At 55.4% G+C, this 121,226-nt stretch overlaps 7 protein-coding genes across 15 annotated transcripts; 3 read left to right on the plus strand and 4 right to left on the minus strand.

The window, feature by feature from the left end:
* The first annotated feature begins 2,377 nt into the window (after nt 1-2,377).
* Nucleotides 2,378-8,253, plus strand: FAM219B (family with sequence similarity 219 member B). 4 transcript variants are annotated; one of them, XM_045795184.2, is made up of 5 exons: nt 2,378-2,681; nt 2,891-2,978; nt 3,677-3,754; nt 4,166-4,324; nt 5,708-5,832. In XM_045795184.2, the coding sequence occupies exons 1-5, from the start codon at nt 2,468-2,470 to the stop codon at nt 5,709-5,711; spliced, it is 543 nt and encodes a 180-aa protein (XP_045651140.1). In that variant the 5' UTR covers nt 2,378-2,467; the 3' UTR covers nt 5,712-5,832. The 4 variants fall into 4 exon arrangements, with proteins under 4 accessions (XP_045651140.1, XP_045651139.1, XP_045651138.1 ...); XM_045795183.2 differs by having other exon boundaries at nt 2,379-2,681; nt 5,705-5,840; XM_045795182.2 differs by having other exon boundaries at nt 2,397-2,681; nt 4,166-4,214; nt 5,708-8,253.
* A 1,064-nt stretch (nt 8,254-9,317) lies between these two features.
* Nucleotides 9,318-16,416, minus strand: MPI (mannose phosphate isomerase). Of its 3 annotated transcripts, none has more exons than XM_045795179.2 (8): nt 16,328-16,416; nt 15,712-15,839; nt 14,613-14,829; nt 13,775-13,916; nt 13,249-13,431; nt 11,317-11,490; nt 10,328-10,530; nt 9,318-9,989 (listed from the first exon to the last, which is right to left on the minus strand). In XM_045795179.2, exons 2-8 carry the CDS (start codon nt 15,807-15,809, stop codon nt 9,771-9,773), a joined length of 1,236 nt encoding a protein of 411 aa, XP_045651135.1. In that variant the 5' UTR covers nt 15,810-15,839; nt 16,328-16,416; the 3' UTR covers nt 9,318-9,770. The 3 variants fall into 3 exon arrangements, with proteins under 3 accessions (XP_045651135.1, XP_087712910.1, XP_045651134.1); XM_087856784.1 differs by having other exon boundaries at nt 15,712-15,947; nt 16,328-16,406; XM_045795178.2 differs by having other exon boundaries at nt 14,613-14,813; nt 16,328-16,392.
* Nucleotides 16,417-19,274: 2,858 nt separating this feature from the next.
* SCAMP2 (secretory carrier membrane protein 2) lies at nt 19,275-43,044 on the plus strand. Of its 2 annotated transcripts, XM_045795186.2 has the most exons (10): nt 19,275-19,456; nt 33,270-33,338; nt 33,783-33,881; nt 34,423-34,551; nt 35,635-35,752; nt 36,309-36,437; nt 36,726-36,885; nt 37,936-38,037; nt 41,157-41,277; nt 41,472-43,044. In XM_045795186.2, the coding sequence occupies exons 1-10, from the start codon at nt 19,400-19,402 to the stop codon at nt 41,604-41,606; spliced, it is 1,119 nt and encodes a 372-aa protein (XP_045651142.1). In that variant the 5' UTR covers nt 19,275-19,399; the 3' UTR covers nt 41,607-43,044. The 2 variants fall into 2 exon arrangements, with proteins under 2 accessions (XP_045651142.1, XP_045651141.1); XM_045795185.2 differs by lacking the exon at nt 34,423-34,551 and having other exon boundaries at nt 19,277-19,456.
* Nucleotides 43,045-43,577: 533 nt separating this feature from the next.
* On the plus strand, nt 43,578-50,497 carry ULK3 (unc-51 like kinase 3). 2 transcript variants are annotated; one of them, XM_045795187.2, is made up of 16 exons: nt 43,578-43,748; nt 44,398-44,538; nt 44,627-44,747; nt 45,285-45,389; nt 46,125-46,268; nt 46,484-46,566; nt 47,049-47,204; nt 47,347-47,452; nt 47,653-47,693; nt 47,930-48,032; nt 48,161-48,225; nt 48,311-48,389; nt 48,465-48,505; nt 48,899-48,946; nt 49,136-49,202; nt 49,327-50,497. In XM_045795187.2, the coding sequence occupies exons 1-16, from the start codon at nt 43,647-43,649 to the stop codon at nt 49,341-49,343; spliced, it is 1,419 nt and encodes a 472-aa protein (XP_045651143.1). In that variant the 5' UTR covers nt 43,578-43,646; the 3' UTR covers nt 49,344-50,497. The 2 variants fall into 2 exon arrangements, with proteins under 2 accessions (XP_045651143.1, XP_045651144.1); XM_045795188.2 differs by lacking the exons at nt 48,899-48,946; nt 49,327-50,497 and having other exon boundaries at nt 49,029-49,157.
* A 4,313-nt stretch (nt 50,498-54,810) lies between these two features.
* Nucleotides 54,811-59,262, minus strand: CPLX3 (complexin 3). Its single transcript, XM_045795303.2, has 3 exons — nt 59,029-59,262; nt 57,783-57,870; nt 54,811-55,938 (listed from the first exon to the last, which is right to left on the minus strand). The coding sequence occupies exons 1-3, from the start codon at nt 59,190-59,192 to the stop codon at nt 55,714-55,716; spliced, it is 477 nt and encodes a 158-aa protein (XP_045651259.1). The 5' UTR covers nt 59,193-59,262; the 3' UTR covers nt 54,811-55,713.
* Nucleotides 59,263-59,350: 88 nt separating this feature from the next.
* Nucleotides 59,351-73,198, minus strand: LMAN1L (lectin, mannose binding 1 like). Its single transcript, XM_087856785.1, has 13 exons — nt 71,752-73,198; nt 68,638-68,792; nt 68,418-68,525; nt 68,270-68,328; nt 66,782-66,881; nt 66,290-66,410; nt 65,433-65,488; nt 64,706-64,838; nt 64,245-64,396; nt 63,116-63,183; nt 62,183-62,306; nt 61,425-61,552; nt 59,351-60,371 (listed from the first exon to the last, which is right to left on the minus strand). The coding sequence occupies exons 1-13, from the start codon at nt 72,158-72,160 to the stop codon at nt 60,242-60,244; spliced, it is 1,743 nt and encodes a 580-aa protein (XP_087712911.1). The 5' UTR covers nt 72,161-73,198; the 3' UTR covers nt 59,351-60,241.
* Nucleotides 73,199-77,377: 4,179 nt separating this feature from the next.
* Nucleotides 77,378-96,349, minus strand: CSK (C-terminal Src kinase). 2 transcript variants are annotated; one of them, XM_045795192.2, is made up of 13 exons: nt 95,716-96,349; nt 82,365-82,444; nt 81,900-82,013; nt 81,665-81,777; nt 81,092-81,311; nt 80,180-80,273; nt 79,927-79,992; nt 79,745-79,844; nt 79,559-79,649; nt 79,010-79,083; nt 78,730-78,925; nt 78,519-78,605; nt 77,378-78,262 (listed from the first exon to the last, which is right to left on the minus strand). In XM_045795192.2, exons 2-13 carry the CDS (start codon nt 82,377-82,379, stop codon nt 78,080-78,082), a joined length of 1,353 nt encoding a protein of 450 aa, XP_045651148.1. In that variant the 5' UTR covers nt 82,380-82,444; nt 95,716-96,349; the 3' UTR covers nt 77,378-78,079. The 2 variants fall into 2 exon arrangements, with proteins under 2 accessions (XP_045651148.1, XP_087712912.1); XM_087856786.1 differs by lacking the exons at nt 82,365-82,444; nt 95,716-96,349 and adding an exon at nt 82,189-82,209.
* Between the last annotated feature and the right edge of the window lie 24,877 nt (nt 96,350-121,226).

Genomic DNA, 121,226 nt, shown 5'->3' on the forward strand with positions numbered 1-121,226 from the left:
AAAAAACAAACAGGGGCACCTGGATGGCTTAGCCCATAGAGCATGTGACTCTTGATCTCGGGGTTCTAAGTTTGAGCCCCACACTGGGTGCAGAGATTACTTAAAAAAAATTGGGGTGCCCGGGTGGCTCAGTTGGTTAAGGGTCTGCCTTTGGCCCAGGTCATGATCTTGAGGTCCGGGGATGGAGCCCTGCATCAGGCTCCCTGCTCAGTGGGGAGTGGGCTTCGCCCTCTGCCCCTCCTCCAGCTCATGCTCTCCCGCTCTCTCTCTCTCTCAAATAAGAACAACAAACAAACAAAAACACCAAGCTCATAGATACAGACAACAGATTGGTTGTTGCCAGGGTGTGGCAAATAGGTGAAAGGGATCAAAACAAGAGTTAAAAAATAAACAAGGCAGTCTGCCCTTGGGGAGTGTAAAGCCCAGTGAGAATAAACACTAAGTTCCTAGAACACTGTTAAGTTTTTTAAGGTTACTTTTTCTTTTTTAAGATTTTATTTTTAAGTAATCTCTGCACCCACTCAGGGGTTTGAATTTACAACCCTGAGATCAAGAGTTGCGTGTTCCCCCATAAGGTTACATATCTTGAGCTCTTATATGCGAGGTGCCATTCCGCGCACTTTAAAATTTAACCTCACAGTTCTGTTCGATAGATACTATTATTATCCCCATTTCTCTGCTAAAGAAATGGAGATATAAAGAGGTTAAATACCTGCCCAGTAAGTGGCAGAACATGTTCAATCAGATAGCAATGAACTGAGCATTAATGATGGGAGATCTAGGAGGGGCATGAATGAGAGCTACAAGTTACCGGAGATTTTGTGACATCACGCGGGTTCTGGTCCCGTTTTCTTTGGCCCTTGGTGAAGTCCCCATCAGTTTAATAGGCAGCATAGCCATGAGAAAAACATGTCTTTGGTGTCCACAGGGACCTGAGTTCAAATCCCAGGTTTCCCACTTAACTGGTGAATTTGACCAAGTCTAAGCCTCATTTGCATGATAGGAATAACTGGCTATGGCGGGAAGTCATGAGAATTTAATATAAAGTTGAGCCATATGGGGGCACCTGGGTGGCTCAGTCCATTAAGAGGTGGATTTCAGTTCAGGTCTTTATCTCAGCTCCCGTCTTGATCTCAGGGTCTTGAGTTCAAACACCTAGATGCGCTCCACACTAGGAATGGAGCCTATTTAAAAAAAAAAAAAAAAAAAAAAAAAGGTTGAGCTATATGAAATTGCTGTTTCTGGAAGTCTAAAACAGGGGTCTGGGCGCCTTGCGCCACAGTCCGTTAAGCGAAGGACTCTTGGTTTCCATTCAGTCAAGATCTCAGGGTTGTGGGACCCAGCCCCGCTTCTCACTCTGCACTCATCAGGGAGTCTGCCTGGGGTTCGCTCTCCCTCTCCCTCTGTCGCTGCTCGTGCTCTCTCTTTATATAAAATATTTTTTTTTAAAAAGTGTGGAATCTACCAAAATAGTTAACATTCTTGTGTGATTTTTCAAAAACTCCAGTCCTAAATTCTTTTTTCCTATCCTGCCTAAGGCATAGTCCTGCTCAACTGTTTGGGTGGCCCTGGGGACTCAAGACTGCATATTGTTATCTACCCGGTGGAGGCCAATCAATTAGCCTGTGGCGGCCTCATGAGATTTGGCAATTCCTACAAGGATCTGGAACTTCTCTTCAGTCAGCCACAAGCACATCCCTTGGGGTCCAGAGAAGTCAAGAGCCATGACAGTTCCGTGCCCCGCCACACACAGACTCAGTGCACTTTCACCCTTCTTTCCACAGCCTATTTTGCACTTATTTTTCGCTGTACGACGGGTAGTGATGTTGGCTCCATTTTAAAATGCGTAAACTGAGGCCTAGAGAGGGTCGGGCACCAAGTAGTATTGGAAATAACGTGGGTTTGACGTTAGATGGATCAGCCCAGGCAATGCCTCTAGTGTCCGACCGCCTCAAAGGCCTTGAACCTCTCTCTCCCACCTGTTTCCTTTTCTGGAGAAGGGAACTTAATATCTCCTTTCCTCACACAGCTCTTTTCGGCTCAACCCAGGTTCTCCAGGCTCGCCTTTGGGAGCTCGGGATGTAGCGAGGACCCACGGGGAAACACTGCGAAGAGCGCGTGCGCGCCAGGGGGTAAAGCGCTCCGCCCAGCGCGCGCACAGCCGTGGCCTTCCGTAAATATCGATATTTTCTTTTCCACTGGGGCCAGAATTGGCCTCGACGTGCCCAGGTTCCGGCCGACTACTAGTAGCGCAGTGTGTCTCAAAAGCCGGAACTGAAAGCACCCAGACCCCGGGAGTGCGGAACAATTGTGCCATCCCCACAGCCGGCGGGGCCGGAAAGCTTGGGCGGATACGGCCCGCGCCTGCGCGCCGCCATCTTTCTCGGAAGAGACCGCCTCCCTCCCTGCCCACGACTTGTAAAGCCAGGAGGCGGGGCTCTGCGTCGCGGCGGGCCGTGGCCAGGGCATGGCGACCGCGGATCCCAGCGGGCCCGGGGTACGGACGTCTACCCCGGGACCCCGCCCCGGCGGGACCCCGGACTGCGCAGCGGGAACTAAGGGGTTGCCCTTCGGGAGAAGCGGCAGTGGAGTCCCCCGATTGGGGGAGCGGCCCCCGGCGGTTGTGGAGAAGAGGGGGCCGTACATGGTGACGCGCGCGCCTTCCATTCAGGCCAAGCTGCGTGAGTGCGGCCCGATGGGGGGTGTCTCTGCCTGGGCGGGCTACCTGGTCCCCCGGGCGGGCTCCGGAGCCCTGCTGGGGCGACCCCGGTGGGGCAGCTCTAGCCCGCTCCCGTCCCCGAAAATCTGTTCGGAGAGAGCGGGTTCCTGGCGTTTGGGAGACACGGCGGAGTAGGGAAGACCCCGCTGACCCGGGCCCTTTGACTTCCAGAGAAGCACCGGGACCTGGCCAAGGCTGTTCTGCGGAGAAAAGGCATGCTGGGGGCCGCGCCGAACCGCCCCGACTCTTCAGCGAAAAGGTCTCAGCAGGCGCCACCTCCTCAGTGCAAGCAATTTCCAGAAAAGGCCTTGGTCCTCAGGCTGGGAGGCAGAGTTCTCACGTTTTAAGACCGAGCTAGAGATTCACCTGACGCTAACTCGTCTTTTTCACTGTTTTAAAGTGGGAAGAGGAATGACTTTTTTTTCCCTTTAAGGATGTAGTGATGTCTAGGAAAGGGCTTTGGCATAACAGTTTGGTCAGTGCATAGGATCATTTACTGTCTGAGTGTCCAACTAGGGAGCAGCACAGTGGCTGGGTTCCCTAGGAGTGAGGATAGGCAGCAGTGTGGGAACAGCCAGTGCTGAATTTCTTTTTCAACAGAATGGTAAACTGAGGGCTGGATAGAACCTTATCCAGCGCCTTTTATACATAAGAGTTCAAACTCAAGAGAGGTGAAGAAGAGATTTCCCCCAGGGCTGGCAGTTTTTCTGTTCTCTGGTTGAAGTAAAGGTGAAGTGGTGGAGCTTTCCCGGTTCTCAAAAGAGTAGGTGTGCTTTTCCTCAGGAGCAGTAGGGGGAGTGGTGTGGGGAAGTGCGTGTATTCCCAGTGGCTGTAGCCAGTTACCGCCGTGTGACGGAAGGCAAGACGGGAGTACTACAGTCAGTTCTTTTTCCACTCTGGCTTTCCCTGTGAAATGTTGCTTCATCTATGCTTGGTCTCTTCCCCATCTCCCCTCAGGTCAGTGAAGTTTAACAAGGGCTATACTGCCCTTAGTCAGAGTCCAGATGAAAACCTGGTGTCCCTCGACTCTGACAGGTGAGTGCTCTCCTTGAAAATACCCCCTGGGGAGTGACTTGGGCAAAACTGCAGATCTCTTCCAAAACCCTTCATGCATGTTCCAGAGTTGTCGTCTTCGGGGCATTACCCCTTCCCAGGATAGCTTGGTTAGAGGACTCGGTGACCATGCTGCTCTTCGATTTGGAGCACTGGCCTTGTGTGGGGGAATCATCCTCCCCTGTTACATCTTCGCTGTTGGTGAGAGTGACCCCATCCCTGCTAGAGCCAATGTGAAGAGCCAGTGGTACTCGTGGCAGATTCTGGGCTTGAGTTTTGTGATGGTCTTTGTTTCACAAGTCCTCCAGACCCCCTTGCATGCTCTCCACCTTGCCATTTGCAGCTGGGCTCCACAGGCATCCCGCTGAACTGACCATTTTCCTCTTCTCCTAGTGATGGGGAGCTGGAATCCAGATACTCCTCCGGGTATTCCTCTGCAGAGGCAAGTCCAGAGCGCCTTTCTGCACGGGGCCAGGCTGCAGGCAGCGTCACCGCCACTGCCAAATGCTTTTCTTGTGCCTGCTGTATGCACGGCACTGTGCCAGACTTCCGGTCTGTTCTCCAATCTTCTATTCTGCCCTACTCCCCCAGCAGAAGTATAGGTGTCTGAGGAAAGCTGTTGAAAATCCAAGAGACCATAGACCCTTAGGGCTGAAAGGACCTCACAAGTCTTCTAGCCCAGGTGACCACTTAGAAAAGGAATCCTCTTGAAAAATCCCACCTAAGTGTTTCCCAGCCTCTACTTGCTTGAATGCTGCTTGTAACTGGGTACTCACTCCCTCCAAGAAGCCTTGCTGTCTGCCCTCCCTCCAACACACACACACACACTCACACACTCACATTCCTTCTTTAGGTAGCTCTTAGAGAAGTCTCCTTATTAATTTGAAATGTCTCCTGCAGGATAGACTCAGTGGTCCTAGGCCTGCCCTCCAGTGTCACCCAGTATTCTAGTGTCCCTTCCTTTGATTGCCTTTTATCCGAGATCAGCATTCCTGTCCCTCCCCTGGCCATTCTCCACCAGGCTTGCTTGCTTCCAGGCCAAACAACTTGTGTTCCTTCAGTTGTTCCATCAGTGGGACTCAGACTGAGATGCCAGTGAGCTGGCCTTTTGGACACATTTCCAGAGTGATGGTCCTAGACAAGACACAGGGATGGACAGTTCTGGCATGTGCAGCTTACTTCCTTAGATAGAGGCAGAGTGCTGGAGACATGACTATATGCCACTGTTATTTTTTCCTTGTTCTGGAAACCCTTGGCCACCCCCCGAGTTTCTGCCAAAGAGAATAGAAGCAGTTTGTAAATTTTATCCTCCTTGAATATCTAGGTGCCTAAGATTGTTAAAACTAAGAAAAGAAAAATTAGCCAAGAGCCAGAGAAAGTCCTGCACTGTTCCCAACCTCCTGTTCCTTCTGCTCAGCAGAACTGGTAAAGCGAGGCTGACAGGTTCCACTTTGCAGGGAACAGGCTTTGCTGGTGAGGCTGACGTGTTCACCAGCAGTGCAGACAGAGCTGCTCCCCACCCTGTTCCTACCTAGCTCAGCTCGTCTTCTGCCCCATTGTTCTGGTATCATTGTCCCATATTCTTCAACTGCCTTCACAGGGACCAGTTGTTCCAGAACGGTCGGGCCATTGACTTTCAAAAGTAATCAATCTGGAATCTGATATTTACATCAGATGCCTTAGGATTCTTTAGTGAGAACAGCTTCCCGGGAGTTAGTGACACTGCAGCCTGGACAGTACTGGCTCAGGTTGCTGGGGGCCCCTCACTGCTGGGTGGGCCTACTTCCTCATGTAGTCCAGTGATGCATGGAGTTGGCCTGAGGGTGGACTGTGGACAGGAAGCCCCGGTAAGGGAATGTAGGTCTGCCTTTTGGGCAGTAGTTATTTCTGCTTTGCCACCTGGCTTAGAGTTCTCTCCTCTTCTGCTCTTAGCAGGTGAACCAGGATGTGAGCCGGCAGCTGCTCCAGGATGGGTATCACCTGGATGAGATTCCAGATGATGAGGACTTGGACCTCATTCCTCCCAAGCCTATGGCCTCTTCAACGTGCTCCTGCTGCTGGTGCTGTCTTGGGGACTCTTCCTCCTGTACCCTCCAGTAGACATAACCCCCTAAGATGGGCCCTGCTCACCATACCTGCAGAGCCGTGTTGGCCCTTCTTAGGTCACAGAGTGCAGTTTGGGCTGCGGTCAGCCCCAGAATCACTGGAGGCACTGACCCTCTGGGAAGGTCAATGACCTGCAGTTACGCCTTACCTGGTGCTTCTCAGGCCAGAGGCCCCCATCTGGGCCATAGGGTGATAGGTGGAATTCTGCGGTTTTCCTCTGCTATTAGAGCAGAGTTTGGAAAAACCACTTTAGTACGGGCAGGAACAGAGGGATTCTGATTCTTGTGGTGACAAAGTTGGCTAAGGATATCTTTCAGATATCTTGACTGGTATTTGTCTTGCTCGGTGGAGAGACAGCGAGCTTTTGTGCCCAGGCTGTGCTGGATGGTGTTGTATGGAAGCAGAAAATAGCACTTTATGGCTTGCAGCTGGGAGTCTCTGAAAAATAGCTGAACTATTTGGGAACCAGTTTAAGAAATTCCATAATGCTCCATCTTCCTGGCTCCACGATGGGACCCTCAGGAAAGCATAAAGCAAGGCCCTTTGGCCCTCTTCCCCTTGCACCTGTTTGGCTCTGGCAGGGAGTACAGCCCGCTGCTTGATGGCACAGCAGGATCAAGTCTTCCAGAATCCCTGGACTCAGAGCATCCCCAGCTGGGTCAGCTCATCCCTAGTTAGAGAAAAATTGCTCCACTATGTACATATTTATTTATTTGTCCTTCCTTGGTTACCATTCTTTGCCTTGGTCTTGGCTAGTTCAACACCCAGTCTTTTGAGTGTAAAGGTTGGGTGAAGGGCCTGGAGCCCAGAAGCCTGCAGGTTTGGGTTACCAGCAGAGGGAGCTGCAGGGAGCGGTCAGGTGCCTTCCTATTTAGCTTTTGAAACTTGAGAAGAGCAATGGGTGAGAAGTGTACGGGTGCAGCTGTGTGGGCTTTGACGTGGACAGAGGCTCACAGGATGGGCAGGGACGCGTGCCAGCTCCCAAGGCTCTTGCCTGAGGAGATAATCGGCCATTGCGGAGGGCTTCCCTTCACTCCAGCATGGGTCTCCCCGCAGATACTGAGGATTGGGCTTTACAGTAAACTTCTGGGGCAACCCAGCCTCAGCCCTCAGTGTGAGCACAGCTGAGACAGACATAATCTCCCCAGTGACCACGCCCCCACCCCAGATGGTATCTCTTGCTCTACCAGTCCTCTCTAGAATTGTGTTCAGTGGTTCCTTTTTTTTTTTTTTGACCACCTAGAGCCGTGGTGAGGACTGAAGGAGAGTGGACATGGTTCCCAGCCTAAGGCTCATGGTAGTCAGGATTGGGGTGTGGGTCCCACATGGGAAGTGTCTAGTCTGGTGATTTATTTGATGTCCTGTGGCCCCTAGAGGAATGAGGGATGGCACAGACTCTTGTTCTACCGCATGAGGTGATTGGAAGGCTGAGGAGGTCAGTTAGAAAGACCTTGCCAGATGACTAGGGTGGTCTGTCAGTGCTTGATTGGCCTCTATCTTGGTGCTTCTGTAGAAGCATAGAAAGTCAAGAAGAATATATGGCATCCAGGGAGCCGTGGTTAACATTTTATGATCTGGCAGCATCACAGCAGGAGGGAGTTGGGACGGAGGCTGTAGGCACCTCAGGTTGGGGTCTGGGAACCGGGGACGCAGGCGGGTTCGGGATGGGTCTCTGCAGTGCCACACAGGTGCCTCACATGCCAAGCACCTGCAGGTGTTTGAAGACGGGGGAGCATCTTCATCCCAGAGCCCTCGCCCACCCACCGAGACTGTTTCAGGCCTTCCTGGCTTCCACAGAGGTGCCGAAGTGCACATGCAGAGAGGGCACAGATGCAAGGCCGTGTCAAGAGACAGCAGTGGTAGCTGGAAGCCCAGTGTGGGGCCACATTTGTGTGGGGGAATTGGTTAGGACAGAATAGCCTGAGCATTTAGCAGCAGCTGTGGGTGAAGGTGGCAGCAGGACCCCAAGACCAAGGCCCTCTAGGTGGTTGTTACTGTAAACATGTATTTGCCTGCATCTGTTCCTGGAGAGGATGTTCCAGAACTGGTTGACTCCATGTGGAAGGCATTACCTTTGTGGGGAAAGCTATAGGAACAGGCCAGCTAGGCAGGTTAGAAATGATCTGTTGTTTGGGGCCAGAGGTCCCAGGCTAAATGTCACCCGTAAAGGCACCAAGGTGCCTAGAGCCAAACTGCCTTAATTCAGAGTCTAGGTATTCTGCAGGTGACAGTGTCCTGGGGAGAGGGGAGTGTATTCGCAGTTAACCTCACACGGGAGTAAGTGTATGGTGTTTACAGAGTACTCTACAGAACTCTTGGCTTAGGCTTCCACAGCCCTGGAAGTTTCTAAGAATAAATACAATCATGCTAGTTAAGCTGTCTCTGTTGCAATAGGATTTTAACAAGCCCTAGACCGCAGCCCTCTGAATTCTGAAATGAAGAGCCTAACAGCCCCAGCTGTGGCCAGTCCTCCTAGGACCTCCCTCTCCCTGCTATTCCCAGCGGGCATCATCTTCGGGCTGCGTCACTGGAGCGAGCAGGCCTTTGCACAGCACTTCTCCTCAGACGGCCTACCTTCTGGCAGACCTTTTCTTTTGCCAGGTCATCTTTCGTTTTAGCTGAAGAAAATGTGGAGGCCAAAAACCTCCAGAACAGATTGGCCAGAATTTTTTTGAAGTGGTTTCCTAGATTTCCCTTGTGCAGGCGGTCTAGTATGGGCAGCAGCCCAGAAAGACCCTTTTGTGCCAGTCTAAACCCTTACTCCACAGGAAGGAGTGAACGGCCTGGGGCTCCGCTTAGTCTGGGGTGACGGGATCTCAGACAGCGATACCACCTCCTGCAGAGGTGTCCCACCTGTGGAGGGTAGGCACAGGAGAGTAGATGTCCTCCATACTTTCTGCCAGTTAGAGAAAGCTAGGTTTCTCTTCACAACACGAATTGGATCGTCCTGTCCCCGAATCCCTGTATGTACGACTGAACGTATTCTAAGAAATGGCTGACAGACTTTCTCTGTGAAGGGCCGGTCAACACTTTGGGGTATGCGGGCCATGCAGTCTGTGCATCTATTCCATTTTGCCGCTGTAGCCTGAAAGCAGCTAGACGGATTGTAAATGATGGGTGTGGCCAGATCCAGCCTGCTGGCCTTTGAGTGCTGAGCCCTGCCCTGAGGCCAACTGAAAACATTCAGGAATCCTGCACCGACTACCTATCTGAGATTCTCCTTCCCCATCTGCAGGATCTGAGGTTGGCCTGCAAGCTCCGCGTCTAAAGCTGAAGCTGGCTGCCCCACCCACACATTCCTGTAAGAAGGCTCCATACATACCCACCTCGGGGAGCTGCTGGAAGCAGGCAGTAAAGCAAACACTGGACATCCGGGAAGGGCTCGATGAGCCCACTTCAAGGACTGGAACGCGGAAGGCTGACTGCTCTACCTCACAGCCTCAACACAAGTGATCTTTAATTGCTTTGACAGAGCCAGAGGGTGACAATGAGTAATACTAGTCCACAGGCCTACTCTCCCCGCCTTTGCAGCTGAGGAAATGGGCAGTCCCAAGGCCAGAACCCTGTTCTTAGAAATTAATTACCTCCCCTCTTGCTGGGAGTGATGCTGAGCTAATCATAGATTTTTACCAGCCTGCCTAATGCTATTGGCTGGAACAGAGCCTGGCTCAAGTATAGTGAGAATACGAGAGGAGTATCAGGTCTTAGTCCTCACCACGGTCCTCTCCCAGGAGAAAGACGGTTTGTCTGAGGCTTGCTCCGGAGTCACTACCTTCAAGCTCACTACTCTTCCCCCGCTCATCCAGAGCAGGGATGGGGCTGGAGCTGGGCCTGAAGAGGCTGGCCAGGATTTAGGGTGACTGTCAGAGAAGAGCCAGGAAGGCTGTGGCGTCTACAGCAGGCAGCAGGCACGGAACATCAGTAGGTCTTCGGGCACGGTGAGCTTCAGTGAGACACTCTCATTGGCCCCAATGAAAAGCACCCCACCACGCTGCAGGGGGATTGGCGTCTGGGCTGTAGGACTGCTGGCTGTCACTCTCCCCTGGACCACCAGTAGGATGCTGGCAGAGTCCACGGCCAAGACCTTGTATTCAGTGATGGAGCCAGGGACCTGGGCAGAAAGACAACAGGGTGATGCAGCTCGCTTTCTGTGCCTGTCAGCTCATGGGGGTGGGGGGGTAACCTCGGGCAGCGAGAGGGAGAGCTCGGCCACCTTCTCCCCCACTGCTCAGGCTCTTGTCAGCATGGAGGCCCATGTCTGGTCCCTGGTACAAAGGAATGGGTAGGCCCTGTGGCTGTGTCGTGTGTGCGCCCCCACCCTCCACTGCCACCTCCAAGCGCGCTTAAAAGAAAGGGAACGCAGCTCCAGGTATACTCCAAGTGGTCCTTGCCGGGCTTTTTCATGCCATACAAAAGACACCCACCATAGCCCCCCCTGCTCCCACTCACCTCCATCTTCATGACCGTGAAGTCTGGCACAGGGGGGTCATAGACAGAGAGGTAGGGGTCTTCCTGACTCCGTGTTGGAAGAAAGAGCCTGTCCTTGCTGGGAATATAGCTGAGCATTTCACACAGGGTTGGCACATCGATGAACTTGGGTGTCAGGCCAGCTCGAACGGTGTTGTCTGAACACGCCATGCACTCCACACAGTCTGGGGACAGACAGTTGTCATGTGCTAACCTGATGAAGGATGTCTTGGAGTTTGGCTCACCAGGGCCGGGCCTCCTAACCTGAGGGCCATGAACCCCCTGCAGAGTTAGGCAAAAATGTGTGAAACGCATAATCCAGGAGAATGGGCTAAGGTATCAGATACCAAAAACAGGTGGTAGGTCACCCATTATTGTCAGGGGGCATCATGTTATCCCCTGGGGAAGCCCCAACCCTCCCCAGACTCTATTCTACCACAGAATCCTGTCCATGAGTGGATAAATGGCCAACAGTCAAAATGTGACCCCTTTCTGGGGCAATGTATTTTCTCACAAAAATTTCTGGATAGACAGGACAGACATGCAAAGGTGGTGTGATGCAGGGGAGAGAAGAAAGGTCTTGAGCCAATGTTGCCTGGGTTTAGATTGTTCCCATGCATGCAGACAGGGTAGCATGAGAGTATCCTGACCTCACATGGTCCGTGTGAAGATTCAAGCAGTGTCCAGCACTAAGCTGGCATTCTTCATCCCTACTGACCACTACCCAGCCCACCCCAGGAACCCTGGGAGGTCAGAGCTGGACGGGACCTTTGACCTTCGCCTCCCCCTTTTATCTAGATGAGGAAGCAAGGCTTGGTAATGGGGCTTGCTGCTAAAATGTGGCTCACCTTGGGTCACCTGGCTGCCTCCGACAGTGGAGCATGCGACTCTTGTTGATCTTGAGGTTGTGAGTTCAAGCCCCACATTGGGTACAAAGATTATTTAAAAATAAAATCTTAAATGTGGCTCACCTCCTTTCAGGTAGGCATGGGGCACATTAGCCTCCAGAAACATGGCCTCTCCCGGCTTTAGGGTAAGCAGGTTCAGGAAGTAGATGGCAAAGCATCCAATATCCCCTGGATACTGCTGGTGCAGCTGTAGTAAGAGCTCCCCACAGATGTCTTCCATGTTGTTTCCAGCAGCAGCTGAGGGTCACAGAGCACCCCAAGGCCACTTAGGAACACTCAGAAGTCTTCACAGCCCACCTTGGCCAGCAAGTCCTGGGGAAGGCCCTGCCTACAGGAATCCAGAAACGGGTGGGTGTGTTCTCCTAGCCACATCCACACCCTTTGGGGGCCAGCCTTCCTTGATCTTCCAGCCCATACAGACACCATTGTCCCCACTCCGTCTATATGCCCAGCATTCCAGCCACTGAAAGGGCTGAAGTTTGGGGCCAGGTAATCTCTGTCGTGGGGGCTGTCCTGTGCATCGTAGGATGGCTAACAGCATCTTTGACCTTTACCCACAAGACAGCACCCCCATCCCATGTTTTGAAACAAAAAATGTCTCTGACAACTGCCAGTGTCCCCTGGTTGAGAACCACTGCTGTAGAGCTCCATCTATTTAGGGGATAACCCAAGAGTTCCATATGGGGTGACCAACTGTCCCAGACAGCCCAGGCCCTTCTCTTTTTTAGCCCTGAAAGTACTGTGTCTCAGAAAACCACAAAGTTCCAGGCAAACTGAGATGGTTGGTCACCCCAGAGAGCAAGAGGCAGGATATGCCCAGGACCAAAAATGTGTCCTCAGCCTGGGCTAGAGTACTGGCGGAAGGCTTTGGAAATGGGGGGGGGGGTGAGCTGAAATTTGAGTGTGCAGAGAAGGGGGGAGGACATGAGTGAGTGAAAGCGGAATGTGTCCGTGCCAAAGTGAAGAAACCAGCTGGTCTGGATTGGAGGGTGGTTCTGAGTCTTCACACAAAGATGTGAATATCCACTCGGTCCTAAGCACTGGGAGCACACAAAGTTCGAAGAGACAGGTCCCTGGCCCGGAGAAAACCCCGGTTTTCACAAGTTTGCATGTGCTGATATAGACTCGCAGGTGCGAAAGCTTCTACCTCACATAGGAACGGGGTTCTGGGAGCTCCTGGCAAGAGTAATCTGTTCTGTTGAGAGTGAAGGCCCAAAGGGGAGGCATGGGAGCAGAGACAACACCAAAAACTAAACAAAACAAAACAACCCCAAAGAAAACAAAGGATATGCTTGGATAAAATAGTTCTCTGTGGCTCAGCGGTAACAGGGGAAATGTGTAGAGAACCAGAAGAGCTCCGGGGTCTCCTAGAGAAGGAGCTGGGGCCTCACCACGTGCGCCACATAAGCTCATAGCTGGAGTCCATTCTGCCTTGTTTTACACTACTTGTACCGCCTTCCCAACCCAGAAGCCACAACCACACCCATCACAGTCATTTCCTGAACTCTCCTTAGTTAGCACAAGGTTGGGCACACAGCAGGTATTTAAGGAAATGCATACATATTAAAAAAAAAAAAAAAGGAAAGATCTAGTGATTGAAAGTTCTGGGCTTCAGGCCTTTCGAGAGAAGGAGATGAGGATCCCCTTGTCCCTTTCCTGCTCTCTAGCCCCAAAGTATAAACCCATCCATGGCGAGCAACTGTAGGGCCGGGGAAGTCTCAGAAAGCCTAGGTGGAGGACCTCCTAATAGCTGTCCAGGCCCATCTGTCTCCAGACCCCCAGAGAAAGAGCCAGTTAGGAAGCAGCACTCTACCTAGGGCCCTGCTCCACAAAGACGGGAAGAAATGCTCAGTTGCTAATAGACCATCTCGGTCATCTCAGGCCCATTTTGGTGTTCCACTTGAGCCAAAGGGTTGAGAACCCTGGCCCCATGGACTAGTGTCTGTGCTGGGGTAAGGCAGGACGGGGCACTGCCCCCAGGCCCACAGCACCCACCTTGCTGGGAGATCCGCTTCACCAGCAGGCTGAGCTGCTCCACCACCACGTTCTTCTCACTCTTCATCAGGTGGGAGAAACAGCTCTGCAGCGCAGAGGCCGCCGCCTGGGAGTCGCTGCTCGTGCTTCCCTTCAGCTGTGCTGTTGCGTTATCCCCAATGAGAAACCGGAGCTCAGGCACCTCTGCGGGAAGGCCGGGCCGGGGCGCGTGTCAGGAAGAGCAAGATGGAACCTGAACAAGTGGGAAGTCGGAGGAGGCCTGCCCATACCATCCCTAACCAAGGAGCCAGGCAATGCTAAGCAAACTCTGAGGTAAAAACCGACCACTTGCCACCAGCCTCAGCAGCCACACCTGATCCTGGACTCACAGGCCCGCCCCAGTGGCTTCAAGAACTCATCAGCCAACCAGCCCCTCAGTTCCTGTGACACTGAGCCTCCATTCTCTGCCACTGTTCCAGCTCTGCCTGGGGCTGCCCATGCATTGTAGGCCCAATATGCATGTTCTCAGCATTCGGCCCACCCTTACTTGTCAGAAACGTCACAATTTCCTCAACGGGCCGGAAACCACATAAACCCTGGAAGGAGGTGAGGGCAATGGCCATCTCTGGCTTATGGTTGGCATCAGGGTAGTGCTGCGGAGCCTGGAGGTGCAGTTTCTCTGCCAGCTCCTGTGGGACGGCCAGGGGAAGAGGGGGGATGGTCAAGGTGCCGCCATCACCTAGCAGGACACCAGTCCCACCCAGCCCTTGCTCTCTACCCTCCCCCGTCACCAGACAGCAGTGGCTTCATACTTTTGGCAATGGGCCCAGTCAGGGCATAATGCAGAAACTCAGGGTTCAGCCAACCCAGGGCAGGAACACGGGCCAAATCTGGGGGAGACTTTAAGAGGCCTGGACTGGGAATCAGGAAGCCCAGGCACCAAGCCAGGCTCGGACATGAATAAGCTGTGTGACTTTGGCTACATCCCTGTCTTCTCTGGGTCTTACTCTCCCTGTAGAAACGAGAAGTTTGGACAGACAAATGCCTAGGAGCTGAGGCAACAGCTAACAGCTCTCCCCCCAGAGAGCCAGGGTGGAAAACAGCAGATATGAGTAGTCCTCGCTGGATGAGGGGAACCCAAGAAAGAGCATGGAGAAGCTCCTTTGGCACGGGTTGGCCAGCTGTCCGCTGAGACTTAGCTGCCAGCATGTGTCACCAGCGTCTAGCCTTCCAGAGCTAAATTAGGAGTCATCAGGCCTGGATTTAGCTTTGGGCTGGAGGGCGGTGTGGGTGGGGTAAAAAAAAAACAGCAGTAAAAGTAGAGGGAGGGCCTTGACATGAGTTCTTTTGTACCTTGACCTCTGCACCCCACTCTGATCCTGTACCTTGTTAGGGTGTGCCTGGATGGATAGGGCCGTTTCAACTGAGAGCACTTTGAAGAGGAATGGCAGCTTGCCATTAAAGGTGTCCTTGACCTTTGAGCCCAAGCAGTCCTGGTTCTCAGAGATCCACTGGCCTAGGGTCTTCTGTGAGATGCGATTGTCCAGGATCTTGGCATCTCCCCGGGGGTGGGACCCCATCCACAACTGGAGAAACAGGAAACTTGGGAGGGAAAGAGGAAGAACCTGGCACCACCAACCTGAATCCTGAGATGGGCCTCGCAGGCCTGGGTATAAATGCTCATGCCATCACAGACATACAGGAAGGCAGCAGACCCCTGAACACCAGTAGTCCGGAGACCCAGTTCAGGCTCTGCCTCCAACCAGCTGTGGAGGCCTGGACTAGTTATTTCTGGTCCCTCGGTCCTCGATTTTCTCATCTGTCCAATGAGAATGACACCTGCACTGTCGAGATCACTAAAAAGCTCTCTCAAATGCCTCTGAGAAGGGTTAACATTCACTTAGTCCAATCTCAGAAGTAGGCCTTGCTATGCTTTGGCTTTATCTCACCTAAATGGGCAGGAAAAACACATATATTAGGCTATTAAAATGTAAAAGCTAGTCAAAGTAAAAGTTTTAATTGTCAAAGAGGGTTGAATTAAAATTCAGTAAGTGCTGAGAGTTCTTGGGGGGAAAGACAGTACCGAAAATCCCAGCCTCTTATGACAAAACCTCTCTTCTTTCGGTGCTACCATTTGGATTCATCACCTGCTGGAATCTGAAGAGCCAAGAGGACCTCCTCCCTCTTTGCTGCCTCCCTCTCCCAGCTGATCCACACGACCTACCCCAGGCCCTCTGAGTGGAGGAATCCCTTAGTTCATCTGCTGTTAAAGTGAAATACAGGGGCAGCTGGGTGGCTCAGCCGGTTGAGCCTCTGTCTTCCCCTGGGATGGAGCCCCATATTGGGCTCCCTACTCAGTGGGGAGTCTGCTTCTTTCCCTCTGCCTCTCCTCCCAACCTGTGCTCTCTCTTGCTCTGCACTCTCATTTTAAATAAGTAAAATCTTTAGAAAGATATATAAAGTGAAATACAACCCGGGTCTCACCTCTGCATATGGCTTGTCCTCTGAGATCCGGGCCTGTGGGTCACTGCTGGCCAGCAGCCGAGCCACTTCACTGTTGGAACCCATCTTCCCCCAGGCATAGTGCTGCACCGCACAGGAAAGTGGGAATACTGGGGGCAGGGGGGCAGGGGGACAGAGACAGTGGGTCAGCTTCCACTCCACTCCTGAGGCCTGACCCTACGGTCCTGAGAAAACTAGTCACGAGCTGAGGGTTCTGTCTGGGGGACAAAGTCAAATAGGGGGTCTGTAGGACCCTTCTCCGCAGGCCTCGATGTTCCCATCTGTCAAGTGGGCAGTAAGGCTTCTCCGCAGACGTGAGGTAGGTAGTTGCGTGGACGGACGGGGAGGGAGCGGGAGTAACCTATTACGCGACACCCCGTCTCGAAGTGACCCATACGCGGCTCGTCCCCTCAAGACCCTCCTGCGAGGGCTGAAATAACGGCTCAATCCCTATCGCAGGTGCCCCTTCCTCTGTCCAGAGCCCACCCGTCTTTCCGCGGAGTCGCAAGCCTGGGTCCCACCTGGCATATCAGGTCGGGAAGGGTCCCCGCGACGCGACCCACCCCCACGTTCCTCTGCACCCCAGCCGACAGCCCACCTTGCTGAACCGCCATCCTCGCGGTACCGGACCAGGCTTCTGGCACGTATGCCCTTCCCGGCAGAACTCGCGGTCCCTCTGCTCCCAGAGCTTCATGGGAAATGTAGTTCCTCGAGGGCCTCCTTGGAGGCCCGTGCTCCTTGTGCGGATTCTGAACGCCTCTCCCACCCTCCAGCCGTCACCAGGAGCCTCCAGCAGCCCAGAGACTTCCCGCCCGCAATCCTGGGTCTCAGTATTCATTCGTTCGTTCCTTCATTGGACACAGATTTACTGAGCACTGGCAAAATGCCACGGGCTGGCCATACAAATGAGAACAAGATAAAGATCCCTTTGCCTTTATAGGGCTTACATTCTGGTGAAGGAAAGATGGGCAAATAAGGATAATAAGTAAATCATATAGTATGTTGAAAGATAAGTACCACAAAAAGTAAGGGGAGGGAGTGGGAGGCAGTTTGCAGAATTTTAAATTTTAGCAGTTGCAGAATTTTAAATTTAAAGGTAAGCCTTATTGAGGAGGGGAGGCTTGAGCACAGACTTGGAGGTGAGGAGGAATGTTCTGGCAGAAGAAATAGCTTGAGCAAAGACTCTACGGCGGGAACATGGGAACGTGGGAACGTGCGGGTCATATTCTGGAGTAAATAGGCGAGAGGCCAATGTGGCTGGAGCAGAGTGAGCATGTGTGTGGGGGCAGGGTACACTTGAGGTCATCAGAGAGGAAAGGGGTGGGCAGAACTTTGCGGGCCATTGCGAGAACTTCAGCTTTTACTGAGTAGCTCAGTCAGTAGCAAAGAATTGCTGCGATCTAAGTAGGGACTCACTGATGCTTGATGATGACAAATGTCACATGCAAGGCCCTTAACCACCTCAGCTTCAGTTTCTTCCTCTATAAAATGGAGATAACAATGTTAGCCTGACAGGTGTGTGGGAGAGTGAGATGGGATGGCGTGAGGTGCAGGAAAGCAGTCAGTGCTCGGTGCTCCTCTGATCCTCCCTGCCCGAAGTACTGCAGACGCAAAACCCCAGTCGCTCCTCCAGGCTGAGCTGCTCACATGTCACACACACAGACGTCAGGGAGAATCACCTGGAACTGTGCATGCTGAAGGCTGGGCCTTGTTTGTGGGGTAATCTTGCTAAATCCTCCAGAAATAGGCCCTGACATCCGGACCTCAGTCAGCAACCCAGGAGGAGGGCAGGAAGCTGAGGCACCTGGAATTAGGGGCTACAGTCCTGACTCTGCTTCCCTCCCCCCTTTCCCAATTCCCACAGTCTCTACCTCACATGCCCAGGGGAAATAAGGGGTGCTGTTTGCTCTGTAATGGTCTGCCCGGCTGTGGACATCCACCTCCCCTGGGGTCCCCCGGCTCAGATAAATCAGCCTGCACTTCAAAGGAAGCTTCACCATACACTAACGAAAAATAAAATGGAAAATACAAGAATCCTACAAACAGCACATCTCACAAAGCTCCTACCTTTGAATACCTCTCCTTTTCCTCATCCCCACTCCCCCAGCCATATGAAACTTCTGGGAGAAGTTGGAATTTAGAAAGGAAAGAGGAAGGTAAGAAAAGTGGATGAGGTAAACAATAAATATTTACTTATTGTCCATCATGTGCTTGGTACTATGTTAGTGCCAGAAATACAACAGTGAGCAAAACAGACCCTACTCCTGCCCTTGTAGAGCTTACAGCCTAGTGAGAGAGACAGACATAAACAAATAACCATCAATACAAGTGTATACTTACAATCTGCAATAACTATTATGAAGCAAAACTATAAGGTAACATAAGCATTCGTTGTGGTAGGAGGTGATCTAACCTATAGAGTGGAAAGGCCACTCCTGATGATGGAGCATCTGTGCTTGGATAAAAGGATAAGTAGGGGTTAACTGGGGTTGATGAGGGCATGCGCTAAAAGCATACCAGGAAGAGGAAGAGGGAACTTCATGGGCAAAGGTTCCCAGGCAGGAGGGAACAAGGGAAGTTTGAGGAACTGAAAAGCCACTAGGAGGGCTGGATAGGTTGGGCAGATCCTACAGGACCTAGCGGCCATACAAGAATTCGGGTCTTTATGGAAAATAATCGGAAGACTTTAAGCAGTAAGGTTTAAAATAATATAATAATATTATTTTGTAATTGTATTTTAAATAAACAATATTGTTACAATAATATTTTATAGTATTTTGTCCCCTTTAAAGCGATCTTTGGTTACAACATAAATAACAATGGACCAATTACTAGCCCTGTAGCAGAGCAGGGTAAAGAATGACAGTGGCTGGATTCGGTGGCAGCAGAAATGACCAGCAGAAAGATATGAAGGAGCAGCCATCAACCCCATTGTTGAAGTCTCTTATTCACTTAACAAATGCTTGATGTCCAGATTCAAATCCCAGCTCAGGCCCTAAACCTGTCCTGGGCTCACGGATCCTCATCACTAAAACGGTAAAACTTGACAGCAGGGGGCAAGACCTAAAAGAATCAGGGCTCGTGAGCACGTGTGTGGGACAGCTGCACCGTCGGTTCTTCCGATAAGAACCCCTCTGCTCGGCTCTCCCACAGAACCCTCGCCTGGCTCAGCGAGGTCCTCTCGGGTCAGGAACTCCGTTTCCCACTCCCGCCGAAATAGGCTCAGACTCCAGTCTCCTGCCTGGACCAGTGCTACTTCCCAAACTTGCCCTCCAGGGAAATGAAGGGGTTAATTTTCCAACTCCACTTAGCTGAGTTTACTTGGGAATTTTCCAACACAGAGTTAGAAGCTATCAGACCGAGAGGCTGCTGGGAACTTCTCCGCCTCCGGCTCCCTTGTGCCTGGGTGCCGCCCCTAAGCCCGAAGCGCAAATATAGGAAAGGAGCCGGTGGAAGCGGAATGCCCACCGGCCGCTCAGTAGTGGGCTGGGCAGGAGGGCGGGGCGGGCCTCTGTGACGTCAGGACCACGCCCCCTGGGAAGGCGCTGCGCCTGCGCCAGAACGGCTGCCTCGCTCCCGGAAGTGGAGGGTCTGCGCGGAGAGCGCCGCTGGGTCTGGGTGCCCGGAGGCAGAAGCGCTGGCGGAGCTCGCTCGTCAGCCTCCGACCGCCATGTCGTCCTTCGACACCAACCCCTTCGCAGACCCAGTGGACGTAAACCCCTTCCAGGTAGAGCCCCCAACTCAGTTCTCTCTAGTGCCAAAGGCCGCGGCTCGGGCGTCTTTCGCTGGAGCCGGGAGACGTGGCGTAGGAGAGACGGGCTGTTTGCCCAATGGGAGAATGGGCTCTGGGGGCTGGCCTATCGTAGTGTCTGGGGGGGCGGGACTAGCAGCAGGTGGAACTGCGGAGGGGGCGGGGCGCTGTAGCTTCGGGAGAGGTGGTGGGACCCCCTAGCTCGGGGAGAGGTGGTGGGACCCTTTAGCTCTCCGGATGTCGCCCCTCTGGCTGGACCCTGCTAAGGAAGGGGACTGAAGCAGACGCGGTCAGGGAGACCCACCCCAGCGTCGAGGAGAGAAGCGACTTCAACTGAGGGGGAAGTGTGGCTACCCCATCCCGCAGTCTTGGGGAGACCCCTGCCTTGAGTGACATTAGGAAAGAGGGTGACAACAAAATGAAGAGGTGGAAGCTTCTGGTGGGAAGGAGATCCCAAGTTCAGCTCTCCCCCGACCCCCCGAACAGCCAAACTAGCCTACAAGGTATAGGAGGCCCACTGAGATTTGCTAGATTTGCTAAGGAAGATTGGGAGAGGGTGGGGAGGTAGCCAACGCACGCTGAAATACGGACTTGATAAGAATTCCACACCTTGGCCACGGGTCTAGTTTGGACTGGGATTTTAGCTAGATAGGAGGGAGAGCCCAGGTTAGGGAGGGAGAAGTGAGGGGGCTCTGAGGGTCTTGAAGCACAAGAACTGTGGTCTGATGGACCTGTGTGTGTTGTTAGGGTAGTAGAGATGTGTTGACCTTTGAGCTGGCCTGATCTTTTGAGCAAAGGATAGCGGAAGAAGTCTTCCTACTTAAAGCCGAAACCTTTCTGCTTTTGAGCTGAGGGTACAGGGATATTCTTTTAACACAGCGAAGTGCTGGGGTTTCTGTTAGCTCCGCATCTCCTGTGTCTCGTTTCATGTCTGCTCAAAACCAGTTCTAGGGAAGCTTGATTGTGCTGACTGGTGATTTATGAGCCCCGAGGTTTCTGCTCTGTCAGGATGTCACCAGGCACATTAACTCATCTGCTTGTATTTTATTCTGGCCATTGGCAGCTGCAAAGTTTCCTGCAGGTGTGGGGGAAGTACTTAGAGGGGTCCTTCCTGCAGCTCACAGCATGAGTTTTCTCACCTTGAATTCCTTCAAGGGTCAGAGCAAAGACAAAGGAGACTAGCAGGGAATAATTGTATACTGTCAGAGTGAACATTTTATGCCTCTTTCTTGGTCTCAAGGTACTTAGTCAAAGGGAGCCCTCAGGGCAAATTTTAGTAGTTTGGTCTTTGTAACATCCTGAACATTCCTCTTGCAGCTTAATGCTTCTTGATGGAACCTTGTCTCTTATGTAATGCAGTCATCTCAATTGAGTAAGAAAAAAACATTTGCATTTTTTTTTCTGCCGGTGTCATCTGGTAAGAGTTTGGTTTAATTCCAAAACTGCTTTATAACACTGGACTTTGAGTTTTAGTAAGGATCTAGTAGTCTCTTGGAATGCCTTCTGTGTAATGATTTGCTTTTTTTTTTTTTTCCTGTCAGAATCAGAAATAAAATGTCTGCTGCTATCTGAGAGGCAGTCAGCTGTCCAAAGATGCAAAGAACTTGTCCCCAGCGCTAGCAGTGGGCAAGATAATTGGCCTGAATGCTGCCCTGTATTAATAGCAGCTTGAAAGTCTTAGGCTGAAACCGCATCTTCAGCCCCAGGAATGATTGTGCAAACTGTGGTAGAAGTAACTTCTGCATTCAAGTGAGACAGTCTGTCCATCAGGCAGCCCCAGGATATGACAGGACAGGAAGCAGCTGTGGCCCTGTAAAGAGCAACATCTGGTGGGGAATCCTGTGTGGGAAGACGAAAGCTGGCTGGCTGTGGCTCCGCTCCTCCTTATGCTGGCCTGGGTTTTTCCTCTTGGCACACAGTCCCGTGGGGAGAAGGAGCTTTGGACGTGAGGCCCTCAAGCTCTCCTGGAGAGCTGCCCTCCCTGTCCTTGTGATGGAAGTGTTTGCTTCCCTGACTGCCAGGGCTGGGTCATTGGGAGGGTGCAGCCCTGGGGTGACTGGGTGTGAGCCCAGCTTCATTTACCCAGGGTGTTAGCACAGAGCTCAGGAGAGAGCAAGGGGAGAGGCAGTAGGCTCAGAAACTGTCACACCTAACCAGCTTTCAGAGCAGAGTCATGTTTTCCGTCAGTCCGTGGTAGGTCATGAAAGTATACTCAGTGTTCAGAGTCCATGGAGGCCTATTAGATCCAGGGGGCATCCTCCGAAATCTATTGTAAACCCTCAGTCCCGAGAGGAGGAAACCAGGAACCCAGTAAGGACGGGACGTGCCAGAGTCACCAGCTAATTCGCAGCAGGAAGGAGCCCACATCTGGGGCTTTTGAAGTTCACATATTGGTCTTAAACTGCGCTGGGGTTTTTTAGGCCAGCTAAGGAAAGAATGTATCTTCGTCATCACTGCCCCTGTTCTTGGAATGAGAGTACTGGTAGGGGTGATTAGTACTAGCTAAGTGAGTTTTAGTTAGTACTCACTAATTAGTGTTAGCTATGCAAGTTTTTCCCCAGTGTGTGGGGCTGGAATAATACAGATTATATTGAGCTTTTTTTTTTTTTTTTAAAGATTTTATTTATTTATTCGACAGAGATAGAGACAGCCAGCGAGAGAGGGAACACAAGCAGGGGGAGTGGGAGAGGAAGAAGCAGGCTCATAGCGGAGGAGCCTGATGTGGGGCTCGATCCCACAATGCCGGGATCACGCCCTGAGCCAAAGGCAGACGCTTAACCGCTGTGCCACCCAGGCGCCCCTATATTGAGCTTTTTAAGACACATCTGCTGTGCTTTTTAGCCGCATATGTTCTGAGTAATACCAGTGCTAGAAGGTGCTTAAGGTTATGTAGTCATATAAGTTTGGGAGTCACTCTGAATTCCATTTTTCTTGCAGATTGACAAGGCTTGTTAGTTTGTGAAAGGCTCTGAGCAGTCCTGCAGTAAAGACATGTGCTCAACTTTGTCTGACCCGGCACTTCTCAGACTTATCCAACCATGGAATCCTTTTTCTGCCAGCTCTTGTAATAGGCCGTGCAACTTCCGGTGTGCCTTTAAATTGACTTCTTTCCCCGTGTTTTTTTATCCACTTCCTGCTCCCCGCCTCCATCTTCCCCCCTGCACAGTGGGCATGGGCTTTTATGACCTCTTCTTTGCCTAGAGTTATGATTGGGATTCTTAGGAAACTTCCTGCCTTGTAAGAGCGGAGAGCACACAGTTGTCACAAGAGCGCAGCAGAAGTTTTACCAAACTTCCAGGAGGAAGCAGGAAACTGCAAGCCAAGGATTACCGATTTCACAACCTCCCCTGGCACTCCCTCATCCCTCTGTTAATTATGGTGCATCTGCTCTGCAATCTCTGGGTATGCGGGTCCTGCTTTGGACTGATCCCAGCGTGGCTGCTCCCAAGAGCGTCTCAGGAAGGCTTGTCGGGGTGTTGAAGAGGGAGAGGGCTGCAGGTGGGCATTGGCACGCCTGTTGAAGGTTCCAGCAGTCCGCCAACAAGCAGGTCACCCAGGCCAGCGCCAGGGCTGCTTTCCTACTGGGCATCTCTGCCATGTTGCCCCAGGCAGACGGCATCGATCTCAGGAGGGGGAGTGAAGTAGCTGGTGGTGCTTGAACAGAGAAAACCTTTCAGCGTCCTGAGTTGCCAGATCACACAATATCACTTTCACACGTTGCCTCCTCGCAATTAAAAGATAATCTCAGTGGTGTGGCTGCTTCCCAAGGATTTAAAACGTTTCTCTCCCGTGGGAGGAGAAAGTGGTGGCAGAAACGTGATTTGGGTGTGAACAAAACTCCCTGCACAGACAGCGAGGCTTTGCCACTTCCCGGAGAGGATGGGCTCCAGCTGACTGTAACTTCGGGAATTCTTAAAACCACCAGATGGACCTGTTAGAACTTTCTTGTGCAATAGGAGCATTGTCTCAAGAAAGTTGAAAATGGTAAAGTTCAGACAGTGGGAGTCCAGACAGCTGGCAGACTGGGGTGGAGGGGAGTCCTCTCCCTGCCTCTGGCTGGCACCCGGAGCCAGGCTGGGTGCTAGAAAGCACCTGGCTGGAGACACTGCTGAACTTGAATCCTACACTTCGGTTTTCTTTGCAGCTGCTTGGAGTAGGATAATTCTGTGTTCAGAGCGGTGGTAATATTTAACCAGGACCAACAAGGGGTACTTGCCGCTCTTTCAGAGAAGAGTGCTGTGCACATTAGCAAGGTGTGACCTGTCCGGCAGCGCCCCGCTGAGATGCCGACACCTGTATGGGCAGCACTGAGCTGCTGCTGCTCCAAGGGCCTGTGCCGGAGGTGCAGGTAAATGAGCCCGTGGCCTGCCAGAACTTCTGACCTGGCAGGAGAGCCAAGAAATGCTAGCTGCGCACGATAACACTGTAGGTATGAGGACGGTAGTCAAAACTTGCCAGAAGGAGCTGTGAGGGATCTGAGGAGGAAGGGCAGAGTCCTGTGGTAGACAGGCTTAGGCCGAGAGCAGAGAGCCTGGCAGATGGGGAGAGAGGGTATTTCCTACTTCTGGTGACGGAGCACCAAGAACCAAAAGTCGCTTCTGCCTGCTGTTGCCCTGCAGCCCCAGGCACTTCTTCCCCCTGAGAGCCTGCCGCCTCTCCCACTGTGGGCCTGGGGCATGCCTGCTGCTTGGGGCACACTCGCTAGCTTGGCCAGTCCCTCTGGTGGTTCTCTCTGCCCTGGCCTCTTTAACGCTGGGACTGTCACCACCTTCTGCCTGTTTTCAGGCTGTGAAACCTGGAGTTCTGTCCTTGACTTTGTTCTCACCGTTTACCTCTCTAAGTTCTTCCGTTTACACTGTAGCCAGCACGTGGGGTGCAGGAGCACCTGGCTCCGGGGACCCAAACAGGCCACTTGCCACTAACAAAATCCAGAGGCGGAGAGATGAGTGGTGGTGAAACAAGAGAGGACTTAATCGCAGGGAGCCCGACACCAGGAAGACAGCGGGAAGACAGCGGGCTAGCATCCCAAAGAGGGTCGCCCAAGTGCGGGACAAGGCTTTCAGGTTTACGTCGGGAAAGTGTGGGGCAAAGGTTGGGTCTGTGCAGGTCTGCAGTGAACGTTAAATCGCTCATTGTCTTCAAGGCAATCACAGGTGGAGTCTTGCTGGCTCAGGACAGTCCTTGTTGCTTGAGGGGGTAGTTTCGGTTCCCATCAGAGGACGCTTGGCCCTCAGGGTCTTCAGCCTGCGCCCAGGGACCAGCTGGAAAGAAGAACACAGCTAGAATGCTTGAGGTCAGAACAGGGGCCGCGAAGTCCTCTTTCACTGTGGCTCAGAGTAGCACCCACATCCCCGCGGTCGCAGATCTGGAGCTCTGGGGGCACCTGGCTCGCTCAGTTGGTAGAGTGTGTGACTCTTGATTTTAGGGTTGTGAGTTCAAGCCCCACGTTGGGTGTGGAGCCTACTTAAAAAAAAAAACCCAAAAAACAGACAAAGACCTAGACTTCTAGCCCTTACCTTCTCCTGAGCTTCAAACCAGTAGTCTCATGTTTCACCTGGACGTTGCCAACCTTTTCAAGCAGACCTAGTCCGTAGCTGTCTCCAGACCAACTCGGGATCTTCTCCGGGCCTCTCCTGCTCCCACACAGCCACTCCTGAAAAACCTGTTCCTCTTCCCCCGTGATCACTGATCTTGCTCAGCAGTGGCTCTGTTCACCAGTCACCCAAGCTAGCCACCCAGTCCCTCAACTTCCCTTCCTCCTTTCTTGCCCAGAGAGTGGCCGAGCCTGTGGCATCTCCCTGAGCAGGGCGTCTGTGGTCTGTCCCCTCTTCTCTGCTCCCAGCTGTCATGCCTTGGTCCTGTCACCCCTGTGGACTGCGGTCCTGTCTAGGCCTTGCTCGCTGCTCACTGCACTCTCTGCACTGCGGCAGACGCCAGTCTCCAGTTGCCCTGCTCTGCCCACGGGTGGGGTCCAAACTCCTGCAGCCTGCCCGGACCCCTGCTTCAGGCTGGTTCCTTGGCACTCCTGGCTCCTCTGTCTATACTGTTCACTCCACAGCCCCTGGAAACTTCTCCGGTGTAGAGGCTGCTTTTATTTTTTATTTATTTTTATTTTTATTTATTTTTATTTTTTAAAGATTATTTTAGAGCGGGGGTAGGGGGAGAGGGAGTGGGAGAATCTCAGACAGATCCCCCACTGAGCACAGAGCCCAACCCTGGTCTTGATCTCACCACCCTGAGCCAAAGCCAAGAGTCAGACCCTTAACTGAGCTACTCAGGTGCCCCTAGAAGCTGCTTTTAAGCGACGGGTTTGAGCACTGGAAACCTGAGTCAGGTAGAAGGGCCCACAGTGGCCCCCTAGCTGAATGCAAACAGGCTTATTAAGTGACCCACCTCAGAAGGTCCATAAGCCCCTGCTGACCAGTGGGCTCCTTACAACTGGGCACAGGTGCCAAAAAGGGAAAATGCCATACGTTCCCATACCTCCTCACTTCTCCCTTAACTATAGCCCCCCGCCCCCCGCCCCTGCTTCATGGCAGACCGTCTCTCCTTTGCTGTCCTGCCCACTGCTCCCTTGCAGGGTTTTCAGTCAATTTCCGTGTCCTTGGTCCTGCCTTGGGTGAATCCTGGCGGCCACCTGATTGGGCGGTCCCACATCCTTTCGAGCTGCTGTGCCTTTGCTAACACTGCTCTTGCCGCCCTCCTTCGTGCTTGCTAAACGTCTGTCATCGCTCAAGATCCGACTTGGGTGCCGCCTGAGTAAAGCCTTCCCTGACTTCCGGCCGCTTAGTCCCTCCCTCCTCCATGAAGCAGGTGCGTCGCCCTCTTCAGTGCACATCTTGCCGCACCTCCGCCCTCCTGCTTGTTCTCTTCGCAAGCGCAGGAACCAAGGCCTTTTTTCGGTGTCTGAGCCCTGTGCATGGTGTGGGACGGTTTGTGTAAGGAGGAAACAAAGGTGGAAGGGGTGGCAGGTGGCTCAGTTTGACCACGGACCAACCGCTGCCCGGGGTGCAGGTGCCAAGGCCTGGAGGCCTCAGGTGCCCGGCGGGGTGGTTCAGCCTCACTTTTCTGGGCTGCTCTGTACATCACTGCCGTGGCAGGGAGAGAGGCCCCGCGTGCACCTTGCTCATTTGGTGGGTCCTCAGGCTCTTTTAAAAAAGGCGTGGGCGCATGTGCTTTTTTAAGGTAAAAATAACATAATCACATGGAAAATTTGGAAGACAAAATAGATCGTTTAGATTTCTTGCCTTTTTTTTTTTTTTTTTTTAAAGATTTTATTTATTTATTCGACAGAGATAGAGACAGCCAGCGAGAGAGGGAACACAAGCAGGGGGAGTGGGAGAGGAAGAAGCAGGCTCATAGCAGAAGAGCCTGATGTGGGGCTCGATCCCGGGTCGCTGGGATCACGCCCTGAGCTAAAGGCAGACGCTTAACCGCTGTGCCACCCAGGCGCCCCAGATTTCTTGCCTTTTGCAACCATTGTTCTTTTGATGTGTTTTCCTGCCAGTCTCTTTTCATATGAGTGCTTTTGACAGAATTGTTACTTGGGGTTCATATAACAAAGCCTTTTCTGTGTTGCTGCCCTGTGTTCATAGTTGTGATTTTTCATGGCTGTGCAGACCATTGAGGGGATGTGTACCAAAGCATTCTTATGCTCACTGTCATTGGATGTTTAAGTCGTTCCCCGATTTTTGTTTAAAGATTTTATTTATTTTTAAGAGAAAGAGAATGAGAGTGAGTGGGGGAAGAGGCAGAGGGAAGGGGAGAGAAAGAATCTCAAGCAGACTCCCTGCTGAGTGCGGAGCCGGGCTCAGGGCTCCGTCGGAATCCAGCCCCAAGATCATGACCTGAGCAGAAACTGAAGTCAAATGCTCAACTGACTGAGCCACCCAGGCGCCCGTGTATTTTTTCTCCTATTGTAAATATTGGTGCAATAAATATCTTTGCAGCTACAGATCTTTACACATTTTTATCGTATTTCCTCAGGATGGAGTCTCAGGTAGGACAGTACCGAGGTTAACTGTGGCTCTTTTCACTTGGGACCCAGCCAGCCGGGCTGGGGATGATTGCCCTTTTTTGTCCCATGACGCACAGCCTTGTCTCCAAAGTAAATAGGACTTCACAGAGGTTCCAAAGTATTGGTAACACTGCCTCCCAGAGAGAATGGCCGAGTGTTTTCTGTTGTTGTTCATGAGGTATTTATTTAATGTGTTTATTTGGAACCTGAAATCCCACATGGGGAGCGTGGGTGGAGTGTGGGATGGAAAAGCAAGGAAAAGTCACAGCTCAAGCACGGCCGGGACCTGTGACATGGAAAGTGACTGCCAAACCGGAAACAAGCGTGTTTTTCCCGGGCCCTTCCCTGCGGAGCTCCAGCCTGCCTGCCTGCCTCTTTTCCCTCTCTCGCTGCCGCTACACGAAGGGTTCCCCTTCCCCAGCGGTGGTGGGCCCCTCCTCTCCGCTGTCTCCCCCCCCCCTTCCCTTGCTCACTCTGCCCTGGGCTCCTGTGCTGCACACACAAGTCTCTGCTAGAATCCTCGATCCTTGGCTCCAGGAGGGCAAGAGTTGCACCCTCTTCGTCGTGGTGTGGCCCTCACACCGTGACTCTTCCCTGAATGAAAAGAACTGAGTGCAGGCGTGTTTTCTTTGTTACAAATTCAGCGAAGGGCATTAGCCAGTCTGAGTCCTTTGTGTACCAAGGGGTTTTAGGTTACCTCTCTATAGGTGAAACTTAGTTCTTGCCATCCCTTGAAATAGCTACTTGACCCGCTTACGAGTCCGCTGATGTTTGGCGAGTGGGAAAGGAGGTCGCTGCTGTGACTTATTTGTGGTTCGGGCTAGAAGCTGAGGGTCTTCATTCAGACCGGTCGGTGTGGTCCTTACTGCAAAACTCTGCGTGTCTCCTACCATGGGGGTTCGCCAAGGACTTCCTGAAGTCCAGGAATAAAGAACTGAAGAGAAACAGTTGTCCTGCTCACTCATGTGCCCTGTCGGTGTTCCTCAGGAGTGGGGTGCCTTCATTCAGCCGCACATGGAGCACCTTCCGTTTGTCGACCGCACCAGGCTTTGGGGCTACGCTGCTGAGCAGGCCTTCCCCTCTCAGGCTTAGCGGCGTGTCCCTGGAGATAGACAAATTCAGGATCCGGCTCAGCCACTACCCCTGAGATCTTGGACAGACTACTTCCCCTTTCTGATTTGGGGCTTTCTCCAGCTACAGGGTGGTCATGGCGTTGACATGGGGGGCGGGGAGTTGTAGCTTTTCTCAGCCAGGGCTCCTCAGCTGAGCCACAGCACAGAAGCTGGCTGAAGTGACGGTTCTCTCCATTCTCAGGGATGGTTTAGAACCAGGACTGTTGTAGGTGCCCGGGAGAGAAGTCAGGTCGTTGAAGACAGGGGATGCCTTAGGGCGTTGGGCCAGAATTCTTTCGAAGAGCCAGGTTGAGGAAGGCTGGTAGAACCTTTATTTCTGACGGCTTGACACAGTGGCCAGTTTTGGGGTGACTAGAACTTCACCATAGCGTCATTGTGTAAGCCTGGCACATAGTAGACACTGTCAGTGTTAGCTCCCTTCCTCTCCCGCCAGGCCTGAGCTTCTCATCTTTCAGAAAGAGCCCAGGTCTCCCAGAGTGTTCCAGGCCCCTCTTCTGAGGCCCTGGGGCTGCTGCAGTGATGCAGGCGCCCCCCCCCCCAGCTTTTGGGCGGTGCCTCCCAGAGAAAGTGGAGGAGGGCACAGGGCGTGGGCTCTCAAACATCCCATGTGCTTCTCCGCGTCGGGCCTTCGGCAAGCACTAGCAGCCAGAAGTGTGAACTAGTCACGGCAGCATCTGGCTGCAGAGGTCACAGGCTGTTGGGGAGACAGTGTTTGTGGTGAGACTGCTGAGGGGGCCAGGACCAAGTGTTGAAGATTTTAGTGAAAAGGAGGAGAGATCACTCTAGGCCAAGGAGTCAGCTCACCCACCCCTGGAATCCTCTTGGGCTTTGCCTTCTGGTCAAGGAAGTGACCTCTCTTCATGGTCTGAAGGTTGCCTATTAAAATGTGTGCACCTCAGGCAGACATGTGGGCCAGCACCCGAAACTGCTACCAGAGCCACCCCTCTGTCCTCCGTCCCGTGACACAGACTCAGGTAACCAGTTCCTTGGATGGTGGATCTGATTTCAGTGACTTCAGCTCACCCAGTCTGCTGTGGCTTGGTGTTTTGTGGAGCCAGAAAGGGGAACAGAGCCTGAGCTCCAAATCTTTCTTGTAGGAAGCCAGCCCAGTGATTCTGGGAGAAATCTGCTAGGCATTCAGCCAACGAATAACCTCAAGGCCAGTTCCTCCAGCTCAGGTGGCCTTCTGAACTTCACCTGTCACTTTGTCCAAGTTGCGGGGGCCACCAGGCAGGGACATAGCCATGTGACCTCCTTGCAGAAGAAATTGGGTGGGGGTGCAGAGATGAGGTATGTCCAGAGAGAAGAAGTCAGTTGGAGCTGTGTGCCCAGCTCTGGGCTAGACCCTGGGGCCAGCCAGCCATCCAGTCTCATCGGTCCGGAACCGGAAGCCCAGGTGGGAAGACAAGAATTGGTATTGTGAAAAACATCAGAGAGAACAGTCACCGCTGTCCCCTGGTTCTGTGAACGTACAGAATAGGGAGCCAACCATTTTGAGACCTAAGACAAGTACAGCACCGTGGTGAGGGTGTTTCCACATCTGAGATGTGAGGGGATTGCCCTCTGAGGGTGTGTCTAATGTGAATATTGAGTTTGAGAATCCGTCCAGTGGAGGTGAAGCTGGGCCAGCAGGACGGGAGCATGTGGACCGTTGTGAGGGACTGGGGAGGGGGGGGGGTTGTTGGGAGGGTTAGGGGGCCAGGGGAGGCCTTGTAACCGGGGCCTTGGCAGAGTGCAGCAGCCTCGTGTCCATCCTTCACAGCTGTTTCTCGCAGAGCCCAGGCCTCGCTGTCGAGCTGGACCTGAGCCCCGTACCTATTATGTACAGGGAAGGGGAGGGGAAAGGGGTGATAGAGTGCGGGGAGGGGGCAGGATGAGGCTGCTGGCCACTGGCCCCAGGCCAGCAGGGAGGCTGCTGGGATGCAGGAGATTACAGGGAGTGCTGTGCGGGCCCTAGGCCAGAGGGCTGGCCTTGGCAGAGGTCAGATGGGGAAGGGAAGACTCAGGAAGGAAAACTCAGGAAAAAACTGTGGTCTGAGGACATTTTTGCATTTTTTGAAAAGAATCCAGGAAAAAAAACCCCAAAAACATTCTCCTGGCTTTTCGTCTGAGCCCTTCATGCCTCTGTTCCTAGCAAGTGCGCCTGGCTTAATAAAACCAGCACTGGCGGCCAGCAGCGTGTTTTTGTTCCAGAACCTGACACTGTCCTTTAAAAAAGAAGAGGAATAAGTGCTTTCTGTAAAATAATAAATGCAACAGTACAGAAAGGTTATGAAGTAAAAAATACGTTTCTCCCCCTGCCCCCCCCCCAGTCCCTAGACGTAAATACTGTGAACTGTTTTGAATCTGGAAAAGGGCACTGACAAGGACATGGGTGGTATCTATTCCAAGGTACCAGAGTGGGAAGCTTGCTCTGGGTCTCTTCCGGGAAGTCATCGGGGCTGAACTCCTCCTTTTCCAGAAAGGGAGAAGAGACCACAGCTCTGGTGTGGCAGGGGCTGGGCACAGGAGCCTTCCTGAGAGGCTTTTCAGGGCACCAGGAAGGGCCTTATCTGTCTCCCTTCAGCCAGGTATCCCCGGGGGTGCCCGCTGGCCCTAGGAGGGGCCAAGAGTTGGTGATGTCGTTTCTATACACGAACAGTGATACTGAAGAAAGAGAAATTAGGGAACCGATTCCATTTACAATAGCACCAAAAACCGTAAGATATCTTGGAATAAACTTAATCAGAGAGGTAAAGGATCTATATTCTAGAAACTACAGAACACTGATGAAAGACATTGAAGAGGACACAAAAAGGTGGAAAAACATTCCATGCTCATGGATCGGAAGAATAAACATAGTTAATGTTTGTTAATTAGTAATTATTTATTAATTACTAATGACCAATTATTAATTATTATTAATTATTATCAATGCCATCCTGATCAAAATACCAATGACATTTTTCAAAGTGCTAGAACAAACAATCCTAAAATCTGTGTGGAACCAGAAAAGACCCCGAATCGTCAAGGAAATGTTGAAAAAGAAAAGCAAAGCTGGGGGCATCACATTGCCTGATTTCAAGCTATACTACAAAGCTGTGATCACCAAGACAGCATGGTCGTGGTACAAAAACAGACACATAGACCAATGGAACAGAATACAGACTCCAGAATGGACCCTCGACTCTATGGTCAACTAATCTTTGACAAAGCAGGAAAAAAACATCCAGTGGAAAAAAGACAGTCTCTTCCATAAATGGTGCTGGGAAAATTGGACAGCTGTATACAGAAGAATGAAACGACCACTCTCTCACACCATACACAAAGATAAACTCCAAATGGATGAAAGACCTCGATGTGAGACGAATCCATCAAAATCATAGAGAAGAACATAGGCTGTAACCTCTTCGACATTGGCCACAGCAAGTTCTTTCATGACATGTCTCCAAAGGCAAGGGAAACAAAAGAAAAAATGAACTTTTGGGATTTCGTCAAGATACAAAGCTTCTGCCCAGCAAAGGAAACAGTCAACAAAACAAAGAGGCAGCCCATGGAATGGGAGAAGATATTTGCAAATGACACTACAGATAAAAGGCTGGTATCCAAGATCTATAAAGAACTTCTCAAACTCAATACCCAAGAAACAAATAATCAAAAAAATGGGCAGAAGATACGAACAGACACTTTTCCGATACAGACATACAAATGACTAACAGACACATGAAAAAATGTTCAACATCATTAGCCATCAGGGAAATTCAAATCAAAACCACACTGAGATACCACCTTACGCCAGTTAGAATGGCAAAAACGGACAAGGCAGGAAACAACAAATGTTGGAGAGGATGTGGAGATAGGGGAACCCTCTTACATTGTTGGTGAGAATGCAAGTTGGTACAGCCACTTTGGAAAACAGTATGGAGGTCCCTCAAAAAGTTAAAAATAGAGCTACCCTGTGACCCAGCAATTGCACTACTGGGTATTTACCACAAAGATACAGACGTAGTGAAGAGAAGGGCCATGTGCACCCCAATGTTCATAACAGCATTGTCCACAATGGCCATACTGTGGAAGGAGCCGAGATGCCCTTCATCAGATGGTTGGATTAAGAAGACGTGGTCCATATATACAATGGAATATTACTCAGCCATCAGAAAGAATGATTACCCAACATTTGCATCAACATGGACGGGACTGGAGGAGATAATGCTAAGCGAAATAAGTCAAGCAGAGAAAGACAGTTATCATATGGTTTCACTCATTTGTGGAACATAAGGAATAGCAGGGAGATCGTTAGGAGAAGGAAGGGAAGAATGAAGGGGGGTGTTAAACAGAAGGGGAATGAACCATGAGAAACTATGGACTCTGGGAAACAAACTGAGGGCTTCAGAGGGGAGGGGGGTGGGGGACTGGGATAGGCTGGTGATGGGTATTAAGGAGGGCACACATTGCATGGTGCACTGCGTGTTATACGCAAATAATGAATCATGGAACACTGCATCAAAAACTAAGGATGTACTGTATGGTGACTAACATATCATAAAAAAAAAAAAGAGCGAGAGAGATGGCGATGTCCCTCCCCTTCGTCAAGGTTCTCTCTTCTTCCCAGGGCGTCTCATGGCTGTTTTTGTTTGTTTTTGTTTTTTTCCCTTTGCAGGATCCCTCTGTGACCCAGCTGACCAATGCTCCACAAGGTGGCCTGGCTGAATTCAACCCCTTCTCAGAGGTTGGTGAGCATGCCCTCTTTCTGGGTCCCTGGGTCCTCTGGCTGGTGCTAGGTTTCTGGGGCAAGGAGCCTTGGCAGAGGCAGAGGCAACTCTGAGAAGCTTCAGCCCTCAAAGGAACAGTCCTAACATGAGCTTGGGGTGGGGGAAGGGTGAAGAAGTCCCCAGTTCTCCCCTCCGGATCTGTGATCTGGGCCCCTCCCTGAAGAGAGTAGGACCGTGCTGGGGAGCTGTGACTCCAGCAGAGCCAGGGGTGCTGGGTGAAGCATCACATTGCCCAGCGCCTGAGGCTTGATGGCCAGGAAGCCACAGAGGTAGGCCCAGGCCTGCCCCAGAGGGAATGTCCCTCACAGGCAGGGGCATGCCACTTACCCTGCTGTGGGTTTGTCCCTGTGTGGCTGACCGGTGGAGCCACTCACCTGCCTCCTTTGGTGTGTTCCACACAGACAAATGCAGCGACAACAGTTCCTGTCACACAGCTCCCTGGGCCCTCGCAGCCAGCGGTTCTCCAGCCCTCGGTGGAACCAACCCAGCCAACCCCCCAGGTACTGTTGACCAAGATCCCTTCAGCCTGTCCTTTCCAGCAAGGGAAGCACCCAGACCAGTACCTGAGCCCTGAGATTGGGGGAGGGGGTAGACAGAGGGCCTTCATTCTTGGCTCCCTTTCAAGGGCCCTCTTGATAATCTCTTTGGAGCTGGTCACTTCCACATGGAGGGTCTGCTCAGCCAGCCTAGATCCTCACCCCCAGCCCACTACTACCACCGAAAATAAGCTCTGCTTACCAGACAGGAGTCCTTGGTGTGTTCGGTGAGAGCATTTGCCCCTCTCGTGCCATTCCAGATCCTTGTGGACCCTTTGGTTTGTCCTCTCTTACTTGAGGCCCAGAATCTCTCTCTCTCTCATTTTTCTTTTTTTACCTCTTTTATTCCTGCCTTCCTTCTTATTTTCTTTGTCCCTTCACCAAATACTGTAAATCTTGTCTGCCTCGTGCCTGATCCCCTACTCCATCCCCTCACCGCCCTGCCGCGCGCTCCCCGCCGCCCCGCGCTGGTGAGCGTGACCCACAGTGGAGTCGTATGTTGCAGCTCCTGCTTAGACAGGCCAGCAAGTTCCTGCCTACCAGATTCCTGGCAGTGAGCGAGCTCTCAGAGAGGCAGATGCTACTAGGAGGAGATAGTATTCTCAGAGACAGCTACATGCGAAGGCTTCCGAAGGTAGGCAAAGTGTAGATGAGCGGGAGTGAGGGCAAGGCCCGAGCTGGGCTTTGGACTCTTGTGGGCCCCAAGCTGCTCCCACTGTCTGACCGGACTTGGGAGGGAGGGCTAAGACCCTCACCATGGTCCAGCGTGGTCAATTCTGGTCCTGCTTTTGCCCCCAGGGCGTGAAGTTTACCTCCCGAAGGCAGCCTTAGCTCTTCGAAAACTCTCTTTGGAGAGAGGGAGAGAGTGAGCGTGTGTATGCGTACACACGCATGCACACGTACGTATGTACACATACTCCCGGTTTGTCATCCTGCAAGGTGACTGGTTTGATAGCCATTCCCTAAGGACTGTAGATTTCAGGAGGAGCTGGGCACTAGTGGCTCCCGGCAGGAGCGGGTCCCGGGGCCCTGGGCTGGAATGCCTCACGTAGAGCTCCCTAGATGCCTCCCTTGGAGGCCTTGCTCTGCCTGGACAGGGGATAAAGCTTGGACTCGGCATGCACAGCTGGGCAGAGCAGGGCCAAGCCTAGGGGGCTGGCCTGGGATGTAGCTGGTCACAGTTCAGGTGACGTCAGGGGTTGCACCTGGGGGTGGGGTGGGGTGGTGCTGAGATCCCTGAGGCCCTAGGTGCACCTTGGTCTGCCCTCGTGTGCCTCCCCGCACTCACTGCTAGCAGGCCTGCACTGTGTCCCCTTCACACGCACACCCTCCAGGCTCTTCAAGTGAGGTGTGGCTCTCCGGGTTTCTGGTTAAGGTTAGTCTCTCGTGAGGCCATTTTCCCTTTGCTGTTGCCCCAAAGGTCACTGTAATTGAGCTTTGCCTGGATTCCAGAATGGGGGATAGTTCTCTCATCTCAAGCTCAGGGAGGAAGGGGAGACAAGAGCCCTGCTTAAGGCTGGTTAACACCTAAGAGGACAGAGGTGTCACAGGAGACAGGTCGCCTTGGCGTCTCTGTGGTGGTCTCTGGTACCCAAGACACTGTGGGGCTGGGATTGGCTCTCCCTGCATGGGGCAAGGCCCTTCTGGTTTCCTACTCAGGCTGACGCTGTCCCTCCTTCTCCCATGTCCGGCTGCCCCCACCCTCTGTGCCCCCCAGGCCGTGGCCTCCGCAGCACAGGCGAGCCTGCTTCGGCAGCAGGAAGAGCTGGACAGGAAAGCAGCCGAGCTAGAGCGCAAGGAGCGGGAGCTGCAGAACACAGTGGCCAACTTACACGGTAGGGGAGGCGACTGGTCTCTGGGCCAGCGTGCCTGGCGCAGGAGCCTCCGCTGAGCCTGCTTGGTCCGGGGCGGCTCCGCAGCTCTGTTGGGCTCTAGAACATCTCAGCGGCGCCGCTGCCAGCGCCAGGAAGAGCAGTGAGGTGGAGGCCGGGAGACCCGCAGGGTGGTCCTCGCGGCTGTAGATTGTTTCCACGCTCCTTCCTGCTCTGAAAGTTCTTGTTAGAGTAAGGGGCGCTGGTCCTGCGTGCGATTCCCCCTAACCTTCATGATGATAACCCCTTGTGCTTACGGGCTGGTTGTTCGTAAAAATCATCACTTAGGCCATTTTGCTCTGTTTCCCAGTGCATTTGGGATGCATTATCCTGGTGTGGGCTTGTGGGTATTCATGCCCCATCCCACTCTGCCCATCCCACTGCCTACCCATAGCAGCCCTGACCCCCACTTGCCGGCCCCCTTCTGGGAGCCCTGGTTTGGCTCGTAAACTGCTGGGGTGTGCACCCCACCATGCTGCTGCAGAGGCCAAGCCTGACCTCATTGCCTCTTTGTACACAGTGAGAGAGAACAACTGGCCGCCCTTGCCCTTCTGGTGCCCTGTCAAGCCCTGCTTCTATCAGGACTTCTCGGTGGAGATCCCTGCCGACTACCAGCGGATATGCAAGATGCTGTACTATCTCTGGATGTGTGAGTCCTGGCCCCGCCCTCGGAGCTCCGGGGGGGAAATGCGGTGCACTCCAGAGCCCTGTCTGCTCCAGCTGCTCCTCCCCGCAGACTCCAGCCTTCCTCAGTGCTGGGCCGGGGGGGTTGGGGGACCTTCTGCCCGCACGATTGGCTCTTCATGATCTGTGGTGTTTCTGCCGCTGCCCTCGCTGTATGGACCTCATGTCCTCTCCAGGGGGTGGTTTGCCAGGCCTGGGAGCCCTTCCATCCCCTTGGCACCAGCCCATCTCTCTCTCTCCTCACCCTCCCCAGTGCATTCGGTGACTCTGTTTCTGAACCTGCTTGCCTGCCTGGCGTGGTTCTTAGTCGACAGCTCCAAGGGAGTGGACTTCGGCCTTTCGATCCTGTGGTTTATCATCTTCACCCCCTGTGCCTTCCTTTGCTGGTACCGACCCATCTATAAGGCTTTCAGGTGAGTGCGGCTGGGGCAAGGGGGTAGAGTATGGCTGGCATCCCAGGTAGCAGGCCAAGGGCCTTATGCCCAGGGACCCCATCCCAGCCTCAGAGCAGAGTAGGATGGTGGGGTGATCCACTTTCCCATTCCTACCCACAGTTGGAGCAGACGGGGGTCAGGAGCCATTTTCCTGCGATGTTGTGCCCGGGGTCTGCTCTGGGCACTGTCCTTGGACTAGGCATGGGAGACCTAGAGAAGGGTCCGTGCGCTCCCACCTGCTGCCATGCTGTCTGATGCGTTAGGATTTCCGTCACTGGGAAGAGGGCGGGGCTTCTTCAGCTCCCTTCTGAGGCTTTAGGGAGTCCCCTTTGATAAGCTCTCCATGGCTTATCGCTCCAAGCTTGTTTACGCCTCTCCCCTGCCTCCCCAGGAACTCTCTTGAGCCTGCTGAGTGCAGACCGGTTGACCTAGAATAGGCAGTGTGGACATGAGCGGCTCCACCTCACAGACCCTCAGGGCTTGTGGCATGGCGCCTCCGAGTTGCTGCTTTCAAGCCTGGGAACCTAGCAGGCCGCAGGGAGAGAGGGGCAGTAGGGGCCAAACCCTCCCATGCACTCCTCAGGCAGTACGCCAGCCTTCGAGGACATGGAGATGGAGGTTTGGTCTAGAGTTCTGTTCTCCCCAAATACCTTTTCTTCCACCCAGGCCAACAGTCTTATTATTAGATATTTATACCTTTGGCCTAGATTTCCTTGTCTCTTAAGAAGTGCAGATACGTACCCCAGGAAATGGACCGTTAGGCTCTTTATGTCGTCCTCTGGGGAGCAACTTTATTAGCTCTTTGAGTAGAGTGGCAAGCACTGACCCCTTAAACTGGAGGGCAACGAGTGGCAAACCCTTTTTGATTATGGTTGTGGATGTATGTGTCCTCTGGACAGTGTGGCTGCTCCCCTGGAGCTGTCTGCACTCCCATCCTGCCTCGGGGCTCCTAATGCCATGCCAAGCGAGGAATACTGAGCAGCGAACCCCCAGCCCGCTTGTGACGTGCATTTCCCCCTCTCTCCGCAGGTCCGACAACTCTTTCAGCTTCTTCGTGTTCTTCTTCCTGTTTTTTTGTCAAATAGGGGTCTATATCATCCAGTTGGTTGGCATCCCTGGCCTGGGGGACAGGTGAGACCTGGGGCAGCATGCGGGGCTGATGCTTGGGAGGCGGCCTGGCCTCTCTCGCCCTGTCTCCCCGCTCCCAGAGAGCCCTCCCAGAGGACCCAGGGGCTGGTGGCATCCTCATGCCCCTCCAGTTCTTCACTGGTCGCCACTCGCTGCCTCGCCTGTTCACCACTTTCTGGGGTGTTGTGGGTGGACCTGCCCTGAACCCTTAGGCGACCAGGGCTACGTCCTGTGGAGGATTGCGTCCTCTTTCTTTGCTTCTGCCGTGCCCTCCAAGAGGCTGGTGCTACTTCTACAGGCCCCAGGCGAGCCCTCGGGTTTGGGCACTTGCGGACAGAGGCCCTGGCCTTTTGTGGACTCTGTGCTGTGACTTTGTCCAGAGGCCATGTAATGTCAGGAGCTGGAGCCCTAGCCTCTCCTGGATTGGCTCCTTGCTTTGAGCGTAGAGCTGGCTTGAGTTTCCTGGGTGCCAGAGCCCTCAGCTCAAAATTAGCCTCAAAAAGAAAAGCTGCTGGCTGATGTTTTCCTTTCTGCCCCAGTGCACAGGGAACATTATAGAAAGGTCAGGCTGCCACTTGGCTGAGAGCCTGAGCCTGGAAGGGCTGTGCTACTTTGGTCCCTTCCCTCCAGTGGAGCTGGCAAATGCAGGGCGGAGGGAGGGGGCTGACTCATCTTGCGCTCCGAGCGTGCCCACTGCCCTCCCGCCACCCCTCATCCATCTCGCTCTGCTGTTTCTGGGATGGCCCCTTTCTCTTTGAAAGTGTCATCACTCACTACCCTCAGTGGCATCCTGGAAGACAGGCTATGGCATAAGGCCTCTTTGCTCCCCAGCTCGGGAGTCAGAAGGCTTGAGTTCTGGTCCAGGCCCCCCCCCCCTGCCCTGCCCCCTGCCCTCCCCCCTCCCCCCTCCCCCCTCACAAGCTCAGCAGCCTCCAGCTTCCCAGCGCCTCCCCACCTCACCTCCCAACCCTCACGGCTGGGTGGATAGAATCCCCCCTTTCTTGTTATCAAGTATAAAATACACAGAACATAAAATTTATTTTATTGACGACTTAAACCATCTTAAAGTAAGAAATTCAGTGGCGTTAAGTAGATCCATAGTGTTATGCAGCCCTGTCCATTGTCTAGTTCTAGGCCATCTGTGTCACCCTGAGAGGAGACTCTCTACTCATTAGCAGGCATCCTGCTCCCTCCTTCCCGGAGCCCCTGGCAGCCATGAAGCTGCCTGTGCGCGTGCACGCACGTGCGCGCTCTCTCTCTCTCTCTCTCTCTCGATCTGCCTACTCCAGACATTTAAGTGGAACCATACAGCATGTGGTTTTTTGCGCTGGCCTCACTCAGCATGATTGTTTTAAGGCTCATGCTGTACACGGATGTGTACATCCTTTTTATGGAGCGCTCGTCCATCCGCTTGTCTGCTCATCAGTGGACAGACCCTGGGGTGGTTTCCTCCTTTTTGCTGTTGTGAACAGTGCTGCCATGAACATTTCTGTACAAGTCTTCGAATACCTGGTTTTGTTGTTTCGGTTATGTATCTGGAGTGAAATTGCTGGGTCACGTGGTCAGTCTGTGGAGGAGTGGCCAACAGTTTCCTGCAGTGGCCGCACCATTTCCTTTGGCAGTGTACAAGGGTTCTTGTTTTTCCACAGCCTCACCAATGCTTGTTTTGTCTTATTTTGTTTTGTTCCCAACTTAGAGGTATATCATCTCACTGTGGTGGTCTTTTAAGTCGGCTCCATACCCAGCGTGGAGCCCAACATGGGGCCCGAACCCATGACCCCGAGACCAAGACCTGAGCTGAGATCAAGAGTTGGGTGCTTCACTGACTGAGCCACCCGGGCGCCCCTCTCGCTGTGGTTTTGATTGGCATTTTCTGAATAACTAGTGGTGTTAGCACTATGTGCTATCTCTTACGTGCTTTTTGGCCATTTGTGTATCTTGGTTGAAGAAATGTCTGTTCAGGTCTTTCTCTAGTAATTGGGTTGCCTTTTTGTTGTCGAGTTCTTAATGTATTCTGGATACTAATTTATCAGATTAACACATTTCCCCCTTATGTGTATTATTTTTTCATTCTTGTATTAGTGTCCTTTGATGCACAAAAGTTTTTAATTTTGATGAAGTCCAGTTTTTTTCTTTTGTTGCTTATGTTTTCAGTGTCATATCTAAAACCAGCGCCCAACCCAAAGCCATGGAGAGTAAACTGTTTTCTTCTAGGTATTTTAGTTTTAGCTCATACTAGGTCTCTGATCCATCTTGAGTTCCATTTCCGTGCGTGGTTGAAGTCCGGGTCCAGCTTCATTGTTTTGCATGTGGCTGCCCAGCACCGTTTGTTGGACAGACTGGGGTCTTGGCACCCTTGTCCAAAATCAGTTGATGATCCATGTATCGGTCTGTTTCTGGACTCAGTTCTTTTCCATTGATCTGTATGTCCTTTTCTTTTCTTTTCTTTTCTTTTTTTAAAGATTTTATTTGACAGAGAGAGACAGCCAGCGAGAGAGGGAACACAGGCAGGGGGAGTAGGAGAGGAAGAAGCAGGCTCCCAGCGGAGGAGCCTGATGTGGGGCTCGATCCCAGAACGCCGGGATCACGTCCTGAGCCAAAGGCAGACGCTTAACAACTGCGCCACCCAGGCGCCCCGATCTGTATGTCCTTGTGCCAGTACTGCACTGTTTTGAGAACTGTGGCTTTGTAGTGAGTTTTTAAATCAGGAGATGTGGGCATATCCCCGTTATAGATAAGAACCACTGGGGCTCAGGAAGGTCACCTTCCTACCGACTGGAGGCAGAGGGGCTGCCCTGGGTCCCAGCAGGAGGAGCTGAGGTGATAGGCTGAATGCAGTGGGTTGGCCAGTGGTCCTCTTTCCCAGAGGGTGGGCTTTGGGAGTGAGCAGCTAGGCTTTCCACGTCCCCTAGAGCGGCTTGGACGACTCCTGTCCGAGGGCAGTGTGGGGCCTGTCAGCCTCACAGAGGCCGGGCCTCCGGCCCACGGCTTCGTGCTGTAGGGAGCTGCTTGGGTGGTGGCTGGTCAGCCTACAGCAGCCACTTAGGGAGGAGACCCTCACGGGCACCTCTGGGGCCCACTCTCACTGTGTCCCCTCTGGCTTCCTCCTCCCCCCTTTGCAGTGGTTGGATTGCAGCCCTGTCTACGCTGAAGCAAGACCACTTGCCTGTGTCGATCATCATGATGGTGGTGGCTGGCTTCTTCACCCTGTGCGCCGTGCTCTCGCTCTTCCTTCTGAAGCGGGTGAGTGGTGGCCGCTGGGCCAACCGCAGCCTGAGCAAGCAGGCGCCTCTTCCCTGCCTTCGCCTTGGGGCTGCCCATCACTGGAGACAGTTGGGCCCCCCAGGTCGCAGAGGTCCAGTGACTGTCCCCAGGGTTCGGGTGGGAGGTCAGGCGGGCCCCCAGGGTGCACTTCTCAGCCCAGCCTCTTTCCGCAGGTGCACTCCCTGTACCGCCGGACGGGGGCCAGCTTCCAGCAGGCCCAGGAGGAGTTTTCCCAGGGGATCTTCAGCAACAGGACCTTCCGCAGCGCCGCCTCCTCTGCCGCCCGAGGAGCCTTCCAGGGGAACTAGTCCTCCTGCCTCTCCTTCCTCTGCCCCAGCCTTTTCTCTCGCCTGCCTTCTGGCTGCACTTGCCGTGGTGCCTTAAACAGTGGTCATGCCCAGCACAGACCTGGGGAGGGTCTTGCACGGTCCTTCCTCCCTCCCTCCTTCCTTAGCCGCCTGCTCTCCATTCTGCCCGAGGGGAGGGGAGGGAGGGACAGGGACCTTTTTTTTTTTTTTTTTTTTAACACAAGAGAAAAAAGAAAAAAGCTGTCTTTCCTTCTCTGGTGGTGCTTCGGTAGGTTCGAAGCAGTGGGACTGTAGTTCACTTCCCCCTACACACGTACGTACACACGTGTGCGTCGCATACATGCACACACTTGGGATCACCAGCTGACCTGGGCCCACACCAGCTGGAGTTTTATTTCTGCCAGGATCCTGGGATTCCACTCCTCCCCCAGCAGGCCTGGCCTGAATCTGGCTCCACAGACCCAGCCTGTGGCTTCCACAGTCCTGCCTTTCCTTCCTGCCCAGGCTGGGGTAGTCTCCCAAGGGCTCCCCTTTAGATGAGCTGCAGTCCACGTGGATGGAAAGCTCTGTTCCCCAGATCACTCTGAGGTGGTCTCTGGGCTTCCAGAGCCTCTGGCATGGTCGCTCCCAGGCTCTTCCCTGCCTTAATGTTTCTCACAGATTTATAGCCCTTTAATGCCCCCTGCACTTTCCTGGTGTGGGGGTACTTGTGCCCTTTGGGCCGTCTCTGAGCCCTCTCCCCTCTCTAGACCTAATGAATGTGCAGGAGGGTTGTCTGGGATTTGGGGAGGAGGAAGGGATGGAGGACACTGACCCCAAGTAGTCCTGCCCAGCCTTTGACAGTTGTCTAGGAGGGTGGAGTCTGACTGTCCTGGTGTGGTTTGGCCCTGTTTCAATTTCCTCTCCTCCTGAAGGACAGCGGCCCTTTGCCGTGGCCTCAGATTCTACCCCACTCTGCCTTCTCCGTTCAGCAGTATCTCATGTGTATGACTCTTGGGGGCGGGGGGACAAGAATCAGTCCAGAACTGCGTCCCTCATGCAGGACTGATGAGCCACTTTTCTGAGGGCTCCCCCATCCCCTCAGTAAAACCTAGGTCACCTGTCACTGGTCCTGGGGATTCGTCAAGTGTGTCCGTGTGATGGGCACCTGGGAATCAACAGATAAAACCTGCACCCTGTCCTCTAAAGGCTGTACACAGGGTGGGTGTGTGGACTGAGGGGACTTCTCAAAAAGCTGACCAACTGCCTGCCTCTGGGGCCTGGGGCCCACCCCAGGACAGCGTGCAGACCGGCAGCCCACTCAGCCCCAGGGCCACTGAATGATCATGGCAGTAACCAAGGTTTTGTAAACTTTCTGGTATTTTTTTCTTCATGTACAAATGTATATGTTATGTCTCAATTTTTGTGCTTTAAATAAAAACAAGACATTTTCAGACAACCCTAGTCCTAATGTCTGGTGGCCTTGGGAGGGTGGGAGTGGCCCACAGAGCCTGCACTGAGCTCGAGGCTCCAGTGGCCAGATTCTGCATCTGGCCGCCCTGCTCTGGCTGGTGTGGGAGGGGCCGAGCCCCTTCCTGAGACTATTTGGCCAAAAGCACCTTCTTGTCTCAGTATCTCTACTTTATAGAGCGGCTGGTTCTGAGCGGGCGGGGCACGCCGGGGAGCTTCTTTAACTCTTACCTGCCACGTGGCACACCGGCTCAGCCCGGGTCCTCATCTCTTGTCCTTCACGTTAGCCGTAAAGCCCGGATGGGATTTCCCCCCCGCCACCCTCGGCGACCTCGTCTGCCGCGGGGTCCGCTGTGCTCCCACCACGTGATCTCCCGTGAGCAGGCGCCCGGGAGCAGCATCTGGAGCACCTGGGGGAGGCTGGGCCGTGGGGGCGGGGTGGGATGGCGGCCCGCCCACCGCGCTGCAATCCCGGCGGGCGGCGCTGGGGGCAGCGTGGAGTCCGCCCCGCGGCGGCGCGCCCTGACCGCTGGGCTGCGCGCCGGAACGCGACTCCGGGAAGCAGGAAGCGGCGGGCGCGGGGCGGCCGGGATGGCGGGGCCCGGCTGGGGCCCCCCGCGGCTGGACGGCTTCATCCTCACGGAGCGCCTGGGCAGCGGCACGTACGCCACGGTGTACAAGGCTTATGCCAAGGTGGGTGCGGGGCGGGGCGCCCCCGGGGACCCCGGCGCCGGGCAGGGACGGGGCTGGGGAACCAATGAGGACCCGGCCCCTGTGCCCGCCAGACCCCGAGCGAGCCCGGGTGGGCGTCCAGCGAGAGAGAGGCGAGACGCGGCGTGCGAGCAGTGAGGGGCCCGCGGCCGGCCGCCCTTCGGCGTAGGAGCCGGGAGCTGACTGCCACCCTTAGGTCTTAAAAACAAACGCACGCCCACACAGCCCTGTTTTGTCTGGAGAGGCAGATGGAGGCCTCGGTGGAGCGCGGTGTCACTGGCTGTGGGATAGGCGCAGAACGGGGAGGATCCTTGATGGGCTGGGAGGAGTCTGGGACAGGGTTCTGGAAGGCTGGACCCGGTTAGGAATCGGCGTGCGGCGCTCTAGAACCCCGAATGACATGCCTTAGTGGGGGCACTCGAGAACACAATGAAATAGATTACGGAGGAGAACACCAGACTGGGTGGGGAGGCGGGGATTCCAGAACACCGGTGCCTCCCTGGCCTGAGAAGGGGAAGCTGGGAAGCCTGCAGGCTGGTGTGAGTGGGGAGGCCCAGTGATGGGGGAAGAGGGGCCAGGCATGGGCTCTGGCCCCCTCAAGGCAGAACGCTCAAATCTCCTGTCCCCATAGAAGGACACTCGTGAGGTGGTAGCCATAAAGTGCGTGGCCAAGAAGAGTCTGAACAAGGCATCTGTGGAGAACCTCCTGACAGAGATTGAGATCCTCAAGGGCATTCGACACCCCCACATTGTACAGCTGAAAGACTTCCAGGTGCGGGCCTGGGGTGGGGGGCCACCTCCAAAGGGAGCTGGAGAAGGGACATTCTCTTCAAGCTGCCTGTCTGCCTCTGTAACCACAGTGGGACAGCGACAACATCTACCTCATCATGGAGTTCTGCGCAGGGGGTGACCTGTCTCGCTTCATCCATACCCGCAGGATTCTGCCTGAGAGGGTGGCCCGTGTCTTCATGCAGCAGTTGGGTAAAAGCCTCTGACCCTCGCCTGACACCCCTTCCGGTGATCTCTGCCCCCCTCGACCCCCCACCCCAGGCTTAGAGCCTTTCTTAGCAGTTGTCTCTGTCTCAGTTTGGATTGTTAGGGCCCCATCTTTCCCATGTGCCTATCCCTGGCTTAAGGATGCCGTGACAGACAGAGAGGAGCCCCCATTTGTGGGGAGTCCAGGTTTCCACATGGAACATAATATAAGGAACTTCTAGAATGTTCCAGGGCCCAGGGGTAGGATTTTGCCAAGGAAAAGAACAAGACCCTAAGGGCTGGGGGGCTGGGGAGGCTTCTAGGAGGGGGAGGGGACTTGTGAAACGGTCCAAGGGGTTAGGGGGCAAATTCTTAGAAGTGGCAGGAACCTGATATTTAAGTATTAAAACATTCGGTAGAGCAGCCAGCGCAGAAGTCAGGCTGGGCAGGCTTGAAGGGGCAGATGGAAGGCTGGGGGAGGTGAGAGGCCGGTGAGGGATGGGCTCCTCTGACCTGTTTCTCCACATGGGTCTTATTCCCCAGCTAGTGCTCTGCAGTTTCTGCATGAACGGAATATCTCTCACCTGGATCTGAAGCCACAGAACATTCTGCTGAGCTCCTTGGAGAAGCCCCACCTTAAACTGGCAGGTGTGAGTCTGGACCAGCAGGGATGAGGTTTGGAGGGTGGGCGTGCAGAGGCCTCCTGCTGCCCAGCTCGCTCAGCAGCCCTGGTTCTCATGGCACCCTCTGTTGAGTCATCAAACAGTGACGGGCTGGCAGGTGCAGGGACGGGCCCTACCACCAAAGGCAGAACATTTCTCGGCCTCCCCACCCTCAATTCCAGCAGTGGACTGGATGGGGTCAGGGCTCAGTCTAGGGTCAGGGTCAGGACCCCATGTGTGACGATGGGAAGGGCTCAGTGTGTGAGCAGGGTTGGGAATTGGTCCGTCCCCAGGACTGGGGCTCAACCTGTGACTCCGTCTGTGGCAGTGTTGGAGGGTGGGAGGTGGGGAGGAGGTGGCTGTGGCCAAGAATGGTCTTGAGGCCGGGAGGCCAGAAAGCAAGGTAAAACCTCGGCTTCTAACCGCTGGTGGGCCCTTATCCTCATAGCTGGTGCAATCAGGGTGGGCTTCCTGGAAAGAGATGCCTGAGGGGGCTGTGCAGGGTGCGTGGGATTTATTCTGGCTCCCAGAGGAAGATGTAGGAGGGTGTTATAGGCTAATTTGGAGAGAAAGAGTGTGAGCAGAGGCTGCAGAGTAGGATTGATCCTGATGAGCCTGGTGGGTGGGGACGAGCCCTGCACTGGAGTACAGGGTGAAGCTTTAGAGGGCAGGAGCCACAGCAGCTGAATCGGGGCCCTGCTGCCTGGCCTCTTGCCCGCAGACTTCGGCTTCGCACAGCACATGTCTCCCTGGGACGAGAAGCATGTGCTCCGTGGCTCCCCACTCTACATGGCCCCCGAGATGGTGTGTCAGCGGCAGTATGACGCTCGTGTGGACCTCTGGTCCGTAGGGGTCATTCTGTACGGTGAGAGCTCTGTCCCTGGCCCCAACCCCGGAACCTCTACTGTGTGTCCTCAGGCAAGGCCTTTCTGGGCCACTCCTGAAGAGTTCTAACGAATGTGATTCTGTGGGCCCTGGGGACCCTGCCCTGAGGGGTGTCCCCCTGCCGACCCCAAGGAGTGGGCCAGGCCGGGCTTGACCCTATCCCCTCCCAGCCTGCCCTCTGCCTCCCTTCCACAGAAGCCCTCTTCGGGCAGCCCCCCTTTGCCTCCAGGTCGTTCACGGAGCTGGAAGAGAAGATCCGGAGCAACCGGGTTATTGAGGTGGGTCTTGAAGGGTCCCGGCAACCTGTTGGAAGAGGGGTCAGGGCCCTGAGTTCAGAGCCTTCTCTGCCACCCGCACAGCCCGGGCTATGGCTCCAGGCCAGCTCTGTGGTGCTGGGCATGCTCTAGAGGGCAGGGTGAGGTGCTAGGGTTCCGGGAACCCGGATCAGCTCGCTCACGGCAGGGAGCAAAGGGCCTGCCCCAGCAGTTGTGTGCGGGCCCCCTGTGGGAGCAAAGCAAGCAGGCCAGGCCCAGCCTTCCCAGGAGTGATCCCGAGAGGGGAGAAGCCACCCCAGCAAGGCTTCCGGTGAGGGCGTGGCCCTGCACTGGCTCCAGCGCCTCGGCCCGTCGCTGCTCTTCCCGGGCCTCCGATTCTCCACCTGCACACCCGTATCTCTGGGCCGTCCCCGCACCAGGTGGTCCCAACCGGCCCCTGGGCGGGGGGCTGAGGTGCTGGGCCCTGTGTGATCTGTCTCCCGCAGCTCCCCTTGCGGCCCCCACTCTCCCGAGACTGCCGGGACCTGCTGCAGCGGCTCCTAGAGCGGGACCCCAACCGTCGCATCTCCTTCCAGGACTTCTTCGCCCACCCCTGGGTGGACCTAGAGCACATGCCCAGTGGGGAGAGCCTGGCCCGAGCAGTAAGTGGGCCAGCGGGAGGGCGTGGGAGGAGGGCAGGTTGGGGGCTCATCGACCCCATTCGGTGGTGCACCGGGTACCTGCTTGTCTCTGTTCGTGGTGAGCATGGGGGGTGGGCCTGACCCCCGACCGCCTGTCCCCCAGACCGCCCTGGTGGTGCAGGCCGTGAAGAAGGACCAGGACGGGGACGCCGCGGCTGCTTTATCTCTGTACTGCCAGGCGCTGGACTTCTTCGTGCCCGCCCTGCACTGTGAGTGCCCAGAGCCCCTGGGTGCAGCAGGGGTGGGGCAGCCACGGCTGCAGTGGGTGGATTCCAGAAGCAGCTCCCCGCCCAGAATTTTGTGGGAGACAAAGCAGAGGGTAAATCTGGCGCTTGGTCCTTTTGAGGATTCCAGAGGATTTGGTGTGGGGGCAGGGCAGACGCCTCATGTAAACCCCCGCTTTCTACAGATGAGATGGATGCCCAGCGGAAGGAGGCAATTAAAGCAAAGGTGGGTGAGGGAGTCTCCTGAAGGAAAGGGGTGAGCGATCCTGGGGTCTCTGCAGACCGGCTTTCTTAGACCTGAGAACCAGAACGTCTCTCCCGGGGAGGGTCAGGCCCGCCTCAGTTGCTCCCTGCCATTACAGCGTGGGGTAGTCGCTGAGGAACCAGAGGAGAACTTGGAGGTGGGTGCTGGTGAGGGCGGTGGGGTGGGACAGCCCCTTCTCAGCCCCTCACCTCCTGCAGGTGGGGCAGTACGTGTCCCGGGCTGAGGAGCTCAAAGCCATCGTCTCCTCCTCCAATCGGGCCCTGCTGAGGCAGGGGACCTCTGCCCGAGATCTGCTCAGAGGTAGGCCTGGTTCCTGGCCTCAGCTCCCAGCAGCTTCCCTCCAGCCTGAGGGGCGGCAGCCTGGGGGAGGTTCCCTGAGATGAAAAACAGGCTGCTCCCCTCATCCTGAGCCTTTGCCCTCATCCCAGAGATGGCCCGGGACAAACCTCGCCTCCTTGCTGCCCTGGAAGTGGCTTCGGCCGCCACAGCCAAGGTTTGTACCCAGCACGAGGGGCCTGTGCGGGGCAGAAAGAGTGCAGAGCGTGACCCTAAGTGACCCAGTGTGCCTGTGGCCGTAGGAGGAGGAAGCCGGCGGGGAGCAGGCTGCCCTGGACCTGTACCAGCACGGCCTGGGGGAGTTGCTGGTGCTACTGGCAGGTGAGGCTCCCCATCCCCACACTCCCCCAAGCCTCGGGCTGCCCAGCCCTCACCGCACCCTCTCTTTCTTTGTAGCGGAGCCCCCAGGCCGGAGGCGGGAGTTGCTTCACACCGAGGTGCCCGCTGCGGTTGGGAGGGTTGGGAGGCTTCCTCTTCCCCTCCTCCCCCTGCTCCCATGTTGGGGGACCTCCTCAGCTTCCCTCAGGGTGTTCCAGGTCCGGGAGTCAGACCTCACAGACTGGGGAAGTCAGGGGCCCTGTGCGCTCCATCAGGGGCGTGGGTGCCGGGGGTCAGGGCGTGGGGACAGACAGGGTCTGGGGACCCAGCAGCGGAAAGTGGGCTGTGCTGCTTCGGTTGGAAAGGCCTCTTGGAGAAGCGAGCAGATGATGAGCTCAGAGGGGCCGTTGTTTGGGTGGGTAGAGGGTTCTGGAGAGCATCAGGAGTGAGAAGGAAAGCAATTTGAAGGCCCCTCCGGCCTACACCCCCATGGGCATGTCTTCCCTCGGTAGGTTCAGAACCTCATGGCTCGAGCTGAGTACCTGAAGGAGCAGGTCAAGGTGGGCACGTGGGCTGGGTGTGTTCTGCCCCTCTCTGCCCTGCGCCCCCTTGCATGTCTCCCCCTTCCGTCTTCCTCTAAAGGTCTCCCCATCGCTGTCTCTGTCCTTGGCATTCGTGCTCAGTCGCTCAGCGGCCCCGTGCCCGCCTCCGGCTGTCTCTCACCCCTGCACTGCCTTTACGCTCCACAGATGAGGGAGTCTCGCTGGGCCGCTGAGACCCTGGACAAAGAGGGACTATCAGAGTCTGTTCGTAGCTGTGAGTCCTGCCCTGGGGTCGGACCCGGACCCTCTACCAAGGAGGGGGAAGGGCTGGGGGCAACCCTGGATTCCGCCTCCATGCCAGAGACTTAAGACGGACTTTCCCCCCTGCCTCTCCACAGCATGCACCCTGCAGTGACCCTGGAAGGATGACTGGACAGACGCACAGCCACCCCTAAGTGGGGACACACTCCCCTAGACCGACGCCCGAGTCCTATGGCCTCTGCAACACTACAGAGCAGGCTTCCTGGATGAGCCACTGAGACCCCCCACGTCCCAGGATCCCCAGCCCCCTGCAGGATCCTCTGCACTTCTCAGACGGTACAATGGGCCTTGTCCGTGTTGGGAGCACCAGCCTTGGCCCCTGGGAGAAGGGGAGCAGGACTCTGGGAGAAGAGTTTCATTCGTGTGACTTCGGTTATGTGGTGGTAGCTTGATTCTGAGCCTGTCAATTTCGGGGGCATGAGGCCTCTGGTTTTGCTCTGAGAACAGGGCAGGGGGCCCCCTGCAGGGCACTTCTGCTCTTGCCCCTTGCCCTGTCAGTAGGCAGCTGTGCCCTGTGCACCCCCGCCCCCCTGGTCCTTCCTGGGAACCCTTATTGCGACTCGCCTCCCTCCTTGCACTGGAGCGGGGCAGTCCAAGACCCCTCAGGGACCACCCACCGCACGGTGTGCACTCAGCCTCACAGAGCTCCCCAGTTTTCCTGGAGCTGGCCCTCGCCCACCCTCTCAAAATTCTAAGATAATCCTTCAGACATGAAAATCATGTACTCTTCAGGGGTGGGGCAAATTTGAGAAAGCCATGCCTTGTTCCTGCTCTGGCCCAGGGGGCACAAGGGGAGTGGTCTTCAGCTTTCGTCTATCGCCCCCACTGGCCCCGGAGCTGGTCCTGGCCTGGAGGGGGGAGGTTGGGGCTGCCTGACCCAGCAGGCTGCAGAGGAGCCGGCAATCAGGAAACCGGGCTCTGGGTCTGGTGTTGCTGCCACCCCAGTGTGCGACCCTGGGCAAGTCCCTTCCCCTTTCTGGGCCTGATCTCCCCAGCTCTCCATGGGGCTGCTAATACCTCCTCAGCTCCCCACATGGGTTTTTAAGAGGACAAAGTGACTTTAATCTGGAGAAGAATGTACACACAGTGGATTTATTTGGGGGCTCTTTTTAAAAAGTCCACAAGGGTGCTGGTGATCTCTGACCTTTGTGCCCTTTAGTGCCTCCTTGGGACAAGAGGTGTGTTCCTTGCAGGAGGCTAGGTGTAAAGAATGTAATTCATTGTTTCTCTATTAAATTATTTTCTGAACTTGTGCTTCTCTTCTTGCCCTGGGAAAAATAGGGTATCCCCTGTTCACAGGCTGGGGCTGGAGGGGCCCCAGGAAAAGCTGGGAAGCCTGAGAGAGTGGGGAAGGCCCCACACAGGATCCCCTGGCCTTCCCATAGCCTCTTCCCCTGGACTGGTGAGCAAGCAGTGAGCTGGACCCCGGGGAAGGGCATCCTCTTGGGTGTCTAGTGCTCAAACCCAGCTCCCCAGGGCCCCAAGCTGAAACAGTTTCCAGCAGACTGCTTTCCCCTTACCAGGTCTTGGTCTGAACGGCATACAGGAGCATCTTTGGAGACTTAAGGGAGGGGGAACGCGTCTGCTGGGGGGCTTCTGGTGCAGCCAGTAAAGGGCTTCCATACTGGGAGGGACCTAATCCCCCCCCAGCCCTTGTTGGGGCCATTGGGGGCACTGTCGAGCAGTGGTCCAGGGGCCAGAAGGCATGGCCAAGATGTTGGTTCTGCTCTTTGGCGCTGAAGCTTAGGACCCATTGATTAGCCGGTTCCTTGGTAAAATGAGGATGAAGATAAGCGCCCGGTGGTGGTTTGTAAGGACTAAAGGAGTTACTGTATGGGAGCGTGACACCGTACACGCTGAACACAATGTTTTCAGATTTAGGGAAAGGAATGTACTTCATATTATCTCTGGGAGTGGGCTGCCCAAGAAAGCCTCAGTGAGAAAAATGAGGGAAAGGAAGGAGAGTGACTCCACCCTGTGGGTGGGTGGATGGAGAAGACCGGTTGGGAGGGAGAATAAATGAGGAAGGACGGGGTTGAAAGACCAATTGAACAAAAGGATGACGGGCTAGAGGGTTGGCCCGTGGACCCCACTGTGTGTATGTGATCTCTGCATTGGCTGTGCCCAAGCATGAGCCTGAAACTTCTACAGATGGGTGTGGGGAGAAGGGCCCCACTTCAGGGACAGGAAACGCCTGGGAGGCTGAGGCCAGTGGAGGAGGCCCCAGGGAAGGGCCTTCCCCGGGGCTCCCAGCTGGTCCTGTCTCTAAGCCACCTGCCAAGGAAGGAGGCAGCCCAGCCAGAGGAGGTGGGGCTCACTCTCTAGGGTTCTCTTCGAATGGCAGAGACCTATGGGAAATGTGCTAATCTACTTTAAAAATATATATTTTCCCCCCTAGGAGTGAGTTTCCATGTCTCACCTTTAACACTTTGAGTATGCCAAGTGGGCAGACACGCCACAGCATCTGCGTGCCTCACTCTGCCCTGTCCTCCCACTTGCACTCAGTCCCCCAAGCCCAGAGCCAGCACTAGGCCAAGCTGGGGGAGCACCTGAGCCTGGGTCCCTCTGTCTGCCAAGGGGCCAGCAGATGGGCCGCTGGAGCAGACTGAGATGTCCCTGTGCCCTGCCTGCCCTTTCTTTTGCTAAGTAGGAAGAAGTGGAAGGACAGAGAACCTTGGTTCCTGCAGGAGGCCATCTAGAAGAGCACTTGTCCCCAGAGGCCAGCTGCCATCCCAGCCCCTACATGGGAGATGGCCCAACCTGGGGCTGGGACATCAGGGAAGGGACACATCACTGTCTCTAGAGTAATTCATACCCACACTTGAAATCCCACAGGCACACAAACACACAGACACTAACAGGCCACAGGCCGCAGACATACAAAAACACCGAAGCCACGTTCAGGTTCGCAGACGCATGCAGACCCCACATGGGCTTACACTTGTGATCACACACAGAGGCATGGTTCCTGCTGAATAAGGCCGAGGCAGCCTCAAGGCCACTGCTCCCCCAGATCAGCCCCCCTGGCTCCCCTGCTCTCCCTGAGCCTTGCCCCGCAGGATTCTGGGAACAGTTATGCCCGGCAGGCACAGGGTTAGAGGCAGGGCAGCTGGCTCTGTCGCTCCCTCCCACGCCCCTCGCACAGCTCCCCACCCCCAACCCAGCCTCAGGCATCAGCTGGGTCAACAGGCACTGCCAGCATCTCAGGCTCAGCAAGCGAACATTCCCCCAGGTGTCCCCAGCGCCTGCGGGGGCGGGGGGGGGGGGAGGGCTCCATGTCTGAGGAGGTACCATCTGGCCAATGGGGGGACCAAGGGGGGAAGGGGAGTTCCTCTGAACTCCAAACACCATCACCCTCCCAACTCCTCCCTGGGGACCAGGTGGCCTCTGGAAAGTCACTGCTTCCCTCTGTTCCCCTCTCCCTCTGAGAACCAGGCCTGAGCTGTCTGTGTGGACAGAAGAAGGGACTGGAGTAGGGCAGGGGTCACCAATCTTCCTGAAACCGCCCATATTACGGGGCCAGAGAATGGGGGTGGGGTGAGGGGAGGAGGCCGGCCATCTTTGCCATCCCTCTCTTCCTGGAAGCGTGGACCAGGTCGGGTCACAGGGGCTGTCTCATCCCCTTTCAACATCTGAATCCTCACACTGCCTGCAAGCATGAGAAAGAGGAAAGGAGGAGGAAAGGAAAACAAGAGAAAGAAAAAGGCCCAGAGGGGTAAATGGCTTACTCTAAACTATGCTGCTCTAATGGCAGGGTTTTAATTGCTGTGGAAAGGGAAGTTTGGAGGCAAGTGGCTTTTTTTGTGGTCCTCACATCACACCAGGTGGGTGGACCAGTCACGGACCAAGTGACTGTGACTAGGCGGAAGCAGACACCGCCGGGAAGAGAGTAGTGGGCCAGTAGTCCCGTAGACAGGCCCTGAGGGCTTGGGAGTGGGGGCAGGTACAGCGAGGGGCCCCCCACAGGAGCGTATGAGTCCAGGACAGGTAGGAGCCAGGACCGGGGCGGAAGGGGGGGGCACAAATGAGAAGGACATGGACTGACAGGGAAGCCCTGAGAGCAGGGGAAGGAAGAGCGGAGGCAGGGAGAGGCCAGCAGAGCCTGGAGACCCCTCAACCTGTCCTCCTCGCCCATCTCTGCCTGGGCGCCAGAGCTGGCTCCTTTTGCCCCAGAACCTCCCCCCCCCCCCAATTCCAGGGCCACACAGACAGGCCTGGGCTTCCTGGGGTTCCCAGGAGTGAGGAGGAAACGAGTGTGGGGGCTCAGCCCCCTCAACTCCCTGACCCCAGGCCCCAACCAGCCTATTTTGTGAGGGTTCAGTGAGCGCTAACCCCCAGCCTCCCCCGTGGTCTCCCTCTCTGCCTCTTTCACTCTGGGTCCTGCAAACCACTGAGGGAAAAGGGGTCTGTCCAATCCCATTAGGCAGAAGGCCCCTGGAGGGTGGAGTGCTGACGTGCGCCTTGCTGCTGCTGACGTGGCCGAGGAGGCCCACGCAGCTCCCTCCCCACCCCACACCCAGCCTGGGGCTCCAGCTTGGGTCTCCTCCAGCTCTAGGAAGGTCAGGAGGGGGTTTTGTCCAGAGACTGACCAGGGGGCATCCTAGGAGCAGCTCAGAGGCCCAGGCCCCTTCCCGGGAGATGCTTGGGTGTGACATCCCGAGCCACCCTGTCCTGGGCCTGTGTCCCTCCCTGCCCTGACCCTCCTAATTCCTCATCCTCTCTTTCTCCTCTCTCTTCCACCTGTTTCTCCCCATATTACCTACTGAGCAGGTTTTATGTTTCTTGTTCTTAGTTTACAAGGCAGGCCTAATGGAAACTTTGCCCTTGAAACCAAACCCTCATAGGGCCGTGCTGCCTATAAATCTTGGCTGGCTTCCCAAGACGGGTGCCAAGCAGGGACACGGGGTTAGCCCATAGCACCTCGTTGCTGCTCAAGGCCCTGGGGTGGCCTGCTTAGGCTTGGTTTCCTGTACCCCCCACAGGGAAGTAGGATGAGATTTGGGCTCTTCATTGTTTTTTTGTTTTTAAAGAATCAGTTGTCATTTATTGATGGTCTCCATGTGCCAAAGATTTCACAGGCAGTCATCCTTTGAAACATTATTATTTAGGAAGGGGGTAGTTCTTCATTTCACAGCAGGGAAAATAGGCTCCGAGGAGGGAAAGGGACCTGCTCAAAGTCACACAGCTGTGCCAGGACTGGAAGGTGGTTGCCCTGCCTTCTCTGTTAGACCTTCCATCCCCAAGGTGAGAAGGGGGGATAGGCTTAGGTGCCAGAGACAGCTGTGATTGAGCCACACCCCTCCTGGGGTCCCAGGTGCAGCCCCATCCAGCTGGCTGCCACACCCCCCTCAAAGCCCAGTCCTGTTTCATCCAGCCCCAGCTGGACTGGTGCCCTCTGTCCAGTGCAGGGACCCCACCCTTGCCCAGGGCCCCCAAGAGGGTAAAACTTGAACATCTTACAGAGCCTGGCATTGCTATGAAGCTATGAGTGAGGAGGGTTGTGGGGCTGTGAAGCCCAAGATTCCTGGAGGTCTATTTAAGAAGGGGGAGGAAATTTTTATTTTTGATATATTTCAAATTTTTATTTTTCACAGAGCTGACAGAGGAGATCCAGCTATGGAATCCGGAGAGAGTTCTACGGGAACAGAACAGAAATTGCCTGGGCCTGGGTCCAGAGAAGGCCTAGAGCCGCCTGGGCTACCGTTCAGTGCCAGCTTCATCCTTGGCACTCGGCCCCTCACACAGCATCGCTCAGCTCCCGAGAACCAGAGCCCACAGTACAATGGCAGCCACTCGAGGCGACGGCTGCAGCTGCTGTCCTGCCCAAGGAAGAGTGTGGGGTTGGCTCCGAGGGCCAGGGAGGCCACGCCAGAAAGAGTCTTAGAAATTACCCAGTCCATCCCCATTTTAGAGACGATGCAGTAAGGCCCAGAAAGAGCAGTGGCTTTCAAGGAGAATGAACGTGGAGGCTCAAATTCGGGCTTCTTGGCTACTGAGGGAGTCTGCCCAAAGACCCCTCTAAGCATGTCTGAGTGTTGGTGTCTAGAGGGGCTGGCCTGTGTGTGTGTGTTTGCCAGGATGTGTCTGTGGCGCATGCTTCTGCACGTGCCATGGTTTCCATGTCTCTCTGTGTGTCTCTCTACAGGTGCTCCTGTGTGCAGGAACTTGGGGCTGCAGCCCGAGAGGGATGGGCCTATTCCTATAATCTTAGGAGGCCTCTCCAGGCGGAGTAGAGAGGGTGGGTCCTGAGGGAAAGGGTGAGGAATGGGGACTTTGGTCCCAGTGGAGAGGGAGATACCAAAAGGCAGACTTGGGCCATGGATGAGAAGGGTCCTGAGCTAACACGGGACAGGGGGAAACAAAACTAAGATGGGGTATGGGTCCCTGGACATTGAGACACACTCTTAGCCCTCATGTGGGCCCAGCCCTCTGGTCACTGCAGTGGGCAACCCCAGGGGAAGGAGTCACATGATGTGGCACTTCTCAGCTGATTGCTTGAGGTCCCCCAATGTGGCCTGGGCCTTGTCCTTGAGTGAGCCGAGGTCCAAGCCAGGAAGACTGGCCAACTGCCCAAGGACGGAGGCCCTCTCCTCCTCCTCCTCTGTGTCCTCCTCAATCATCTTGGCCAGCTCCCGGGGCAGCTCCACGTCTCCACCTGCCATCTGAATCTGGCTCTCATCTGTCTCGTTCTGAAGGGAAGAGGGGAGGAGGTGGAGTGGGGCTGGAGGCCCAGGAAGACCCAGAGTTGAAGGGACAGGGAGGAAGCCTGGCCTGGGCTCCCAGCCCCCAGATTCTGGAGCCATATGTTCCAGTGAGTTCAGCCCCCACCCCCACATCCCAGACTCAAGCTTTTGTCACTTGGACATGTAGACCTTGCACTTTTACACCACCTAACTTCACTCTGAGATACTGAAGACACTAGCAAGTGAGTAGAGCAAAATGAAAATGTTTAGGAGTCAAACTGTTCCAGTCAGCGACGTCATAGGCTGGCTGTCGTTACCCACACCCGAGGACGGACTGATCACAGTGATGGGTACCACTTATCAAGTGCCTACTGTATGGCTGACGTTCAAAATACCCCTGTGAGGTCAGTATTCTTATTTCTATTTTACAAATAAGGAAATTGAGGCTCAGTTTAAGTAAGTAAATTACTCAATTTAAGTAACTTGGGCAAGTCACAAAACTAGGAAGCAGGGGCACTTGTTTTAAACCTATGTCATGGGGGCGCCCGGCTGGCTCAGTCAGTTAAGCGGCTGCCTTCGGCTCACGTCATGATCCCAGGCTCCTGGGATGGAGTCCTGCGTCAGGCTCCCTGCTCAGTGGGGAGTCTGCTTCTCTCTCTCCCTCTGCTCCTCCCTCTGTTCCTCCCCCTGCTTGTGCTCTCTCTCTCTCTCTGTCTCAAATAAATAAAATCTTAAAAAAAATAAACGTACATCATGGATTCCAACATCTGTGCTCTCTTTGCACAATACCTACTGGTTGCCTTTGCACTTCTCTATCCCTTTGGGGACCCTGGCACTTTCACTTTATGTCCTACTCAGTTACAGCCAAGGCTTCCCTCTTTTATTAAACTCAGAGTTCCCTGATGGCAGGGGTTGTGTCTTTCAATGTGCTTAGTGCAAGCATTTGAGCAATGACTCCATTCCTAGCTGGGTTTAACTCAGTAGCTTTTCCGGCTTTCTGGACTGGTTTTCCCTCTGAGAGACTGGTGCACTGTGGAGAGTCGGAGGCAGCCAAAGGATCAGTAAACATTTGTTGAATGAGTGAATGTGATGTTTGCATGTCGGATCTTCCAATTCAAATGGAAGATTCTGGGCACTGGGAGTACCTTGTGCCTCACTTCCCTCCTTAGGCTACACTTACATGCCCACCCAGTGCTGCAGTGCCTATGGGAGACTTCCTCCTAGCTGTTTGGCCAACCAACAGGCATTTTGCTCTCTGCAGACAGACTCCATACCCTGGAAGGCAGCCAGGGGTCCTACAGCAAGCTGAGGTTCCGCATTCACAGGCTCTGACCCTGCTCCAGCACAAGCTGGCTGTGTGGCCTCGTCAAGTTCCTTACTCTTTCCGAGTCTCAGTTTCCTTATTTGTAGAGTGGGTGATAGCTACGCGGAAGCGATACTGAGGGGCTACATGAGGGAATGAAGGCCAAGTGCCTGGCACACAGAGGGTCTGCTTCTCTCCTCCACCCCGCCCTCCCTGGGTGTGCAGGCGCTCCGCCTGTACTCGAACTTGTGAAATCTACTGCCTTCCACTTCTTCGTCTGCCTCGGCCTGATTGCGGTTTGGAGGAGGGGGCCGTGAGGGAGAGAAGGGGCCTGAACTGGCTCCAGAAACACAAATCTATCAGTCTTGGGAAGGCTGGGCTTCCCTTCAGCACCAAGCCCTGGCCTCTGAGTAAGAGAACGAAGGATCCAACCAAGAACTCCGTGAGTTTTAGGAGCTGAGAGTTGCGGAGCCGAGCCCGGACAAAGAGAGGGGAGCTCCAAGTTCAGGGTCCTGATGTGCCTACCAGTCCAGGCTCCTAAGCTTACCTTGGGCAGCCGATATTTATCTCGGAAGTGGCTCCTCAGCGTGGCCCGCTCCGCCTTCCTCTGCGTGAACTGCGCGTCCCGCTCCATCCTGAGGGGCACGGGGGCGGAGTCATCTCAAGGGCTGAGAGAATGGGCGGGGTCTGCGAGGGACTGGCGGGAGGGGTCTCCGCGTACCCGGGCGAGAACAGCTTCGCTCCGGCTGGACTCGCCTATGTGTTGGGAGGGTGCTCCTACCTGGCGGGCCTCGGTTAGTCTTTGCTGCCTCTCCCCCCATCATCGCGGCCCTTTGTTGTCTCTGCACCTGACACTGGACTATCGGGGCGGGAGCGTCAGCCTGTCTGGCTCGCTCTGCAGACCCTAATATGTGTCCCTCTAGGCCTCCAACTCCGTCTGTCTTTTCCCTTCCTGACAGACTGTGTCGTATGTGGGAAACTATTTGGGACAGACTTGGGTTTGCATCCTGGCTGCACTGCACTTTTGGTATGTCACTTATTTCCCTCTTTTGCAACTCACAAAACTATTATCAGGATTAAGCAAAATAATTGCTAATATTTAATGATATACCATGTGCCAGGCACTGTGCTATGTAGTTTACATGCGTTAAATAATTTAATCCTTATAAATATATAAGGCATGTTTTATGGTTACCATCCCCATTTTACAGAAGAGGAAACTGAGGCACAGAAAGGTTTAAGTAACCAGTCTAAAGTCACCCAACTAAAAAGAAGAAAAACCTGGATCTGCATCTAAGCAACCTAGCTCTGGAGTCCAGCCCCAGCTGCCTCTCTGTCCCAGCGCTGCCTGCACACAAGTAGACACTGAGGCTCAATATCTATGAGTGCCCCATCTCAAGATCTGTCTCCGTGACTCTGAGCTGCCTCAGCTGCCTCGCTTTTCTCAGAACCTCAGGCTCAGAGGAGCTCCAGTTGGAAGATGCGGACGGCTAGGACCAGATCGGATTAAGGGATTACTTGTTTCATCAGAAATGCACGTGCCGCCACCCCATCCCAGGTCCTTACTACCCCTGCCCCCACTCCTTCCGGGCCCAGAGTGCGAAGCTGGAACGGGGTCCTGGGTTTGAGATGGGGTGGCTCTGGGGACAGCCTAGAAAGCACATCCCAGTCTCTTATCCGCATCTAGGAAAATAAGGTAAGGGGACTCGGGGTCTGAAACCGCCTTAGAGGTGAGCCAGGTGGTTAGAGGGGGTGGGGGAAGGTCGTTGGAACCAGGAAAGGATCCCACTCACTTCTCTTCCACCAGTTGCTTCTGATACTCCTCATACTCTTCTCGGCTCATGCCTTGCGCTTCGGCCGCAGATTTGTCCCCGTCCCCCTTGTCCTCGCCGCCCCCGAGGCTCCCGGTGAGGTTCTTCAGCTGGCCGCCCACCATAGTCTTCACCATGAACGCCATGGTCTTCTCTGGCCCTGGCACCGGGCGCCGGGAGCCAGGCACGTCCGCACCTACTTCAGCACTAGGTCTCGCGGACAGCTCCTGCCGCGGGCCGGCGCCCCACGCTCTGAGCCTCCCGCCTCCCGCCCCCGCCCAGGCCCGCCCCCACCTCCCCAAACCCCTCCTTAAGGGGGGCGGGGGGCATGCACGGGGCTGTGGAGGCTGGACCACGTGCCCGCTCTGCACTCCCGCCTCCCCCACGTGCCTCCTTCCACGCCAAGCTCCGCCTGGGCATTGCTGACAACGGATTAGGGCCTGCGGGGGTGGGGTCGCTCCCCAGGGAAAGGGGCTGCATTGATGCTCCTGGAATTCTGCTCCCTACTCTCCAGTACTCCCTCTTCTCCCAGGTCGCTGATAGCCAGGATTTCGGCTGGCGGTTTCAAGGGGCAAAGATCCAGCCCTGGGCCCTACCCCATCCTCCCCAACCACTGCCCCAGCAGCTGCTCACAGAGCTGGAAGCTGGGAAAGGGAAGAAGACCAGAAAACAGGAATCCCATTATATCTCCATGGGTTGTCTCAGAGTTCTCTGTCACATGCCAGCCCCTCTGACCCCTAGAGCCGCAAGAAGTGGGGAGGGAGAGGGTTGTTCATGGTGATGCTGGCTGGGCTGAGCCAGGAAGGACACCTGGAGATATTACTCATTGTTCTGGGTGAATTTGGGGATAGAATTATACATGGTTGTGACTTCCTCTCCCTCCATCCTCTAGGGCTCAAGGCTTGTGGGGTATCTGGTCTTTTGGCAATCAAGCCAGTCCTTGACCTCCTTGCCTGCTTGGAGCTCACTGTCAGCTACCTGACCAGAGAAGGTGGAAGACTTCAGAAAGATTACGGAGAAGTCAGAAGGTAAATGAGCATATCGAAGCATGGGGAGATGTAAATCAGCTTTAATAAGATCGGAGCTCCCCAAAAGCTAAGGTGTGGGCAGGAGCTGGGCACCCAGAAGGAGAGGGTACTGGCCAAGCTCTGTACCCTCTAGACACCATCCATCTCCTTCAGGGCTTGCAGGTGAGTCATGCATGCATGCTGGGGGAGAAAGGCTGCCTCCTCAGAACCCCCAGGGCCTCAGAGATGCTTGGTGCAGGACACAGAGGGCTGCCTGGGGACAAACAGTCCCAAAGGCTCTTGTCCAGCTCCTGCCTACTGCCAGGGAAAGGAGAAGAAGGTTACTTGGATTTCTGCCTTTCGGGCTCTTGAGACGAGGCTCCCACACTCACCTCTCTAGCATCTCTCCACTACAGCCTCCCCTGTTCTAGGACCTCTTATGGCTCCCTTGGCCTGCCCCATCAGGACCACATTCTTCCCCTGGGATTCAAGGTTTGTCCAGGTGGCTCCAGGCTTATGGCCGCCATTGCAAGCCTACATAATGCATAAGCTTATGATCATTTCCACTTTGTACCTTTGCTGTTCTCACCTGGAGGCTGTCCTCTCTTCTACTCTACTTTTAAAGCTCAGCACACTTTACTTCTCCCCTGGGACCACCCCAGACCACACTGATCCTTCTTGTCTTAAAATTCCACCAGTAAGGACTGTCAGGCCCATTTCTGAGCACCTTGGCACACTCTCCATCTCTAAATGCTTCATTCATTCAACAAACACACACCAAACAGAATTAGTGACCTCCCGCTACCCTGTAAATTCTCTTTGCCCAGTTTCACAAACTGATCCCACACTTTGCTTTGACAATACTGAACTTGCCACTTTTTCTCCAGAATACTGTATTTTTTTCATGCTTCTGTGCCTTTTCTTATGCTGTTCCTCTGCATTGATGCCTTTACTTATCTTGACAGTCTGGAAAACTTCTAGTTACCTTGATGACCCATATCCAATGTCCCTTCCAGGTCAATGCCCTGATCGTCTCAAGCTGGGTCAAGTGCTTTTTTCCTGTACTGTCATAGCCCCTGAGCTTCCTGCCATCATGGCACTGATCACATAACTATCAGTTACTCAACAGTTTCTCACACCAGCAAGTGAGTTCTGTGAGGGCAGGACTTAGATGGGGCCAGCAGTTGAGCTGGTGGTCAGTAGAGCCTATCAGAAAAATGGGTCCTAGCCTCGGTGCTGCTCCTTGCCAGCTGGTAGACCAGGCCCATTCCCCCTGGACCTCAGTGCCCCGTCTCTCAAATTAAGTGGCTGTGACCCAGAATGAAGTGATGCCAGGTAGGTGTAGGATGTCTTACCCATGGGAAGACCCACCTGAAGTGCACGTAGCAGAAGAAGCCTAGAGTCTGAAGGAGGAGGAAGAACAAGAAGATGTTGGGCCGCAGGCATGAGGAGGCCCCTGGGCGCTGGCCGGGTGGGCGGGGCTTCTTGGCTGCTGCTTTCTGAAAGGGAACACTCTAAAGTCCTGGAGCAGCTTCTTACCCAAAAGGAAAAAGGGGACCTGGAATCTGGGCCATGTGTGGGCTCTACTTCCTTTCACCAGGCTTGGGGCACCCTGCCTTTCACCAGGGAACTTGAAGAGGGGTCAGAGTATAAAGGTGCATCTCCCACCCTAGCTCCCATGGCTCCATCATCTGTGGGAACAGCTGGGAAGGTCTAGGGCCTAGGATCATCAGGGCTCCGAAGGGTCTAGAGATGAGAAAGAGAGAAGCAGAGAGCGAAAGACAGGATAATGGTGAGGGCAAAGGTAAGAGCAAGATGGGGCACAGGGAAGGGAGGGCTTCACCACCGAGTCTAAGTACTCCTGTTTCCCTTCTGGTCACTGAAGGGGGTTGGACCCAAGGGTCTCCAGGGCCCTGCTGGCATCGCGAGTCTATGGGACCGTCCAGAGAGCAGAGAGAAGATAAGATCTATATCACAGACACAGACACAGACGCAGGTGTGCCTGTCAGCAGTCCCAGGAGGGGGGCACAAGGGCAGGAGGGCCTGGGGATGCAGAAGTGCTAGAGGAAGGGGGCTGAGCCCGGACCTCAAGGATGGGGTCCTCAGGGTACCCCGTCCTTCCCTCTCACCAGTGGGCCCTGAAGGTCCTTCTGCAGGAGGCTCAGGATCTGATCCAGCTCTAAGAAATGATGCTTGGTGCCCACAGGCAGATAGAAGAGCTGGGCTCTTGAGGCCACGTGGGCAGCGGCATCCCTGATGGGGGTGGAAACCAAGGGAGATGACTCATTACGCCTTCTGGTTGCACCCAAACCTCCTAACCATTTCTCATAATCCCTAATGGCAGCACCTGGTGTGAAACAGACACCATCCATAGGGCCCCTTCTTAGGGGTTGGTCTTCTTACCCCAGACCTTCTTCCTGTATCCTCAGACAGCTTTAGCTCAGAGAAAGGTCTCCCTAAAGTTGTTTGTCTCAACTCTAGGCTCCTCAGGCTCTGCTTTCCATAGCCAGCCCCCAGGGGATTTAGTTCCTCTCCCTCTTCCCATCTTCCCACCCCCCCAGTGTCTAGATGTGGTATGGGACCCAGAATCCGGCATCCAGCCTGAAGCTTTCCTCTTCCATGGCATCAAGGTGACCTCCCTGTCCCCAGAACTCTATGGGTAGCTCCTGAGGCTTGGCCCAAAGTGGGATGTTAGGGGGCTGGGGACTTCCCGCCCCTTCAGCTGGGCCTGATCTTGGTTATGGTTCCTCCAGGAGCTGTCACTGAAGGAGGGCTCAGATTTACCAACCTTCCCTGGGGAGGTGGGGTGTCTGATAGGGGTCCCTCCCAGGGAGAGTTACTTCTAAACTAGGAATTTCAAACTTTAAACTTGATTCAATTAAGTTCAGATCAAGTGGATAGACCTAACTCTGCCCCAGCGCCTCCCCATCAGACTTGGTGCCGGATACTCAGAAAATGAGGAAAGGAATAAGAGGCCAAGGGAGGAACTTGAGGCTGAGCAAGTGGGTGGAGCAGGGCTTCTCTGCCCCTCCCCCACGGCCCCTCCTCTCAGGTGCCCTCACCTCATCTCTTGCAGGTGCTGGAGTAGAGTTCTCTGTCCATGGAGCAGGGCGCTGACCTTGGCAGAATCCTGCAGGAGGGTTGCCCTGTTCTCTAGGGCCCATGGCAGAGCCCCTCTCTTCTCAGAGTCCCTCTTCCCCAAGGACACTGCAGCCCTCTTCCTTCTGGAAGGCCTTGCCAGCTTACCTGGCCCCTCGTCAGTTTGGACATTATTGACACACTGAGTTTCTCCCCTGTCTAGCTGGCCTTCTGGATTCCCTCCCCCGCCAAACCCCTCTCCCTGAGGGTCATGGGCTCTCTGTCCTCTCCTACCTACTACCCCCCAGGGCACAGGCCAAGATGAGGCCAGTGCCGAATAACTCTCAATGCTTGGGCCTCTGTCTTGCTGAGTGGCCTGGAGAAGTGACCGCCCCTCTCTGGGATGGATAGAATCTGGCAGGAGGAGTTCTGAGCCTGGAAGTAGGATCAGAGAGGCCTAGCCTTGGAGTGCAGCCCCTTCCCCTCCTCCCCCCTCCAGCAGCCCAGCCTCAGCTGCTCTGGCCTGAGCACACAAGATGAAAGGCCTGCGCCGCCAGAGCCCAGCAGAGCTCCCAGGAGCCACGGGCCTCTTCTGCTCGGCATCTAACATCTTGACTGAGTCCAGCTCTCAGGCCCCAGGCTGGGCGTGCCACAGGGCATGGTTCCTTGGAGGAGAAGCCAGGATGGCAGGGGAGATGAAACAAGGATTCTGGTGCATCTGAGCATTAAGCAACCGTATGTGAATCAAATCACATGTGGAGCTACATGCAAATTAGCACCCAGTCTATTTCTGGCACTTGTCTACAGCCTGTGTCCAAATACCTGGCATCTCCTCTCCCCAGCCCCAGCTGCATGGATCCGTGGGCATGTGCTTGTGCGGGGCTACTCTCCTGCTCACTCCCCTGCGTGGCCGCTCCACCCCGTCCTGCCACCTGCAGCACAGCACCCCGCTCTCCTTTCCCTCCAGACCTTGGGGGAGACGAGTTCCTAAGTATAGCACTTGCTCCTCCTTCTGGGCAGAGGGAGCCCGCCGGTACCAGGGGCCCAGTGCCTGAGGGAGCGTGCTTTTCCAGGCCTGCAGGCAGGGCCTTGGGTGCCCCAGGGGCCACTCACCCAGGCTCCCACAGGCCTGGCGTGGCCCGGGGACCCCAGCTGCTTCTTCCATTGCCTCTCAGCCTGGGCCACCTGTTTGGACAGACCCTGGAGAGCCTGCAGGATCTGGCGGTGTCTGCCCAGCGTCTCCTCCAGGCCAAAGCTTCTTTCCCCTGGAGATTGAGGCAGAGCTGTGACAGGCAGCCAGCGACAGTGGGGTAGCAGATCCTATCTTTTGGGGGCTCCTTGGAGAGGGGGAGCAGAAAGGCATGGCTTCTGCTTCCAAGACTCTCTGCTGGAAAGATATGTCTGGGTGGTGGGGTGGGGTTAGGACAGAGCACCTGGGACCCAGGGCCTGCTAGATGCGGCCTCCACAGACCTTCCTCTCCCCATTAGTTAAAGGGCTCCTGGTCTGAAGGGAAGAGGATCCTGTGATGCTCAAATGGGCCCCTGCCCCACCTGCCTGCTCCCTGGGTCCCTACCCTCATCCTGCACTTCGGAGCTCAGCTGTGGAATCACGTCCTCCCTGGTGCCCAGGGCCAGCCTTGCCCGAAGCCCTTCCAGCTGCCTCGCCAGCCGGAGCTCCTCCATCTCCAGAAAGGGATGGGCGGGAGGCTGGGAAAAGAAGACAGAACTCAGGCCTGAAACCCATGGGAGATCTGCGGGTGAGGGGAGCTTTCCCACAGGGCCTCCAATCCCCCTCCTGGAGCAAACATTCATCGCAGCACCCCTGCTGGGTCTCCCTCGGCTCAGCCACCAGGCCCTGCGGGCTGCAGCGGATCCCCACACCCTTTGCTCCTGCTGCTGCCTGGCTCCAGCAGTCTCTCAGGACTCAGACCTTTGTCCCTGCTGCTCCTCCACTCAGCTACCTCTCTGCCCTTTCCAGCCCTTTCCAGCCCGTCTCTAATAGGTGGCCCTCCCTGCTCCCCCTGGGGGGTCAGGACCCCTCTTCTGTGCTCTCCCAGCCAGCTGGGGAGCTGCTTCGGGACAGGGCCTAGCTCTTAGGTCACCTCTGGCCCCCAGCACAGCCCAGAACAAGGCCTGGCCTGAGCAGAGCTCAGAGAGATAGACAGATAGCAGTAGATATAAAGGCTGGAACGACAGGACTGACTGCACAGGACGTGACCAGAAGCATCTGGGGCGGGGAGGGGTCCCTGGGCTGTCTCTCCCCCTGCTCTCCCCTGAAGGCCGGCCCAGGGCTGGCATCACCTTCGGATCCGGTTCACTCAGACTGAAGGTCAGGAAGGACAGGATGTCATGGTCATCTGGAAAGGGGGGAGAGGAGGGAAGGTAAGACACCCCCCTCCACCCCTCTGCCCACTTACTCAGCCCCCACCCTGCCAGACTCCATTATATTCCAGGCAGGCAGGAGATCTGGGTGATTTTGGGCAGCTCTATCCCTCGTCTTGCTCACTTCATAGGAAATGTGTGAGGGTCAGACAAGCAAATGGGGGACTGTGAGTGTTGACCCCCACACAGAGCCAAAGGTGGGCCCACGGTGAGTGGCTAGAGCCAGGGCAACAGACTGAGTGACACCCTCAGGCCCCACAGCATGGCTGCTACTGGCAGAGGCAACCAGGCAACGGCCACCTCCTCAGCATGGCATGTCACTCTCCTCCTCAGAAACCTTCCATGGCTCCCTAGTGCCTGGAGTCTAAGGACCAAAGTCCTGGCCTTCAAGAGCTCCCACTCTCAGATCACACCCTGCTTGCCAGCTGTGGGTCCGTCTGTGGACTCTTCATTGTGTTACAGCCTTTGGCTCCAGTTCCCTAAACACCCCTCATGGCTGTCCCTCTTCCACTCGCCCCACAGTTCCCAGCTAGGTGCGCTGGAATAAAGACTTCTTGTGCTGTATCCTATTTGAGACTTTCGGCAGCTTTGCATGGCAGACATGAGCTTCCCCGATGGTAACAGAGGCCCAGAGAGGGCTCGTGCATGACTCCCCAGGCCACATAGAAAGGAAGTGGCTGGCCCACACCCAGAGCTCTTTAGAAGGTGTGGTCAGGATGGGTCATGGGTCATTAGGTACCCACTCCTCTGCTCTCACCTGCCCAGAAGGCCCTCACCTGCCAGGGTGCTGGTGGCTGCCGAGACCCCAAAGAAACCTCCAGGAGCCAAAAGCAGGGGCCCCGTGTCAACGCAGACCTCATCTAGGTCGTTGGGAGTGAGGCCACTGTTCAGGGACACCTGAGGGTCACAGAGGACTGAGCCCCTTGGGCATGGAACCCCCTCCTCTCCCCTAACCCCAGCAGCGGGGCATCGTCCCCACCCCTGATTCACTGGCTCCCCGGGTTCTAAAGGCGGCCCCGGGGCTCGGTGTCAGAATGGCATGGGGGACACGCTCACCTGGTCTCACGCTAGCCCTCGTAAGTGTGTGCTCTGGGAGTTAGCGGTCTGTGCAGGGAGGAGGGTCCCCGTGTGTGCCAGGGACCCTATGTGGTGTCACGGGCACCGGTCTGTTGGGGTCATGGTGCTCACATAGCACCCCTGGAGCTCTGAGCCCTGCGCTCTGCCTCTCCCTGCCCAGAGCCTCTGCAAAAGCAGGAGGGGCTACTCACGCGCAGCCTCTGCCCCCAGTAGGTGATCCGTGCTCTGAAGGGGTACGGCAGGTTGCGGAAGTCCCGGTGGCAGGAGCCCAGCACCCGGCTGGCTCCGTCCCTGTGGGCACTTGGAATCCAGCCCGGCCACGTGGGACCTAAGGCCTGGCCAGTGGGGGTGGTCCCAGGGGCTGCTCTGCGTGGGCCTATGGCACCACCACCCTCCCCACTGGGTGACCCGGGATGGGACAGGTCCCTGTGGTCTAGTGTGAGTCTCCCTTGCTGCAGTCTGCTTCTTCAGCAGAAGAGAGACGAGCGGGAAACCAAGCCTTGCCTGGCAGAGTGCTGAGACTTGGAGTTTACAGAAGAGGCCCAGGCCTTCCTGTGACTCTTCCCTCGGGGGACAGAGCCTGGACCAACGTTGGAGTTCTGCCCTCAGTCCCCCAGGCCCACCGCCTCCTACCACTGTCTCTCCCTTACCCTCCATGTCCCCCTGCGCCTCTGGGCAAGGCTTCTCCAAGCTCAGAGCAGCAGGACAGACTCAGGACTGCCAACACGAGACGAGGTCTACGGGCCCGAGAGGTCCTGAGTGTCTCTGGGCACACAGGCACACAGACCTTCCGCCCAGAGGGAGGTGGCACGTCGCAGGGAGGAGCCCCAGCTCCAGCCAGCACCGTGTGACCTTGGGCAAATTACCACAGCCTTCCAGACCTGAGTTGCCCCATCTTGAAAATGAGGATAATAATTGAAACTACCTCATAACATTGTTATGAGGCTTAACTGAGACAGCGAATGCCGAGTGCTTGGCGCTGCGCCAGGCACCCAGGTAAGCCCTGCTCCGTAAGTGCTAGCAATTATTCTAATTGTTATGAGCTCAGGGGCGTTTGCTGAGAGACACGGGCGGACTGGCCCGGCTCCGAGGAGGGATGGGCAGCCACGTCATCCGGGAGAAAGGGAAGGCGCGGGCAGGCTGGCGGCTGGAGCAGGGGCAGGGCGTGGCCATCTGGCCTCAAATCTCAGCTCCGGCTCCGCACGCCGCGGATTGACCTCGGGCAAGTCACTCCACCTCTCCGGGGCTCAACATCCTCGACTGTAATTGGGGACTAATAATCCCCCCTCTCCAGAGTGTTGCTGACCAGATGAGATGCTGTGAGTGACAGCGCTCGGCACAGCCTCTGCCCTGAGTCATTTCGCACCCCGCCCCCCAAGCGGGGAAATGGGGGGGCTGTGAGGTTGAATGAATTGAGGACTCGGTGGGGCAGTTCCTGGGAAGCACAGGCAAGCTCTGGCCCCCACCCCAGAGGAGGCCCAGCTGGGACCAAGTGGGGGGGAGTTCCCAGGCAGCCGCCAGAAGCTCAGAGAAGAGGCCAGCGGAGGGCACAGCCCCGGCGGGGTGGGGGGTCTCCGTCAGAGGCTGGGGCAGGGGCCCGAGTCGGCGGTGGTGTGGGTCACCGCTGAGGCCCTCGTGGCCCAGGAGAGGGATGGGGGTCAGTCCAGACAGGCCCTTACCCACGAGGCTCGTAGCGAATGTGCCCATCGCTGGCCAGCACGCGGATGGCGGGGCTGTTCTGCATGGGAGGTGACAAGCAGCCTGAGCCGCGGGCACAGGGAGGAGGGTGATGGTGTAGATGGGGGGGGGCAGGAGATCACCACTCACCTGGGCATCCTCGGCCGAGGAGTCGAAGAGGATCCCGATGCCGTCCCACGAGGCCAGCCCCTCCAGGACGGAGCCTACTTGGCCCCTGCCGCGGGTGTACCACACGGCCTGCGGGTCCCCAGCCGCTCAACCCGGGGTCCCTCGGGACACTGGAACCTTGGGCTCACCACCCACCTCCCTGCCTCACCCCCTCTGCCAGGCCTTGGTTGGGGCCACTCACCAAGCCCTGGGCTCCCCGGCGCCCCGGCCCGGTCACCCTCATCTGCGCCTCCACCTCCCAGGCCGAGAAGAGGACGGGGACCCTGCTCCACACGGCGCCGCTGCGGTTCTGCAAGGATGGGGCCAGCCGCACTTCTTCCAGGCCCAGTATGGCATCTGTGGACCAGGGCAGCTCAGGCCTGGGGCCCCACCGTCCCCACTTGCCCCAGCATGCTCTCCCTGACCGGGGCAGGGCCGGGGGGTGGAAGGAGGTAACATCAAGGCCTGCCAGTAAATAACAGGCCAGCTGTTGGACATGGGAACCCACTGAAGAAGGGGGAGCAGGAGCCCAGCACAGCCGGGGAGGGGGGAGGCTTTGCCAGGACAGGGCAGTGGATGCCTGACCCACGGGGGGGTGCTTTACCTGCCTTCTCATGCAAGCCTCACCACAAATCTGTGTGGCCTGCTTTTAAAAGACCCCATTCTACACATGAGGAAACTGAGGCTCAGAAAAGTTAAGGAACTAAGTGGATTGGAACTCAGCTCCATCTGATTCCAAAGGGCGGCTGACCCTTGAACAACACAGCTTCAAATTGCACGGGTCCATTTAGACACGAATGTTTTCGATAAATGCAGTATGACTCTGCAAATGTATTTTCTCTCCCTTATGATTTTCTCCCTTCTTCTTTTTAAAAATCTATTTATTTAAGAGAGAGAGTGTGAGAGAGCAGGAGTGTGAGCAGGGGGAGGAGGAGTGGGGGAGGGTTAGGGAGGCAAAAGAATCTTGAGCAGACTCCGCGCTGAGTGTGGAGCCCGATCCCAGGACCCTGAGATCATGACCTGAGGCAAAACCAAGAATCTGGTGCTTAACGGACTCAGCCGCCCAGGCGTCCCTTTTTCTTATGATTTTCTTGATAACAACTTTCCTCTTTCTGGCGTAGTTATTCTAAGAATCCAGTATATAATGTCTACATCATACAAAAGATGCGTTACTTGACTGTGTATCGGGAAGGCTTCTGGTCAAGCTAATAACAGGTTTTGGAGGCGTCACAAGTTATACCCTAATTTTCTGCTGCGTGTGGGCTCAGCGCCCCTAACCCCTGCGTTGTTCGAGTGTCAGCTTTTTCCACCACAGGAGAGATTTGTGTCTACCCCTTTTTGTGTCTCAGGTGAGGAAACAGGCCTCAGGCAAAGGAAAAGGACATGCCCAAGGCCACAGGACACAGCAGAGCCCTTTGCGAGAACAGCCATGCTGGGGTTCAGGCCTCCAGGCCGTGGAAGCATGGAGAGACTCCAGGGTGGCCAAATGAGGCCGGGTGCTTCCTGGTGGGGGGATCTAGGGGACATCCCAAGGTGAGGAAAGCATGAAAGCAAAGGTGGGGACAGGCTGGCAGGACCGTGAGGAAAGGGTGGAGGATGGAGTGTGTGTGTGTGTGTGTGTGTGTGTGTGTGTGTGATTTATCAGGGGCTGTGGCTAAGTGGAGGCCTGTCTGGGAGGAGGAGGGAAAAGGGAGAGAAACTGAGGCAGGCTTGGCAGGAATCAGGGGAAGAGAGATCAGAGGCCTCACCCCAGCTGGCTCCCCACCCCTATGGCCTGCCAGCCTGGAACCTGGCCCAAGGCCCAGGCCTTGCCAGGACTTTCCGGAGACTGCTAATCCAGGCTGTTTGCTCAGCAAGGCCAGGGCTGGGGGCGGGGAGGCTCGGAGGCTGCAAGGCCAGATGTCCTGGGGGCCCTTTGAAGCCACCACTGCCTCTGAAGTGACTTGCAGGAGGCAGGGATTGTCCACCGAATAAGACACGCACGCAGCTTTACGTGGACCTCACCCCAAACTGCGGCCTCCTTGAGTCTGACAGCCCGTGTCTCTGGGCCGAGCACAGAGGGGCATGGTGGTGGGAGTCTGATGAAAGGATGAGTGAATGAATGAATGGACAGGAAGCATATCACTGCGTGATCTTGGAGAACGCTCCTCTGCTCCCCAGACATATGGTCTGGGACACTCCAGACTCGACCGGGCCCAGAGCAGGGAGTGTTATACAGGCCCTGCCATCGTAGGCCTGAGACGGGGCCTGGCTTGGTGCTGTGAGAATTGGGCCCTTTCTTTGCTTACCTCCTGTGCCTCTGTGAGGGAAGTATTGGGCCAAAGACCCTTCTGACAGGGCCTGTCATCTGGCAGGGATATTTGTTCTGATCTCAGTCAGAAATCATGCCCTTCCTCAGCACCTCCATCTCATAGACACAGAAATACATAGTGGATCTGCTTTCTCTCTTTGCTTTGCCTGCTAGGTGGCTCTGAACCAGATCCATGGCCTAACTCTGAAGGTTGGGCAGACCACACAGCATGTTTAGGTGACAAGCCATGTTCTGGACTCATCAGCCTCAGCCTTAGGCAGCCTCTGCCTTAGTCTTGTTCATTCCTAATTTGAGCTCCTCTGTACTGCACGGGTCCTTATAAGTCCTCAGAAAGCCTGTTGAGGGGCGCCTGGGTGGGTTAAGCGTCATTTTGGCTCAGGTCATGATCTCAGGGTTGTGAGATTGAGCCTCACATCAGGGAAACAAATCCTTTGCGAACGAGACCAAGTAGAAGACAGACTCTATGGGCCTGGGTTTGGAAGTTCCTCTCCTGCCTGCTTCCACCCAAAGCACACACAGGGCGGAGCTGGTGCCCTCTGGCAAAGCAGCTGGTTAGGTAGCTCCCTCCGGGAAGCTCCCCCCGCCCCGTTCTCATGGACGGCCACAGGCCTGGCAGCGAGGAGCAGGGAGAAGGGAGGCAGGTGCTGGTCCACGAAGCCTTGTGTCTGTGTGGGACGCAGCGTGTGAGCGAGCATGTGTGTGCTTATGGGTCCAAGAGGCAGAGGAAGAAGAGGGGGTCCAAAGAGAGGCGAAAGGAAAAGAGAAGTCCTGGGGCAGAGAAAGAGAGAGGCCGAGAGGAGAAACGGAGACTGGTGGATGGGGGTGGGGTTGCGGTGGCTGGAGAAGGAAAGAAGCCTGGGAGGGGTCCTGGGGCTGAGGCCACTGCCTGCCTCAGGTCTGGGCCCCTCTTGGGTAGCGGCTCGTACCAGCAGGCCCACTCGACCCCAAGTCACAGGCACCTAGAGCTGGTCAGCCCCTCCAGCTGGTCCCCACCCCACACCTCACCTCCATGATGACTCCAGAAGGGTATTCCTGCCCCGGGCAACGCTGGTCTTGGTCCTTTGAAGCTGAGCTTGTACTCAAACCTTCTCTGAGGGGGACTGGCCCCCTCAGGGCTGTGGGGGCCCAGGAGCAGAAGGAGGAGAAGGCAGCGCCAGGGCTTGGGGCCGCCGACCACCAGCATTGTGAAGGGACCTGGCGTCCAGGGCTTGGGGCCGCCGACCACCAGCATTGTGAAGGGACCTGGTGTCCAGGGCTTGGGGCCGCCGACCACCAGCATTGTGAAGGGATCTGGTGTCCGGGCCCCAGGGAGGAGCTGCAGCTGGGAGGCCAGGGAGGGGCTCCGGGGACTGGGCCAGGTGGGGAGGAGCTGGCTTCTGGCACTGTCCTCTCCCTTCATCCCTGACACAGACATCCTGTTCCTTCTAGGCCTGACCTCAGGCCAGCCCCTCCCTCATCTCCAGCCTGACCCCTGACCTCTCACGCAACTGGTTCTACCCCTGTTTCTGGGCTCAGGCCATCTTCCCACCTTCCCTCAGCTCCAGCAGCCATGAAGCCTCAGGGATCACGAGCACAGGCCCCGGCCCTCAGCAGCCCTGTCCTCTCCCCTTGCTCAGGACGGGCCTCCACCTCCTGCCTCCTTCCCACAGGCAGGTGTTGTCCCAACTGTCTGGTCATCGTCCCTGCCCCCTGCACCCCGCCCCGCCCCTGGCCTTCCCTGTCCCGCTCGCTCTGCCGGGGCACTCAGCTCAGTCCCACATTCCCTAACACTCATGTTTCCAAGCAGCCTGGTTTCCTCCACACATAAATTCCATGAAGAAAAGAAAGGGAGTCCTAACAGACAGAGCGATTAAATGCAATGTGTGGACCTTGTTGGGAGCCTAATTTTAACGAACCGACTGGGGAAAATGAGACTGTTGGGGGAAATCTGAACAATGAATATTTGATTACATAAGGAATTACTGTTAAAGACTTTAGGAGTAATAATGGTACTGTGGTTACATTTTTTTAAAAGAGTGTTTCGTCTTTTAGAGAAACGTAGGAAAGCTGTACCGACGAATTGATATCCTGTCTGGGATCTGCTTCCAAGGGTCCCGGAGCTCAGAGCTTGGGGGTGCAGGGGCACGGAGGGCACAGGATTGGTCTGGAGCTGCTGTTCAAGCTGGAGGGCGAGGATGCCTGCGCTCATTACTCTCCGCTGCATGTGTTTATATGATTATTTCCATACTAAACACGTCTTAAAAAAGAAATCCTATGTTTCAAATATTTTTCACTCAAATAAATGTTCACTTTCCCGAGTGGCTGGCTCATTCGCCAAGCATTCTGGCTAGCTGAGGTCTCACTGCGCTTTGTAAGTTCCCGGTAGGATTACGTTACCAAAGCTCTACGAATTAATTAAAATCGAGGCGGTAAGTGGAAAATTTTAGGACACGCTAAAAGGAAACCTTCATTTCTCACCAGTAAGCCCTCGGCCCCCTCCCCCCGCTGTCCCCCTCACCTTCTCGGCCACGCTGTGGAAAGGCAGGCCCCGGTGTGGCCCTGCTCCCTCGCCTGCCACTCAGGCCTTCTCGCTCCTGCCCCCACTGCCCCATGACAACCGCTCCAGCCAGGCCTGACGGCGACTCTGTTCTTTGCGTCTAGTGGACACTTCTCAACCTGCCTCTGCCGTGTGGAAGGCCGAGGAACATCCACTTCCCCCCCCCCCTCCCCCCCCCCCCCCCCCGCTCGCTCCGGGTGGCACCCCTCCCCCTTGCCCCTGGTGGCTCCTTTCCTCTGCCCTTCCTCCCGGGCCCCTCCCACTGCAGCTCCCTGTGCTCGCACCTCTCACTCTCCACCTGCTTCCTGGCCAAGCGTGCCCACAGCCACGGCCCCCAGCACATCGCTGTGCTCAGGATCTCCAAACCTCCACTGTCAAGGCTTCTCCCGGAGCCGCAGGCCTGAAGGACGTCTAACTCTGCGGGGGCATCCCTACTTGGATGTCCCAGAGGGCCCCAGACAACACATCCTACCAACCTCCTGATCTCCAACCTCTGGCCCGTCCTTGTCCAGGGCTGGCGTCTCAGGGCTGGCGGCCCCGAGCCCTCCCTGGTCAAACCAGAGCGAGCTCTTCAATTTGCTCTTGCTACTTGCAGACCGCCTTACCTGGTCCTCTCATCTCCAAGCCTGTCTCTGTCTTGTGAAATGGGGGAATAACAGCGTGTATCTCCAGGAGTTGACTGGAGGGGTGCACGAGGGATACATCTAGCGTGCTGAGAACGGGGCCTGGCCGATAGTTAGCACTCAGATCAGTAAGATGTTAACTGTATTCACCTTCCTCTCCACCTCGTATGGCTTCCCCAGCCCAGGCCACCACCAGTCACCTCCTGCCTGGCCAGCTGCAGCCTCCCCACTGTCTCCCTGTCTCCACTCCGGACACTCCCACCCCCAGGGCCAGACTGTAGCCAGAATTATTTTTCTACAGTGCAGATCTGACCACATCACTCTTTGGTCCTGAACACTTCAATTGCTCTCGGTCACCTTTGTACAAAGTTAAACTCATGGGATCTGCAGAGCCGGCGGGGGGGGGGGCGGGGCGTCTGGGCCCTGCTTTCTCTCCAGCCTTGCTTGCTCCTGAAAGCCCCCATTGGCACCTGAGGCCCAGCCACACCAGGCTAAGGCACCTTTCCCCAGGCAGTGCCCCTCCGTTGTCCGAAGCACCTCATTCTCTGTCCCTGCCCGACCTCCAGGTGTCTGAGAAGCCACCGAGCGCCTCCTGCCTGCTCCACCTCACCAGATTTCGGGGCACCAACTTGAGCCTGAGTGGGATCCCCATCGTCATGAGCTCCATGAGGATAAGAACTCCATTTTCCTTGTCTATGTCTAAGCAGCCAGCAAGGGCAGAAGGATGAGAAAAAAGGAAGGAGGGAACAAAAAAGCCATAGGCCAAGTGAGAGAATGGAAGGAAGGACGGAGGGGAGGGGAGGGGAGGGGAGGGGAGGGGAGGGGAGGAAGGAAGGAAGGAAGGAAGGAAGGAAGGAAGGAAGGAAGGAAGGAAGGATGGATGGGGGAGGACTCGCATGCCACCAGGTGGAAAGACCGGGAGCACCTGGCTACGTGGGCCTGCATGCCCGCAGGTCCCTATCCGCTGGCCCCCGCCCCTTCTCTGTCCCGACCCCACAGCCACGCACGATTGCAGGGCTCTGAACCCAAGCCAATTGTCAAAATGCCCCGCCAGCAAAGTCAGGCTGGTAGCTCGATATTGGCCATAGCGAGAATACACCACGGATGTCAGCAAACTCTAAATCAGAGCTCCCTGCCACGCCCTGGGTCTGCCCATGACCATCACCGGGGCGCTGACTGGCTCCCTCCCCGGGTGCTGGCTCCCGCTGCAGGCACACCCCCTGTGCTCTGGCAGGCGCCCAGCCACCCCTCCTGCTCTAAAGGGAGGCTCCCCCTTGGATCGCTCCATTCCCGCACTGCTACCTTTTCTGCCCCCTCAGACGTGGATACGGCCAGAAGGTAAACGTCCTTCCCTTTGGCATCAGACTTGCTCATGCCTCTGCCGCCTTCAAACCCCTACCTCATCCTCTTTCCCCTTACAGCTCAGTTTCCCAAGACTGGCGACCTTCCCGCAGCGCTCACACCCCCTAGCCAGGCCCGGAAATTGCACCCCCACAAACTCAGGTTTTGCTAAAGTCACCAGCGAGCGGCCTCCTCGTTGGCTAACCCCAGGGGCAGGCTCCGGTCTTCTGGGAAGAAGGGACCTGCTGGCTTGTCCCTCGTCTCTGCCGTAGGGCAGGCTGCTGCCTCCCTCTCTGTGCCTTGCCTGGTCAGCCTCCTCTCATTGGCCTTTGAATGCAAAGAGCTCCCCCAGGCATGGTCCTGGGCCCTCTTCTCTTCTGCACGTCCTCCCAAGTGACCTCCTCCTTGGCCCGGGCTTCCGACCCGAGCCACACACTGATCTCTCAGATTCCCCGCTCTGGCCTCTGGGTTCTAACAACTTACTCATCGCCTCTTGGCAGCTCAAAGGCACACCTCAAACTCAACACGCCCTTAATAGAACTCATGATGTGTCCTCCCCGCCCCTCGCAGCAATTCTGCTTGTCAGGGTTCGCGCTGGCTCTGCGCCCCCCTTCATCTGCATTATGAAGCCATTGGCAAGCTCACTCGGTGACTTCTCCCATCCCTCTGAGGCCATCCACTCCTGCCATCCTCTTACACTGATCGGTCCTCCTTGTGCTCCCTGGAACTTCTCCACCAGTAGCCAGGGTGATTGTTTCAAAGATAACTTCCTGTTCAGAACCTGTCACTGGCTCCCCATGGCTCTCAGGGTGACAAAAGCCAATCCTTGCTCCAGCCTCCCCCTCTCCACCTCAAGCCTGCACAGCTTCACCCTGGAACAAGCTGCCCTCCCTCCAGTCCCAACATCTCTTCCTGGAATGCTGCAGCCCACCCCCCACACCTCCTGTTCACCCTTCTGATCTCAGCTTACATGCCACCTCTTATAGGAAGCCCTCCTTGACCTACAGACAAGATCCAATTCCCATGTCATACGTGTTTTTTCCATAGCACTTATCAGTCTGTAGTGGTCTGTGTGATTCTCCTTCTGAATCTGAATCCACCTGAATCCTGAATCCACCTGAAAACTCCACAAGGTCTGGTTTGCTCATTGCTGAGCCCCAGTCCTAGCACAAAGCAGCTACTCAAATATCTGTTGTTGAAGGAACGGTCTGGGCTTGGAAAAATGAGGCTGGCGCTGTACAGAGGGGATGGATTGGGGGTGGTGAGGAGGCTGCTGCTCCGGGCTGGGGGCAGACGCCGGCGGCTGGGCTGCAGTGGGCTGTGGCAGACACGAGACACACGGCAAAGCCCGAACTCCCTGGGTTTCAGGTCCTGCTGGCTGGGACCGGGTCAGAGCCACCACCGGACAAGCCCCCTCCCCCCCTGCCCCAGTGCCTGTCTCAGTGAATGAAATGAGCCTCCCCCAATCTTTACAGCTTCTGCGCTGACCACTGATCCGGGCAACCTGAGTGAGGGGAGAAAATGCCACGGCTGGTCCTCATTCTCCATCTGTGGTCCCCAAGGTGGGGTGGGGAAGGCCCTCCACCTCTGGATCCCACACATGGGACGCGGCCGCGCTGTTACATGTTGGGTGAACCGTGAGCACCACCAGCAGCTCGGAGCCTCCCGTTCCCACCCTCCTGGGTCAGCAACTTCTGAGGCATAAGACATTTCTCTTGCCTCCAACCAGGGGCCCGGGCTTCCATGTGGTCAGGCCTGGCTTTCTTCCCCATCCTGGGCTCCAGCCCTCCTTGTGCTGTCAGCCTGAACATGGCAGGGAGGCAGCAGGGGCTCTCAGACATCACCCTGTGGACGGGGTCCCAAGCTCAGGACGGCCCGCGGGCCCAGCCCGGGCCACAGCAGGACAGTGGGAGAGGGCGGCTGCTGAGAGCCCCCCCCACGGCAGACACAGGACACTCGCTCGTGCAGCTGACACAAAGCAGCGGCTACATCTCCCAGCCGTGCTCCCCACCCCCGCACCCCCAGGGCAAGCACAGCCCCACTCACAGAGACAGGGGGATGGACAAGATGGCACAGGGACAGGGGGCCGGTGGGACAGGCAGGCCCGGCGGAGGAAGCGCCGAGGCCGGGCAGCGGTGTCCTCATGGAGTGGTTTATTACGATTCCATCTCACAGGCGGGCAGGCAGGCGGGCGGCAGCGGCACATGAATGACCTCCAAGCCCCTGACAGATGTCTGCCTCGGGCGCATGCAAACAGTGCAACACGGTCAAGCGCAAACACGGGCGACCGAGGCGACATGGGACACGGAACACGGAACGGGGAACAAGGCTGGGGCGATGGGTCCCTAGAGAGGGGCCTGGTCTCCCCAACCCTGGTGGGCAGGACAGGAAAAATAAGATTCGTACTTCTTGTAAAATGCCCATTTGCTGGGTACTTTCTTTCTTCTTATCTTGAAAAATAATAAAAAATAAACACACGGGAAAAAAATCTCAAAAAAGGAAAGGAATCAAACTCTAAGAAGGCGAGAGATGGGAGGCCAGGAGAGGCCTGACCACGGCAGGGGCATCTGCCCACGCTCCCCAGCCTCCTCCCTTCTTGGCCCTTTGGTGGGGCTCCCGAAGCCCTACGGGTGGGTCCATGAGAAAAGGTGCCGGGCCTAGGCGGGGTCTCTGGGGGGCCCGAGGGGGCGCAGGCTGGGGCAGAGGAAAGAGGCCCACTGGCCCACTGGGCTCAGTTCAGGCTTGGGCCCAGCAAGTGGGGGCACCAGGTCCACAATCTCTCCAGGTTCAGTCCCCGCAGGCCCACGACCTGGGTGGGGGAGGGGAGCGGCGGTCACAGGTGCAGCTCGTGGGTTTTGATGTGCTCGAGCTGCTCCCGGAGCTGCAGGAAGGAGGGCCGCGTGGCGGCGTCCAGGTGCCAGCAGTTCTTCATGACCTCGTAGACCGCAGGCGGGCAGCCGTCGGGGGCATCCATCTTGTAGCCCTTCTCCACCCGAGGGACGACGTCCTTCAGGGGCTGCGGGCAGGTGGGTGGTATCAGTCCGTGCAGGGCCTGACCCCCCAGGGGACCCCAACTCAGCTTCAGGGATACCCTTCAGACCCAGGCCTCAGAGCCAGGCCCAGGAGAGGCACCTGGGAGGTCCCGCAGGCGGGTCTGCAGCTCAGAACGGAAGGCAGGATCGGGAAAGGCTCCCTCTCCTGCCCACTCCTCCCCTGCTCCAAAAGCCTCACCCTCAGCCCCAGCCAGGCCCCGGCCCCAGCGCCCAACTCACAATTCTTGGATAAGGCACTCGCCCGAAGGAGTAGATTTCCCAGAGAAGGATTCCGAAACTCCACACATCAGACTTGGTGGAGAATTTCTGCCATGTGGTGGGAGAAGCAGTGTCAGATGCTGGGAGTTCGGGATTTGGTGGGGGTGGGAGGGTGGAGAACCCAGGACCCCCATCTCCCACTCCTCAGGCTCCGGGGAGAGGCCCGTTTCACCTTCTCTCTCAGGGCCTCCGGGGCTGTCCACTTGACTGGCAGCTTGCCCGTGTCCTGGGTGCTGGAGGCCTCCTTGGTGAGGCCGAAGTCGCTGACCTTGGCCACGTTGTCCTCAGACACCAGCACGTTGCGGGCAGCCAGATCCCGGTGCACGAAGTTGTTGCCCTCCAGGTATTCCATGGCCTCACAGACGTCTCTGGGAGAGAGCCAGCCACATGTCCCCTCAGACGGGGCTCCCGCAGCAGGGCAGGGTCCCCCCAGTGGGTGCTGCTTCACTCACAGTGAGAACTTGAGGAGACAGTCTCCGCCCAGCACCGACCGACCCCTCGACCGCAGATAGTCCACCAGGCTCCCCTGGGGCAGGACAGACAGACCGACCGGCCCCACAGGTCAGACTTGCCCTCCAGCCCTCTGGAGTCATGGGCTGGGGCTGGGGGAACACTTGAGGGAGACAGGAGGAGAGGGGAGAGGCGGAGGAGGGGGCCGGGACATCACTGCTAAACGAGTATTCGTTTCTACGAGCTGGCCACCGCACTCAGCAGCGTCCGTGCGTCCGCCCTTCAATCTCGTAAATCTCTAAGGGAAACTCTGATACCATCTCCATTTCACAGATGAGGAAATGGAGGCTTGGCAAGGTAAACAGCTTGTCACAGGGAGTAACTGGTGAGTCAGGACAAAAGCTGAGCCCTGCCTGCTGACTTCAGAGCTCAGTCAGAGAGAGGGGCCGGAGGGAGCCAGGGCCCGGGGACGCAGTGAGGGGCTTGGGACAGCTGGGAAGCCCGAGTGCTCAGCTCCAGGGTGGGGGCAGGTCCTCGGGGCAGGCGCACACCTTGGCCATGTACTCAGTGACGATGTAGAGGCCGCCCCTCTCTTCCACGATCACGCCCAGGAGCTGTACCAGGTTGCTATGCCGAAGTTGCCTGCGGCAGGAGGCAGGTGGTCAGAGCCTGCCAAGCCTCCCCTTCTCCTCCCTGTCCCGGGGTGACCTCCGCACCCACCCTCGGCCCCAACTCACGTCATGACAGAGGCTTCAGCCAGGAAGGCCTGGGCAGTAGCATCATTTTTAATGCACTTGACAGCGACTTTGTTCCCTCGGTAATCACCCAGCATCACATCTGGGGAAGAGGGCTGGAGGTTGTTCCCCGGACTCTCCACAGGCCCTTGGCCCTCCCAGGGCTGCCACCCCCTCCCGCTCACCTCCAAACTCCCCCTTCCCAATGGTCTGCAGCAGCTTCAGGTCCTTCATGTTCAGTGCCCAGCCGCCTGGCGGGGGGAGGGGGTGTCAGTGAGGGGTGAAGCCAGAGCGGGGGTCACAGCAGACACAGCCTGGACCACGTGTGTCGCGTTCCCTGGAGGTCTCCAGAGCCTCCGGGAGGGGGGCAGTGCCAGGGAGCCTGGGTGGGAGGAGGCGGGGAGGCAAGTGAGGACTGGGGGCGGGGACAGCACTCACTGCGGAAGAACTCATCCTGCGCTGCCACCGTGCCCTCCATGACCTTTGGCTTGATGAGCCGAGTACAGAGTCCGTCGGCGTCTGAGGTGTAGTGCTGGGGAGGGGAGGGCAGGGCAGGGCAGGCACTCAGCGCCGGCCCACGGAGCCACCGGCCGCTCGCATGCACTGCCTGGCTCCAACCGCCAGGGGGCGCCGGAGGCCGAGCCCACCCAGCCGGGACTTGCTTTGGGTCGGGAGGGCTTCTCATTTCCCACGGGGGGTGGGGTGGAGGATTAGGGAGGCCAGACTCAGATCTGTGACCCATTTCCCAGTCACATCCAGGTGCTGGGCAGATCCCGGGCTGTTGCTACCACTCCGGGCCAGAGGCCTCACCAGCATCCTGAGGCAGAGGGTAAGCGCTGGCTCAGTCCAGACACCAGGCTCTGGCCAGATGTGCCCAGGACCCTCTCCAGCCACAGGATGCATTGGGGGGGGGGGGGCTGCTGGGGCTCCAGGAAGCCAGGTGTGGCCTCAACAGGACTGGCAGAACTGGCCTTGGGAGTTGCAGGGCCATGCGGGCACCTCCGTGCAGGCGCGGGAGCCCGGGGGACCCCGGCCAGCAGGGCGCAGCTCCTGCGGATGTGCTGCTGTACACACACGTGGGCACGAAGTTTGGAGCGCCTGCAAGGAAGCCTAGTTCTGGGATTAGCCGGACTCGGCTTCTGGGCCCGGCACCTCTAATTCACAGCTGTGTGACCTGAGGCAGGTCCCGTCACTGCTCTGAACCTCTGTCTCAGGAGACAGCCTGGGAAATGGGGATACTGCGGCTCTCCCTGCGGTGGCATCGTGGGGGTCAGAGGTCCACCCTGGCATGGAGCAGGTGCTTCGTCAAGGCTCCCAGAGGCCAGGAGAGCTGGGGCTGGCCTGGCTCACCTCTACCAGCTGCATGAGGTTCTCGAAGTACACCTCCTCATCGATGCTGAGCTTGCTGGCGTGGTACATGATGCGGTAGTGCTCCACCTTGCCGTCGCAGCTCACGCACAGCGTGTAGTCCCCGGGGTAGTTGGTGCTCTCCCGCACCAGGAACAGGCCCGTCTCCGGTGGGCACAGAAGCCGCTCGGCCTGCTCCCGTGTGATCTTGCCATGGAACCAGCTGGGGGGAGGCCGGGCCAGGGCTCATGGCGGCTCGATGGTACTGACCCCCCACGAGTTTGCCAGGCTCGACTTTCTGAGGCCCTCCCCCTGGCTGGCACCTCGCCACGGCCCCCACCAGCTCAGCCCGGCACTGACGCCTCATCTTCTGCTTCCCACCCTTCTTCCTTCGGCCCTCCCAGGCCCACCCCCCACCTCTGAGGTCTAGCACCCATGCCCTTCCCCTCATCTCAAAAAGCTTTCACACATTCCAACCCCTACTCTTGCCTGTTTTCCTGACACCTCTGGGGAACCAGGGCTTCCTGTCTCCCCCTCCCGACACCGCAGACCCCGACTGCTGCCAGCGGTACTCACGGCATGAGGCTGAGCTTGGTGCCGGCCTTCACGCCCTCCCGCTTCTGGACGTAGTTGGCTGGGATGATGCCCTCACGGCCCACCTTGTTCTTGGCTTTGTACCAGTTTGGGTCCTGGGGAGAGGGCAGCCCAGACACATTCTCAGGCCCGCCGTCACCTGCAGGGGAGCCCAGACCCAGGGGGAACGCCCAGAGCCGGGAGGGGGTAGGTGTGGCCATGTGAGGTCCCCGATTACCTTGGTGACTGCCACAATGGTGAGCACGTCTCCTTTGCAGAAGGGAAGGTCCTGCTCGGCAGTGCCATGGAAGTTGTACTTGGCAATGCATTCTGTACCGGATGGCCAGGCGGCCTGCAGGGTAGGCAACAGGTGGGCAGGGGCCCATCTCCACCTACCTGCCCACCCACTTTCAAGGTCAGAGCCTCTTGGCTGGCCTTTGTGAGCCAGGGTGAACTGCCCCCCACCCCTGCCCCGAGAAGTCTGGGTGCCTTCCCGCTGAGATTCCCTGCTGCCCTCAGATCTGTACTCCCATTTTGAGGGCCCTGGGTCTAACAGTGCACCCTAGAATTTTCCTTTGTTGAAAGCCAGGGTTGGGCCAAGGGGAGCAGATCGATGCAAGCCCTCGTTCTCTCTCTTCCACTCAGCACCCCTCCAGGGGTGGGGGGAAAACTCAACCACCCTAGACCCCTGCCCCCATGGTACCTGGATTGCTGACATCGTCTCAGAAGATCTGGCGTCCCCGTGTCACAGGAAGGCCACCCTGTCACTTGGTACCATGAGAGCTGCAGGGAGCAGGGAAGACCGACGAGGGGGTGAGGGGCTGGCTCTCCCCAGTCACTGGGCTCCCATTCCTTCCCCACAGCAATAGGAACAGGTACCGAAGGCCTCCAGGCCGGGACTCAGGCGAGGACCCTCCATCGTCTCCAGTCTCAGCAGCCTGAGAGCGCTGGACAGGGGGAGGCATGAGTATGAAGGCTACGGACCCCCAGGGACAGAGGGGCCCCAACCCTAGGCCCACGGGGGCCTTCCAGCCCGACCGAATGGCCAACAGAGGCAAAGGAAGCTCTGGGGGTGAGCAGCACCAGTGCCACCTGCCCCCCGAGCCCCAGGCCCGGATGTTATGTGGTCTGTGGGGGAAGGGAGCCCAGGGAAGCTCTGCGAACCTGGGGAAGGTGCAATGTGACTTGGGAAAGTCAGTCACTCGTTCTCTGTGCGCCTCTGAGTTCCGCTGCCTATAAAAACGTGCCTGGGCAGTATGTCCAAAGTCAAATGTATGCCGACCTCATGGCCCAGTCATCCCACTTCTAGGCACACACCCAAGAGAAAACAGGGCAGGCGTCCGCTGACATGGGCACGAAAGCGCTCGCGCAGCACGATCTGTCACCAGCCTCATGCTGGGGGCGGCCCAGATGGCCATCAAGAGTAAGCTGGCTGAACAGTGGTACCTTCAGAGTGGTACGCTGCTCAGCAGCGAACACGAATAAACGGAATGACGAAACCACGATGATGGATCTCCGAAACGGTATTAACTAAGAAGCCAGACAGAAGGGCACAGGCTGTGTAATCCCACTTACGCCGGGTAAGGTCCAAAATCTGGCCGAGGCCATAGTGCAGGATGGCAACTGCCCTGGGGAGGGGTCGGTGCCCCGGAAGTGGGGTGAGTGCTCTTGTGGTACTTCACCGAGCTGCACCCTTATGACTGGGGCACTTCCCGGTGTGTCGGTTTACTTCAACAAAGTTGAGCCTTTCAGAAAAACTCCAGCCAACCCACGTGCCAGGAGTGGCAAGCCGCCCCGTCCGGCACACGCACTCGGGGGCCCAGCCCGGTGCCCCCTTGACCGCCCTTGCCTTCCTGAAGCCCAGAGCACCTGTCTCAGGAGCAGGGATGGGGTTACTGTTCTCTGTTAACAAGAGACAAGACTGAGGCTCGGACAGGCCGGGGACTTCTCCACGGTCACAGTGTGTTAGGAGAAACCCTCCAGGAGTCCTGTGCCCAGGCTCATCTGACAGGATGGACGAGGTCTAGGGCCAGGCTGCAATGCCACCTACCCCAGGCCAGGCAGTGGGAGGCGACACTTGAGTGCGTGTTCCCCGGGCGTGTGAGGTGAGCAAGGACTGCAGGACTTCGGCGGGTTTCTTGGAAGAGGGAGCCCCAGAGCTGAGCCCTGAACAGCGGAGAGCTCAGGGACAGGAGGCAAGCAGGAGAAAGTGGCCCGGGTTGGGGTGACAGCCGAGCAAGGGGATCAGGTAGACAGGGACAGCCGAGAGAAAAGGGCCCGGCTGCAAGCCCATGGAGGGGGATGGGAAGCATACCCTGACCATCCGAGCATGCTACCGGTCTGCTGGCGGGGGCTAGTTGGGAGGGGGGCCGGCCTGGCGTCAACCCTGCAGGGCAGCAAGGGCCTCAGACGCCAAAGTGAGGAACCAGGGTCTGCCTGGGGGCCTGAGCACGGAAGGGCGCGGCTAAGGGGAGCAGAAGCCAGGGAGAACCAGCACCCCTTCCAGGCCTCGCTCCTGCTTCTGGTCAGGCAGACCTGGCTCTGTTGAGTTTGCAGCTCGGAAGAATGACTCAACCCTTCTGAGCCTCAGATCCCTCACCCTGCATGGCGGGGACAGGCAGGCCCTGCACGCAGGCTGTGGAGGGAGGAGAATAAGACCCCCGAACTGAGAAGGGCGGGCGCAGGGCTCGGCATAAACCCCGTCTCTCTCCTGCAGACAAACAGGCTTCCCCTTCCTCCCAGGCTACACTGTGCTTCTCGTCTCCGGAGGCCAGCCCGTGGCTCTCTGCTGTCAGCAGGCAGACTGGGGCGCAACGAGGTTGAGCAGAGATGCCCCCCCCCATCAAACACACATTCGGCCAACTGACTTGGGGACAGGAACCACCCGCTGGGCTCTTGTGGTCCCCAAACTGCGGTGAGCTGCGAGCTCCTCTCACCCCCATTCTACAGCAGCGGAAACCGAGGCTCGTGAGGTTGAACTACTTGTGTGAAGTCACACAGCTAGTAAGGGGCGACAGCCCAGAACCCGATGAGGCTTCCACTGGGCTTGGCTGGCTCCCTGACCTTCAGGCCCTTCTGAACAGGGGCTCTGCTAGCTTTCCACATCCCCAGGCCTCCCCCCGCCCCCAAACTCGCCACCGCTGCACCACCAGGGAGGGCGTGGAGGCTGTGGCACCGTTAGTCACCCTCCCGGGCTGTCAGTTTGCAAACACTCCCTTCGCGGCCTGCAGCTGCTGCCGCCGCCTCCCCACAGACTTGATGATAATACTACAAATAATGATAGGCCCTGTTTTCTGAGCACGTACTCTGTGCCAGGCGCTGTCCTGGGCATGCTACGGCTCATCAAATCCCCTTAGTTTTCTTTCCCCCATTTTATAGACAAAGACCTGAGCGAGGTCAAGAGGCAAGGTGGCCTTGCCTGAGGTTGACACGTCTGGTGAGCATTCTGCCCTGCTCAGGTGTCAGACACCCGAGGCCCCGCACCGTGGCCCAGCTGCCGTGGGCCAAGGAGAGAAGCAAGTGGGGCCCAGAGGAGGCGCAAGCCCCGCTGCAGTGCTCATTGGGGGAGGGGGTCCTCAAGGGGCTGCACTCTGACAACCACAGATCTGGAGAGCAGGGGAAGGAGCTGACCCCTCCCCCGTCTTCTACTGGCTGAAACTTCAGGACCTGGTTTCTCCATCTGTACAATGGGTTGGTGATAACCCCGCAGCAGCCGCGACTGCTCTGGAGACGGCAGTGGGCACCTCCCGCACCAGGAGCAAGCCCTGCCCTTGCACAGAAGTGCTGAGCGCAAGCCGCGGGCTCTCTCTGACGGCTCCTCCCTGGGGAAGTCTCGAGCCCGGGGTGGCTCCGCGGTCTCCCTCCTGCAGGCCGGGGGCCAACCCACTCCAGGTCAGAGACAAAGAGCCACAACGGCTGGGAGGGGCTACTGTGAAGCTAGGCCCCTAGTCCCGCCTGGACCAGGCACACAGGGGTCCTTTTGGGGTTATGGGAGCCTGCTTTCAGGCCGCTTTGGGGAGGTAGTGCGGGAACACTGTTCTGGGAGTCGGGGGCTCTCAGTCCTGTTCCTGGCTCTGCCACCTATTTGCTATGTGTGTGACCTTGGGAAAGTCCCTTGACTTTTCTGGGACTTGCTGGCTCTCCAGCAGCTCAGCCAGACCTGTGTCTCATGGGCTGTTCCCACCTCCCCGCCTAGCGTTCCCTCTCTACTCCCTCCCTCTTCTCTACCCAAGGAACTTCCTTCCTCTCAACCTCTGGGGCACAACTGAGGACTTGCTCGTTCCCCAGGAGCCTACAAAATCCGCCTGTGGCAGCAAGAGATTGGGAAATGCTCTTTATGTCCATCAATGAGGGACCAAGTCCATAAACAGCCAGATATCCCTAAGAGGGAACGGACCGTTCCAGCAGTGACAGGGCCCAAACAGACCTTTAGGGGCGGACACGGAGCACCCACATGATGGAGCAAGCAGAAACAGCAAAAAGCCAGCTCAAGTCACTGAAGGCCGAGCTTCTGGGGGAACGAGACAGTGACGCGGCTTCCTGGGACCACCGCAGAGGTGAACGGGAAAGTAGCAGCAGCACCTGCCCTGTGGGCAGACGCGGCGGATAACCTTGTTAGCCGTGCGACCGAATTCAGCATCGCCGGTAACGAGAGAAATGACGGCGCGTGCCTCCCGCTAGGACGCACGGAGGAGGGCGCAGCCCCGGGTGGAATTCCCGCAGAGCCCGGCAGCCCGACTCCACTCGGGAAGATGCAATCAGGCACAGCCTCGACAACTGACCCGCACTCTCGAAGTTAATGTCATGAAAGACAAAACAAACCGGACGCCTGGGTGGCTCAGTTGGTTTAAGCGGCTGCCCTCGGCTCAGGTCAGGATCCCAGATTCCTGGGATTGAGTCCTGCATCGATTCCCTGCTCAGCGAGGAGTCTGCTCCTCCCTCTGCCTGCCGCTCCCCCTGCTTGTGCTTGCTCTCTCTCTCTCTGGCAAATAAATAAATAAAATCTTTAAAGAAAAGACAAAACAAATGAACAGAGGCTGGGGAATGTTCTCGGTTCAACAGGACACTAGAGACACAGGACACAACAACAACGTGGTATTCAAGCAAGGTGAGGAGGTGTTAACCGACCTTCCTGTGGTGACCGTTCAGCAACACACGTACATCAGGCCACCACGCCGCACACCCGAACTCACACAACGGTACACGTCAATTACGTCTCCATGACGCCGGAAAAGGGGAGAAGGGAACATGACAACAAGATTCAGCGAGTGATCCTGAACTGGATTCTGGCTCAGAGGGGAAAAAAATAGTAGCTATAAAAATCATTTGATGACAGTTGGGAAAATGGAAATGTTAGGTAATACTAGGGAATTTTAACATCAAATTTCTGAAGTGTGATCATGGTGCTGTGATTATGTAAGAGGCGCATGCTGAGGGGCATGGCAACTTAGGAAGGAAAGGTATGACACCTGTAGCCAACACTCAACCAGCAACAGCCCCACGTATGCCCACTAGGTATAGAAAAGAGGTAAACCAAATGCGGCCAAATGTGGAGACCTGGTGAATCTGGGTAAAGGATATATGGATATTCATTATACTGTTATTTCAGCTTTTTATTATTATTTTTAAAGATTGGATTTATTTCAGAGAGAGAGTGAGAGAGTATGCGCACACGCATGTGCAAGTGGGGGTGAGGAGTGGGACAAGCAGATTCCCCATCGAGTGGAAGCGGGGCTCGATCTCACAGGCCCGAGATCACAACCTGAGTAGAAATCAGGAGTCCGACGCTCAACCAACTGGGCCACGCAGGCGCCCCTATTATTATTATTTATTTTTTAAGTAATCTCTATGCCCGACGTGGGGTTCAAACTCACAACCCCAAGATCAAGAGTTGCACTCTCCACTCACAGGGCCAGGCCCTATTTCAGCTTTTCAGTAGGTCTGAAATACTCCAAGTAAGAGGCTGTGAAAAAGACAAGGTGCAGGACCTCACCCACAGTATGTGACATGTTGTGTTTTTCAGGGGACATACAAATCATCCCTAAACTCAGATACAAACGGATTATCTTTGAAAGACAGGAAACTGGCAACACGAGTTCTCTCTGGGATGGGAAGTAGGGCGAGTCAAGTTTAAGGGAAAATTACTTTTCACTCTGTATTTGCTATTTTGTCCTTTTTGACTTTTCTTTTTTTTTTGAAAACCACATGAATCTATTACTAACTTCCCCCTGAAAATAAGATTGAAAATAAGTCACCTTTTGCAACCCCCCCTGCCAGGAGCCTTCCCCAGTTCCCCGGCTGTACGGGCCGCTCCAGGCCTCCACAGCCTCTCACACATCCCCGCGCTCCAGGGAGAACCTCACTGATCCTGGCCTGGGAGTTCTGCGGGGGGAAGGCTGGGAGCTGACTCATGTGCCCAGCATGGGCTGAGCCCAGAGTGGCTGCTCAGTAAATGAGCGTTGAATGAATGAATGAACCAACGAAGGAAAGGAGGAAGCTAGGCCGGCTGCGCCACACCAAGGTCCCCTAACTGACGGGACTATATTTAACCCCAAAGGGACAGCAGCTGTCAGCACAGCCGCCGAGGACTGGGGGACAGGGGGCTTTGGAACTCTGTGAAGTCAGTGCTTCACTCTGACTTCCTGCCCCAAACCCTGCTCCCAGCAGTCCTTGTGCTGGGGTCCCGGGAACAGGCTGGGCTTTGTGCCCAAGCACTGAGGTCAGTGGCTGCAGCCTCAGGCAATTCTTTCTTGGTAGCCCGGGCTGGCAGCGAGGGGGGAAGAAAGGGGAACTGGGAACCCAAAAACTCCCGGGCTGCCCTTTCCCTGCCCTGGGGGCAGCTACAGACCCCCACAGCCTAGCATGTGCCAGAAGGCCAGGGCGGTCAAGGGGCTCCTGCCCTGCCCCCCTCACAAAAACTCCACTGCCCAACAGGGCGTGGGAGCCTTCAGTAACTGTTTACACCCAGCTAAAAATACCCACTGAAAAGGGAAGTGCACAAGAGACCTGGGGGAACTTGGGGCCGTGGCCCCCAGAGACTTTGGTTCTGCCACAGGACCCAGCTGGAGCGTCTGGGGGGCAGGGGCAGCTGCTGGAGCAACAGGCAGGTTCACGAGGCCTTGGCATTCTGCGAGCCAGGGATCCTGGAGCCTCCCTGTGCGGCCCGCCCCATGCTCGCTGGGCCAGGATGGATAGGAGGAAAGGACGCACGAGACCCCAAGGGAGTCTATGAACCCCGCTCATCTGTCTCCCCTCTGGGCCCAGCCTCAGGCCCCCACCAAGATGCGGCCCTGCTTCTGTCCTCCTGGCTACCAGAGTCCATCATGGCCAGGTGTGCTCGGAGCCTCCCCAGACTGGAGAGACAGGGGCAACCAGGGAAAGCTTCCAAGAAGGGGAGGGGAGCTGGAACCAGGAGGATTTCAGTGGAAGCAATGGGTGGGGGGGGGGGGGGGGTGGCGGTGTGCTAGACCAGGCCAGGATTAAGCTTCCAAAACTGTGGTATGGAAGACTTAATTAAGGCAGAAGGTGGCTCAGGGTGGGGGTCCAGAGAGGCTCTGAACCAGGCCGGAAGTTCTGACAGGTCACGGGACAGATAACAAGCAAAACTGGGCTTCCGACTTAGGCCCGCCCCTCTGGAAGGGCAGGGCGCACCTGAGGAGGGCGGGGCTGGCCGGCAGTGGGGCCGGTTTGGCAGCAGTGCGATCAGCCCCACCTCTGGTTCTGCAAAGGACACCGGGGCTGAGGGCCCCGCAATGTCCCTGGCCGCACACCAGGCTGTGGGACTGGAGGGTACCTGCTGGCCCAGGCAGGTGGTCCAGAGCCCTCGGCATACCCACTGCACGCACCTCTCAGGGTCAGGCGCTGCAGAACTGGGCACAAGACCCTCCGAGAGCCTAAATGTCCCTGGGGGTCAAGAAAGGGCTGGAAGGATGGCCCCACTTTGGCTCCAGTGTGTGCTGCCTGACACCCCTCCCCACTCACCCTGGGCCTCCCACAGTCTTCAGCACCTCTGCCCTAAGGGTAGGGGTGACTTAATGGCTAAAAAATGTTTAAAACTAAATTATAGCAACTCATTGCCTTCTTCCTGCCCCCAATGGCTCTTGGGACCGGAAATCCCATCTAGTGGTTTGGGAGAGGTGGGGGCTGGAGTTAGAGAGGCTAATGGAAGCCGCCTCCCCCAGGCACCACTGCGGCTTGAGGCTGACACTCCTGGCCCAGAAAGGTTTCTAATTACCGCTCAGGAGCCTAATTACCTACATGCACTGGGCAGCGGGGACTCGGGGCTTCCCCAGGGCCCTAACACAGGCCTCTGTCCCCCTGCCCCCGCCCCCCCCCCCCCCCCCGCACAGGCGGCAAGCTTTGCATGGCCATTTGCCTACATTTACATACAGCCTCTTAGCACTGACCTTCAATGGCCACTTCAAAATCATGAGTGTCCTTCTCTTTTATCCTGAAGTCTCCTCCGCACATTACAGGTGGGGGGACTGAGGCCCAGAGACCCGTGAACCGCCTAGAAACTTTGGCCCCCAGATTCTTCGTCTCCCCATCTCAGAACTGGGACCCACAGAACACATAACTCAAAACGTAAAGCGATGGGGGCCCAACCCAAAGACTTACGGTCTTGCTACCCACCTGAGGGAGAAGGAGGTTATCAACACCCTCCCCCAGCAGGGTGGGTAATGGAAACGAAATGAAATGGGCACAAGACCATGGGAATGACAGCCCACTGACCCAACCCTGGGTTAGTGACTTAATCCTCAAACACCCCTGTGAGGCGTTACTGTTGATCTCTGTTTGACAGAGGAGGAACCAGGCTGACAGGTCGCCCACCTCCCAAGGGATTCGAAGAACTCAGATCTGTCTGAACTTGGTCAGGAGAAAAACCCTCAGCCTTTCCTTGGGCAGGACGGACGACACTCTGAAAATGGGCAGCTAGGTGTGAGCAGGCAGCTGAAGGGAGGTCTGCGTAGGCCTCGGACCTCCGGCTCTGGGAGGCAGAGGCTACATGTGTGTGCCCACTCCTTGCTCGTCCGCCATACTCTGCTTTGCATGGAGAGGCCAAGAGTTTGTCCACTGCCACCCAGCTACTAGAGAAGCCAGCAGAAACTCCAACCAAGGGGCTCAGACGCTTCTTGATTTTCATGGCCTTTCCCCTCCAGGAAGTCCTCCTGGCTGCTCCAGCCTACGCAGATCCCCCGGCTTCTGAGCTCCCACCAGCCCTGCCAGGAAGTTGAACCACAGGCCTCCCCTGACTCCTCTCAGAGTCTGGTCTCTGCTGGCCAGCAGGGGAGCTCTCGGGGTTCCTTCTTCCTTCTCCCCTCCAGTCTCCCTGCGGCAGGGACAGGGACGGCACAGGACGCCAGCACAGGTCCCTGGGACCAGCGTAGAGACCAGGTGTGGGGCTGGGCAGGGCTGAGAAGCAGCAGCCAGGGTGGGCAGGCATCAGATGACACCCAGTTTTTCACCCCGCTACAGGGCTTCCAACTGTGCAGACAGCAGCACAGGCGGGGGGGGGGGTGGCGGGGGTTGGCTCTCTTCTGCTTGTTCCTGCAGCTCTGGGCCCGATCACGGAAGGGGCAGGGGTGGGGGGGCAGGGAGACGGAGGGAAGCTGCGGTCGGAGGCCCAGCACCACCGAGGCGTGCATAGCTAGTGTGTGATGAGAAGCTCCTCTCATTGCAGTACCTCAAAACCAGGAAGAGAAACTGAGCAGGCAGAAAGGACAAACTGGGCTGTGTGGGGCCCTCAGGTCCCTGGGCACCTGCCAAGGGGAGCTCTTGGACAGTAGCTGGACAAAACACTTCCCCCTCTGGGCCTCAGTCTCCCCAGGGGAAAAATGGGATTCTCTCCCTGGTGTTGCCACTCTGCCCAACTGGTGCAGGCGGCATCATGGCGGATAAAAGAGATGCCCCCCACTGGGGGAGGACTCCTGCTCCCCCAGTGGGCTTTGGCCTCTCTCGAGAAGTAGGGGCTTGGCCCCCGAAGCTAGCCTCGCCCTGCTCGCTTCTCCCCTCAGCCACGCAGGGAGCACACTAGCTCTTCCTCCACCAGCTCTTTATTTTTAGGTCTGAATTTGACTTTAATCATTACTTAGCGGATTCTATTTCCAGCCCTCAAATGAAGGGACCCACAGGAGAGGAGGGAGGGAGGCAGTGCTCCCTGCCCGGTGTGGAGGGCAGCCTGCTCCTCCACCCATCCTGTCCCCAACCAAGGCGGGGGGACCGAGAAACACCCAAAGGGCTTGCCCCAGCCAGGCCAGCATCTTGGAGGGGACCCCACCCTGTGACCTCATCCCAGCCCGAGCTGTGGGACAGGAGGGCAGTTGTAATGCCCACTTCCCCTGCGCCAAGACCAGGAGGGAGACACTCCAAGGCGAATGTCTAGCAGCTTGAATCTGAGGTCCTGTGCCTGGGGGATCTCTGCACTGAATGGGCCACCTCGGGGAGGACCTCCTGCCTAGGTTAGTCCTGGGCTACCCTAGGGTCATCTGGGGCTATGGTCTCTCAGGCCCCAGGACTGCCAAGTTGAGACTGATTTCCTCCTACTGCCCACGGCATGGCCCCAGGACGGCACTCCCAATTACTCTGGTCCCCACAGAAGCAGAACAAGAAGCAGCAGGGGGTGTCACAGCAGTACGCACTCAGGTCAGACCCAGGTACCAGCTGCCCAAGAGGAGGCCGCTAACACACAAGACTTCCCCAGGGATTTGTGGACCACCTACGTTCCCTTCCAACTCCCATCTGGGCGGCTAGAAACCCTGCCACCCCCCACCCCAACAACCACCACTTTTCTTCCCTTCCCCCTGCCACTGGGAAAGGGTAGGGAGATGAGGCTGGTGCCGTCCCCGGGTCGGGACTCAGGATGAACGGCCTCTTTGCCCAAGTTGTGGTTTTCCCAGGGAAAGGAGGCCTCTGGCTCCACTAGGGAAATTTGGGGTGGCCTAGGAAGTAGCTGAAGCTAGCTTGGGGCAGGAGGCAGCCGGGCTCTCAGAGGAGAGGCCTTGTCAGGCAGCTGTGGTGCTGGGAGACCAAAGGGGGATGGGGAGGGTCAGGCCCATGTCCTGGACCAGCCAATCACATGGTGATGGGGAGTGGCCCATGTGGTCCAGTACCTCAGGAACAGAGGCTCTCAGAAGGGCTCCACGGGCCCAGAACAGCCCTCGGCTGGGGGAGCCACCAGCCAGCCCTGGCCCAGGCATCTCCCCACACGGAGGCGGCCTGCAGGGGAGGCTCTGGGAACAACGCCACCCTCTCCTTACAAAGTGCTTACCGGAGGCTAGGGGCGGTGCCAGGTACTTTCTAGTACCTTAGTTAGCTAGTTCGGACTCTTCTCACACTCCCCTCTGCCCCAGGTATGGCCGTCCCATGGTGTAATAAAGGAACCCCACCCCTGAGGTGACCAGCCTGAATGGCATGGCTGGGCCTGGAACCACATCAGCTGGGTGCCAAGCTGCCCACTCCTTGCCACACCCCAGGCTGCTCTGGGGGCCTGCGGTCCCACCAGCTGTACTGGCGACAGAGGCGAAACACGGAGCTTATTAGTCAGGGGGCCTGGGTGAGGCTGCCGCAGCCGAGCGGTCTGGAACACCGCGCAGCTTCTCGGAGGCGAAGTTACACCCTGGGTGGCAACGTGCGAAAATGCCCAGAGACACAGAACTGAAAGGAAAAAAGGTGTCGTGGTGCGCACATTCAAATGACAACAGCCAGGAAGGAAAAAAAGGAAAAGACTGGGAGGGAACTGCAAAATGCAAACAGTCGCTCCTCTGATGAAGAAATTGTGATTCTGGTGTTGTTTTCTAAGTTTTCTGCATTAAGAAAGTAATATGTACACCATTTTCTCCTGAGCTCAGGTGTGCTTCCCTGGGACCCGACTGCCCCCCAGATCTGGCCCTGACATCTGGGACATCTTCCCCAGGACCACCTTTCTGATACCAAACAGCCCCTCAGACACCTGCGGGGCTCTCCCTACCTTCTCTTTCCCCGGACCAAACACCTCTTTCTTTGGGGGCTACGTGTCAAGGCTTCAAAACACCTCAAAAGACAGAGCCCAGAACAGGACCCAGGCCGTTCTGCCCGAGGGGGCCGGCGGGCGGCTTGCTGGGGCAGCTCCACCGCACACTGCGAATCCTGGGCCTCAGCCCCTGCCTGTCCTCTGGGCTGCTCCACGGTGCTCAGCCTCTGGGGGCCTCGTGCCCCCTGCAGTGGCCCTGGAGACTATCATCGCATCCTTCCTTGCCCCTGACCCGACGCAGAGAGAAGAGCAGCCACTTCTGAGAGGCAGGAAGGCACCAAGCTCAGCAGATAAAAAACCGATCTCTGCACTTGCGCTAAAGCCAGGCCCTTTTCTACAAAGGCCTTGGGACCTTGAGGCCGCACCCATACAGCTCACGGTATAAAAGCGCCCAAGCTTCAGGCCTCAATCCCAGGCCCCCAGGCTGGAAAGGAAGTTAGGGCCGGGTGTGGGGAGCCTCGCAGGCCCACCACATCTGGGTCCCCCCCACTATGCATGTCGGGGCAACTGGAAAAAAAACCTCTACATCAAGGGCAGCGTCCTGAACAGGACAAAACTACCAGCAGCCCCAAGGGGGCCCAGACACAGCTCAGCATCCTCCAGGGAACCTCCTACCCTCCAGGGAGCAAGAGGGTCCTGCCACACTCCCAACCTCCCTCCTGCCGTCTCTGTCCTGTTCCCGTTAGGGCCCCACCACAAAAGACACCAAAGTGTGGGGAGCTTGGAACAGGCCCCCTGCATGTGCCCACTCTGACAACGTTCCTATGTCACAGCTGTGGAAACAGGGCTCTCACCTTCCCCATCTGGATCCCACTCATGTTCTGAACTTGGCTGCTCCCGTGCCAGCTGGGCCAAATGTGCGGGAGGCCTGGGGCAGGACTGACTACCAGGCTGTTTCAACTCAGTGCCAAGGCCACACCAGACTAGGTGCCCTCTCCCACCACATCCCCTGTCGGTGGGACCCACCTCAGGCACCAAGGGGAAATCCTCTGGGCAGTACCGATGCTGCCTGAGCCCAGACCCAGGCAGAGTTGGGGCCGGAAGCCCTCTGTAGGCAAGCACGTGCTCACCCTACAAGGTCCCTTGGGTCAGGCTGGGGGCCTGGGTCCCTAGTGGGTGAAGGTACCTGCCTGGTACCTCCAGCCAGAGCAGTGCAGCTTGGTGGGGCCGAGATGAAAGGATAGACAGCCTGACTCTGCCAGAGACCTGGGGTAGCAAGCCAGAGCAGTGCAGCTTGGTGGGGCCGAGATGAAAGGATAGACAGCCTGACTCTGCCAGAGACCTGGGGTAGCAAGCCCCCCTTTGAGCCTCAGTACCCTGGTCCACAAAATGGGAGGGGAGGTGAACCCCTAGTTAAGCTCCAAGGATCTGGTGGCTGGACACGCCTCTTCCTGACACCTGGCCTGAGCCCTGAGCAGTCTGGGAGAATGAAATGACCAGGCTGCCAGGAGGTGGGGGCATGGTCCTAATGCCCAGTGTCATGTCCACCCACACAGAGGCCCTACCCAGTTTCCCCACCCAAGGGTCACAGGTCCCTAAGCTTAGGCCTGGTCTTTTGGGAGGCGGAGGGTCGCAACCTCCGGCAAGCTGGCAAGCTCAAGGGAGGTAGATGGGCCATGGGCTTCCTAAGAAGAGCCAGCTGGCTCCTTGGTGGGGGAATGAGGGAGGGTTCAGAACAAGGCAGGCCAGGGGACAGCAAAGTGGCCATCCTCCAGGGTCCTGGCCCATGCTGCCCCCTCCCTCCAGGCTCCAGCCAGCCCCTTCACGGGAGGGGAGTGGTTAGGAGGGGACAGACTCGGAGTGGCCTGAGAGAAGTCCGTGGGGCTCACGGGGCAGCACCTCCCTGGTGAGCTCCCCTCCCGGTCGAACTGACAGTGACTCCCGGGAGAATTCGAACCGGGAAGGAGGGGGTAAGGGAGGTGGGGGATGGGAGTGGACGTGACCGCAGCTGCAACGGAAGCAACAGAAGCGGGACGTGCGACCTCCACCCTCATCCCCTCGGGAAGCACTCCGACGCCCACCTCCTCCAGGCCCTCCAGGCACTCACCTCTCTCGGGGCACTGCGGTCCGGGCCACCTCGCTGTGGGCAGCATCAGCGGCCTGCGGGACGGTCCATGCGGCCAGGGGGGTGGGGAGGGGCGCAGGGGTCCCCGGGGGGTGCGGTACAAAGAGGTATTGGTGCGAAAAGAGGGGGAGGAGGGACGGCCAGACAGAGGCAGGGGGATGGCCGCGCGGCCCGGGTCGGGGAGGGAAGAAAGGCGGGGGAAGGGGGGCGGGAGGGAGTCGGGGGGAGGAAACAATGTAGCCGGCGCGGCCCCGGCAGAGTTCCGCTTCCGAACGCCGCCACCGAGGTTCGAGTTTGGAACGTCGCGCCGGCTGCCGGGGGCTGCCCCGGACGCTGGATAGGGGGCCGCGGAGGCTCCCCGCGCTCCACGCCCCGGAGGCTCTGGCGGCCACAGGCTGGCTGGGGCGGGAGGGACCGCTGGCCGGGAGACGGCCCCGACGGCGGCGCGGCCGGGCGGTCGCCCCGCTCGGACCCCACCCCGGCAGGCCCCCCGGGCAGGGTGCGGGGTGGGGCGGGAGCGGGAGGGCGGCGGCGGTGGCGGCGGCGGCGGCCAAGCTCGGCTTGCCCGGGGCTCCGCTGGGAGGAAGCTCGCAGGCCTGGCGAGAGGAAGCGCGGCCCGGATCCTCCGCCCGCGGCAGCGCGCCTGCGCGAGGGGGCCTGCCCGGCGCGCGGCGGGGCGTGGGCCGGAGGAGGGCGCCCCCTGCCGGGCGCCCGGGGCACTGCGGGGGGTGTGTCCGCGCCCACGCCCTGCCCCCACCTGCCTGGCGCGCTGAAGGCTCCCCAAGGTCCCACCCAGAGGGCAGACCAGGCCGCCGCGGGGCGACCTCCGAGCCTTCTCTGGGCTCCGGTCCCCCGATGTAGAAGCGATCGAGGCCGGTCCTGGGCCTCTGTCCTCGGATCTGTAGTGAAGAGTAGGCCCCATTCGCAGCTACTAGTAAGCATTCATTCACTCATTCTTTCATACGTTTCCTGGCTCTGACAACGTGACAACGTGACAACGTGACAGGTTCTGTTCTGCAGTCTGCTAGAAGGGCCGCTTCACCTTACTGTCAGGGGGTTCTCAGTAGGATAACTGCTAGGCCAACAGACAGGTGCGAAGAAACAACTGATAAAGGTAGAGAGGTGGTGTCCGAGGTCCACAGAAAGCAGGAAAAAGGGGAGGGCTGATGGGAAGGCTTAGTAGAACTGGGATCCCAGGTGGGGGAACAGTCTGGACAAAGGCAGGGAATGATGGGAACCCTTGAAGGCTCGGGGAGCCCTAAATAGCTCAGTATGGCTGCAGTTTGCAGTGTGGGTTCAAGAGAGTGGTGGGAGTTGGGGTCTCTGCAAGCTGCAGGGACAAGAGAGCCAAGGAACATTGTGGGACTTTCTCGGACTTTATTTTCGGCCTGGAGGCAAGGAGGTTGTTGGCAGTAGCTCTGTGACCTTGAGAAAGTTACTTAAACTCTCTGCGCTTTGGTTTCCCCATTTGGTAAAATGGGGGAAATAACAGCACCAATTTCTTAAGGTTTTGTGGTGAGGAAATGAGTTAAATCATTTAAAGTGCTTAGTGTGCAGTGGGTGGCACGTGATCAGCCCTCAGTTCAGTACGACTGTTACGTGTCACGGTTGGTGAGGAGCGGAGACGTCGTCTGCTCTGAGATGCAGGAGCAGCGTGTGCGGTTGTGCGTGTGTGTGGGGGGGTTAGTGATGGAGGAGAGACCAGACTCTGGTGTAGGTAGGAGGCGTCAAGGCACTTCTTAGGGACTGGGCCCTGAAGGAAGAGTCAGGGTTGGGTGGGCAGAGAGGAGGGGCACTGTCTGGCGGGGGAAATGAGGCAGAGTCTAGTATACCCAGACTGAAGGAATGAGAGGGACACTAATGGGCCTGTGGGAGAGTGAGCTGGAGAGACAGCGTGGCTGAGTGTGCAAAGAGCCTCAAATGCCAGGAGCACGAGTTGGGCGTTCCTCCCCAGACAGACCACAGGCTGACCCTGTGACCCAGTGCACCCCTGGGCCAGCTTCCCAGTAAGGGGCTAGCCCTTCAATGAGGGAAGTAGGGGCGCTGGGGTGGCACAGTTGCTTAAGCGTTCGACTCTTGATTTCGGCTCAGGTTGATTTCAATCTTGATTTCAATCTCAGGGTCTGGAGATTGATCCCCGCGTTGGGCTCAGCACTGGGCAGTGGAGTCTGGCTAAGGTTCTCTCTCCCTCACCCTCTCCCCCTCAACCTCCACATGTGCACTCTCTCTCTCTCTCTAAAATAAATAAATAAATTAATTAATTAAAAGTAAAAAAGGAGGGACATAGTAGTTGCACCTCTGCCCTTTGAGAAGACATCAAGAGTCAGAGATTGCTATGGTGTAATGGAAAAAAGCATGGATCGGGTCTTCAAATCTTGCAGTTAAATCTCAGCTAGGCCACTGACTAGCTGTGTGACCTTGGGCTAGCTACTTAAGGTCTCTGAGCTCAGTTTCCTCTTTTGTAAGATCAGGCTCAAAATATCCTTCTGCTCATGAGAGATGCTGCAGATTCAGCAAGATAACGGCCCTGGGGGTGGGGGGAGGAGGGTGCTCAGCCCTGGTTGGTTTCCCTTTCTTTCCTCTGAGGTCAAGATGGAATGATAAAGTAGTGCGTGGGGGGCACCTCTCAGCCTGAGGGAGGGTGGCAGCTCCACCAAAGGCTTCTGGAAGGGAGAAGTTGACAGCTCCCCTCCCCGGATGGGGTCAGCTGGTGCAATGGGAAAGGACTGCGGGGATTTGGGGAAAGTGCTCTAATTCCTGTCCCAGTTTTGTCACCAACCCATCTTCCTTTATCCCCAACGCATTTGATTTTCTCCCCTCGTTTGCTGCGGCCATGAGTGTGAACTTTGGAGTCAAATAGAGTTGTGTTTGAATCCTGGCTCCACCCCCTCCACGGCAGAGTGAAATGCATTTTTTACCTTCCCTGAACCCCAGGCCCAGGGGACAAATCAATAAAGCGCCCTGGCCCACTAGGTGTGCTCCAGTGGGAGAGCCGACTAACTCCCAACTTCCCCAGTCACTTATCATTCACTCACTCACTCACTCAACAAACACTCGTTGAGCACCTACTAAGTGCTCGCCACTGTCCTGGATGCTGGAGAGGAAGGCGCAAGCAAGGCCAGCACGGTTCTTGCCCAGCAGCATAAACAGACTGGGTGGTTAGACACTGTGGCAGGAAGGCATGAATGCGACGGGGAGAACAGGACAGGGGAGTCATGCACAGAGGCTCGGAAGCTTGAGAGACAGTCAGAAGGCCAAGGTCACAAGACCCACAAGTAGGGGAGAGAGGTGTTAGAGGAAGGGGCCAGATCCCGGGGGTCCTTGTGGGCCAGGTGTTTAATTACACGAGTTTGGATTTTATTATATGGCTAATGGGGAGCCAGAGGTGATGGGCATGGGCCCCTGTGGACAAATGTGAGCCATGTGACAGCTCTTGCTGAGGCGCTGTTTGTGGGGAGTGAGGCCACAGGAGAAAGCAGGCCTAATCCTTGGGTGTGGCTGGAGCATCTGGGGAAATGGTGGTGCTCTTTGCTGAGGTGGGGAGGACTTGGGAAGAGGGACAGGTGGGGGTAATGCTTAGAGCTGGATTTTGGACAAACCAGGTTTAAGACCCCTGTGAGACATGGAGAAGTCAAGTTGGCGTTTGGAGCCAAGTTCTACAGGCAAGGCCACTGAAGCTGGAACGTAAAGAATTTTCCCAGAGTCCCACCCCCAGGACTGGGATTTGTGTCTGAGGACCTCCAAAGCATGGAGCACCAAACAGCCTCAGAACTCATCAGACTATAGGGAAAGAAATCATCAGAGGAGGAAGGTCCTTGGGTTTTAGGAATGGGGAGGAAATTTAAGACGAGCACCCCCGCGCCCCCTCCCCCCAGCCAGGTAAGCTCCATCATTCGCTCTCCCAGGCTGGGCCACTAGTCTCCACCCTGGGGGGAGTCAAAAGAGACAGGCTGGAAACTCATGGATGTGGAGGACAGAGCTCAGGACTTCTGCCTGCATTTCAACAACACGTGCTAGACTAGCCCTCCGTAGAGTTGGGTTGGTCGTTGGTTGCCAGAAGTCCAGAACTTAAGCACCTTTATGGATGGACTGCACTGTGTTCTCAGGGTCCCTGGGGAAGGGGAGGACCTCTCCTCCCTCCATCCTGCCTCCTCCCCTCCCCCAGCCCCTTTGCTCTGAGATGACAGTTTAGAGAAGCTGGTGTGAAATAGTTTGAAACTCAGACCTTCTGGGCGGTCCCCCAGGGCAGAAAACAGGAAGCCAAGATTAAAGGCAGATTTCCAGCAAAGTCCCCTTCTAACTTCCTGCAGAGCAGGTGCTCGGGCTGAGCTGACTGTGAGCAGCTGCCCTTGCTTGCCAGCACCTCAGGCAGCCTCCTGCTGTGGGAGCTGTTCTTTGGCCTCGCCATCACTGTCTCCACTGGCAAGCTCCTGCCAGGCCCTTGGGGAACGAGCCTCCTCCAGAAAGAGGCTGTGGAAGGTGGAAGTTTGGGTCACTGGGGAAGAGGCCTAGTGGCACTGATAGGAAATAGCACCTGGGGGCCCCTGGGCAGCAGTGAGACCAAGTGGAAAGGGCGTGGGCTTTGGGGGTCACTCAGGCCTGCTGTGAATGCCACTGCCCTGCTGTGGGTCTCGCTGACCCGAGGAGCGGGGGGTGGGGGGTTGAAGGGTGGAAGCAGGAAAAAATGGGGCTTGAGGGAAGGTGGCCAGGGAGACCAGACTCGTGTCAAGGGCTGAGAGTCCCTAGGGAAGGGCAGAAACCAAGAGACAGCGAGAGGCCATTGACATCTCAAAGCCAATGGCTGCTCGGCTGGATGGCCACACTGAGATCCACAGCCGCTAAAAGCTCAAGGAACCAGGGCCAGGAAGGGCTTCCCCTGGGACCTCTCTCCTTTCCTGACCTGCAGGACAGTGGGCTTGCATGGGCTCCATCAGGTCAAGAAGCTGCAGCTGCCTCATGTAGGGGCAAGGCCTTGACCTTCTGCAGAAGCCCTCGAGCTTCGGCCTGAACTCCGACCCTTACAGAGCTGTCCTTGGGAGTGAGCAGTGGCTACCTGGAATCTAGGGGTGTCACACATTGAAAACCTCCCTCCTCGGGCCGGTGGAGTTTATCATGAGGACGAGGTGCTGGGCTGGGAAACCGAGGCTCTAGGGACAGACCTTGCTTCTGACTCTGGGCAAGGCCGCCCTGTCTAGGCCTCAGCTTCCCCACCTGTGTACTGAAGGGTCACCGCTGGGGCTCTCCTGCAGATCCGACTCCTCGTGCACGAGTGTAGGTGGCTGCCGACTGACTGCCTCCGACTTCCGACTCCCCGGGACCAGGGAGCTGCCATTTGCTGAGCACCTACTATGTGCCGGGTAGCTCATTATTATTACTGATGACGACGCCTAATATTTACTGAGCGCTTGCTCTGCACAAGCATTTGTTTTTAAAATATTTATTTGTTTGATGGAGAGAGAGACAGCCAGCGAGAGAGGGAACACAAGCAGGGGGAGTGGGAGAGGAAGAAGCAGACTCCCAGAGGAGGAGCCTGATGTGGGGCTCGATCCCAGAACACCGGGATCACGCCCTGAGCCGAAGGCAAACGCTTAACGACTGCACCACCCAGGCGCCCCTGCACAAGCATTTTTTATGTCAGATTAAGGTTCGTTCTCTTCACTGCACCGTTTGCTCCAGGGAAATTTCCTCGGAAGTCAGTCTTTGTTTCTGACCTGATGGTGGGAGAAGTCTTGGTGGAGGTGGTTTGGTGGCTTTGTGGTGTTAGTGGTGTTAGTAGCGGTGGCGACCCAACTGAAAGGTCACTGGGGCGCTGGCAGACCCCACTGTTGTGGCCTGAGGCCACCCGCACACAGGCCCTTCCCCACCACACAGGGGTTAATGGGCCAGTCCCCTGACCTCAAAGGTCATGGGTCGTGGGCTGCCCGATTTAGACCCTCCCGGAAGTGGGAGGCTGCAGAGCTCGGTCCACGGCGGAGCTGGCTGAGGTACCTGTCGTCCCTGCCAACCGTCTCAGGGCTTCCCTCATAGCGCATATTTCTCTCCTCCGCAGTCCCTGTCTTCTTGGAACGTTCTGGCTAGCCGGGCACGGGTGTGAGACGAGGTGATGAGCGTTACCAGGAGGGCGTGCAGGTGTGCTGTGGGCTCAGAGCAGAGGAGCCCTCCTCACCTGCGCGCTCAGACCCAGCCTGGGAGGCAGGCAGAGGCGGGAACAGGAGCAGAGGCAGAGGAGCTGGAAGGGGTTGAACTTGCGAGAAGGGCAAGGAGAAGGCCAGGATGGAGTGACGGGCAGGGCAGGGGGGCAGAGTCCGGAGCCGAGCCTTCTGGGCACCTTGAGAGTCTGTGGACCTCCTCCCCAGGCAGAGGGACCCCTCTCTTTGAGGGCTTTATCACAGTGCCGGCTGCACATTTGTGTTTTTAAAGATACCCCCCCTTACAGGTGGCGAATTGACTGACTTTCTGTCCTCCGGGAAGCTGCAATGGTCGGCCCAGGTCCCAAGGCTAGATCCCTCCCCGCTGCTGGGCCCCTCGGTGGGCCCTGTCAGCATCACAGCACTGACTGCCCCTTTGTCGGGGTTCCTGATCTGCCCTGGGTGGCTGAAACGCAGCGCTCAGAGGTTGGTTGAGTGAGTGAGTAACGTGAATTTGAGTTAACAGTAATAATAACTAGGTGACACTCATACGGGGCCAACAATGTGTCAGACTCTCCTAAGAACCTTACATGTCTTTATTTTTTTTAAAGATTTTATTTATTTATTTATTTGAGAGAGAGAAAGCACAAGAGGGGGGAGGGTCAGAGGGAGAAGCAGACTCCCTGCTGAGTGACGCAGGACTCGGTCCTGGGACTCCAGGATCATGACCAGAGCTAAAGGCAGACGCTCAACGACTGAGCCACCCAGACACCCAGCATTTTACACGTCGTAATGGGCATTTATTTCATCCTCACAGGATACTCACGAGGTAAGGATCATTGTTATCTCCATTTTGCAGATACAGAAACTTAAGAGGGATTCCATGAGGGAGCTCAGTCGCCAGATCCCGGGTAGGGGAGGAAGGACCCAGGATGCCACCGCATCCTTATCACACAATTTATTTTAACGGCTCTGTGTGAGAGTCCTGGCCTCCCTCCTGCCTGGCGGTGTGACTTGAAGCAAAAGTCACTTAACCTTTCCGAGGCTCAGTTTCCTTCTCCGTAAAATGGGCATGAGAGGCCTACCTCACGGGGTACTCGTGATGCTAACCGGAGACCGTGTGAAGTTAAGCACGCAGCCCAGTGCTTTGGCACAAAGCACGCCCTCACTCCTGGCAGGCAGAAGAGAATTTTTGCTCTGAGTCCCAGCAGGCTATGGGGTCCTGGCTCCGCACCCCCCTTGCCCTCTAAGCACTCAGCCCAGCTCCGTGAGGCTTCTGTCTGTGCCTGCCCTAACAGTTGGCTACAGAATGGCTGACAATTCAAACCCTCCTTCAGCCGGTCACCAAATATTGAGGGTGTGTTTAACCATCCAGGCTCCAGAACCCCTGGGATCCGGCAGGGCCAGAGCTGCCTTGCTTGTCCCCTGGAGTGCTAGGCTCACAAACCCTCTTCTAGGTTGATGCTCCCCCCTCCCCCCTGCTGCCCAGAGCCTCTCACTTGCCACGTGTCATCTTTGAGCTGAACCAACTTCCACCCAGAAGGGCCCAGGCTCTACCTTGCCGATTGGAAGCCCCAGTGAGTGCTGTTTTACCCTCTTCAAAGGAACTGTTTTGGGGAAAGCAAAAACAGGTGTCCTGGGGTTCTCCAAGGGGCACCCCGGGGTGGGGGCTGGCAAGGAGAAGAATCAGGAGGTTTGCCTGGCTGGGGCTGCAGGCAGGAGTAGCTAGGCGCTGGTGAGCCTCAGGTCAAGCTTTTGCAAATCACATGCAAATCCTTTCGCTCAGGTGTTGTACCTGTGAACAGGCCTATGTGCCAACACCTGTCCCTGTGGGAGATTAGGGGAGCTTTGCAAAGACCCCTCCCTTGGTTGGGAGTGGAGTGGAGCTGGGCAGGGAGGGGACCCTCCCTGATCTGAAGGAGGTTCCAGAAACCCCCAGGAGGACCCTTCTTCAGTGGGCTGCAGGGAGCTGGGGGCGGGGGGAGTGTTCCCTCCCTCTAGTTGTTAAGCGTTTAGTTCTGAATTATGGGTGTCTGGGAAGGGTGGGCTCTCTGAGGACAGGGGCCGGCTCCTTTTCCTCCCTCTGTCCAGGGGTGGCACAGAGCCTGCGGCAGGGCCAGTTCTGGTTGGAGAGATGGCCCTCTTATCCCCTAGAGACCCCCCTCCCCCACGGGGGCCAGGCAACTCCAGGTCCCCAGTGGCTGGTAGTGCAGCCAGACTTCAACCCCCAGCTCCACTGGCCAGGCAGCAGGGAGAGTGGCCCCTTCAGAGAGAAGTCAGGCCTGCCTGGGTCTGGGAGCCCAGGTCCTAGGTGCTTAATGTTGACAGGGACCCAGCGTGGATTGAATGAGTGAAGGATTAAGGTTGGGGTGACAGGACCAAAGCTTGGGAGGAGGTAGTGACTCCCCCGAGCTTGTGGCACAGAGAACACGAGGCTTCATGTCAGCTAGGGTGAGGGTGTGTGATGGAGGGACGCAGTGCCCCAAACACCAGCAGCCCCTGGAGATTATTTTCAGTGGCAGCCGGCAGCCGAGAGGCCAGGGGCAGCATCCTGTTCAAACCACACTGAGGGCCTGATCTTAGCTGTCTTCTTGTGGCCGTCTCCCTTGGGTGACTGCCATTTCCCCAGCGTGGTTCTCTGTCTTTTCTGCTGCTTTTGTTAACAGTACATTTATTTTTTGCCTATGTGAGCCAGAGGTCAGTTTCCGTTTGTCACTTAGAAGCCTCCCCAGTCACCCTGACCCCACACCCGTCGTGTGGCAGGAGTGTGAGGTAAGGTCCTGCGTGGGAAGTGGCAGATTCATAACTGCGATTAGACAAAGGTCATTTTCTCCTTCACTCCCCACGATGACTTGCCTTCTGCTCTCTTTTAGAATGAGTTTGGTCTCTGATGGTGCTTGCTGGCCTGTGATCTCACCAGGTCCAAGGGGGAAGAGCGCCTCCTGGTGGCCAGAGAGGAGATCCCAAGGGAAAGGGAAGCAGAGGGGCTGGATGCAGGGCAGAGCCACAGAACCGTGTCTGGAGAGCAGGTGCTTGTTTTTCTGGAAACAGTTGGCAGCTAGGAGCCTGGAGAGGACCCTGTCCCCGACTCAACTAGGGCCAGAGCTGGAGCTGACCCTTTGCAACTGGGAGTGTTGCAAGGCATGCTCTGGGCAAGGCTGGCCCGTGTAGACGAGGGCAGGGAACCAAGGGCGACTGGAAGGGAAAGAGATAAAGCCACTTCCGGAAAACATGGGCGGGTTGGTCATCCCTTCACAGAGAGGCAGAAACCAGCCCTTCCGGGAAGCACTCCTAGTGGCTCTCCGCCTGGCTCTGGAAGGGCTTTTTCCAGAGGGGGTGCTAGTGGGGGACAGCCAGAGCAGCACTTGGTTGCTAGGATCCTCCAGGGTCCCCCACTGCGGGTTTCTCTTTGATTCCACGGCCACCACCACACTGGCTCTCAGGGCACCTGGCCTGGCCGCAGCATTGCTGACGTCGCTGGGATTCTCCTGGATAACGGGAGCGAGGGAGGCTGAGAAGGAAGGCACCCTTTTGGGAACACCTACTGTGTGCTGGGTGTTTGCACGCTTGATCTCATTTGATCATTATCCTTCAAGGAAAATAGTGGCATCTAGATCTTATCTGTATGGCAGAAGAGGCTCACAGAGGTGATTTGCGGGACTATTCCAAAGGCTGGGCTCTCTCTCCTACCCCAAGAGCGACTTTCAGACTGGTTCCAGAGGGGGCCCCACATCCTGGGTTTGCTTGGCAGGGATAGGGCAGTGAGCTGGGGGAGAGGTTTACAGCCTGCCTTCCAGTCCTGCCTCTAGGGAGAGAGGAGCTGCCGGTGCAGAGTGATCTCCCACTGGAAAGAGTCCAGGTAGGAGGGTCGGGGTGGAATGGTCCCAGAGTCCAGGGTGGGCGGCAGAGCTAGGGCATGGGTGGAGGCAGGGCGGGGAAGGAGGGCATGAAGGGGCAGACAAGGGTCAAACTCCTGGCTTCACAGTCTGCCCTGAGCTTTCTTAGCATGCCTGGCGGGGGCCCAGGGGTCATGCTCTGGTGCAAGGAATTCTGCATGACCTGTAGGCGTCACCAGCAAAGCCGAGGTCAAGGCCGATTCTGTAGATGACTGGTGGTGTCATCCTGGGCGAGGGACCTCCCCCTCTGCACCCTGTTTCCGTCTGCCCAGCGGGCATGAGGACACTGCCGTCACAGAGTATTGTGAGGACCAAGTGGACAATGCAGCAGGAGGGACCCGGCAGAAAGCAAGCGCTCCTAGGGGCTCAGGCAGACTCTCCAGCAGAATTGGGAGCATCTGGACTGCAGACATCTTCCAGATTCAGACATTTCATTTCTTTGAATAGAAGATCCCTGAGAAGAGGTGGGTGAGGGTGGGGGTGGTTGTGGAGCGGGCCGCACTCTCTCGGCCTGTCGGGGCTCCTGTAACCCTCGTTTGCTCACCTGTTGCTCCAGGAAAGGAGCAGCAGGAAAGTCCCCGGAGGTCAGGAAGGGTCTACACCAGCAGTGTTCCTGGTAGCCCCGGCATGGAAAAGATGATGGGTCAGCCTTGGGGGGAATGATTCCCTGAAACTGGAAGTAAGGGGACAGAGTTGAACTCCTGGCAGGAAGTTGGACAAAGAATTGCTACTTCAAGTGGGTCTATGTAGACCGGGCCAGGGAATGATGGGGGAGGGAGAGGGGACGGGGGGAGGGAGAGGGGACGGGGGGAGGGGCGCGGAGTGAGAGCATCCTGTGGCCAATCATTTTGCCTCGAAAATTTCCTATTTGAGTATCGTTGACGTACAATGTTACATTAGTTTCAGAGATACAACATAGTGGTGAGAGGAGTTTAGACACTCACCACAAGTGTCACCTACAAAACTATTACAATAGTAGTGACTATATTCCTTACGCTGTGGTTTTTATTCTCCGGCTCATTCATTCCGTAACTGGAATCATATCTCCCACTCGCCCTCAGCCATTATGCCCGGACTCCCCCCTCTGGCAACCATCCATCTGTTCTCTGTATTGATGTCCTCTGACCATTTTTAGTGGCATCTCCAGAATTTCTGAGTAGGAAAGACTTGAGACTTCTCTTGAAGTTGCATTTGCAGAATCAACTTACTTTCCTTACTAAAGTCTTCTATTGGGGATCGGGTCGCCAGGGAGGCAGGCTACCGTCCACGGCTCCGGGAAGCCTGTGCTTCTCCAAGTAGCCACGAGGGGGAGGCCCAGACCGCATTCTCACTGCTCCAGCTCCTGGCAGGAGTGGGGCAGGAGAGCGAGGTGACAGATCTAGGTCTGAACCTGCAAGAGGGGTGCAGAGTTGTGTGGGGGTGCGTGAAAGGGCCACTCTCCTTCCCGCAGACCACAAGCCTGACTTTTTTGGCAGGGGTTCGTGGGCAGGTGGGAATATTTCCTTTGAACAATGAGCCCTGCTACTGGACGAAGTTCACAAAATCAGAAGACTGAAGCTGTGGCAAGCTTCAAGGAAGCCTTCCAGCTTGGCATTTAGGAATGGATTTAATTCTTCCTGCCTCCTCTGAGAAGCCTGCTTTGATCAACCCACCTAAAGTCATCATCCCTATTTGTCTCTTCATAGCACCCTTGCTTCTTTTTTTTTTTTAAGATTTATTTATTTATTTTCAATTTTATTTATTTATTTATGAGAGAGAGAGAGAGTGCGTGAGTGAGCAGGCGGGAGGAACAGAGGAAGAGGGAGAAGCACCGTCCCCACTGAGGAGGGAGCCCACCATGGAGCTTGATCCCAGGACCCTGGGATCATGACCTGAGCCAAAGGCAGATGCCCCAAGATTTATTTATTTTACAGAGAGAGAGAGAGAGAGGGAGGGGGAGAGGGAGAGCATGAGTGCAGGGGGGTGGGGGTGGGGCAAAGGGAGGAAGGGCAGGGGGGAAGGGAAAAGGGAGAAGGAGAGAGAATCTCAAGCAGACTCCACACTGAGTGTGGAGCCCGACCCTGGGCTCGATCTCCTGAGATCACGACCTGAGCCGAAACCAAGAGTTGGACACTTAGCCAACGGCACCTCCCAGGAGCCCCTCCCCCTTGCTTCTTCATAACACTCATTGAAAGTTGTAATTGGGTATTTGCTAGTGTGTTCACATTTTTAGTATCTGTCTTTTTAGTGGACTATAGATTCCATGAGAGCACAGGGCAACTGTTCCGATCTGGTTTATTGCGGTCTCTGCACCAGCTAGCGCAGCACCGAGTACACGAGAGATGTTCAACAACAGAACGTAAATTCCTTTTTTTTGAAATAGGAAATCTATACAAACATGGTCCCAAATCCAAAAGTTACAAAAGGATGAACTCTCTCTCAAACCCATGTCCTGTAGATATGCGTTACCTTCTTTAGGGAAGAGCCTTACTTTTTCTTGTACATCTTTGTAGGATGCTCTCTGCATATATTAGTCCACTGTTTTTAAAAACATAAGCGGTAACAAAACTAGATACTCTGTCCTGGAGAAGTTTCCCTATCATGCATAATATTTGGTAAGGATCTATTATAAGGTATGCAGTCATTTCCAGATTATTGGGATTAATGGAATACTGCCAAAAAAAAATGCTTGAACATATTGTCATTTGTGTAAGCTTAACCTGGAGGATGAGTTTCTAGAAGTGCCATTGCTGGGTCAAAAGTATTCTTCTTTTTTCTTTTAAGATTTTTTTTTACGTTATCTCTATACCCAATGTGGGGCTCAAACTTATAACCCCAACATCAAGAATCACACACTCCACCAACTGAGCCAGCCGGGTGCCCTTATACTTTAAAAATTTTGACAAATATTGTCATCTTCTAGAGGTTTATTTTTTTTTTTAAGATTTTTTTTTGAGAGAGAGAGAGAATGCACATGAGCTGGGTGGGGGAGTAGAGGGAGAAGGAGAAGCAGACTCCCCACTGAGCAGAGAGCCTGATGCGGGGCTAGATTCCAGAACCCTGGCATCATGATCTGAGCGGAAGGCTGATGCTTAACCGACTGAGCCACCCAGGCGCCCCTACAGGTTTATTTTGTAACTAAAATGTACTTTCTTTTCTTTTTTTTTTTTTTTTAAGATTTTATTTATTTATTCGACAGAGATAGAGACAGCCAGAGAGGGAGGGAACACAAGCAGGGGGAGGGGGAGAGGAAGAAGCAGGCTCATAGCGGAGGAGCCTGATGTGGGGCTCGATCCCATAACGCCGGGATCACGCCCTGAGCTGAAGGCAGACGCTTAACCGCTGTGCCACCCAGGCGCCCCTAAAATGCACTTTCAACAATAATGAATATGAGGGCCTGTTTTCAGCAACCTTGCCAACACCGTGTTATCAGGTATTTCATGTTTGCCAGTCTGGTGAAAAATTGTCATTTTAATTTTAAGTTATATTTCTCTTATTACATATAAGCGAGGCCAAGCATCTCTTTATAGTTTAAAATTCATTTGTATTTTCCTCTTCTGTTAATAGTTCATGTTTTTTGTCCATTTGTATTAGATTATTGTTTTTCTGCAGGAACTCTTTGCATATTAAGGAAATTCACCTTTTATCTGTGTGTCCTGCAGTCTTCCAGCAGGAACCAGAGGGCACTCTTAAATCAGTTTAATTTGAGGAAGGTTTAATACAGGGATTATTTGCAAGGGTGTAGGCAGGGAATCCAGGGAGCTTGAGGGGTAGGTCAGTTGTCTAAAGGATGCTGCTGGAGGGAGCAGTTGAGCCCTATGGGAGAGAGTTGCCTGGGGAGGGATGCCTGAGAGGCACATCAGGCCGTCTTCCATTATGGTTTCCATTCCGTGAGCGCAGCTGGAAACCAGAGCCTGAGGCTGAACCTCCTGGAGACCAGATCAGCTTCCCGGGACAAAGAGCAGGGTAGAGACGTAGAGAGGGGCCTGGAGGGGCCAAAGGGAAGATAGCCAGCCCACAGTCATTGGATGTCTTTTCACTTTGTTGATGATTCTTTTAAATGCAGAAATGATTTATTTTTATGTAGTAGAATCAATCTTTTCTTTTATAGCTTTTGGACTTGGGTCAAATTTAAAAAGGCTTTCTCCACTCTCAGATTATTTTAAAAAAAACAATTTCATGTTTTCTTCTGGACTTTTATGGGTTTTATTACCAACATTTAAATTTTTGATCCATTCAAATTTATTTTGGTGTTAGGAGGGAGGTAAGTATCCGTTTTTTTTCGACATTATTTATTCAATAATATATCTTTCTTACACTGATTGGAAATGATACTTTGTAATAAAAACACATATGAATGAGTAAGTGAATGAATGAATTGGTAGCATTGCTGAGAACAGAAACTCATTGCTGTATCATTTGCAATACAGCACTAGACCCGTTGTTATCTCTGGGCCTTGCCTGGGGTTCCTCTGCAAAGGCCTGCTCTAACCACGGTGTCCTCTGAATCTCCAAAGTGGACACTGTGTGGGTCCATAAGATGTAGGTCCTAGGGTGGCCCAAGAGGACCGGTGGGCCAGTGGGGAGTGGCAGTTGGCATGGGCACGCACATGGGTCCTGGGTGTGGCCGGGCCAGGAGGACACCCACTCTGGGTGGGCAGGTGCCCATGGGCAAGCGTGGGCCTGGAGCGGTCTGGTATATATGTGCGTGAGTTTGCCAGGTGTGTTCGGGTGGGTCAGCACCCCCGCCAAGTCTGTGCGTGCTTGCAGCCAGGCGTGTGTTTGCAGGTGTGTCTGCTATTGCCGTGCCCTCCGGGCCACGGGAGCCGCCCACTCGCGTGCCTGAGAGTCCTCGTCTGGGAGCTGAGAATCGTGAGAATGGAGGACTCTCTCAGCCTCCAGGTTAGCGCCGCGTCCGCGGTGGGAGTGGCTGTGGGGTAATCAGGCAGGTTTGGGGGTGTGGCTTCTCTTGCTCACTGGCCTGGTCACACCTGAGACCTTGGAGACCTGGACCCAGTGGTTCAACCTCCCTGGGTGGGGGGAAGCTGAGACCCTGCCTGGGGCTCTGGCTGGGGAGGGGGAGCACATACGGAAAACGAGAAGCTGGGGCAAGATCCAGGCAGACCTCGGTTTCTACCGCCCATCAGACAAGGCTGTTCTCTGGGCTGCACTGTCCATACACCCAGGCCAGGAGTGCCCAGCCACAGGGACCGTCTCATCCAGTCCACGCCACACACACACACACACACACACACACACACACACACACACACGGCTTCTAGGTGGGGAGACCGGTGCCTAGACAGGGTGGCCTTTCCAGAGGCTCTGGTCACTAGCCCATCTGGCGTGACCCCTCCGCCACATGCCGCTGGGTGTGGACAGGAGTCATGGAGGAAGAGCCCCCCACCTCCCCCCACCCTCCTCCGGGGCCTGAGAGAGCCCCTAGTCTGAAGGGGGAGGTGCTGGACCCTCCTGGAGTGAGGGTACCGTGCACGAGAAAGTCAGGGTGCAGGCGGGTACTGCTCTACAAGTGAAACCCTGTGTGTTGGAAGGACTGTCGAGGGAGAGAGCGAGAGCATCCTTAGCCCCCCCCACCCCCCCAGCAGGAGGCCCTATGCCCTCAGGAGGGATTTTCGGGGTCCTGATCTCATCGCTGTCTGCAGTGTAAGTTTTGGCCGAACTGGATCCTTCTCTCTCTCATCTTTCCTGGCTCAACCCTGGGCCCCCGACCGTCCCTGGACTGGCTCCCTGCACTTGGTCACTCACTCAGTTGGTCAACACTCACGGGGACTGCTTGAGCCAGGCCACACGCTGGAGCCACAGAGATGAACGAGACAGGAGTCCTGGGCTCCTGGGGAGGGGGGCAGGAGTGCCTTTGCCAGAGGGGGTGCGGTAAGCCAGTCCAGGTGGTAGGGACAGAAAGCACCCACAGCGAGAGGCCTGGAGTACACGGAAACCCTCCCCTTGAGCAGCATGGGGGTCTCCCGGCTTCCCTGGGGCAGGCGTCAGGGGGGGGGCGGCCTATCCCACTGGGAGGTGAGTTTCCTTCCGGCAGCAGCTCCTTCTCACGCAATTAGCCGGAAGGGGTTGGGGGCCTATTGTTCCCTGGCACGCCAGCACCCCAGCCCTCCCCGGCTTCTGGGTGGGGGGAGTGGTGGAAGGAAGTGGGCTGAGCCCAGGCCCTGGCAAGACCCCAGTGAGAGGGTGTAGGGTCCCGGGAATGCTGGCTCACATATGTGCGCCTGGTGTATGCACAGCTGCAAATGCGGCATGCATGTCAGGGGTCTGGTCTTGTCCTGAGACCCCTCTTCCCAGCTTTGCTGGTGTGTGCGTGTGTGCTTGTGTGTGTGTGTGTGTGTGTGTGTGTGTGAAGCATTGACCTAACCCCTGGCACTTTACACACCGTATCTTATCAAGCCTCCCAGCAGCCCTGTGGGGTACGACTATAATCCCCAATTGCACCGTGAGAAAAGCTACGCTCAGAAAGGTTATGCAACCGGCCCCGGGCTAGTGGGTGAGCTGGGATTTGGACCTCTCTGTGAGCCACCCTCCTACCTTATCTCCTTTCCTTTCCTAGGCCCTGCTGGGAATTGCACTCCAATCATTAATGACCCGCCCAGAAGGAAGTGGGAGGTGCAGAGCTGAAGGGCCAGTGTGGGGAAGCCTATCGAGTATCACCACGTGAGCCTTCGAAAACCAGAGAAATCTGCTGGCCCCAGAGGCCTCGGGGGAGAGCACAGGTGGCCTCAGAGAGGACCCGAGGCGGCCCCCGTCACTAGTGGAAGCTGAGGGCTTTGCACTGGGCAGGCTCCTTACCCCCGAGTTCTCCCTCCCTTGCACAGTGTGAGAGCCCACTGCTGCGGCTGCCGATCTTTGAAGGATGGCCCCAACTCCAAGGGGATCCTACGAGCCTGTGGTGTTAGGTCGTTGTAGAGGCATAAGCAGAAGGGGCTAATTTTGAGGGAGGGGATCATCCACGGAGAGATGGGGAGCTCTGCTGAGGGTGCGATGACCTCTGGTGGCAGCCCCCATTCAGGGACAAGCGCCGATAGCAAGGAGGAGGTGGAGAGCAGACCACGGACTTTCTGAACCTTCCTGAACTGAATGAACTTTACTCTAGGAAAATCCAGCGACTGCTTGGTTTCCCAGATGTCCCCCACCACCCTTCTTTCAGTCTGTCTCCTCCTCAGATTTCTTTGTCAGTTGGGTCATCTTTCCTTGGGGAGCAAGTTGCCGTAGGACAGAGTCTTATCTGGGCAGATCTGGGTTCATTGGCATAGGGACCAGGGGGATCCTGGGAGAGAGGTCACCCTGATTGCAAAAGGACCAAGGCAGGACCACCTGGCTCAGTGGCACAGCCCTCTTCACAGAAGGCTGAGCTGTCTGGGAGTAAGGATGCAAGACCTTCTTCAAATGAGTCAGAAGACCCGACCATGCAGCATCCAGGAGGCCGAAGCTGCTCGAATCAGAGGCGACTACTGCTCTAAGGGGGCCTGGTCACTGACTAACCTGTTACCTCTCACCTCTAAGGCCTGGGTCAAGACGAAGGCTCCGACCCATCACATTCCTTTTCAAGAATGTGAACTAAGTCCCAGTCGTCAAAGGAATTGGAATCTGACTGGACATGCTGGGGGGCAGAGGACTCATTTAATTTTCCCTGTGAGGCGGAGTTAGGGTTCCCACTATTTCATCTCCGCCAGAATGGCCCCTCCCAGTACCCCGCACCTCCAAGTTTGCCAGAGCCTCACAGGGTTTTGCCCACAGCCTGAAGTGAGGCTGGCAGAGCGGGCGTCATTGTTCTTGGCCTGGGCTTCCGGTTCACGGTGCTGGAGAAGACTGGAGAAGATGTCAGAGGTGGCTGAAGACAGGGGTCAGAGGCCCAGAGATGGGGAGGGACTTGCCCAAGGTCACCCACACCTAGAACCTGAGCTCAGGGCTCCCAACCCCCCCCCCCCCCCCACTGAGTGTCCCTTCCAACTCTCCACTCCGCTCACCGATGAAGCTGCCTTTCCAAGCTTGCCCTGTTCTGTCCAGACAGTCCTGGCTATGGGGGAGCAGAGGCAGGGGAAGAGGCGCTGTACATGGTACAGGTGACACGGCCTTGAATCCCCTCCCCCCCGCCTGTCCCCTACCAATCGCAGTGCATACTTTGAGATGTGGGCTCCCTATCCCCAAAGAGGGTGGAATGGTGCCTACCTCCTAGGGTTGTGAGAACAGCCTGGGATGATGTGTGTCCAGGGCCTGCCCAGGAAGGGGCAGGACAGGATTGTTCCAGTCAGCCTCCAGCCTGCTATGGGGGCAGGGATGGCTAGTAGGGGTAAGGGGTGAGGGGTTGCAAAGTCCCTATGTCTAATTCCCCCTACTTTGGCTTTGGTCAGAGGGGAGCCCTGGGCCAGCCTGGGTGAGTTAAAGATTGGCCAGGTGTGCGTGAGAAGCTCAAGCCAACTCCTGATCACATGGAGCTGGACAGGGTGGTGACCGCTGAGTGACTGCTGGGCCTGGAAGTCAGCTGGGATTTGGCTGAATCCTGGATTGACAGAGTATGGCTTACTGGGGACTTCCTGTGTGCCATGAGGGTACATCAGTGGAGTTTTCCACCAGGTAGAGGCTCTGAAGGATAGGACCATGTCCCCCTCAGACTGGAGCTCCCAGAGCAAGGCAATGGTTCCTTCCCCAGACAAGGCCATGTTTCCTGAGATCACCAGGGCTGGGCTACAGCCCCTCGGGCTGGGACTCTGAGAGCAGGCTCATTTCCCCCTGAGAGTGGAGCCCCCAGGTAGGGCTGTGTCTCCCTCAATTTGTGATGTCTAGGCTTTCCTCTGTCTCAAGTTCCCCAGGGCAGGACTTTGTAGTCCCCCTCAGACTGGTATTCCTCAGGGCAGAGCTGTGCCTCTTCCCTCTGACAGGTGAGCTGCGTGTTCTCTCAGCTGGAGCTTCCTTGGGGAGTTTGCTTCAGGTTTGAGGCTAGGCCTGGACACAGGCCGATGGAGTGCAGGTGAGGTGTGCAGACGCCAGCTGATTTTACTTCTTAAATTTATTAATCTTTTCAAAGCCACGGATAACCGTACTTGTTTCCAGAATGTTGGGGGCAGTTAGGTCCCTGGATGAACACTTCGGACATGAAGGTCTGGCTCTTTTTCATCTCATCTCCGAGAATTGTAATTTGTGGACAGGTGAGGCCGAGTCTTGACTAGTAATAAAGTGATAGTAAAGGATGAGTCAGCAAGAGTGTAGACGGTAGTAGTGCCAGCCGGTCAAGGGCGGCATTTCTGTGCTTACTGCTCTAACAGAAGCATCTAGAAGTGAGACCCTGCACCTATGTGTAACAGCTACTTGGAGTGAGGTGCTGGCTGGGACAACACTCTGTGGCCTTACCCAGGACGACAACACCTACATGTTGGTCCATCTGGATCACCATTTTACTAAGTTTGAACTTAGAGTAGCTACTTTTCTACAGAACACATCTCTAATACGGTGATAAGGGCAGTAGGAAAGTAGGATTCATTTTGCAGAGACTCAGTCTACCACCCGTGTTGCTGGATGAGTCTATCCTAGAAAGCAGGGGGTCGTGATAGCAGAAGGGGTACAGCCATTCTTTCTGTGTCCTACGCCCTTCAAGGACCCTCCCCAAAGATTCCTCCATCATGTTCCTTCCTCCATCCTGCTCACACCCAGGTGCGGACTCTAGAGTCACACTCTAGCCTGTTGGTCCCTTCAAGCATAAATGTGTGTCCTTGGAAAGAGCCTGGGGCCAGAGGGGCATTAAGGAAGCAGGTGGTCCTTCAGGTGTGTGGAGGGAAGGACAAAGCCCCAAATCTCACCATGTTCTATTTTCCTGTCTGTTTTCCTGTTCCTGTTTTTCAGGGAGGAGGAACCTTGTTCACACATGATGAACAACTTTCCCTTTTTGTAAAGAACATAGCAAACTTCTTTTTATTTTTTAAGATTTTATTTATTTATTTGAGAGAGAGAATGAGTGGGGTGGAACAGAAGGAGAGGGACCAGCAGACTCCCCACTGAGCAGGGAGCCCAATGTGGGGCTCGAACCCAGGATCCTGGGACTATGACTTGAGCCGAAGGCAGATGCTTAACCGACTGAGCCACACAGGCGCCCCCAGGTTCCCTATTATTAACATCTTGCATGAGTAGGCACCTATTCTGCAATTGATGGACCCGTATTGATACATTATTATTAACTAAAGTCCCTAGTTTTACATTAGGATTCACTTTGTGTTGCTCATTCTGTGAGTTTTAATAAACGTATCCACCATTATAGTATCACATAGAATAGCTTCACTGCCCTAAAAATCCTCCATTCCACCTGTTCATCTCTCCCCCAGCCCACACGCCTCATCCCGAAACTCCTGCAAACCATGGGTCTTCCTACTGTCTCCATCATTTTGCCTTTTCCAGGATGTCCTATAGCTGGAACCATAAAGCACGTATCCTTTTCAGATTTCGTTCTGTCACTTAGTGATATGCATTTAAGGTCCCTCTTTGTCTTTTCCTCACTGCGGTAGCTCTTTTCTTTTTATTGACACATATTTCATTGTATTCCTTGCTTCTTAAAAAAAATTGTGGTGAAGTATAGATAACAAAATTTACCATTTTAGAGGCATCTGGCTGGCTCAGTCTGCAGAGTGTGCAACTCTCGATCTCAGGGTTGTAAGTCTGAGCCCCACGTTAAGTATAGAGATTCCTTAAAAATAAAATCTTTTTAAAAAACTTACCATTTTAACCATTTTTAAGCATATAATTCAGTGACATTAAGTACATCCACAGTGTTGTGAAACTACCACTTCTATCCATGTCCAGAACTTTGTCATCACCCTAAACTAAAACTGTACCCACTGGACAATAACACCTCTCTCCAGCTCTTAGTAACTAACCATTGTTCTGATTTCCATCTCTCTGAATTTAAGTATTCTAGGTGCTTCACACAGGTGGAATCATACACTATTTGTCCTTTTTGCACCTTAGTTCACTTAGCATAATGTTTTCAAAGTCCATCTGGGTTGTAGGCTGCATAAGGATGCCATTCCTTTTTATGGCCAAATAATATTCCATTATATTTCTATGTGATATTTTGTTTATCTGTTCGTCTGTTGTTATACACTTGGGCTGTTTCCTCTTTTTAACTATGGAGAATACTGTTGCTATAAATATTCCTGTGTAAGTTCTTGTTCGAAAACCTGTTTTTAATTCTTTTGAGTATATACCTAAAGAGCAGAATTGGGGGGTCATATGGTGATTCTATGTTTAACTTTTGGAGGAACTGCCAAACTGTTTTCTACAGTGGCTATACAGTTTTGCATTCTTACCAGTAATGCACAGGGTTATAATTTCTCCGTGTCCTCACCAACACGTTGTTTACTGTGGCTTTAAACAAAATTGAGATATAATTGACATATAACATTGTATGAGTTTCAATGCACAGCATGATTCAATGTTTGTATATGCTGCAAAACGGTCACCACAATAAGTCTAGTTAACATCCACGAAAGTACATAGTTACGATTTTTTTCCTGTGATGAGAACTTTAAAGATCTACTGTTTTAGCAACTTTCTTTCTTTTTTCTTTTTTTAAAATATTTTATTTATTTGACACCGAGAGAGAGAGAGAGAGAGAGAGCAGAAGCAGGGTGAGCGAGAGAGGGAGAAGCAGGCTCCCTGAGGGAGCCCAGTGCGGGGCTCAATCCCAGGACCCTGGGATCATGACCTGAGCCGAAGGCAGACACTTAATCAACTGAGCCACCCAGGTGCCCAGCTTTCTTCTTCTCCTTCCCCTCCTCCTCCTCCTCCTCCTTCTTCTCCTCCTCAGTCGTCGTCATCGTCGTCTTCTTCTTCTTCTTCTTCTTCTCCCTCTTCTTCTTCTTCTAAGATTTTATATATTTATTTGAGAGAGAGAGAGAGAGCACAGCAGGGGGAGGGGCAGACAGAGGGAGAGGGAGAAGCAAGCTCCCTGCTGGGAGACTGATGCGGGGCTCCATCCCAGGACCCTGGGATCATGATCCTGGGACTGTGACCCTAGCTGAAGACAGACACTTAACCAACTGAGCCACCCAGGTGCCCCTGTTTTGGCAACTTTCAAAGATACAATATAGATAATTATGGTCACCATGTTGGACTTTATATCCCTGTGATTTTATCTATTTTAATAGATGGAAGTTTGTACTTTTTAACCCCCTCATCCATTTCACTCTCCCCCCAAGCCTCTCCCTCTGGAAACCATCAGTCTGTCCTCTGTATCTATGAGCTCAGTTTGTTTGATTGTTAGATATTTTTTGTCTTTTAGATTCCACATATAGATGAGGTCTGTCTGACTTATTTAACTTAGCATATGCCCTCAATATATGCCATCCGTATTGTCACAAATGACAAGATTTCCTTCTTTTTTATGGCTCAATGATATTCCTGTGTGTGTGTGTGTGTGTGTGTGTGTGTGTGTGTGTGTTTGTGTGTACCACGTTTTCTTTATCCATTCTCCATTGATGGACACTTAGGTTGCTGCCGTATCTCGGCTATTGTAGATAATGTTGCAGTGAGCATGAGAATGTGTACATCTTTTCGAGTTAGTGTTTTTGTTTTTGTTGGAAAAATACCTAGAAGAGGAATTGCTGGATCATATAGTAGTTCTGTTTTTAATTTTTTGAGGAATCTCCGCACTGTTTTCCACAATGGCCTTACCAATTTACATTCCCACCAACTACACACAAGGGTGCCCTTTTTCCCATATGCTCGTCAACATTTGTTATTTCTTATCTTTTTGACAATAGCCATTCTGACAGGTGCAAGGCGAGATCTCATTGTGTTTTGGTTTGCATTTCCCTGTTGATCAGAGATGCTGAGCATTTTTTCAAGTACATTTCGGTCATCTGTATGTTTTCTTTGGAAAAATGTCTATTCAGATCCTCTGTCCATTTTTACTGTTTTGTTTTATTTTTTGCTATTGAGTTATATGAGTTCTTTATATATTTTGCATATTAACTGCCTAGCAGACATATGATTTACAAACATTGTCTCCTATTCAGTAGGCTGCGTTTTCATTTTGTTGATTTGCTTATTTTGCTACTCAGAGGATTTTTAGTTTGATGGAGTTTCACTTGCTTATTTTTGTTTCTCTTGACTTTGCTTTTGAGGCTCAACCCAAAAAATCATCTCCAAGACCAATGTCAAGGAACTGACTCCCTATGTTTTCTTCTAGGAGTTTTATGGTTTCAGGTCTTATGTTCAAATCTCTGGTCCAATTCGTTTCAGTTTATTTTTGTATATGGTGTAAGATACTGGTTCAGTTTCATACTTTTGCACGTGGCTGTCCAGTTTTCCCACTATCATTTATTGAAGAGACTGTCCTTTCCCTATTGTATATTCTTGGCTCCTTTGTCATAAATATTTTTTTGAAAGATTTTATTTATTTATTTGACAGAGAGAGAGAGACAGCCAGTGAGAGAGGGAACACAAGCAGGGGGAGTGGGAGAGGAAGAAGCAGGCTCCCAGCGGAGGAGCCCGATGCAGGGCTCGATCCCAGGACTCTGGGATCACGCCCTGAGCCGAAGGCAGATGCCCAATGACTGAGCCACCCAGGCGCCCCTCATTTGTCATAAATTAATTGACCATAAATGCATGGATTTCTTTCTTTTTTTTTAAGATTTTATTTTATTTATTTTTTATTAATATTTTTAAAGATTTTTATTTATTTATGTGACAGAGATAGAGACAGCCAGAGAGAGAGGGAACACAGCAGGGGAGTGGGAGAGGAAGAAGCAGGCTCCCAGCCGAGGAGCCCTATGTGGGACTCGATCCCGGAATGCCGGGATCACGCCCTGAGCCGAAGGCAGACGCTTAACGACTGCGCTACCCAGGCGCCCCTTAAGATTTTATTTTTAAGTAATCTCTACACCCAGCGTGGGGCTTAAACTTACAACCCTGAGGTCAAGAGCCGCATACTCTACTGACTGAGCCACCCAGGTGCTCTTCATGGGTTTATTCCTGGGCTTCCTATTCTGTTCCATTGATCTACATGTCAGTTTTAATGCAAATACCATACTGTTTTGATTTCTATAGCTTTGTATTATAATTTAAAATCAGACAGCATGATGCCTTAGCTTTTTTTTTCTTTCTCAAGATTACTTTGGCTATTTGGAGTCCTTTATGGCTCCATATATATGTTAGGATTGTTTGTTCTATTTTTGTGGAAAATGTCCTTGGAATTTTTATAGGGATTGCACTGAATCTATAGATTGCTCCAGGTAGCATGGACATTTTAACAATATTAATTTTTCCAACCCATGAGTATGGAATATCTTTCCATTTATTTGTGTCTTCTTCAATTTCTTTTATTAATGTCTTACAGTTTTCAGTGGATGGGTCTTTCATCTACTTGACTAAATTCATTCTTAAGTATTTGTTTGTTAGTTTAAGTAAGTTCCATACCCAATGTGGGGCTCAAACTCATGAACCTGAGATCAAGAGTCTCATGCTGTACCAACTGAGCCAGGCCAGTACCCCCCCCTTTATTGTTTTTGAAGCAATTGTAAATGAGATGTTTTCTTAATCTCTCTCTCTCTTTTATTTTAGAGAGAGGGAAAGAGAGCACATGCGTTGGGGGGGGGGCGCAGTGGAGAAGGGCAGAGGGAGAGGGAGAATCTTAAGCCAACTCCACGTCCAGCACAGAGCACTACGGGGCTTGATCTCACAACCCTGAAATCTGACCTGAGCTGAAATCAAGAGTCAGACGCTTAACCAACTGAGCCACCCAGGTGCCTCTTAATTTCTCTTTCTGCTACTTCATATTAGGATATAGAAATGCAACAGATTTCTGTATATTAATTTTGTATCCTGCAACTTTACTGAATTCATTGATCAGTCCTAATAAGTATTTGTTTGTGTTTTTGGGGGGAGTCTTTAGGGTTTTATGTATTTAATATCATAGCATTTGCAAATAGTGACAGTATTACTATGTCCTTTTATTTCTTTTTCTTGCCTAACCATTCTGGCTAGAACTTCCAATATGAAGTTGAATAAAAAGTGGCAAGAGTGAGTATCCTCGTCTTCTTCCTGATCTTAGATGAGAAGCTTTTGGCTTTTCACCATCGAGTATGACGTTAGCTGTGGGCTTGTCACGCGTGGCCTTTATCATGTTGAGGTCTGTTCCCTCTACACTCTGTTGAGAGTTTTTATCATAAATGGATGTTGAATTTCATCAAATGCTTTTTCTGCATCTCTTGAGATGATCATCTGACTTTTTTCCTTCATTTTGTTAATGGGGTGTATCACATTGATTTGCAGATGTCGAACCATCATACTTGCATCTCTGGCATAAATCCCACTTCACTGTGGTGTACAATCCTTTTAAATGAATTCGGCACACTAATGCTTTATTGAGGGCTTTTGCATCTATGTTCCATAGGGATATTGACCTGTAATTTTCTTTTCTTCTGGCGTGCTTGTCTGGTTTTGGTATCAGGATAATGCTGTCCTCATAAAAATC

This window comes from Ursus americanus, chromosome 28 (assembly GCF_024610735.1).
Source record: "Ursus americanus isolate L20-20 chromosome 28, mUrsAme1.1.p, whole genome shotgun sequence".
NCBI classification, from domain to species: Eukaryota; Metazoa; Chordata; class Mammalia; order Carnivora; family Ursidae; genus Ursus; species Ursus americanus.

What these genes read in the sequence shown, in the direction of transcription:
- FAM219B (XM_045795181.2), top strand. Translation starts at nt 2,468, where the DNA reads ATGGCGACCGCGGATCCCAGCGGGCCCGGGGTACGGACGTCTACCCCG. An exon ending in CCCGACTCTTCAGCGAAAAG is followed by an intron (nt 2,979 to 3,676) that starts GTCTCAGCAGGC and finishes ATCTCCCCTCAG; the next exon opens with GTCAGTGAAGTTTAACAAGG. An exon ending in GTGTCCCTCGACTCTGACAG is followed by an intron (nt 3,755 to 4,165) that starts GTGAGTGCTCTC and finishes CTCTTCTCCTAG; the next exon opens with TGATGGGGAGCTGGAATCCA.
- MPI (XM_045795178.2), bottom strand. An exon ending in AATTGTGACGTTTCTGACAA is followed by an intron (nt 13,432 to 13,774) that starts GTAAGGGTGGGC and finishes GCCTTCCCGCAG; the next exon opens with AGGTGCCTGAGCTCCGGTTT. An exon ending in GAAGCGGATCTCCCAGCAAG is followed by an intron (nt 11,491 to 13,248) that starts GTGGGTGCTGTG and finishes TGTGACCCTCAG; the next exon opens with CTGCTGCTGGAAACAACATG.
- SCAMP2 (XM_045795186.2), top strand. Translation starts at nt 19,400, where the DNA reads ATGTCGTCCTTCGACACCAACCCCTTCGCAGACCCAGTGGACGTAAAC. An exon ending in TGGACGTAAACCCCTTCCAG is followed by an intron (nt 19,457 to 33,269) that starts GTAGAGCCCCCA and finishes TTCCCTTTGCAG; the next exon opens with GATCCCTCTGTGACCCAGCT. An exon ending in CACAGTGGCCAACTTACACG is followed by an intron (nt 35,753 to 36,308) that starts GTAGGGGAGGCG and finishes CTTTGTACACAG; the next exon opens with TGAGAGAGAACAACTGGCCG.
- ULK3 (XM_045795187.2), top strand. Translation starts at nt 43,647, where the DNA reads ATGGCGGGGCCCGGCTGGGGCCCCCCGCGGCTGGACGGCTTCATCCTC. An exon ending in GGAGCAACCGGGTTATTGAG is followed by an intron (nt 46,567 to 47,048) that starts GTGGGTCTTGAA and finishes TGTCTCCCGCAG; the next exon opens with CTCCCCTTGCGGCCCCCACT. An exon ending in CTTCGTGCCCGCCCTGCACT is followed by an intron (nt 47,453 to 47,652) that starts GTGAGTGCCCAG and finishes CGCTTTCTACAG; the next exon opens with ATGAGATGGATGCCCAGCGG.
- CPLX3 (XM_045795303.2), bottom strand. Translation starts at nt 59,192, where the DNA reads ATGGCGTTCATGGTGAAGACTATGGTGGGCGGCCAGCTGAAGAACCTC. An exon ending in AAGCAACTGGTGGAAGAGAA is followed by an intron (nt 57,871 to 59,028) that starts GTGAGTGGGATC and finishes CGTGCCCCTCAG; the next exon opens with GATGGAGCGGGACGCGCAGT. An exon ending in ATAAATATCGGCTGCCCAAG is followed by an intron (nt 55,939 to 57,782) that starts GTAAGCTTAGGA and finishes TCTTCCCTTCAG; the next exon opens with AACGAGACAGATGAGAGCCA.
- LMAN1L (XM_087856785.1), bottom strand. Translation starts at nt 72,160, where the DNA reads ATGTCTGTGTCAGGGATGAAGGGAGAGGACAGTGCCAGAAGCCAGCTC. An exon ending in CCTCGGCCGAGGATGCCCAG is followed by an intron (nt 68,329 to 68,417) that starts GTGAGTGGTGAT and finishes CCTCCCATGCAG; the next exon opens with AACAGCCCCGCCATCCGCGT. An exon ending in CCAGGCCTGTGGGAGCCTGG is followed by an intron (nt 63,184 to 64,244) that starts GTGAGTGGCCCC and finishes ACCCTCCTGCAG; the next exon opens with GATTCTGCCAAGGTCAGCGC.
- CSK (XM_045795192.2), bottom strand. An exon ending in ACCTCATGCAGCTGGTAGAG is followed by an intron (nt 80,274 to 81,091) that starts GTGAGCCAGGCC and finishes TCCCCTCCCCAG; the next exon opens with CACTACACCTCAGACGCCGA. An exon ending in TGGGAAGGGGGAGTTTGGAG is followed by an intron (nt 79,845 to 79,926) that starts GTGAGCGGGAGG and finishes CCTCTTCCCCAG; the next exon opens with ATGTGATGCTGGGTGATTAC.